This window comes from Strongylocentrotus purpuratus, unplaced genomic scaffold (assembly GCF_000002235.5).
Source record: "Strongylocentrotus purpuratus isolate Spur 01 unplaced genomic scaffold, Spur_5.0 spur5_scaffold_4, whole genome shotgun sequence".
NCBI classification, from domain to species: Eukaryota; Metazoa; Echinodermata; class Echinoidea; order Camarodonta; family Strongylocentrotidae; genus Strongylocentrotus; species Strongylocentrotus purpuratus.
Window position 1 is genome coordinate 34,240,907 of NW_022145610.1, and position 144,179 is coordinate 34,385,085.

Below are 144,179 nucleotides of genomic sequence, written 5' to 3' on the forward strand. Positions count from 1 at the left end.
TACCTGAACTTAATCATTTACTATTCACTTGGTCAATATATTATTGAATGACCTTTATCGCCTTATGCTTATACATGTATGTATTCACTATTCAGTGATTTTAACCTCAATTAGTGAGTCGGTTCTTTCAACGTTCACGTAATTTTCCTTCAATTGCATGTACATATGCGGGCAAGCACTGAATCCAATGACCGGGGTAATAGTATATATTTGTAAAGCGCTTAGAGACATTTGTATTAAGCGCTATATAAAAATTAAATATTATTATTATTATTATCTGTGCAACATTATCACTGTCACATTTTGCATGTTTTTTCATATATGTTTAATAAATGTATAGGCATATAGATTTTTTAAGGGTTGAATCACACTCCGGAGTCCGGATATAAAATTTCCCTAATGAAGATGATAACTCAATGTTCATATTGTGCCACTATTTTCTGCTGGTGTGGTCATGAGTCTCCGGCGTGTGTAGGCTTTGTCTTGACGCATTTTATTTATTTGAATGTGGTACATGTATCTCTTAGATTGTCCTTGTCACATGAATCTGCAGCACTGGTTGCATCTGGTTGGGATATACATGTAGGTGAGGGCGGTCTGCAGACTATAGTTATTTGGTTAACTTTGCCCAAGGCCTGGCAGCACAACCGGGTGCACCCAGTGTTCATGTATTTTTGTGTGATTTGCTATTAATTAATTATTTTCAATTCTGTATTTTGATATTATGTGTTTTCTGCCAAATAAAATAATAACAAAATAATTTTTGTTTTTAAAGCCTGATTTAAAGGAGGATTTATCTTACCCCAAGTAAATCAGTTACACCAAAGAGACCGACACCAGACCGACTGCAGACTGAAAAAGTAATTTCATTAACCCCCCCCCCCCCAACCCCCTATACAGTGATTTTAAATAATGCAGAACAATTTGTCATCAGTTATCTACTACTTTAAATTCTTTAACAAAATATAGAACTCGGTGTCTGCTCTCAGTCACCTTGCCATCCACAATGTTTTTTTTTCTTCACCGTAGCCCTTAAAAATAACTTGTTGAAAGACAATTTTTACATTTTTATAATAAATAGTTATATAAATGATTGTAGTTAGACAACGTTTCTATCTGCTATGTAATTCGAATTTGTATACTGTATTCATGTGCAATTCAGCTTTTTGCTACAAACCATGTTGTTTACTGTACTATTTTTAAATGAATGAATTTAATTGCTTTTGCTCTTTTGCCTACGAATGTTATTATGATTATTAACGTTAGAGCAACTATTTTTCATTCCAGAAGCTACTTATGTTATGTCGATGTCTTTCTACTGTGGTTGGTTGTTGCTGCAATGTTTTCTGTTGAATCAGTCGAAAATATATTTAATATGATATGATCTAGTAGGCCTAGTACTGTTCCAAAATTTTCTTCTGTGCTGAGTAAATGTATAAAAGTATGTGCATGTTGACTTCTGTTAACCCTAATAAGGCCCCCTCCACGATTTTTATGATTGTTCGGGAACGCATATGGATGACGCCCCGCCGCTCGCTGACCTTTTTCTTTCGAGTTTTTGCGCATCTTTAAATTTTTTTTTTTTAAATCGGACCTATAGTTAAAAGGTCACGTGACCTTTTGTCTTTGCATGTCAGCCCGAAAATCGCTCATTTTCGTGATTTGTGTACAAAACATATGGAATTTTTCCTTTAAAAAAATAGATCAAACCATGAACTCAAATAGCCCGGCCTTTTTAGGGTTAAGTGTTTTCTCCGGTGATGAACTTATGAGAAAAAGAAAGGAATGAGATCAAGAAAAGAGAAGGAGCAAGAGCATGTGAGAAAGAGGGTGGATTATTGAGAGACAGAGAGAGAGACAGAGACAGAGACAGAGAGAGACACAGATAGAGAGAGAGAGAGAGAGAGAGGCAGATCAAGTCATATACATGTATATCCAGGTTCAGATTAATCGGGATGCTAGGAGAAACAAAGTAAAGACATATCAGGATGGTCATATTCATATAGATGGCTCTCTTTTACGTGTTTCATAAACACGATACTGGTGACATCAGTGACAGTGCAATTTGTTCAATGTGATAAAAGAGAGTGAGAACATGAGATGAAGATGTCTCTATGAAGCAAGAAACAAAATTAGATAGTCATTATTTATTTAAAGTTATCGCAAGGAACTCCTTGTGATGTTTAAATACATGGTTAAACTGTAAGGAATCCGTGACATTAGTTGATTTATCTTCTAATGCTATTCTGCATGATTATCAAGTTCAATAGGATTCATTTACAAATCACGTAAAAACTACAATAATCGACAGTTGTATACCAAATCGAGTAGTTGGTCAAACTCACTTTATTGGATACATACATTTTCTAAATTAACTAAAAGTTTGTAATGAAAGTATTATATACATTTCGAACGTGATCCCAAATCGATTCTCCAATTACAATCCAGACAAAATTAAATAGAAAATTGTATATTTCAAAAATCTCATAAAAAATCAGTCCATATTGACCAACCCTCTATCACTTGCACGCTATATAATAATATTGTAACCACAATGTAAATTATGCACAAATCAACGTTATGTTGCGACGCATTATTTGTTGATAAATATAATATCCAATTGAATTGAATTGAATTCTCAGTAATTCTCAAGTAATTCTTCTTGCTGTCTGTTGTCGCGAGACCACTGGAGCGAAGAAAAGTAACAGATATGTGGAAGACTGCCCACTTCAATAATTAGTTTTAAAGTTAGAAGCTTACATTACAGGTTATGACTTCCAACGGTTGATTTCTATATCATAGTCGTCACTCGATGTATATATTAACTCTTGATTTTGCTTTGCAATGCATGTAAGGTATAACTACATTTCAGATCACACTCTTCATTACAATTACCATAACATTATAACTAGTGAAACATTGAAGAACAATAGACCAGTTCGTAGTTAGCACATTGTACAAAAGACTCCAAATATTCACAGATATGTTAAATAGAGGAGTCCCATTTCTTTTTGTGCAATTTAGAGTAGTTCTCTGCCAAAGTCATGGATGCGCTTCATGAACGCCTTTTGTTTGCACTCTTGAGGAGAATACTTCCAACTGTGTATCATAGCAATGTACCGTCGGTGCATCGGTGAATAATGATTACATAACTTTCATGAGCACGAATCCAGTTTTCGCGTCGGTGGGTTTTACAATTTTGCACAAATGACCTGACCATGCGCAGATTGTATCTTCATCTACATAATTTACGAACTGGCTTATTGTAAACTTTTGCTGAGTGGATGGCGACTTAACAATTGCATATTATATTTTCAACCTCACCTCTGAAAAAAAGATAACTTGCCTATTAAAATAACTTTCAATTGTAGCAAATATAGAAAGTAGTCAGTCTAGTCCAAAATGTGTATGGTTTTAAACATGTGTCAAATAAAATCACATTGGCCAGGAAAAATTTAAATCTGTGGCATTCTTTATTAACTCTTACAAAAAGTAATAAATTCAACTTTCACTTCGGAAAATAAGTGGTAGAAAGATAAAGGGGAAAAGCTAAAAACCTCGATAATTATGAAATCATTAAAATATAAAATAAGAACAGATATTTATTCATACATTTCATTCTTTTTAATAAAACATGTTAAAGTGAAACAAGTTCCTCGAGTATTAAAATGGAGGGCAAATGTTCATTCTTTGTTTAAAACAGATTATGCATAACAGTTTCTACAGTAAGTTTCTAAGATTGATAACTTCGATTTTTATATTTCAATGCAAGCCCTGCAGAATACTCTTGCTATTACATAGAGACAAATCAGTAAATAGCTTCTCCAGAGACATAATACGGGCGATGGAACTCGTCGTCCTCTTCGAAGTTGGGATCATAACGTCTCGAATACGGTGGAAGGGTGTCTTCGAAGTCATTCAGAGACGGTTGAAGGCGATCGACAGGAGAGGCCGAGTATCCATGTGGGCGTTGACTACCTCTATGGGAAGGTCGGGCGACACTGCCTCTCGGGGGTGACTTGTGGGTAAAGGGAAAGCACAGTGGGGTTTTTGTTATGAGGAATTGTATTATGAAATAAAGTAAGAAGTACAATTAAACACAGGAATGACAAAAAGAAGTATCACATTTAATTATCAGGGGATTGAATCAATAAAACAAAATGTGAGAAAGAAAAAAGAAAAAGGAAAGATGAAAGACGAACTACAATCACGAGATGGAAAACAATGGTTTCAAATGTTATCACCAAAAAGTGGATGGATGAAACAGTTTGGCATTTAAGCATATTTTACAATTTAAACAAAAGTTGAAATATATGATTATAATTACCATATGATAGTCAGGTCCTCTCGACCCAAATGGAGAGTCCATATGTCCTCTCCCGTCGCTCAAGTACCAGTTTCTAGTGCCATCACCATACAGAGCAAACGGGGGTATAGGGCGGGGAGCAGCGTATTTCCCGTAGAGGTGCGCAAAGTCCCGGTCCACGTCGGTCTTGAAGGCTCGACCTCCATCTCTAGTGCGATGAGTAGGATGACCGCGGACATTATAGGGCGATCGGGCGTAGTGCTCCTTGTTAATTAAGTTTGCCCTGGACTGCATGAACACGCACGCGGTACACGTGAGGATAATGAACAGCAGAAAGACGACGCCCAGACCGACTGACAAGGCGATGATGGTACCCGTCGAAAGCCCACCTTGGATAACAAAAGATAGTAAAGTTTCGCTGTGAGATATCTCAATTCGTTCGATTTGATTTGAATCAGGCTTACTCACATACAGGACAGGTGTATTGTGTTATAAATAAAATTTGCTTATCTAAACTTATCTAGAAATAGTCACTAAACACGACCGCAACTACTTTTTAGAATCAGTAGGCTTGTTCAAACAGGACAATAAGGTATTACGTAATCAGAACATGTTTTCGATGGGATCTACAAAATGGTAGTGAAAATGCCCTTGAATTTATTTTCGAAAATAGTAGCGATCGGGTTATAATTGAAATGACTTAAATGAGGTGCATTTTTTTCTACATAATGATATTTTCATGGCATAATTACGAGTCGCCTGTGAAGTGCAATTACATCACGGGATGTTCAAATAGCATAAAATATCTTTGTATTCCACACCGAGCAAGGGCATTCCTACATTCTGTTACGGCCATAATTTTGTATTATCTAGGATGAGAGAGAAGAGACCTTACCTGTGCACACCCTACCAGGCCTGCGGGCGTCAGGTGACCGGTCAGCGTAACCCTCACGGCATGTACAGTTGTAAGACCCTTCCACGTTCACGCAGTCGGCATTATGCGAGCAGTCGTTGTCAGAAGCCGTCAGACATTCGTTGACATCTGAATAAAAATGGACTTGATTTTGAAAATGTCGCACACTCAATATCTCAAAGACAGTGACAAATTTAGTGCTGGGAAGTACATGTAAGCCAGGAAATAAAACGCCATTGGTGTTCATAATTAACCCGCATAAAAACGAAAAGTAATCATGATAACAGTTTACTTACGACGACTTACAGGACTTACACGTCTTATGATTAAGTCAAAGAATAATAATTTAAGATTTGTATTTGTAATTAGCATAATCTATTAAAAACCATAGATTTCACTGTTTCTCACATGTTTTTTTAGGGTTAAGAGGTTAAACAAGAGAAATTCAGCATAAAATGGGGGCGAATCTTTCTGCGTGTACTTACGGAATTACAAATTGGTTTCAAAAGGGATTGTGCCACCCCCCCCCCCCCCCAAAAAAAAAAAAAAAAAAAAATCGCCACTGAATAGTAAAATCGCGTTCTAAAATATTTTTGACTCACCTGTTGCGACCAAAGAATCCGGATCAACACCTATGGAGCTGCCACCAGATGTGATGTTACCATTGCCTAGATCTGATAGGATCATTTGTTGGAGGTCGTTCGGCGACATCGGTTCGTCGGTACCGATTTCGAACGTGGCAATGACACTTCCACTTGTGAAGATGATACGGGCGAGGCGTCGAAGAATGCGTACTTGAAGCAAAAGCTATGAACATCGGAAAGCATATTAAATATATGATTATGATTATCCTTCTTAAAACTGATAAAAGTATATTGAGTTATTCAATCAGCTAGACCAGTGAATAACCATGGTAACAAAATCAAAATTTGGGTTTCAGATACGCAATCATTGAAGAGTTTTAGAATTTTAATATTGATTGACATAAGTAGAAACTGTTTTATCAACAACAACAGGTGGCTAAATCAAATTCATGGGCCGTAATCAATTCAATAGCCGCGTCCTACACTACGCCTAGTCAAGCATGTATGCGGTGCCACTGTACCTACTTAAAATAAATTTGTTTTTATCATAAGTTGGCACAATGTAAGCTGGTAAGTATTATTTTGTGACAACTACTCCACAAAACCTACTCCTGTGATAACTATTTCCCGGATAGCTACCTCCCTGATTACCAATCCTTAGGACAGTCCCTGAGAAAATCACCCCCTGATAACGAGCCCGAAACAACTTGTCCCCCGGATAACAAAACCAGCGGAACACCTACTGGACATCTATTTATAGCACAACAAGTCCCCTAGGATAACTGCAATCGGGACAACATCCATGAGGGTAATCGTCTTACGAGGTAATTGTATCGGGGAAAGTGGTCCATAGGGAGTGGGCACTGACAAGAAATGTTCAGGATTGTAATCAAAATCTTACCAATCTTCTCAGTATGAACGCTAGCCTAATGTACTCTGAACTCGTGACGTCAGTAAGGGCAATAGTAAATGATATTGACCCGCCATTCAATGACGTGATGGTGAGCGATACCTCGAAGGAGTATGCAACTGTATCAAAGAAAATCAGAAAATGTAAATAACAGTCAAAATGAGGAGTCCACGGTTTCATCCAGTGGCCTGAGCAAATCATGATACATTTTTAATATGCCCCAAACCGCAGTTATATACAATGTATACGTGGGTATAAGAGAGAGGGTGAATAAGATGAATTTCAACTGATTATTTCCCGCCGCCCCATACAAAAAGGACGTTCTTGAAAAATTGCCTCATGAAAATCGGTGTTAGATATGTTTTCGCTTTTAAAAGAAATGTCAGAAAAATTGAAGTTGAAAATCCGCTTAAATCTAGCCACTCACCCTCACACTGGCCACTTGCGTTCTCTACATAATCAGGACCACATTCACACATCTCTTCAGTGTTGCAAACCTTCAGCTCACCACAGCTGTTGCCACTAACACAAGTCACCGGTTCTGTGATACAAGTAATATAAATACACACGACTTCAAATAATTAATGGAGAACTATGATCGCAAAAGTTTTCAATAAAGTAACCTACGGCTACGTCTCTGTTTAAATGGACCGTAACAGGAAAACGATATGTTACGTAATCCAAAGTTTTTTCAAACATGATTTCTATACGCCTACAATAGATTATTGAATGCCCTTACGTTGGTTTTCGAAAGTCTTTGCAATCGTGCTAGAACAATATTTATCATCAAAGATAAAACTGTGTCTTAATAATTATTCAACACTAAAGACTTGAAATGCTTAAGTTAAGAAATTGCTGAACAATATTTTAAGTATAGATCCTTTCAACATGAACACGAAGAAGTTTGTCAAGAAATGAAATGTAGTAATCTTGAACAAGTTGAAGGTATTTTTTTCCCATACCGACCAAAGCTACTATATAGCTACAATATAGCTTATTGACCAACTAGAGTTTGAATTTGATAAGATATCAAATGAAATTATATCTAATGTAAAGTCATGTTTACGATTCCATAATGCAATTCTGTAATACACTGTACCTGATAATGTAAGTGACGTGATTGTTTTGTGATCTTAACTTACCGATCTGGCATCGGTCTCCCGAATAGCCTGCAGAGCATTCACAGAGAAAACGGTTCGCTAAACTACTGCATGCTCCACCATTCTGGCACGGCGATGCAATGCATTCATCTTCATCTATAAGAAGAGACAAATATAATGAATAAATCAACAAAATATGTTAGTTAAAGACTTAAAGTAACTGAACATAACGGTAATTTGTTCGTTACGTTTTGTTTTCGTTTGCGTTTGTTTCCATACGGTGTTTAGTGTTTAGTATCATGAATATTGTTGTCATTACCAGATTCTCTCGTACATAAAGTTTTCCTTTTAATCTTAGTTGGTCTACAAGAATATTCACTATTCACTATTTTTTTCTTTTTCATTACATTTTATCCCATTGTAAACAACATTCCTACATCCGGAACATCACCATATGCATGGTTTGATATAAAATAATAAAAAATAGCAAAGAATATATGTAGTCCAAGTTTCTCATTTCGTCAAAAATAAGATAATTATATTATCTCAAGGCAAACCCTGTAAATGTACACCGTCGTTAACAAAAGTTTACACGAATCTTTACCTGTTCCACAGTCATCTCCGCTATATCCGTCAGCACAAGTACATGTATAACCATTGACTCCGTCCGAACAAGCCGCACCATTGAGACAAGGATCTGAGCTGCATTCATTGATATCTGTGTCGGGGGATACAAATACACATGTTGGATATATATTACAACAGAAAAGTAATAATATAATGATTAAAATGATCTAACCTCAGAAATAACCTCGGAAATTAGCATCTATTGTTAGTAAAATCAAAGAATTAAAAGAATACCTGTTCTACAGTCATCTCCGCTATATCCGTCAACACAAATACAGCTATAACCATTGACTTCGTCCGTGCAAGCCGCACCATTGAGACAAGGATCTGAGCTGCATTCATTTATATCTGTGTCGGGGGATAAAAATACAAAAATGTTTGATATATAATGGAGCAGGAGAGTACTATTATAATGAATAAAATGATATAACCTCAGAAATAACTCGGAAGTAGCATTTATTGTTATGCCTAGGTCAAATATACACCGGGCCTCGTACGCTTTTCCCTACCCGCGGCGGCTTGCCGTGGATTTTAGAGACCGTACGGAATCCTTCCGAATTTCATTTTTGCGGCGCCCGTTAGGGTGCCCGTCGGGTTCCGGTCGGATTCCGGCCGAGTACCGGCCGATAAGCTTACGGGCTCCGTCCGATGAACATGTGCCTTTGACATCCACGCCTCCATTAAGAACTGACAGAAAAAAATCGTGAGAGACCTGTCCCCCCCCCCCTTCCCCAACTACGGGAACGGAGGTACCTATTCATGTTCCCAAGATCTCCAGTAAAGGAGTACTTTTCACGCAACAAAGTGCTCGTAATACACACATAATCGGCCCATAATGACGTTACAGACCGGACTTAGGGGGTGTTTTCAAAGGAAGGGAACTTGCATACGCGTACCCTAAATAACACCGATTGGGGGGCCGGGCGTCCGGGCACCGACCGGACCCCGCATGGGACCCGTATTGTGCCCCACGGGCCCTTCACGTGCTTTCTACGGCCTTAAGTTCAGATAAAAACGTCGGGAGAATTGGCAGCAGCCAACTCAGCACCACGGCGCCCGTAGGGTGAAAATATCTCGGCGCCCTTAGGAACTGTACGGAAGCCAGCCGGGCATCGGACGAAAATTTAAAAAAAATGTCTGTTTTACTCGCCGTACGGGCCCCAGAGTGTATGAAAGCCCCATTAGTAAAATCAAAGAATTAATAGAATACCTGTTCCACAGTTATCTCCGATATATCCGTCAACACAAGTACATGTATAACCATTGACTTCGTCCGAACAAGCCGCACCATTGAGACAAGGATCTGAGCTGCATTCATTGATATCTGTGGCGGGGGATAAAAATACACAAATGTTTGATATATATTACAACATAAAATTACTAAGTATAATGATTACAATTTTATAACCTCAGAAATAAACCGGAAATGAGCATTCATTGTTAGTAAAATCAAAGAATTAATAGAATACCTGTTCCACAGTCATCTCCGCTAAATCCGTCAACACAAATACAGATGTAACCATTGACTCCATCCGAGCAACCCGCACCATTGAGACAAGGATCTGAGCTGCATCCATTTATATCTGTGTCGGGGGGGGGGGAGGTAAAAATACACAAATGTTTGATATATTGTAAGATTGTAAGATTTTATTGACTCTATCGACCCCCTCTCGGGGTATGAGAGTACAAACATATTTACAACATAGTATCAATATAACAATAGTATAACAATGATAAACATGTGATAACATGAAAATTGATAAACATAATAAGATAGTATAAACAAAGACAAACATGTGATAATATGAACAATGATAAACATTTGATAATATGAACAATAATAAACATGTGATAATATGAACAATGATAAACATGTGATAATATGAACAAATAAACATATTTACAAATCAAGGCGAACTGGGCAATTCACCCTCCTACCGCTACGAGTGTGCCTAACAACATTGCTTATTTGTGAGCTATCATTTGCAGTATTACCATTTACCCTTGAATCTTTTGAAAAATATGACATAATGATTCTAACAAATTTTGCTAATTTCTTTAGCTGGCAAGCGTGAGCTGTATTAAAAACCTTTCCATGTGCAACGCACTTGGTCTTAAGCTACTACCACACAAGTTATTTGGTATATACATTTTTCTTTCATTTTGAAAGAATGGACATACAAAAATATAATGAAATTCATCACCAATATCTGTTGGTGTACAGAGTGGGCATTGCAAATCATCTACTACATTTGCATCAAATCTACCTTTATTAACTGGTAATCTATGTGTTCTGCATCTAAATTTACTTAAAGTTATTGCTTCCTTCTGACATAATATCTGCAGGTATTTTTCATAAACCAACTCATTCTTAAACATCCTATAGTTCGTGCAAATACGATTTGACCAGGTAGCTGCGCTCCATTCCTGAATAGACATGTCAGAAAGCCTGGTTTTCATAGTATTCATAATCCAGGCAGCACTATATCCTTCTCCTTGAGCTCGCCAGACGTTCCCAAGTCCTGCATAATCAAAACTGTCTGCAAGAAACTCGACCCATTGTGACTTTATATTAACTAAACTTTGTCCTTCACTTTGCAACTGCAACAAAAACTTAAAAAGAATTAATGAATACTTTGATTGCTTTCCTTTAACTAATCTAACCCAATATCCAATCATCCTACACTTAATTTTATCGAGTATTTTACCACGTCCAGTTTCACCATAAACCATGCAGTCAGGTGTGCACTTATTTACAAACAATATCGTTCTTAAAAATTTTCTTTGGAAAACTTCAAGTTGATCTATACACTCATAGCCCCAGACCTCAGCACCATATAATAGAATTGGCAAAACTAAGTGATCAAATAAATGACATTGTGTATCAACAGATAAATGCAACCTTTTTGCCTTTACTAACATACTATACATTGCCTTTCGAGCTTGTGTGACCTGTTTAGCAATTGCTTTTTTAAAGTTACCATTATAATTAAACGTCACTCCTAAATATACAAAGTCATAAACAACTTCCAGTACACCACCATCATAAACAAATTCTGGAATTCTTCTAACTTTCCCACGTGAAAAAACAACAATTTTCGTTTTGCTGGCATTAACAGTTAAGTGCCAAGTGTCACAATAATCTTTCACTGCGTTTAGGGCTTTTTGCAACTCTTCAGGAGTTTCTGCTAGAATAATTGTGTCATCAGCATATAACAAAGAAAATAACTCGTAATATATTTCAATACCATCAAAAGGCAATTTATTTTTAATAATAGTATTCAAAAATTCCAAGCCCTTGTACGAGTTTCCTATAGATTGTTGGAAATCGTTGAAATAAATAGCAAACAAGAGAGGTGAGAGGTTTTCACCTTGACGCACTCCAATATTGCATGTAAATAAACTGGACATACCTCCCTCGTTAGCAACACATGATTTAGCACACCTGTACATGTTCCTTATAACGTTAAAAATCTTGCCTTTTACTCCCATTCTAAACATTTTAACCCACAATGCTGCACGGTCAACCAAATCAAAGGCTTTCTTATAGTCAATGAATGCACAATAAAGGCGTTTAGAATTCTTTAAATAAACATCAATAATAGACTTTAAAACATATACATTATCTGTGATTGAATAGTTGGACCGGAAGCCAGCTTGCTCTTCCCCTAACAAACTCTCATCCTCAACAAACTGAGTGATCCTATAGTTCAAAATTGATGTAAACAGCTTACCTAAGCAACTCAATAAAGTAATGCCTCTATAATTATCAGGGTTTGTATTCTCTCCCTTATTCTTAAATATAGGAATAATTATCCCAATACACCATTCTGTTGGAACAATACCAGAATCCAATACAACATTAAAGAACTTAACTACAACCTGAAGAATCTCCAGGGGGCAACTTTTAAGGAACTCATTTCTAATAGAGTCCCTTCCACAAGCTTTAGTATTTTTAAGCTTCTTAATCATCATGTCAACTTCCTTCAAAGTAATCGGAACATCGAGACAAACATTTTCCTGAGATAACTCTTGCATAACAATTGGGGGTTCTGGCTCATCAACCTCCTTATAACTTAAACGACTAAAATGATTTAAAAAGTCCTTTAATGAAACATTTCCAATATCTTTCTCCTTACGTTCATTCTTACCATTCAGTAGCTGCCAATATTCCTTAGGATTTTTTGTCCGCAATGAACGTAATGATTTGTTCAAGTCCTGAAAATATAACCTCTTTTTACAACGTAACAAATTCCTATAAGATTTCCCTGCATCATCATAATTACTTGAATCAACAGGTACATCAGAGTTCCTCATCACTTTTACTTTCCTCTTCCATCTATTTTTAACATTCAAATATTCCTTCCGAGCATTTCTACATTCAGTATCAAACCATGGCTGTTGACTTTGCTTACTCTGACTGTTACCTGATTTACTTCCATCTTTTTTATGATGCTTTAATTTACACACTCCAACTTCCTTTGCCGTACTCAAAAACATATCGCACAAATGTGAATAAAAAATATCAATACCTTCTTGATTAACATCAGCTTCAAGTTGATATACAAATTTATGCATTACCTCGCTATAATCTTTAGTATGCTGCTTAAAGTCTGACATACTATTACTATTCCATTGAAAGACGAGATAATTTGACTTGTCTGGCCCTGTGCGTGCTTCCCTACTTTCATTTCTCAATGAATCACTGTTCAAAATATCTTCAGATTGCAAGGTTAGCATAATAGGGCAATGTACATCAGACAAACATCTATCAAAAATATCAACATCAAAATCTTTTACTAATGGAAATAATCGTTTTGACATAATAGCATAATCAACAGTGCTACGACCACCATTCTTATTAAAACAGGTATACTTTCCAATAGTGTGATCACTACCTGCTCTACCATTCACAATTCTTAAATCAAAACTTTGGCACATCTCAATAACTTTCTTACCATTATTATTAACAACTGTATCATTATTAAAACGAGAATTAAAAATATCTGTATCATACATGTCCAAGTCACCATCACAAGCTCCTAGGCTGGACTGGTCCACAAAATCATCTTCATCCAAAAAATCATCAAGCATCCCTGTTCTGGCATTAAAGTCCCCTAATAAACAAAATGGTGCATTGTGTTTACTTTTAATATCAACGATGTCATTACATAAATCATCGAACAGTTCATGAGAATAATGAATGGATCCCTCACATGGGAGATAAATAGCAACAAGAATAAACGGAAAGCCTAGAAGCTCACTCCCGACCTTCCCCCATATGACGGATTCTGAGAGAGTAGGCTGAATTCGTGTAGAACACTCAAAAATAGAATTTTTCATTAAAATACACATACCATGAAAACCACCATACTGCTGCTTATTCGAGCTCTTTTGTATGCTATGACATTTATATTCGGACAAGTAAGTATTTAAAAGATCAGGTGTATCTGTTTTTGTTTCAGTGAGACATATTATATCAAAAATTTTAGAGTATAAATCCAAAAGTCCAATGTCAAGTTTACTCTTTAAACCATTAACATTAAGGCTGAGCATTGAAAGATTTGAAAGATTTGAAAGATTTGAAAGATTTGAAAGATTTGAGAGAGGGCCGAATACTTCCTAGCTGGAGACTTCAGTAAACAGGCCAGACTGTTTCATTCGATCTTCTGACCATCCTAGCCGACGGAAAAGGTCATCCGGTCCATGAATAATTTGTTTCCTGGGATCACCCTTCAGGATACAGTGCACCTTTCCGTCAATTGTCCACACCCTCTCCACCTGGTCGTCCTGCTTGACGGCGTGTAGTAACTTGGCACGGCCAGGTGCCAAGTGCTCAGACACCATAATGTCTTTGTGTTGAGAGTCCCTCAACTTCCTCTTGTTGCGGAGGATGTCAGTCCGCAGATCCCGGCGGACAAATCTGGCGACGATTGGCCTTGACCTGTTTGGCTGGGGGCGTCCAATCCTATGGCTGGTGCTGATGTCAGCCCCCACCACCTTAATGCCGGTAGACGCGGACACCTCGATGACGACATCATTGGTGTTCTCCCCTTCCTTCTCCGGCACCCCCCGCAGCACGATGTTGTCCCTTCTGGAGTACTGCTCCATCTCATCGAGCCGCACATCATGCTTCTGTAGGGATGCCTGCACCTTCTGCACCGAAACCTTGGGAGACACCTGTGCAGCTATCGACTGCATCACTGGTAGCAATGCAGCAACCACCGCTTTGACAACATCTCCCACTAGCTGCCGGTTAATGCCCCCTTCAGGAATGTGCTCCATCGCACCCTGTACTACATCATCAAGTCTAAATGACACGTCCCCATCGCGAACACCTTCCACCTCCAGCAAGTCAAATGCATTTGCAACAGACATGGTGATAGTTGAATATCGTTGAAGAGAATGACAGTAATACTCAGTGATAGTAATACAGGATAGTACAAAGCAGACAATGCAGTTTTGTACTTACACTAATGTATATAGGTGGGACAATACAAAGCAATATCCAATTCCAGTTCCTGCTGAAGCAAACCAAACTCTAAATTTTACCACTTAATAGTCCCAGTATATATCTACAAGGATGCTCGCTGCTGCTATAGAGTAATACCTCCACATTACTAGCAAAAGATTGTTGGCAAGAGAGTGTAAAACTGGTAAAATTGGTAAAATTCTGAGAGAAAAAACGTAGGTTGACGACTCACATGTTGTATCATAGTGAATCATGTATTGCAACAGAAAAATACTGATATAATGATTAAAATGATCAAACCTCAGAAATATCCTCGAAAATTCATTGTTAGTCAAATCAACGAATTAAAAGAATACCTGTTCCACAGTCATCTCCGCTATATCCGTCAGCACAGGTACAGGTATAACCATTGAGTCCGTCCGAGCAAGCCGCACTATTGAGACAAGGATCTGAGCTGCATTCATTGATATCTGTGTCGGGGGATAGAAATACACAAATGTTTGAAAGGTAATACAAATTTTTGTTATGGGGTCATGAATTTGGTTCAAATAAACATATTGGAAGCATATGCGATTTTACAATATCCAATGATCGTTGTCGCGGTTGAAATCGAGTCTAAAGTGATGAAATTGTAAAGAATAAAGTCTTTATGTTGTATAGCTCCCTCTCAAGACTGATATTACTTAAGCTTTAAAACAATGTTTTTTTCAATACAATCAACCGATTTGCTATTCCCGTTTGGAAATTATCATAACTGCATATTCTGATATTGTCATGGTCGCAGCTACCATGGAATAGCCTTAGGCGCTATTTGAAATATTTGAAGTTTACCGGGAGCACCGGTAACTTTTTAATTATTGAATTTCTCGAAAACAGAAGTGTTTTAGGGGCTACATGTTCTAGTGCTTATAAAACATCTACAGGGGCATCCAAATATATCTAAATTAAGAACTACTATCCATTCAATTTTCAAAATTTCCCCAAACTTTGCATTACCTTTAATATATATTGCAACAGAAGAGTACTGATATAATGATTAATCATTAAAATGATATAACCTAAGAAATAACCTCGGACATTATAGCACTCATTGTTCAGCAGTAAAATCAAAGAATTAAAAGAATACCTGTTCCACAGTCATCTCCGCTATATCCGTCAGCACAAGTACAGGTATAACCATTATAACTGTCCGTGCAAGCCGCACCATTGAGACACGGATCTGAGCTGCATTCATTGATATCTGTGTCGGGGGATTCAAATACACATGTTTGAAAGGTATTACAACAGAAAAGTAATTATATAATGATTAAAATGATATAACCTCAGAAATGACTTCGGAAATTAGTATCTATTGTTAGTAAAATCAAAGAATTAATAGAATACCTGTTCCACAGTCATCTCCACTATATCCGTCAACACAAATACAGATATAACCATTAACACTGTCCGTGCAAACTGCATTATTGAGACAAGGATTTGGGTAGCATTCGTTTATATCTGTGTCGGGGAGATACAAATACACAAGTGTTTAATATACATATTACAACAGAAGAGTACTGATATAATGATTAAAATGATCTAACCTCAGAAATAACCTCGGAAATTAGCATTCATTGTTTAATAGTAAAATCAAAGAATTAATAGAATACCTGTTCCGCAGTCATCTCCGCTATACCCGTCAGCACAAATACAGATATAACCGTTGACTCCGTCTGAGCAATCAGCACCATTGAGGCAAGGATCTGAGCTGCATTCATTGATATCTGTGTAGGGGGATAGAAGTACACAAATATTTGATAAATATTGCAACAGAAAATACTGTTATAATGAATAAAATGATATAACCTGAACAATAATTCGAAAATAGCATTTATTTTTATGCCGAGGACGAATATACACCGGGCCCCGTACGATTTTCACTACCCTGCGGTTTCCCGTGGATTTTAGAGACCGTACGGGACCCTTCCGACTTTCATTTTTGCGGCGCCCGTAAGGGTGCCGGTAGGGTTCCGGTCGGATTCTGGCCGGGTGCCGGTCGATAAGCTTACGGGCTCCGTCCGATGAACAGGTGTACCCATGGCTCCCGGGGCCCGGCCGGCGTCCTCAAGGTACCCGGGTGGGTGCCGTGCGGTGCACTGAACTATGTGCCTTTGACATCCACGCCTCCATTGAGAATTGACAGAAAAAAATCGTGAGAGACCTGTCCCCCCCCCCCCTTCCCCCACTACGGGAACAGAGTGACTGCATTCATATTCCCAGGGTCTCTGGTAAAGGGGTACTTAACGTAACAAAGTGCTCGTAATACACAAACAATCGGCCCGTATTGACGTTACACACCAGACTTAGGGGGGTGTTTTCAAAGGAAGGGAACATGCATACGCGTACCCTAAATAACACTGAGTGGGGGGGGTCCGGGCACCAACCGGAGCCCGCAAGGGACCCGTACGGTGCCCCACGGGCCCTTTACGTGCTTTCTACGGCCTTAAGGTCAGATAAAAACGTCGGGAGAAATGGGAGCAGCCAACTCACGCCACGGCGCCCGTACGGCGAGTGAAAATATCCCGGCGCCATTAGGAACTGTACGGGAGCCGGCCGGGCATCGGACGAAAATTCCCAAAATGTCTGTTTTACTCGCCGTACGGGCCCCGGAGTGTATATGTGAAAGCCCCATTAGTAAAATCAAAGAATTAAAAGAATACCTGTTCCACAGTCATCTCCGCTATATCCGTCAACACAAATACAGATATAACCATTAACACTGTCCGTGCAAACTGCATTATTGAGACAAGGATTTGGGTAGCATTCGTTTATATCTGTGTCGGGGAGATACAAATACACAAGTGTTTAATATACATATTGCAACAGAAGAGTACTGATATAATGATTAAAATGATCTAACCTCAGAAATAACCTCGGAAATTAGCATTCATTGTTTAATAATAAAATCAAAGAATTAATATAATACCTGTTCCGCAGTCATCTCCGCTATACCCGTCAGCACAAATACAGATATAACCGTTGACTCCGTCTGAGCAATCAGCACCATTGAGGCAAGGATCTGAGCTGCATTCATTGATATCTGTGTAGGGGGATAGAAGTACACAAATATTTGATAAATATTGCAACAGAAAATACTGTTATAATGAATAAAATGATATAACCTGAACAATAATTCGAAAATAGCATTTATTTTTATGCCGAGGACGAATATACACCGGGCCCCGTACGATTTTCACTACCCTGCGGTTTCCCGTGGATTTTAGAGACCGTACGGGACCCTTCCGACTTTCATTTTTGCGGCGCCCGTAAGGGTGCCGGTAGGGTTCCGGTCGGATTCTGGCCGGGTGCCGGTCGATAAGCTTACGGGCTCCGTCCGATGAACAGGTGTACCCATGGCTCCCGGGGCCCGGCCGGCGTCCTCAAGGTACCCGGGTGGGTGCCGTGCGGTGCACTGAACTATGTGCCTTTGACATCTACGCCTCCATTGAGAATTGACAGAAAAAAATCGTGAGAGACCTGTCCCCCCCCCCTTCCCCCACTACGGGAACAGAGTGACTGCATTCATATTCCCAGGATCTCTGGTAAAGGGGTACTTAACGTAACAAAGTGCTCGTAATACACAAACAATCGGCCCGTATTGACGTTACACACCAGACTTAGGGGGGTGTTTTCAAAGGAAGGGAACATGCATACGCGTACCCTAAATAACACTGAGTGGGGGGGGGTCCGGGCACCAACCGGAGCCCGCAAGGGACCCGTACGGTGCCCCACGGGCCCTTTACGTGCTTTCTACGGCCTTAAGGTCAGATAAAAACGTCGGGAGAAATGGGAGCAGCCAACTCACGCCACGGCGCCCGTACGGCGAGTGAAAATATCCCGGCGCCATTAGGAACTGTACGGGAGCCGGCCGGGCATCGGACGAAAATTCCCAAAATGTCTGTTTTACTCGCCGTACGGGCCCCGGAGTGTATATGTGAAAGCCCCATTAGTAAAATCAAAGAATTAAAAGAATACCTGTTCCACAGTCATCTCCGCTATATCCGTCAGCACAGGTACAGGTATAACCATTGACTCGATCCGAACAAGTCGCACCATTGAGACACGGATCTGAGCTGCATTCGTTTATATCTGTGTAGGGGGATAGAAGTACACAAATGTTTGATATATATTGGAACAGGAGAGTACTGTTATAATGATTAAAATGATCTAGCCTCAGAAATAACCTCGGAAATTAGCATTCGTTTTTTAGTAAATTCAAAGAATAAATAGAATACCTGTTCCACAGTCATCTCCGCTAAAGCCGTCAACACAAATACAGGTATAACCATTAACACTGTCCGTGCAAGTCGCAGCATTGAGACAAGGATCTGGGCTGCATTCATTTATATCTGTGTCGGGGGGGGGGGATAAAAATACACAAATGTTTGATGTATATATTTTGCAACAGAAGAGTACAAATATAATGATTATAATGATATAACCTCAGAAATAGCCTCAGAAATCAACATTTATTGTTGGTAAAATCAAAGAAATAAAAGAATACCTGTTCCACAGTCATCTCCGCTATATCCGTCAGCACAAGTACATGTATAACCATTGACTCCGTCCGAGCAAGTCGCACCATTGAGACAAGGATCTGGGCTGCATTCATTGATATCTGTGTCGGGGGGGGGGGTATTTAAAACAAACACAATTGTTTCTGTTTCAAGAAATCTTAATTCTCCCTGTAAATTATTTTATAGAAAAGTATTGTACATAATATCAATGTAATATGCAAATGAATATGAGGAACGAAAGACGATAGTCCCCCAAACAATAGAACGAAATATTCCAATACGAGTATTATGTGTGAGTGGTATACAAATATTTACTGCTTCCAGGGACACGGTAAGATTATTACCTAAGGTGATCTCGAAACTGTAATTAGCTTCGATAACTCACCTCCTACGTCAATCTAAAACAAAGAATTTTAATAAAATATGCCTGTCACTGTAATGCATTTATGTGTAGAGTCTAGGGAGGAAATTTACTGGTCTAAAAGCATTGAGCGTGTCTCAACGCGCGTCTCCGTTGGCGAGTTCATGTGGAATCATTGCGTTCTTGCATTGTATACAAGTGTTGAGGTTAAATTCCAAGCCCGGCATTAACGATTGCGGTGAATCGGTACCTTGTAATGTTTGGGTAATAATAGGTGCAGGGCCCACAAGAAGAATAGTATAAATAGTGATATGGCTACCCTGGGTAAATAATTGAACATGATTAGAATAATCTGCTTTATCTGACAACACGCATCAAACTTGTCGTAAGCAAGAAAAGTGAATTGTATGATAGGTTATTCGGGGTGCTGTACCTGTACAGTTTCGACCAGGAGGAACCCCTGATGGTCCGGTGTTTTCATACCCTGGTAGGCAGGTGCATTCATAACTGCCATCTGTGTTCATACACTGAGCGTACGGAGAGCAGTCATTGCCGGCTGAATCCTCACACTCGTTTGCATCTGAGAATTAGAATCAAGAAGTCAAATCAGATAATAGTTGAAGATTTTTTTCTTCAGGCAGGGGAAGAAATATTTTGTTAATATATAGGAGAATGGGGAGAGTAAGAGAAGATGCAGATCGGTAGATAGATAAAGGGATAGACAAAGATGAAGAAAGAATAGGTTTATCTTGGAGCTCTGACCGCTTCTGTTTAAAAAAAGTTTATATTCATTTATGTATGTTTTAATGTAAATACTGATGTTTTATTTATTCAGAAATGGAAAAAATTGAAATAAGATGAAATGAAATGAAAATGAAATGAATGATTCAATAGACAGTCGTGTTCTGAATCAATACGATTAAGGCCTTTTCGATTGGTTAACAGCGATAAAGATATCCATGTGGCCGTTTCAATATATCATCTTCATGTTTAAATACCATATCTCTAATCTGCTGTCAATATCCCACACTAATCGACTTCCTAACTTTCAAAAGCTGGAACAAACTCTTTTGGGAACTTTTCTAGGATTGCTCTCTTCACCTTTTACCTTCATTCGTAACATATTTTATGGTATCTTTATCTCTGATCTCTAAATAATGAAATAATTTAGGTCTACATAATACAGATCTCGCGTTGATTAGTAAAAGAGGAATGAAGATGGTATTGGAACAAATTAGTTGATCAATTTGTACCTTGAACAGCCGATGCGTTCCACACGATTGTGAATGCCGTGCCACTCTCCCGTAAGATATTCTCATCAGTGGTAGTAGCTGCTACCACTGAAGCTAGATTGATGTTTGAAGAGTTATTTGATGAGTTCTCCCGAAATATTAAGGCCATTTCCACCACGATACTTCCACTGAATATATTCCGTGTCACTACATCTACCAGGGCAACACTGAGGGAGGCGTCATTTCCAATGATCTGGCGAATCTGGAAGGAAATTAATTAGAGATGTCCAGGGTAACCGTCTTTTCGGTTTGTTTTATGTTGGACTGATGTAATAGTTATCACTTAATGCGCATTATGTGCACTACGGCGACATCCCCATCAAAACGATGTTAATCATCTCATCTTCGTCATCATTATCATCATCACTATAACCATCATCACATTACCACCACCACCACCACCTCTTCAACCCCATCACCATTGCCTCTTCCATCATTACTATGAGTAATACCTCACCAACTACACCACCATAACCTCCATCACTACTATTATCACCAACACTGGTACTATACCAACATCATTATTACCGTCATCGCCACAATTACCACCACCACAATCACCAACAATTTCACCACCAGCACCACCAGCACCACCAGCACCACCAGCACCACCAGCACCACCAGCACCACCATCATCAACATCACCATCATCACCATCTTCTTTGTCACCAATTCCAGCTCCTCCATCACAAGTTCACAACCATCACCAGCACAACTACCATAATTCACCTTACCAGCACAATTAGTTCATATTAGTTATTACCTCGTACTCGATCCCTTGTCTAAATTCTTCTCCTTCAGCCCCCATCAGTGAAGGATCATATACAGCTGGTTGTCCATCCACCTCTGATACTGTGAGAGTCATCGAATATTCTTTAACCTCTAAGAATAATGATCATATGTAAACGGAGAAAAATGTCATTTTCTACAGTCTGCTAGAATATTGCGGTGTCTCTCGAGTTCTAACGTATTGGTTCTACGCACTATTGGGGTAATTGGTTGTTTGACCACTGACTATTTAATCCAATTCGTCACAAGTCCCATTCTGGTTAGAGCTAGGATTATAATTAGGATTAGTATTAGGTTTGAGGTTAGGTCAAGTCTACCTGAGAAACATAGGGCCAACGTTGTCGTTGTAAATCTTGTAATCTTTGAAAATACTCATACGAAGAAGATTGTACAAAATTTAAGAAGCAAGACAGAGGAATGGGACCGAGAGAAGGGAGATAGAAGAGGGAGAGAAGGAGGAGAGAAGAGAGACAGAGAGACAGAGAGGGGACAGATGGGGGTGGAGAGATAATAACTAAATAAGGGGAGGGGCAATATAATATCCAACCGTTATATACATGTATATTATACAATTGGCGATGACTTTAAACTATTATGATCAGCTATCGTACACACGGAAAGTGATATAATTAAGAATTACATCGAAAATAGATTGACAATTTAGATTAACACCGTCAAGACTCTGTTTTTTTAAACCATCGTACCTGTTACTCCGATGCATATATCGTTTTCACCTCGTATTCTATCTCGTTCGCATACACACTGGTTGGCAGTGCAAACCTCGTTGACTCCACAGCCTGTGTTTACGGTACATTCGCTATTCACTAGAAGCAATTTGAGAGGAGACGAATCATAGAAAGAATCAAATCGGCAACAAAATCTAGCGTATTTTGAATAGTTGGAAAGAATGAAAAAATTAATGTAAAAATTATGACTGAATAGTTTTAGAAAGATGCAAATAGCTATTGGAAAGTTCATGCTTTTGAATTATGCAACCAACCAATCAATGAATCATGTAACTAATTAATATTCAATCTATTAATCAATCATTTGTTGATCATTCGTGTCAATAATAATAATATTAATAATAATATGGATATTTATATAGCGCCGGTTTCCGCCAGGCTCTGACGCTCGTGGCGCTTTACATCTTTATGTAGGTACTCTAGTTACCCTGGTTATAGCCGAGCTGCCGAAGTAACTAGCGCTCAAGCATATCAGGTACCCATTTACAGCTGGGTGGAGAGTGGCAAATGTAGACTAACGTCTTATCAAAGGACACTAGTGCCGCAGCGGGACTTGAACCCCGTACCTTGTGATCTGCAGTCGGGTGACTTATCCGCTAGACCACAACACCTCTACAATAAATTGAACAAAGTGCCACTCGATCATCATGTGACCTACCTCAGTTGTCAAAAATATAGCTTTTAAATATGTCCGTATTGAAAAATAAGAAGGAATTTCTATTTGTGTATTTTCTTACCATGGTCGCAAAGAGCGCCAGCATATCCAGCCGGGCAATCGCAGTAGTACCCACTGATGACGTCACGACACACTGCACCATTCATGCAGTTACTAACTCGACAGTCATTGATAACTGGGGGAGAAAAAGAAGTAAACATGGACTAGGCCTATGTGTGTAACATCCATTGAAAGGAGTCGGACGTATAGTGATGTTATAGACTTATTGTCGAAAACGCTTCAACAAAATATAACATGTTTGCAAAGAAACCAGTTTAAATGTCATTTGAAACTTTGCCGACTGCGAAAAAGTTGTACGCTTTGTCATTTCTCTGTGCAATTTACTTGTCAATCACGTAAAATCGTTAAAATATGTCATAAGCAAATAAAACAATAGTAAATGATACATGTTGTTTTCAGAACGACAGGGACAAATCCTGCATTCGTTTCCATGCACAAGAAGAGGGAGGTTCATAACGTACCTACCGTTATAAGCTGATAATACATTCGAATAACAATGAATATGATGTTTATCATACTACATGAGACTGGCAATAAATAATTGTATTAACTATTTCCTTGCCGATTGTACAAAAGATATAAACGTTTTCTTGGGCGCTAATGTCTTTATGTATATGTATGCTTCATTTACAGCAGCAATCATATTCATTTTTTATTATGATATACAATTCCTACATAATCTGTGCGCGCTCTAGTACGAAAACTTTCATCGAGTAATTTGCCTTCTTACTTTCCTTGTTGGTACAGTAGAGGTCATTGACAGTTTGGTTCCGGGGCACAGACGTATCTGCCTGTAAGATTCAAGACGGAAAAAAGTTAGGATGATAACATTTCATTTTTGTCATATCATTTTTTTAATTTAATTACGGTAAACTTCCTTCAGCCTAAACGACTGTTTACATTATATTCTACATTTAGAGGTAGGGGTTCTAGAGGAGGGCTTTGGGGCTCAAACCCCCATCTCCAAAAAACAAATCATACCCCCATAAATAAATTGATTATAAAAGAATTTAAGCGAAGCAAATGTGTTTTTTTCCCTCCTCCTCCTCCTCCTCCTCCCATTCCTCCTTCCCCCTCTTTCATTATCTTCTTCTTTTATCTCTTCTTCTAGTTCTTCTTCTCCTTCTCCTCTTCCGCCTCCCCATCCTTTTCACCCCCTTTCTTCTTCTTCTTCTTCTTCTTCTTCTTCTGCTTCTTCTTCTTCTTCTTTATCTTCTTTTTCATCTTCTTCATCTTCTTCTTCCGCTTCTTCTTCTTCCTCCTCTTTTTCTTTCCTCTTCTTTTGTTGGCATTGTGCCCCCTTCGATTGTTACAATGTTAGTATCCTTGATGTATCCCTACAATTAACATAGACCGCCTTACCTTGTGGTATGGACAGTAGTCAGTTAACGTTTCACCTCCGTATTGTGGAACTACATCTGGCTGTACACCATCAATCTCCGTAAATACCTGGAAGACGAAGGATTCATATCACTTATTAGGCGAAAAGTAAGCGTAATCAATTAAACCTTTCATTGAGAGGCTCCGGTTAAAATTATTGCTTATCTGAGATATCTGGTACAGTTCTCTTACGGGGGTGGGGGGGGGGGGGGGTAGCCCCAAAGAAAATAGTCGGTATGCCAGTCATCAAAGATTTAACATCACGTTACCAGCGCCTCAAAAAGTGCATTGTACATTTGATTCATATCCTTCATAAAAAAAAGATAAAAATGAAAACATTTAAGTTATAAAGAAATACATTTCAAAATGATTGGCAACCCACACCCTTGTCCAAAATATCCCAGCAAAACAAATACACACTAATCTTGCGAAGGCCGCTGCCCATGCAATTCATGGCGGAAATATTTTATGTCACGTGAGTTGTCCGTGACCAATCATGGCATGGGATTGTTTGTATACGACAATATTTACTATTGACCGATACCTGGTAGATGGTAGGGACGCCGTTGAAGTACTGGTAAAATGAACAGTAGGCCACATCAACCCCTTCAGCATGGCAGGTAGTCTCAAAAGGCACGTTGCACCATGGAGCAATAGAGAGGCCTCTGTAACAAGAAAAATAGAGATTGATTGAAGGATTCATTGGTTGAATGGAGATGAGAGGAGAGAGGGGGCATACAGATAGATATAGCGTGGTGAAGTGTGACGTCATCAAAAAATCCATTTTTTTTTTTTTTTTTTTTTTTTTTTTTTTTTTTTTTTTTTTTTTTTTTTTTTTTTTTTGCTCTGATTTTTTTTTTTTTTTCTGCTAGAATTGCTCTTTTTTTTTTTTCATTTTCCGAAAGAGCATAACAAATAATGTCCAAATGTCGAAAACCAATTGGATATGTTAAGTATTGGCTGAGATATGACCATCTCAATAAATATATTTCCTATAGGAACTCAGTGTTATTTGCTCTGGCTCCTAACCATTACGAGCCAGAGCAAATAACACTGAGTTCCTATAGGAAATTTGTTATGATGTCACAGCTTCGGTACTCTATAGACAGAGGAAGCTAGAGAAACCACAGGATACAGAGAGGTGTCTCGAAAACCAAATTACTTTCTACTTTCTACTTCATTTGGCCTTTTTCGTTTAATATGGAAATACAAATATCTCAATTTTTCGTCTCCAACTCACATTTAGACTAGAATGAATGTCAGTGAATATCACTGAAGGCATGGAAAATACGTCACATGAATCGCGTGGGTCGTGCACATGGAGAAGCAATTTAATTTATTGATACACCATACAGAACTTTAGCTAGGTCTATTAGAAATATTTTATTTCGCTATTTGCTTTTTTGATTGTGAAGCATTGAATGAAAAGACATCTATTGTTTACATTATGTATGATGTACTAAATACTGATTATTCAATGCTGACTAGATTATATACACATGAGCACAGTAGACAAAATACAAAGAGATCTTCTCTTACGCATTCGTTTTTTGGTCGATCCAATTCTTGCAACTCTTCTGGACAAAGTCACAGCCGAGATCCTTCCCCCAGTTCATGATATCAGCCATTTCATAGTCGGGTATGTACCATCCAGTGTCTTCCATGAGAGCCAGGGTCATACGAGAGAAGACGCGTGTTGGTGTCAGATAACCGTTCATTGACTCAGTCTGTTAACAAATAAAGACAGCACATAGCATTCTTGATTAATCTCTATGTATCATTTTTTATTTTCCACGAAAACAAAACACTGGTGAAGGATAGACATTCATGGACTCCGTCTGTAAAATATTAGAGCGCTTTCACAAACACGACGGAAGCAAAGAGGACAGGAGGATTACGGGGATACAGCTCTTCCGTCGTGTTTAGAGAACAAACGCTATAATGGTCACGTACGGTCGTGAAAATCAACAGGACGGAGAAAACTCTGGTTCGTGCATGCGCAGATTGTTTTTAGCTCGCCGTACCGTCGTCTTTGCCTTCCGTCGTGTCTGCGAAAGCGCTTTAGTAACGCAGGCGAAAGACAACATCAAATGTTTCCCAAACGAAAAATCAACGTCACGGGGAAGCAAGAGGACGCATCGCGTGCGACGGACATGGTACAAGCCATGCATATCCTTGGCTTAGATGACGCACTAAAAATGACGTCATAAGACTGATTGACGCGTCACTTACCGCCATTATCCTTTTCTCAAAATGAGCGAGCGCCGTACCAGCTCCTCCGCCATCTTCTATCTCCAAACCCATGAGAGTAGGACACCCAAAGTGAGCTCTTGCTTCCCTCTGAAAGTCAAAAAGAGATCAAGATTGTGGTAAGTTTCAAGTTTTCAAGTTTCAATTTATTCATGTTTCCAACGAAACATTACAGATCAATTATAAGCATCTAAAACAAATGTAGAAATGCATGTTGGAAACAGAGGGGTCCACTAAAAAGCAATGCTTGTACAAGTGTGAACACCTCATATGATACTTAGGAATAATGAGTAATTCAATTAACTAATCCGTAACTACAAAAGGAACTACAAAATAGTGGTTGGGAAGTGGGATGCCAACAGAGACGAGAAAGGGCCAAGACAATGCTTTACATGACAAAGATAGAAGAACACGGTCATAATACTGAGTTATTAACTGACAATAGTGTAGATTCTTTTATAAACATGTTACACACACAATTTTGTTTTAAAATGTTACGAGAAAAAGTTGACGAAATCGTTTTTCCATATGTTTGTTAACTCAAAGTTTCATGATTCGTAATGTTCGAAATTATGAGAAAGAAATTATCGTTTGTAATTCAGAAAAATGAAAAGGATTTGTATTTGGTTCGTCATCCCGAAACGAAAAAGGGAGGATTCCCTCTTTTTTAATAATTATTATCATTATTAACCATTTCCCCGTTCAAAAATACGAATCCTATTTTATTTCTGGCACTGCGAACTCCTTTCACACTTCTTCCATATAGTAGGTCCATGCTATATCATACAATGACAATGTAATTTTGTTATCAAATTGAGAAACAAACATAAAAGGTGACGGTTAGCGAAATATCCGCAATTGAAAAAAAACATCACTCGGACAGGGTAAGAAAGGAATGAGGGGGCTGCCAGTAATGGCAGCCAACGAGGCCAAGAGACAAGCGATGGATTTACCACGATGTTTGGCGTAACGAGCGCCTGAACGGTACGTTGCGTCGTTCCACCGACGTAGTCCCAGTCCAGCGTCAATTCCTGAATCACCCGACTACTCCACAGAAACAGACCAGATCTGCGGTATAATAAAAAATAATGAAATCATTAATTGAACAAGATGTATCAGCATTTAGATAACAAGGATTTTGTCTAAAAATACAGAGGTAGAACTCCACTTCTTGACGAGTCATATATAAGGGATCATTGTGTTTCAGAGGAGAAATCCACGCTAAAAATTATCTGAAGAGAAATTCAGAAAAATTCTTTGGAGAGGATTCGATATAATTTGGAGAAGATTCAACTCTCAAAAGGAAGGAATTCCTAATAAACATGTAAATCCTGAAGGAGTGAATTTCTACTCTTTTACATTATAGTCGGTTTTGGATGTTAACAAACAAATGAAATGTCTACAAAATAGAAATAATTGCCTAATGTTCCCGCAATGTGCATAAACAGGCAAGTAATCCATTTGTAACGCGAAGTCTTGACTGAAACAAAATCAACTTGATAAGTAAATAATGCGGAGAATGGCAAGGGACACGTGTTCCCGCTTAATCGAGTGTAACGAAATAAGAAAAAAAGAAAAGGCGGGAAGAGGAGAGAAATGTCGAGAAAATAAGACGCTTGCGCCTCCTTCCCGTATCCTCCCCTTAATCAGTAGCCGTGTCAATCTGCATTTCATTTCAAATACGACCGGTGCTCTCCATCCCCATCGTTACAGTGCCCCCCCCCCCCCTCTTCAATGGGTAGATTCGTGCTACGCCACATTCTAACATGATTAGATTTGAATGTAAGGCCATGATATCATACCGGTGCGGTATTTTAGAAGAATACTAGTACGGGGGTATGGGCTTGAGGGTACTTGCATTTAATTTCTATAAATGCCTAGCTTTTATCCATTAAAAAAAATAAGATTTGGATATCTTAATGATTTAGGGAGCTTGAGCCCTCCCCCCCCCCTCCCCTCCTCCTCTAGAACCGCCAATGCACGATGCTACATGATTCTTCTGAGGGCGGGGTGGGCTTGCAGAGCTCCCCGAGCCTCCTCTACAACTGCTTTTCTATAATTTCCCTTGCTTATATTTATACATAATCAAGGAAAAATATGGGGACTGTGCTACGGGGAAAGGGGGGGGGGGGGCTCGATCCCCCTAAGCTTTTTAAAAAAAGATACTTTATACATGGTACTGACACTGGATCTACAGGTGGGTATCCATTCGCTTCTCTTGGTGTCAAAGGGTTGCCGTCTTCATCTCGATAGAGGGCGTAAAGGCTGTGAGAGAAACCCTGTAAAAGATTAAAATCATGTCAAATCATGCAAATAAAATCAAATTTATGGAATATAATCTACGATTATGGATTATCTACAAAATACCAGAGCAAAAATTCTTCTCAGCGATATTTCTATGATATTTTTGCAAACTAACATTTAAAAAATTAAAAAAGCTCGCATAATGCATGTATATCCTATTTTCCCTGAACTCTTTTTTTTACAACCGAGAGAAGAATTAGCACTGATTTCGGAGGTATCGTGGTAAAGTGGTTTATTCATTTGACTATCAATGTAAGGTTTGAGGTTCGAATCCCAGCCTGGCATGCACTGGCGTCATTTGGCAATATATTAATTCACACTCACCGCTGTCCACCCCCAGGAAGATCAGCTTTGATATTGATGTGACTACACTGAGTAAATAAGACCCAATTATTTCATTAATCAATGATTAACATGCGAATCACGTCGGCATTGATAAACTTACCAGAGCATGGAATATCTCGTGTTGGACAGTGGATAAAAGGCGTTCTCTATCCAGATTAAGACCAAAAGGACAGATGTTCATAAAACCCGCAAGTGGTCTAAGAAATGTAAAAACAATTTAGAATATATTGATTGAAGGAAATGATTATGAGACAATGAGTCTGCACGAGATAACTGCCCATCCCGTAAACCAAGACAATGCCTTTTGCTGAAATGATGCAGCTTATCTTGAAAATTAATAAGATCATTACAAATGGGGTATCGTTTCAAAGAAAAATAAAAACACTTTTTAATGATACTAAACATGGTGATGATTATGTCATAGCAAACTTGGGTTTGCAAACCTTTTTTGCGGAGTTTAGTTGCAAAGGTGTTTGCTAATGGAGACAAATCCTCAAATCATATAGGTATAACATCGCTATTTAACAATAATTATAGCTATTTTTGTCACTTGTGGAGTGTGTCTTATGAAGACTGTTTTTTGTTTTCACTGTACTGTACACTCATAGCAGGAACGGACTCTATTATAACCGAAACCCCTATCCTTTGGGGTCAAAATTTGAAAAGGGGCACATTTTGGTCGCTTGTGGCACATCTCTGAATCTCAGTTTTAAAGGAGATGCCGGTCGGTTGCCCCCCCCCCCCCCCTCCCACTAAAGAAAATGAGAAAAACAAAAACGCTTATACCTGTCAGTTATATCATCAATATAACATGCTGAAGCATATGCAATTAGGCCTTCGCCACATTGCGAGGAGAGAGACCCAACGAATAAGGTGAAATGGACGGCTTGAGATAGAGCCGATGTTTCATCAGTCACTCCTCCAAACTCTATACAGTTTGTCCCGTCATCCTCGCAGTCAAAACAAGGCTGTTGGTGCAAATGTTAGAAATAAAACCATTTAAAACAATACGTATCCTTAAAGTAAGTTTCTGCCATCGTTTTATGCTGAAATCATAACTCCTGATACGAATCAAACGATCTATAACTTTCTTTGGTTTCCTTTGAAATCAAAATCAATGGAATTCAATGATTTGCCATTTCAAATGTTGCGAAGGAGGGATTTTGTATTCATTGATTTTTTTTCCTTAAAATTCCAATTCTTTTTCGTTCCCAACGACAGTTTATACAAAACTACAACATAATTATAACAAAGCCTTGTTATCATTTGATAAACAAACATAAATACAACATAATTCATAAAATAAATCACAATCACATAATAGGAAAATATTAACGCACTATACACAATCAATCCATCCAAAAAACTAGAATAAGCATTGCTTTTTTCAGAAAAAGACTGAATACTTTATATGTTATTTTTTAACATACTATTATACAGGATTGAAATTATAAGTTTTTCTTTTATTAAAACACAATCTAGCCCAAAATCCTCTTACTTCCTTTCATCCTCTCTAACTCATTGGACTTACCCCCTCCCCCCCCCCCCCCTCCCCCTCCCGTCTACTTGTGTATAACATAATACTCCCCGATCCGTGGGTGGTGGTGGGGGGGAGGGGTTATCTTGGATGCCCAAGTAGCCTCATAAATGTTCATGTGACATAGACCCCGTGATTTTTTTTCGCTTATTTTTCTTTCTTGGCCATCAGAAACGTAGGGTACCCGGAAGCACGGAGGATTTACGGGTGCACTCCCCCTGACCCTATAAGGGGGTATCTCACTTTAATAGCGGCGAATTTTTGCGAACATAGGGAACTTGGGGTCTCGCCAGGGATAGTAAAAGGTTGTAAAAGTTTCGTAAAGGATGCAAGAAAGTGTACAGACAGTTTTTCTCGTCGCCAAGAAATGTTCAAAATTTGCGAATTTATTTTTCCGCAAAACAGTTACAAGCGTTTGCAAAATAGTCGTAAGCCTTTTCAAACGGTTACGACGTTGTCGCTGAAGTTCTTTTTGATTCGATAATGCTAGCGACCAGGTTATCATATGGTTTCTATATAAAATCGACCCATTGAGTACCAGAAGTTAGAGAAAAGTCCCAAAAATTCAAAAATAGTGGCAAAGGATTGGCAAATAGTTGCTAATATTCGCAAAGATTGTCGCTAACATTATTTTGCTTACAGTCGCTTATAGTCGCCAACTGACTTTCGCAAACATTCGCATTTTATATCACTATGATTATCGAAAAACTGTATTCTTATATGCATGCTGAAAAAAAAATCAAATTAAATCAATTCTAATATAATACCCTCTAACATAATTAATGGGACACCAATGAATAAATCAACCAGGAACCAATTATTTACCACACCTGGGTTTATTAAAGAATGGCAAATGTACACACCTCTGACAGATTTTCTGGTACTGTGACCTCTCCGCATGCAGCAGCGTAGCAGGAACCCAGCGTGCAGTACCACTGACCGTCGATATACACAGCGTCATCAGGGTTGACACAATCTCTGACAAAAAAAACATTCATCCATAAATCATTCATTCATTTATTGCTCCGGTGCATATTAAAAACATGGAAAATTGCTCAGTAACACATTGATAGAAAGGCTCAAGTAGTAAGATAAAGACCAGTTATGGTCATGCGACTGCATTGTGAAAGAAACGTTGTGGAATCGATCAGAAAAGGTTGATCATCTAGCACAGGCCTTCTCAACTAGTTTATTAGAAGTGCCAAAATGAAAAGAATTTGTAATTGAAGCGCCACCCTATATAGTTGACTGTGCTGCGAGGGAGCATAGCGACCGAGCCGAAAATGGGTGGGGTCAGGGGGCGAAGCCCTAACGGGGGTAGCAGGGGGTGGGGCCCCCTGAAGCTGGTGGATCTAGGGCTTTTCAAAGGCCCAAATGGGGCATTTTCAACACCATTTCATTCCACAATATATAATCAATCATAATTTCTTATTGAAAAAAAAATAAGTACGATTCCTGGGTACAATTACACCGGAGGTATATTTATATGCATTTTGTGTGTGCAATAAACACGGGAAATGTCAAAATAAAGTGAAAATCAAACAAACAAAAACAAGTTGTTTCCAAAGATTGGCAATGTTAAAATTGGTATCCCATCGTAAGCTAATTGTTGTTTATACCTTAGGTTTAGATTTGTATAAAATGGTAAAATTTGGGGCTCAAATTCGACTGCAACTTCTTGATTTAGCTGAGTATTTAATTCTAAAATAAATATTTTCTTTCTTTCTGTTTTTTGTTTTGTTGATGCAAAAGTCGCGCGCCACTCCGACTGACCGCAAGCGCCACAAGTGGCGCGCGCGCCGCCAGTTGAGAAGGCCTGATCTAGCATATAAGTATTGGTGTGTACTGCAAGGTTCTGGAATCATCAAAATGATAAGAAATTTGGCCCAGTCTTGGTAACGTTACAAGCACTGTACACAGAAAGATGTATATGGGACTACGCATGCGTGCGCGACACGTGCGTTTATATCTCTCACATACCAATAGATAAACTAATTTACCAAATATATCAATTAGTAGGCGGTTTCGCCCGGCAAATTTTTTATCATCATGTAATAGTCAAAACATATTCTTTCACATGATTGGTAATAAGAGCTTCCATTTCCTTTTTTGAAATTAGGGCGTTTCCAATACTGGTCTTTACATTTAACATTGCATTTGCATTCTAGAAACATCAACCAATCGATGATATTATGATACAATACTGAGATACATGATATGAAATATTAATTCTGGTTTTAGTTTGAATTGTTAAGAGGTAGTGTGGAATGACAGAATTTTTATTCTCATCGACAGAGATACGTATATTTACTTAGTTATTGCAATTTGTGAAAAAATATTCTTGTACTTTATTGATAAAGACATTTTGATTTTTATTCATTACACATCATTAATATACTATTTTACGTAAAAGCTAAAGCTTTTTTTTAAAGATTACTATTATCATAAAATCAAGGAATATATGCATGCACCCAATTTAATCATCGGAATTACAATTGATAGATATTCATTGCGTACATACAACTGAAATCCCCTATTATATACAAAATATCAGTTCTATTGTGATGATTACTGATACGTATTATTCATTATGTTTAAACCTTTACAGTTTGATTAACTTCGTTTATACTTTGTTGTGTAATCCTTATTCTGCCGTCTATATACCACTCTGTATTATATATAATTTAAGTAGTTGTGCTTTATAACCAGGCCCCATAGAAGACTACCCTTTGTTGAATAGTCTACCCATGTAAATTATGAATAAATGAATGAATGAATAACGTAATTAATACATAAATAGATTAATAAATAAAGAAATAGCCCCCATCGAATGTCAAAAAGTTCAAATGGAAGAAGAAAGAAAGGAGGGAAAAGAAGAGGGGGAAGGTAACCCCTCCCACTCATTCTCATCCATTTCATTCAAAGTAAACCATTGCCCCCTCCCCCCCCCCCCCCCCCCCCCCCTCTTCCCATTCTTTGACGTCACCAGGCAGGGGCTGATCCAGCCGGCGGCAGGGGAGGGGGCCCAATTCGTGAGATTTTTGTTGTTGTTGCTGCTCCCGAACGGCCAATAATTCGGTCAGTGGGGGGGGGGGGGGGGGGGGGGTAGGTAGTGAGACCTTATTTTTTTTGGGGGGGGCCCTCGAAAATTTGAAAAATCGCACCCCCCCCCCCCCCCCATTGAGCGCCAGGGGAGGGGGCCGATCTCCAAAAAAGGTGAAAATAACGTTTTTTGCAGGGGTGGGGCCCAGCCCCCCCCCCCCCCAACCTGGATCCGCCACTGTCATTGAGGGCCCCCTCTGTGGCTGAGCCAATGTTGCTCTTTCATATATTCACACTATACTCCTTAGTGAAGCCATTTTAATTAACCCGTTGGAACAATTAATATGCTGGTGTACAGGCAACCCGAAATAATTCTGACCTGAATATTATTAGATTTTTTTGTTTCTTCTTCAAATACTCACTTTGGAATTAGAAAGAATCCCGGGTCCTGCTTAACAGAAAGTATCCTCGAAACGTGTTCCACCACCTCAGCTACAACGCCCTATTTTAGCACGAACAGGAGCAAAACAAATTTGATTAAAACATGAAAGTAGTTGGGATTTTAAAAATAACATAATCATAATAGAACAGTAGAAGTGTTTATAGAATACATTAAGCGTTATTATTTTACAAATAAAGAGAATCTCATCATTTGACTAGTCAATTGCATGGACATCACCAGACATAGGTCATTTTTTACTATTCACCTATGAACGAACATATTTATATAATAAACGTCAATTTCTAGGCGTTATAAAAAAAATCCCCTGATACATGTGAAAGGGCGTTACTGGAATTCATTTTTTGAAGAAGAAAAGTGTTAAGATTCCTTTTTAATTCCAATTCGCATTCTGACTATACAGGTAAATGAAATCATTTGTAATGAGGCACTAAACAAAGATTTATGCATTAAATTTGATAACCTTATGAAAACTGCGTATTTGCCGAATGGCCTATCCTATTTAGGGTCAGTTTGGCGATGTGACAGGTTTTTTATAATATAAACTAAGCACCTGCGCCAACACCATATAGTTTACCTGAATTTCAGTTGCTACATCGAGGTCTAATACGGATTGGTCATACTCCACATGAAACTTCATTCTCTGATCAGGAATCAGGATTCGAGACTGGGCAGTCTTAGGCTTCTCCATGTGGATTCTATTTTTCTGAAGAAAATAATAACAAAGCGCTGGCAGTTACTATTCAGTTGCTAGAGTTCAGTGGTTATAAACACATCGGTTGCTGCCTTTGCATTTTTATGCGGTCGCTCGTTTGCTTCACGTGTAATTTTGCATAAAAAACATTATGCACCGATAATTATTGACGGAAGGATTGCTTTGTGCAACACAATGGCTTTTAAAAAATAACAATTTTCCGGTCTTGATTAGTTCCATGACAACCCTTTTAAGACAGGTACACTGTGAAAAGTTTGGGCAATATTTTTTCCAACACTTTGTCTAACGTTGTGCCAATAGTCAACCCAACCATTTATTGGGTAATATTTTGCCCAGTGGTATTCGTAAACGTAAGTAAGTGGATAATTGTTTCGTATTTTGCCCAACAGTTGGTCAAGATTCTCCCAACAAGTGGGCTACCGTAGTCGAGCAGTTGAAGGGTCATGTCTTTGCCCACATTTTGGACAAAATACGAAACAATTGTGCACGTGTGAAGTTGTTTGGGGTACTTACGTTTACCAATACCACTGGGCAAAATATTGCCCAATAGATGGTTCAGTTGGCTATTGGCACAACGTTGGGCAAAGTATTGGACAAAATTAATATTGCCCAACCTTTTCACAGTGTAAAGATTAAATCTTATACTGGAAACATGCCCTTGGCAGGTTGGTAACTATCCTATGATGAATAGTATGTGGCACAGGGAGAATATTTTTGTGGCATAAAAATATTTGGAAGATACTCGAGAAAAGTAATATAATAAACGGTTAAGAATTTCCATTTAAAATAAATGTAGAAGGTTGTTAGAAAGGGAGGGGGAACAATCAATGTCGCCACCCCCGTAGCGTACTGTTGATTGAATGTGGAGTCTGCATACCTATTCTGTTATCATACGTAGGCGCGATATCAAAAGCATTTTGCCATTTCTATTAACCATTATACTCGACACAGGGACAAAGTACTGGTGACTTTTCAACGACCATCTATATCCAAATGTATATGAATAGAATATTTTATATAAATACCCGGAGGCCATTTTTGATATAATTGCGAAATGCTTTGAATACAGGTCTGTAAAGGAAAGGGGGCATGTAATATTGTGTGGCATATTATATAGGCTACCTCATAGCCTAGAGTGTTTTCTTTTCTTCCCAATTTCCGTAAAGCGACAAGGAGCGGTTCTAATAGGGTTTTTTTTCTCGAGGGATGGGGGGGGGGGGAGTTTGGGAGTTCTTGTATGAATGTCCTCATGTATCTTGCAAATCTTTTGGCAGGAGGGCTTGATTCCCCCCCCCCCCCCTCCAACAACAAAAACTCTCTAGAACCGCTATTGAGAGCAAGAGAACAAAAATCAAGTTTTAGATACCAGCTTTGTTGCTGTATTTGATAAAGGATCTAGTTGTATCATCTTGACCTGCTTTCACGTAAAAGCATTCTTTCCCATATAATTGTTGACTTATTATTATGTATATGTGTGTACTGTGTGTGGGTGTGCGTGTGTGTGTTTTAAACAGGGCTACTTTGGAAATCTGTCCTAATCTAACTGATTCTAACAGAGTTTAAATTAAGGGGAAGTACACCCTGATATTAAGTTGGTTTAAGAGAAGCAGGAAAATGAGAAAAACAGGTCATTGAAAGTTTGAGCAAATTCCGATTAAAAATACAAAAGTTATGACTTTTTAAAGTTGCGATCAGTAAAACACAAATTGGCAAATCTGTGACGTATCTTATTTTTAAGCGGAATTTGCTCAATCTTTCACTATCAGGGTGGACTTTCCCTTTAATACCAGCAGCAGCAAATTGAGTAATAGTAGTAGTAGTAGCAGTAGTAGCAGTAGTAGTAGTAGTAGCAGTAGTAGTTGTAGCAGAAGTATTTTGTTTAGTTTGTTATCAACTTTATGTTTGAAATCATAATTGAATTATTTTATACTTACTCATGCAAAATTAAGGAAAATAATAAACGAAACGCCAATAAGGATTATCCGAACGGTCAATAATTATCACATACCAATCTAGCAAGTCACCGGGGCAGCGTCTCTCGAAACCGTCGTAAATACAAGCTCGTAAACATCCCATTGAACACCGCATGTATGATATGAAGATTAACACATATTTCAATGATATGTTCACAAACTTGTACTTTTGACGGTTTTGTGGAACCGTGCATATAGTATGCTAGTAATACGTTTCAATGGGTTATTGGTCAAATATGACTGCTATCGGCTTTGCAAATAGACCAACAATTTGACAATACCTCTTGAGCACCTTTTGGCACGTTCATAGATTTCTTAAAGGGAGTGTTGAGTTATTCCGAGTTTGATCAAAACTGACCAAACATGTGGGAAGTATATAATGCAGAATTGAATCTAGATCACTGTAAATAATGATGAGTAATGAGTAAGCAAGATGAAAAGATAATTTTAGAACTTACAATGTCAAATGCAGCGAATATGAGTTTATGGATAAACGGGGAGAGATATAGACAAAGGACAGAAAATTAATAGATAAATCACATTTTCCTTACGATTTGAAATGTTAGTATTCAGTGGCGTAACGTGGGTCTAAACATTGAATTGTATTTTATTGTTTGTATTTCATATTTATTAACAGTTATTTCCTTCTCAACAGTACAGTATGAAGCACAATGTATATATAAATTATATATGTAACGATGATTTCAACATAGAGTATACAGTACATAATTCAGATAAGGAAGAAGGCGAAAACCCGACAATGTACATAATGACCTGTTTGATGACTCTTGGACTGTATTCGTCCAAACCTACAGCTTTATTGTTTCCAAAAGTACTCACAATGTTACAAATTTCGTTTTCCCTAGTAGGATATAAATACAAAGAGTCCACAGATGGATCATTTATATACTGTAAATAATTCTTTGGGTACCTGGGATTTTATTTGCTAAAGATGGACCAATTCTTGTAAAGAAGTCATTAAAGGAGTTTGAAATAACGTCCGGTTCTGTAGCGATGTCCCCGTTATAATTAAATACATGATTCTCAGCTGGCTTACTTTTTTGTAGTGAATTGATCGTTTGCCACGTACAATTTACATTAGATTTATTAAGTACAAATTTGTCATTAAAATACTGAGATTTTGCTTTACGAATTAATCATGTGAGTAGGTTACGATCATTTGTATTCACATAAGCATTTTGGTCTGATGACTTACGTAAATACATTTTGTATAAATTATTCTTATGTCGGATCGACTGTAACAGTCCATTCGTCATCCAACATTTTAATTTCTTGTTTTTTGATTTTATCAAATACAATTGGAATTTTTTTTTTTTTTTTAATATTATAACTATAATAATAATAATAATAATATTTAATTTTTATATAGCGCTTAATACAAATGTCTCTAAGCGCTTTACGAATATATACCAATCAATATAACTATCTTTTTTTAACATGACTTTGTTAGTAGCATTGCATCAAAATCGCCCTTTAATACTTTGCTCATATTTCATATTTATAAATCGATCCAAAATTCAGAAGAAAAAAAAATTAAACCTACTTTTCATAATATAATATAAAAATAAACATAGGCCAATTAATATTCTTTAAAATGATATGCAGCTGGAATCATATTATTCATGCGTGGGTTAGCATTGCACTTTAAAATTTAATGAGTCTTTAAAATGATAGAAAATATCGAAAAATAGGGCATCTGGCCATTTAAAAGTTGATGAGCATTGGAGGAAGTATCCGATGGCTACTCTACGATTGATGGAAAGGGGAAGAATCTTGGCCGTGCTTTTCAAAACCAAGCAGTTCTAAGGCTACAATTGATATCCAGAGCTCAATCTTCCTCAATATGTCTCGTTCTTTGTTCGCATTGTTGAACAAGAATATTCTACAGATGAACATGACTTTGTTAGTAACATTTGAATGGCTACTTATTTATTTTTGCAATTATCTCAATTACACCTTTTAACGGTTAAATGAATGCGCCCACCCAAGCGTGAGGGTTTAAAATTGATCGTTCGTAGACTATTAATTTTCCTTTAATTTTTCCCAATTTGTTACAACTATATTTCATTAATGGTTTCGATTTTATTTTTTTAAAGAAATTATGTTGATTGTACTTACCGGTGTTATTATTGTCGGTTTGTGGGTGCATTGCTGGGCTTGTACAGAGCACGTTACGCATACTACAATACAGATAACAAAAACAGCTCTCACAAGAAAGTTCGCCATCGCATATTCCCTAAACTTAATTTCAATGTCTCAACCGAAGAGAAAATGACGAAATGAAGATCGCGTTTATAAATAATGATCTTCCATTAACGTTTCTAGATCTTCGCATTGGATGTGTATACTGGTTCCAGGTGTTGAATGTATTGGTTATTATAGCTTTACTGATAGCAATGTGGTTTTGACGGAAGGAAAAAATGAAAATACAATTTTCCTCTATACACAAAGAAACGCACAATCTATTCAGAATCTTTCATGCAAGGCCTGTAGTTATTCACTGGCAAGCATATAAGCACACATAATTATTGTAGCGACGCGCTATTTCTGAAGCTCGCTGCATTCCGCCGTCTGCATTATCTCAAAGACCATTCCGGACCGAGGGGGTAAAGGGACAACAGATCTTTTGGATAATACCATTTCATATTTTATTTGCATTTTATTCACTGGAGGGTTCTCAATAATACTTTCCAAATACAATAATACTACAGTGCCTTGACTACAGAGGGTACTTGACATAATCATGACACGCCAACGGATTTGATGTGACATACGGTTTCGTAGCAGCCAGAGTACAAATATAATAATTTACTCATTTTTTTTTTTAAATCGTATTTGCAGTTGGTCAATATCAAAATGCCATAATTCTATCTTGACATTTCTGTAATGTTTGCTGAAATTTTGGAATTGTTTTGTCCTGGCTTTGGACGAAAAAGATTCAAGATTGTATTTTTCATCTATAGGCAGTATTTATAGTAATATTTCCCAAAATAATTTTATTTTACTTAATTGACTTAAGCCGTCCACACCATCACTGGGATGTATGATGGTTTCTGTCTCACAATGGCTTGCCACGCCTACGGCTTTAGTCAGGGAGTCAAGTTGTCTATTGTTGCAGTCCGCCTTGATGCAGTCCTGTTGTTGTTGTTGTTTTAGTTTATAGGCGTTTATCATTCAGAAGTGAATATTGACGCCTCTTCTCTTAGGATTTTATTCCTTTTGAAATTAGATTTACTTATTTTGATATATAGATTTGGATAAATTGGATTTTTAAAAGCTTAACTTTTGTTTAAGAATTCAGTGGCTGGCGAGCAAAAGGCTTATTGGCTATAGAACGCCCGAGGTAATCCATCTCTTAGCTGGTCTTCCCCTTGGGCGTTTGCCGTGATTGTATACATTTCCGTTGAGAAGGATGTGGGGTATCTTTTGGAATTCATTCTGTTGATATGTCCAAAGTATCTCAATCTTTTTGTGGCAACCCTGTCGATGATGGTTTCTTCCATGTTCAGTTATGTTCGTATGTGTGTATTTCTTATCCTGTTTAGTGCACAATATTAATCTTAGCCATGCTACTACTTGAGACTTCATTTTTGGTCCTCGTTTATATTTACCAAATAGGAAGCTGTTGAGACAAAATCCTTTTCTCTTTTTCTGCTGCGCCTTGTTCTGTTTTACTTTTCCGGTCAATTCAATAGTTTTTCACTCACCTTATTTCATTTTTGCATGTGTTCAATTAACGCAAATATCGCCCTCACACGAATTCCGTAATTCATAATTAAGAGAATAGCTAATTTAAAAACAAGGGGGATGTTAAGCGCCTATCCCAGCCATTATGTACACTATACCGAACGGGCTTCAAACCAACCTAAGCTACTTGCAATGGCCTTTAATTTTCTCGTAAGTCGAATTCTCGATCGGTGCTTTATCGACGTCGGTCTGGCTGCCAAAGACTTCACCGTGGCGATATTTCAGTTGTATTTTCACAACATGAGGGATTTACTTGGATTCGAATCCATTTTGAAGCAGCAGTGGCGTAATTTGGGGGTCGGAACAAAATCTGCATCACCACCAAGTAGCATGATGTGGGAGCGGTGGTGCGTCTCTCAAAATAGGGGGGCACCAACGGAAAAGGACACTTTCTGGAGAAAAAAAGGGCACCTACAAAGGGAAACATTAAAAAAAATCATTGGTTTATACCCCTATATCGTCATGATTGTAATTACACTTTACCAGGGGTGACATCAATATTAAAGGAAAGGAAAGGAAAAGGGGCGCGTGACAAAATAAAAGGGGCACTTCTCAGAGGTGAAAAGCGGCATTTAAGAGAAAGGGAAGGGGTTCTTATTACGAAGGTAAAAATGCACTTAAAACTGAAAGCGGCACGAGTCAAAGTATTAAAAAAAAGGGCAAAATATCAGAGGTGAAAAGGGGAACCTGGAATGAGGTGCCCAACAGGGAAGAAACGAGAGGAAAAGGACAGTTATTAGAAAAGAAAAGGGGCACTTGTCCTAAGGGGTCAGTTTGGGGGTAATAAATTGGGAGGCACAGAATCAAACACGGAATCAAACAACGCCTGTTTTAAACTTATAACTCCAAGACCCTAGTACTATTATGGATCATGGCCTTACCTTTTTTCTAATTAACATTGGTTACCAATTTTCAAAATTGAAATCATATAGGCCAATGTAGGCCTACGTGCACTGCCCTATCAAGTAGTGTTATTTGTGGTGTGTGTGGTATAAAAAAACGGCGGGATATTGTGTCCATAGCGCATGCGCGTATACAAATTGGCCTATGGAGGCCATCTTCGGGAAAAGTACACGCTATATAAACTCCGCCAGGTTTGTTTATATATAATTTCATTATTATTACTTTTCACTAGCTTTTACTCGATTTAATATATTCCTGAATATATGCCCGTAATCAATGATCCAGTTCTAAGACGTTTTGAAGTATTTAAAGGATGAATTTCATTCCTTCTTTGTAGCAGATGTTGCGTGTAATGTGAATAGCATTTTTCATTGTGGTCCCAGCCATTGAAATACGTGTCGAGCAAATAGAAGGGGGTGATGTTCTTGCGTGTTGCATGCAGTGACAGTGTTGCTGTTGCCTTTGTTGGTGTTCTGTAAAATTTGAATATTTACGCCTAGTCTGGTTCTGTAGTTTAATCAGTCGACGTAGTTGAGTTGTAATATTTTCTAGAAGGGGTATTTATGGGGGTGGGGGGGGGGTTCTGGTCTGAATCCGATGTCGATGATGGTAACTTGGTATTGGTAAGACTTAGACCGAATTTTCCGTCTCTTTCGTTCGTTAGCCTCTTATTGGGGTAGGGTCGGCCGGCTCTCTCTTTAGAGACGGAAGCCGTTTATACACATGTCCTTGCTAACGCCACGGCCAGTCCTGGTCGTAGCGTTTTGCCCCCAAAATCCCCCAAAATGTCATTTTACCTCGAGCATGTTATATTGTAAATTAGGCCTAGGCTATAATAAATCAGTTCCACTTACCAACTTGACTGAAATAATCAGTTTAATAGTCCCTTTTTAGGAAATTATGGGTCAAAATCGAAATCCATTTTGAAAATCTTATTTTATTCGCAACCTTCACACAACCCGTCAAAATCTACTTAACGACCTATAGAAAGCCATTTATGTAACTTCGGCAGACTCACAGTGCCGACGATCTCCGACCTGAGCGGCGGAAGGATACAAGAGAGAATATAACATGCTCGAGGTAAAATGACATTTTGGGGGATTTTGGGGGCAAAACGCTACGACCAGGACTGGCCGTGGCGTTAGCAAGGACATGTGTATAAACGGCTTCCGTCTCTAAAGAGAGAGCCGACCCTACCCCAATAAGAGGCTAACGAACGAAAGAGACGGAAAATTCGGTCTAGGTAAGACTAAGAACTAAGATCTAGACCGAAAGCTTCAGTCTCTATAATCGTTGGTTGTTCCACTGAGACTACGTCTGGCTCCACTAGACCTCCGGTTATAGAGACTGAACGATCGCCTATACCATCGTATGTTGATGATATCACGGCTAGATTTAGCAGCTAGGCCCCTCCCACAAACATGACAAACTTGCCACGGCCGTATTGTTATGCCCCCAAAATCCCCCAAAATGTCAGTTTACCTCGTCCATATCCAATTTTAAATTAGGCCTAGGCTATAATACATCGGTTCCACTTACTAACTTGATTGAAATAATCCGTTTAATGGTCCCTTTTAAGGAAATTATGGGTCAAAATCGACATCCATGTTGAAAATCTTGCAAGCCGTGTTAAACTCTCGCTGCCGTCAATCTCATCCCTTCTAGTCTACGCCGAAGGCAAAATGATTATGAAGGAAAAACTGTGCGCCATCTACACGTTCGTAATGGCGTTATCACAGTTTTTCCTTCATAATCATTTTGCCTTCGGCGTTGACGGCAGCGAGAGTTTAACACGGCTTGCAAGATTTTCAACATGGATGTCGATTTTGACCCATAATTTCCTTAAAAGGGACCATTAAACGGATTATTTCAATCAAGTTAGTCTACGTCTACGTCTACGTCTATGCTGGTACTCGTCAAAAGCCTTTTCAGCAACTAAACAAGGATATTGTAAGTGGAACCGATGTATTATAGCCTAATTTAAAATTGGATATGGACGAGGTAAAATGACATTTTGGGGATTTTGGGGGCATAACAATACGGCCGTGGCAAGTTTGTCATGTTTGTGGGAGGGGCCTAGCGGCTAAAATCTAGCCGTGATATCTTCAACATACGATGGTATAGGCGATCGTTCAGTCTCTTTAACCAGAGGTCTAGTGGAGCCAGACGTAGTCTCAGTGGAACAACCGACGATTATAGAGACTGAAGCTTTTGGTCTGGGTAAGATCTGGCCTTTCTGGGAATATTTTAACCATTTTATTTAGAAGGTCTATTTATTTTATTTTAATGCCATGGGTTAAAAGAATGTGAGGTTTGTGTCAATGCATGTGAAGCCAGAACTTCAGAAGCTAATTAAAAAGCTTTAAAAAAGGCTAAAAATTCAATGATTGTATCATTGATCCATCATCCACAATATATTATCATGACATGATTCATGTGTCGTAGACAATCCCTCGATCGTAGAGACAGATGTGATAATAGACCAGTTCACGGTTAGCACATCACTGCAATGACCCCGAATATCCACAGATCTTCAAAACATGAAGACGTCCCACTTTGTACATTTTGAAATAATCACTCCTACAGCGATATATAGATAACCTTTGTTTCCCCTTTTCAAAGAATACTTCCACCTGTGTATCATGGAGTTCATTGAATATGCATGAATGAATAATGATCACATAATTTTCATGAGCACGCATCCAGTATAACGTCTCAGTGTATTTCAAAATTTGTTCTGCAATGACCTTTATCTGCTCATGCTCAGACTGCAACCGTGAACTGGCTTATAAAGCCAGATAATGGCATATTAATGCCTTTATTAATGCCTTTATTAATAGATGGAGACAAATGAATATGAATTTCTTCTCTGGACTCTAGTTATGAGGATAGTCCTAGCTGTTATTTTGAATTCAGGTCTTGAGTTGAAAGGTCTTTTCCTCATGTATCGTTGTTCTCTTAAATTCTTACCCACAAGGTACATTTATCAATAGTTCAACTAAGTTCCATGACCATGTCTAAATGTTTGATAAGAATTTGGAACCTTGTATATAACTCGCCTTTTTTATATTGTTGATAACTTGTCAAATTATTAACATGTTGTCTATAGAGACTGGGTGGCTCCTGTATTATAGCCTATGGGAATGAAAATAATTTAGTAATCAATGGTTCAAGATGTTTTAAACAGACATTAAAAAAACTAATCTTTGGAATTTTGTGTGAAGGAGCATTCATTCTGTGAATGCATGTGTACACAGGCAGGTGCTGATAACTATTCTTTAAATTTTGTTCATGGCAGATTTATTGAGCACAGCTGACACCATGGCTGGATTTGAGGAAGTAGGTATTGCTGGGAGCGTTCACCTCCGTGAGGCCCTGACCAATTGCACAGATCCCCTCCAGGCCATCGAGGACTTCCAGTCAGAAAATGGCATCCTTCTCCCAACCCTCCAACCAGCCCTCCCTCTCCTGGATCTCCACATGATCCAACGATTTGCGTTTCACCATTCCATCATGGAAGAGCTCCGGGAGAAGCTCATGTCCAGGGCGCAGGAGCTTGCCAAAAGTGACACCAAAGGGCGCTTCAAGACTATTGAGGATCTCCTCTCAAAGTGCTTTCCTCTGATCAGGGTCAAGAGTATCCAACCAGTGGTGATGTCCGTCATGAAATGTCTTCCAAAGATTCCTGAGAAGTACCTGACTGTTCTTGTGGAGGATAGGAGTCTGTACGATGTGGCCTCCATAGAGGTCAAACAGCAGATATGGCAGCGGAATCCATCGCTCTTTGGTGACGAGGTCTCACCACTCCTAACAGACTACATCAAGAATAAAGAGTCTGTGCTGTTTGGTAGTGAGGCAGTCAACTCCCAGATGTTCTTTCTTGTGTCACCAAAGATGAGACGGCAGGGCCACGTGGTCCAGAAACTCACAGGAATGGTAGGGAAGAGCGTAAAGCTCTTTGACATGGTGCTACAGTTTTTACGAACACTCTTCCTCAGCACAAGGAACATGCATTACTGCACGCTGAGAGCAGAACTTCTGATGTCCCTGCATGATCTGGAGATCCATGAGATTTGTACAGAGGATCCGTGCCATAAGTTTACCTGGACACTTGATGCGTGTGTAAGGGACAAGCAGGTGGACGATAAGAAGGCAAAGGAGCTGCAAGGGTTTTTGGATGGTGTGCGAAGGGGACAAGAACAAGTTCTAGGGTAAGTTTCAGTCACCGTGGCATCGTTTCATGAAACTTTCATAACATTTGTTAAGTTTAATACATGGATTTCAATGGTATGTTGGTGAACTTGTAATTACAGTGTACATGTACAGGTATGACATTTTCGTGAAATGCTACCCTGATCCCCAGAGAAATGTTAAGGCAGGCATAAAATGGGTGGCTTAGAACAAACAGACCATTATGTTTTGTGATGTTTGGTTCTCACAGTGAAGAAAACACCAGAAATGTAATTGAATAGATTGAATTCTTGTTTTGAATGTTCCTCTGTAAACTCCTTCATAAATTGTTTATTCCTTATTTTTCTTCTTTTGTATACATGTATACTCTATCATCTGGTTGTTGACAATTGGTCATATTGGCAGTCACTGTAAAATATAGAGTTCCAAATAGACCAATCAGATTGATCCTACTGTCACTAACCTTATTCGTTCTGTAATTTATTCAATAATGTCCGGCTCCTGAAAAGGTAATGAACACATTTTTGAATTTTTGCAAGTGTACTATTACATAGTAAGGGTTGAAAAAAAATTGGTAGGGTTATTAATTCAAAGATTTATTCTCATACAATTAATTCTTCTTTTCCCACACAAAACTTTTAAATTCCCACCATTTACGAGCCCATTCTTTAACGTTTTGAATCTGTCAACCTGCGATATAAATTTTATCAGTAATTTCTTAAGTTTTCTCCATTCTACACACTTGTTTTTGACAGTGATTTATCCATGATCCTGTGTGACCCATTTGCTGTACACACCCTAGCAACCAGTGTCATCCGACACATGACCAGCCTTATCAACCAAGACAAGCTTCCAAGGGTACGTATGATATTACTTATTCTGTTAACAGCCAGAAGGGAGTTAAGTGTGTGAAAAAAGCTTAGAACTTACCACCCTTCTGGCTCTCATCAAATGACTCCTTCATCCCTTTAAAGCCCCACTGCACTACTTATAGCTACAGTACTTGCACCCTGTATATATAGCAAACAATGCCTATTTGGTGCCTGTCGGTCCCCCATGATCCCCTTTTTCTTATGTTGATTGAGAGCTGAGTTCATTTAGTTTTAGTTTGTACATTTTGCTAAGCCACTTTTGATATTTGCAGTGTTATGCACATTACAATTTGTTAAAAGAAATAGACCTTAATCCATGTACATTGTAGTCCATGTCTTGGCAGGTTGTTGACATACTTTAAAAAACGCCTTATCTGAGAAAAATCTAGTCCAGTTTCATATTATGTGATCACTTAAACTTAATAATTAATACTGATCTTACCCACATTTGAAGTATTCTTGCATGTCTTGGTCTTTCTTGTTAATCTCTAAAGTTAATAACTAAATTGCTTGCACAGAACAGTAAATTTCATGAACTGCTTTGTTGTTATTTTGTACAGGACAGTCCAGATCTAACATCCCTTCTTCGTATGCTCTCCCTTGGACTTGGTGCCTGGGATATGCTGGACAGCCAACGGTTTAGAGAGCCTAAATTGGTTAGTGTTTATTTTTTCATTCTATCAGATTTGTCACAAAATCATTCTTACGTAGTATTTGCAGGTGATCTGCACTTCATCTATATCAGTCTAATCTCTGTATGATGAGTTGTGAAGGCATTGCATTTATTTCCAATGTCCAAGATTTGAAACAGAATGGAATGTCATGATCCATTGCATAATTTGTTGAAAGCAAAGGGGGTTCTTCTTAAAACCATAAGTAATTGTTATGATCTATTTCCAACATTATTTACAATGTGTTCTGCAAATTCGTTCCAAATTCACAAAGAATTAAAATTACTCTTTTGAGTGCTCAGCTCGCAGCCCTGTATACTTACTGGTTTTGTATGATTTTTTTGTTTAAAACTTTTATTACTTTGTTTTAAAATTTCGAAATAAATTGTGGATTGAGAAACCTTTTTACTGTGGCTAAATTGATGTATATTCACCATTTTTTTTATATATTCATATGCAGAGGTTATACAATCACGTGTACTTATTCCTTTTGTTTCCTTTTATACCAGGAAAATGATCTCATCCTGAAGTTCTTGCCCGCTCTCTTGTCCCTCCTCGTTGATGATCAAATGAGAATTGTCAACCGCCGTCTCAACGACACCGGCGACGATTCCGACCTGAAGACCCTTCCTGCATTCCTTCTCAAGTACATTCGACGAAACAAGATCGGCGCAACGCTCATCCTGTACTATGTCTTACATGTGACCAGTAAACGAAACAAAGATGCCCTCGCAAGGGCCCTCCCAAACATTGTCAAGATGGAGGGTGACTTATCGTTCAACGATATCTTCCTGCATCCATTTGTTGCCCAGTTGTCTGTTCTAATTGATGACTTTTCTTCGGACTCCTTCTGTGAGATCATCTTTGATGGGTTTCTACTGCATGGTGTGTCCAGAGAGAATGTAGCAAGGCATTCCCTCAGGCTGATGGAGTTTGTCTTTCACAAGCTGCCGGCAGCTAAGCTCTCCAAACTCCAGAATGCCCTTGAACCTAAGCCAGAGGTAAAGCAGAATTTTGTCTTGATATTGGTGAATAAGAAAAGATACAGAGTTGGAGATATCCTTTGTCAAATTAAAGGGAGTGTATCATGGGACATACTGGTTAACGCCATCTACGTCTTCTTTTGGACAACTGCACATAAGCGAATGGTCTTGATTAACTGGGTCAGCGCGCGCTAGCGTTCGCGAAACAGACCGAAGTGCTCCTCACATTTCGGTGTAGCGTATTTTGCATGCATGTGAATGCTGCGGTCGCGTCGTCCGTAGTCGTAGTATACCCGATTGGCCCCGGGTAGGGCTACGGGAAAGACACATAGTCTCGTCATGATACACTCCCTTTAAGGCCTTGGTCAGATATGATGCAGCAAACCTGGGGCGCTGTTATTGTAGATAAAGCGTTACATTTTCACATAAAATTCTGTATCTTATAACACAGAGCTCAGTGAATATGTGTAGAACATTTGGTGAGTGTAGTTTCATTCATTCTCACGTAATAAAATTCATGGCAGGTTGTTTTTACAGTGATTTTAATACTGTGTCAGGCGCGTACGCAGGGGGGGTGTTTGGCAGCTAAGCCCCCCCCCCCCCTTTGGGATTTTTATGTGTGTAAACCCCCCTAAAAATCCCTAAAACCCCCCCCCCCCCCCCCCCCCCCCCCCTTTGGATTTTTTTTTTTTTTTTTTTTTAAATTATTAAAAAAAAAAAGAAAAAAAAGAAATACCCCCATGACTGACCTAAGAAAGGTGACCTTACCCCCCCCCCCAAAGGAACAAAATGTCAAATTTTCAAATTTCGAGACCAAAAAAAAAAAAAAAGTGTCCGCTTACCCCCCCCCCCCCCCCCCCACTGAGCGACTTTTTGGCCGGCGCGATTTTCAAATTTTTCTGAGTCGTTGCGAAATTTTGGACCCGATTTTAAAACCCCCCCCCCCCCCTTGAAAAAATCCTGCGTACGCCACTGTACTGTGTCATATCTGAACTAGCCTGAACTCTTTATCTGCTTTGTCAACTAATGGAACAAACAGTAAATTGCCACAATCAACATTTCTGACATATACAATGTGCAGGCCTTAAAGTTCAATATTTTTAGGGCAAGGCCACTTTTCTGTAGGGCACATTCCTATATTACTACACAAATAGAAAGAATTGGAAAGGGCACAACAAATCTCCAAGGCCAATGAGAGGGCATTGAGGCCATGGCCTTGGTGGGCTTGGATCAATTTAAGCCCTGAAAGTGCATGTTATATAATATTTGGTTATTTACAGTGAGGATTCCAATCCATAACAGATAAAGGAATACAAGCAAACTCAGAGATGTGCAATGTACAGTACATGTATTTCAAATGTGATACTGCTATATCTTGATAGAGAATATATACTGAGGATGTTATTATTTGAAGAAAACTGATTACAAGTTATTCCACAGAAAAATGTTGCAATGCCTTGAGAAAACTCAAGAAATGTTCTTTTTTTTAGCTTATTTGTTACTATTTGCAACTGAAAAAAATGATACACAGCAGACATTAGTTAAAGGAGAAAGATACAATGTATAAAGAATGCGTAAGGAAAAAAATCACGAACTACATAACATAGGCTATTTGAGACAGCAAATAAATTTGCATTTGTACTGTGCATTATTTATTTTTTGTAATTATTATTTAATGGTCAAAATATCAGTAAGCTGTTCAGGAGAATAAATTTTATATTTTCAATATATATTCAAGCTGCCGGAGATCACCTGTCTCTAATATTGTAACAATATATAAATTCTGTATTCTTTTTGCTTGTGTCTTACAGCACAGCCAAGCGGTTCGTGATCTGTACAGCTCGGTGATGGAGAAGATTAACTCTCACACTCCCAGTCCAATCAAAGTCCCTGAACCTATTGACTCGCCCCTGATGAGCGTTCCGACACCTGCGCCCTTATGAGCAGCTGACAATGGCGCTATGATGATGAATTGAAATGTGCACCATCTCCGCTGGAAGAACTTGTGTTATAATTGCTTCAATACGATATGCCCTGAGGGGTATAGAGGGCTAGCGATGTAATTTCTTCAGTGCATCTGTTGAGAAAGAAGAGAAAGATTGTCCACACGGAGCCAGTTGATGCTATGTTAGGTAGGGTGGCATGACAATACTTCAAGCTATAAACCATTTCATTGCAAAAAGAGCATGTGTATCTGCATCAACAAGTATGATCCCTGCTAGTAGAGTGGTAGTATACCATCATGCAGTAGAAGCAAGCAATGTAATTTCTTTTTCATGTGAAAGAAGAGAGGATTTGTCCACACGGAGCAAGTCAGTGCTGTGATAGGCAAGATGACTTTCCTCCAAGCAGTACCCCATTTCATAGCAAAAAGAACTTATGCAGCTGCTTCAATAATATTACTCCAGATAGTAGAGGTATATCCTCCCATCTTGCAATAGGAGAATTGCTGATGATGTTGTATCTTCATTGCATTTCTTGAGTAAGAATAGGGACATTGTCCACACTAAATCAGTTGGATCATAGGCCATCCTGTTAAAGGCAGGATGAACTTAACCGGTTAACTACTCAAATATCTCATTCCCTAATACAGGAACAACCTGGTTCTGGTGGGCAATAGGTCACCATACTTCAAGCTCTGGCTTCTTCTATTTTCTATTTAACAACTTAACAATGTCATAATTGTTATAGGGACACACAGATCAATTCGGAATGTGTGTCAGATGAAAGTGCTTGAATAATTGTGTTCCGTCATTGTCTCATTACAGCATAATTAAGATGATCTCCTTCCAACTTGCTGTCTTAGGCCAAATTTCTTGATGTAGTATGATTGTGGTGGTAATTGATAACGTTTTTGCTCTATTGCTTTAATGTCAATCATGTACAGTAGCATTCAATGCATCTGTATTAAAGGTACTATGTCCAATTTGCAGGCCCCCAAAAATAGAAAGGTTAAATTCCAATGGCATTTGAAAGACTATACTAAAGTAATATAGAACTTCCCTCCAAACGAAGGGGCTGGAAAATGGCTTTTAGTGAGAAATTAACGACCATTAGTTGTCAAATCGACTTAAGTGATTTGCAATCACCTAAGTAATAGTCTAATTTTCAGACCGAATGGTCGTACGTTTTGTGCTGCACAGCATCTATACCCTGGAAAAGAAAAGTGAGGACTTTGTATTAACTTGGTGGTTTTGACACTTGCTGGCAAGTGTAATTGTTTAAAACTAAGTCATATAATTCAATGAGAAATCAATGTTGGGATAAAAAGAAGTCTTGAACTTGGCACAAAACTTGGCGATGTGCTTTAAACTGTTCACTTAATAGTGCCCTTATACTGTTAGAGGGGCCAGCAAACTTTGCAAACAATGCTAAAATGTTTGTCGAATACTGCTGGCATGATTACATTGTGAAAAAAACTGGAAAGATTGGTTATATAATAGTATAGAGGAATTAGAGTACACTGAGTGGTTTTGGAATAATGAAAATGAAAAAAACATTTACCTAATTTACAGCACACACAGAAAATGGGACTACACACATATGGCATGAAAGTTAGGTCTAAACTTTACAGCTATCTCTCATTTCAAATATGAAGGCATCTGAAACATTTCGACTATGATAATCTTCCAAACTGACATAAGTTTCGTACTGTGCCTAGCATAAGGACGCAAACACAATTTTGGTCTTGCTTTTCAATGTTTTCCATTTTGCAATGGTAGGGTAAAGGAAAGACACATACAGAGAAGTGATTATACAACTGTTAACAATTTAGACGATTTATGAACCGAGATGTAGTCAAGTACAAAACCAAAAAAAATTAAAATGCTTTTTTGAAAAATAATACACCTCTGCTGGCATTGCATCAGTTTGGGTCCTTCTGCTGCGCACATAACTTGAAGCCACTTTGGAGACTACTATCTCTGCATGGGCAGATATTGGTCATTGGTATAAAAATGGAAAACCCATTGAGACAACTGCTGGATATGTGAAGTACTAAATTTGTATGAAAGTTATGTAATCATTATTCTTGAATGAATTGGCCATACATCCTATGATACACAGGGGGAGTACTCTTTTCATAAGGGCAAACAAAAGATGTTTGTGAAGGACCTCTATCACTTTGGCAGTGATTATTCTAAAAGGCACAAATGGACGTCTCCATGTTTTAAAAGATCTGTGGATATTTTTATTGGTGGTGGTTTTACAAGTACTATCTCCAAAATTGCTTAAAAATTATAGCAAGGGGAAGAGGAGAAGGCTGTAAGGGGGGTGGGGATAATGACCCTTCTGGAAAGAATTTTTTTTTTTAAAGGATATCTTTATTTTAATTGAGAGACAATCATTTAAAGGTTTATACCAAATGTTGGAATTTCTCCCCTCCCCATGAATCATGTGGCTAATTGATGTTGGCAGGCAGGTTTAGAATGAGCGGCTGTATTTTATTGCTAATCTAATACTTGATTATTTAGAATGTTATGTTGTCTATTTTGTGTGTAACATCATCTGCAAGTCGTAGACTTCAGCGTTCTGTTTTCTTTTATTGCTAAAACCACCTTGATAAATAAAGAAATATAACTGCTATTTTGCTTCATGATTGTGTTATTTGATGTTGTTGCGGTAGAAGGATGTTGAAATGAGAGTGAAAGAGGGGTCAAGATATGGAGAGAGGTACAGAGAGGGGGTGGGAGTCACAGGGAGGGGGAGAAGGAAGATTAGATCCATTGTAAACAGAGAGAGAGGGGAATAGAGAAGGAGAGAGAGGGCTAGATGGGAGTCGAATAGGATGGGGAGAGGGAATTTTAGATACACTGTATAATAAAGAGTGGAATATTATGGAGAGGTACAGAAAGAGGGCGAGATACACTGTGTAGTAAAGAGAGAGAGAGGAATAGAGAAGGAGAGAGTAGAACATGGAGTGGGAGAGACGGAGAGACAAGGGGATACTAAATTATATGGAGGACAATGTAATTTCTCGTCGAAAATTTGATCCAGTTGAGATATAGCGCCATCTATCGTCAGCTTACCGTTATGATGTAGCCTTTTTTCAAGATCAATTTATATGTTGTTTCGCAACAAGGGAAACGTCTTTCATCAGAAATTTCCAAAGGATTTACCTCATGCGTTGAAATAGACTGCCGGAAATCTTTCATATCAGGAGCTTAGAATTTTAAAATACAATGTAAGTATGGGATTTTAATTTAAAGCTATCCATGTCATTATTAGAGTGCAACATTCACTTCAGTGGTGTTAAGCAAAGTCCCACATGTAGCGAATCGTGTTAGTTGATATGTAGGCAACCTTGAACATCATAAACATGTTTATATTATGTGATTACTTCTAGTACTTCAATGGAACCCTACTTCTTCTTCTTCTTCTTCTTCCTCTTCTTTTTGAGTACAGACCTCTTTACAGAGTATTATTGTACTAGTCTAGACAAAATCTACACCGGGTTTCCCTCTAGCCTACTCATCATGCTCATTATAGACTATACAAATAGTCTAGATTCTAGTGCAGTGGGTTCTTAACTTGCAAAGGTAGTGACTCTTCTCTACACGGTGCCTCCATTTAACGTCCTATCCGAGGGACGGAGTGTTTTCCACTTGACATAACCTGAATCTATAAACAAGGGAAGGGGCACGTTAACACACAACGCAGGCTTCAGTCATCCGCTTGGGTGGGAGTCGAACCCGGGATCTTTGGTTCGACAGACGGACGCTTTACCGATGGCCGACTAAGCCAACTCGCCTCCCTTGTGAAATAAGATAATTATTGACTTTCATTGTGTTTGTAAGTTATCTTGCAAGGTCTTTTCTTCCACACTCTTTTAATTTATGCAATTAATACTCGATGGACAAAATCAAGTTTGACAAAATCTTAAAAATATAATATCTAAATCATGTCTTCCTCAATCCAGGGAAGCTGTTGTGTCGCTTGTTCTGAAATACTGCGGTAAGGAGTTAGAGGAGTATGGTAACTGTGTTGCCTCATACCCTGAGAACTGGCAGAACAAGTGTAAGGACCTCGGTGAAGCGGCATCAGCATGCTCCAGTACTCAGTAAGTATCTTCTCTTTGATTTGTTAGGTACTGGACAATTCTGAAATTAATTTCTGTAATTCATTGGAATTTATGGATGCTTGCTTTCCCCTAATTATGAAACTATAATACTTTTCCCTGTTTTGAGTTATCATTGTACTTTATAATGAGAAGACATGTAGAATGCATAAACAAGTTTTTGCCTTTACAGACAATCCTCTGAATAAAAGATTTACATTGATACTCTTGGGCATGTAATAGCATGTACGCATGTATGTTCAGGTCAAACTTACTGAGGCATTAGTATTTGTGCTGTTTGCTGCACGTGCACATTCTTTCTTTTTTTTAGCATTGTAGGACAAAAAGTATTCTTCATGATGATCTCATCATTCTCATGTTCCCAATAGGATAAATAATAGTTCACATCTTTTGACTAAATGATGACGCCTAACATGCCATACATGTCACTGTTGTCCAGTGTTTTTTCAATGTTTGTGGTTTTCAGCAAGATTGATGAATTCGCTATAATGTTGATGATTCTAAAACCTCGTTATAGATAATTGTTTCTCATTACATTCATTCAGACTATCTTCTCAGTTTCATTTTTATTGAAATGGCAAGATTAATAATCCACATAATCCAATAAAGCAGGACTGCACTACTTTTAGCTAGGCAAATTGCAAATTGCCTAGCAAATAATGCCTAAGCGTTAAACATGATCGCCATTTTCTTAGGGTATGTTAATTGAGAGCTGATTTGATGAGATAACCACCTGTCAGTGACCATGAAGGGAGGTCTAATCTCTCCTGGCCAAATTAGTGCAGCCAGGCTTGAAACAATAGTATTTATTACATTTATGATTTTGTCATTACAGCCCTGCAGTTCAGAAGATCCAACATGACTGTGCCAGTGAATACCAGCAGTATGACGAATGTCTGAAAAGCAATCCTCAAGATGTCACCAAATGTGTGAATCAGCTCCATGAATTCATGAACTGTGCCGAGAAGTGCGCCTCTAGAATACAGAACGCCTATGTAGAAAAGTCATGATGATTGCTGTATTCTATCCAGCTATGAGTTTCAATGCTACACCTCGTTATTTATTCCATGTGTGAAGAGGATTCATAACTTCTAGATGATGGAATATGTTGCAGCAAGTTTGATTGAAGAGAGGGAGGTGATGAGATGCAATATGTATATTGAGCTATATTATGCAATTTTAATTACTTCTTTGTATACTTCTCTGTCCCTAATCAGTATTCAGTATCTTGGTGATTGTTACATCTTTAACATTTGTCATGTGGCGGGCAAAAGGGCACAGAGGAATAAAAATGATCTGCTTGGAAAAGTACATTTCTAGTACCGGGTAATGAATATTTTGCCTTTTTACTACATAAACATGTTAGACATATTTCAGTCAGAGCATTGTCAATTCTTTTACAGTTATAGCATAGGTAATGACTTCTATATTATCTTATTTCTTATCTGTGCATTACCAAACAAACAAATCTATATTCTCACGCTTTTGCCAGGCATATGACATGGAGGATTCCAAGCATTGCAGAATTACATTTCCAATTTTCCAGCCAATTTTGAACAAAGAAATTTGTAGACATTTTATTAAATATCTATAAATTAATGATAAAATGTATACTAATATGAGGTAGTTCACAAATGTTGAATTTCCTATCAATCATTCTTCAAATCTATAAAATATAAAAGAATTTAAAAAAAGCTTTGTTATGGAGTGACCAAAAAATGATGTTCTATGTCATTCCGTAACGGACCTATATAAAATTCAATATTTTCATAAATTAGATGAATGGTAGATATAAAACCCATATGTTGTGAAAGTACCTTACATAAGTATCATATCATTAATTTATAGATTTCATTAAAATGTCTCTTATAATCTTCATTCATAGCAGTTAGAATTGAACACAACCCGTATGCTTTGATGTGCTCTATTTTTCTAGCAGAATGACTAAAAGAGGACTTTTCAAACAGTAATTTAGTTAAATACATACTGCCCTCCAAAATTTTGGGTACATCTGTGGTTGAACTGATTATCACAATCATCCACATTTTATTTATCATAAGATTTGTAGCAATGAATGCAAAATAATATCGAACTGAAGAGTAGACATCAGCATCCAAGTTGACACAAGTTTAACAATTATTGTTGAGCATTTCAGGAGGCTGTCATGTATTTTAAAAAGGCAACCTTCCCCTCCACCCCACCCCCTTAGCGTAAGGAGGTCACTGGATTGGTCAATCAAGTGTCCACTCGTCATTTTGATACCAAATTGTTGCAGTGCCACAAGTCTGATGGTAAATAGAATGAGGATGATTATCGAACAGTCAGATCTCACAAAAGTGTGAACTGATGTATCTTTGATTGTCTTAAATTTGTTTGTTCAGTGTAAACATTACATAAACATTTTAAATTTTAAGGCCAATGTGAGGAATACATCAAGCTCTTTTTGATGGTGGAATACAAATACAAAGACTTGCTAGATACTTGGCATTTTTAGTTCTAGTACCTGAAGTACCATGTGTCTAAAAATAGAAATTTAAACCATGAGATCAAATTATCCCTAGAATGTGTTTTTGTGATTTTTGTTTTATTGTCTTCAATCATGATACCAAAGATATCTCAGATTTTTTATTCTGATTGTATCTAGGAATGCAGCTTCGCTTTCTGACTTGTGAAGTGCATACTTTAAAGTTTCAAATACATGTACTTTACAGATTGCTGTGAACATATTTTTAATGAAATGTACATGTCATTCTTTTTACATCATGTAACATGATTTTGATTTCAATCAAAATATTCTTCTTGTATTGAAAATTGCAAACGATGTTGTTTGTGTGTGCCTGTGTGTATTTATGCACAACCAAGTTACTATGATTGAATATAACTTCTATATTGTCAAAAACAATGTTGTGTTTTTAATTGCATGAAGTGTTGTTTCAATCCATCACAATTCAGAGTTATGATAAAGTAGATTTAGTAATACAATGCAAAGAATAAATTGTTGGTAATAGTTAATGAAGATGGAGGAATATTGGACTAGAGACAGAGGGAGAGACCCAAACAAATTGCGGTAGAAGAGGAAGAGAGAGAGAGAGAGAGAGAGAAAATAGAGAGAGAGAGAGAGAGACAGACAGACAGACAGACAGACAGACAGACATAGAGAGGTTAGGGCAAGAGGGAGTGGAGAGAAAGAGCGTTGTGGGTGTAGACAGAGTGATAGCTTTTTAATTTAAAAAAAAGGAAATGGTGATTGAATAATTATTGTTGACAGGAAGATATAGATGAGTAAGGTGAAAAAGTGAAGGAGAGGAGAGGGAGGGAGGGAGAGAGACGGAGGTTGGGCAGGGGTATACTTTGGAAGAGAACGTAACGGATTTCAATTTAATGTTCATCCTTATTATTGCCACTTGTGGGGGGGGGGGTCATTGAGTCATGGTTTGATGAAGGATCTAAATTATGTTAAGGATTAAACTATTGCTCGATATGCTTTGCAGAACTTATGGAGGAAAACGAATTGAAAAAAAATAACAATTCGTGGTAATCTACTTTCCTGTTGCAATGTATCATAATATGTGGCGCCATGTGACCAATGTGAGATTCAGTCTCAAAATCACTCCAAATAATTGATTTTGTCACAAAAGCAATCTCACAGAGTAATTCTATCAAAGCATGCTGTAGAAGTTCATTTCATTGAAAAAATAAACATTGACGCTAGTAACCATTTCAGAATGTTGATTTATCTTTCAGCCTTATATTCTGTATTACAACACAAAGGGTATATGAAAAAGCATATTTTGTATTATTTTGTATATTCTTTTGTCTCATACAATTAGTAAATCATTTATCAGAGACTGACAGATCTCTTGCTTCTCTTCTTGCACGAAACCTAAAATTCGATCAGCGCGCGCGTTAATCTTCCGCGGTTTCTTTGAATGGTCAGTTGAAAGACATCACGTGGTTTGAGCAGACAAACGAATAACATTTGAGATGTTCAGTGCTTACACCGAAATCGAATTAACGCCCTCTCACACCGCCTGGCGAAAATAATCGAATCACCGATGGAGATTGAAGTGTCTCGATACAAACTAATCTCAATAGTCTAAAATCAAATTGCATATACTAGTTGTTGATAGGTAGGGCAAACATTAAGACTTTTCCTCCCTAACGACAGGTTATATATGATATTTGTATTCTGACTATTAAAATACAGTTATTCGTAACAAGTGAATGAAATAATTCGTGTCGAGGTACTCAAGTACAAGTTGGTTGAATTACTTAAATGGCCTATTGTCTATCGCCAGGATCGTAGCCACGGGGGGCACGTGCCCCCCAAATTTTCCAAGATCAGTTGAACATTTTAGACCCCTCCCCAGGACGTCGATCAATAACATGTATGTGCCCCCCCCCCCCCCCCCAAAAAAAAAAAAGATCAAACTCTGGCTACGACCCTGCCTATCGCCACACATATACATATATTATAGGTCTATATACATACCAGCAGCGGTTCTAGAAGGGAGCTTTGGGTAGTGGCAAATGTGGATTACAGTCCTGCCAACGGGCGTTAGTACCGGGCTGGGATTCGAACCCTCAACCCTAGAATTGAGATTCAAGTGAATACACAACTATATCCCGACACATCCATATTCCTACAATACACACGATGTAACTGCAACTATAACTAACAATGGATAATATAATGGAGGAAAGTTTTGATGGTGAGTGATGGGGGGTGGGGGGGGGGGCAAATAAAAGGGAGAGAATTCAGAGGACGGAAGCGTATACAGTGTGTGTCTCGCATTTGTTCGTTTTGTCTGTTGATTGATTGTTTGTTTGTTTATTTGTTTGTTCATCTGTTTGTTTGTTTAAAATTTACGTGTGTAAGGGGCCTCCATAAATATTTCATATTGCGCAACTTTATCTTTATTTTTCTTACGCTGTTTTGTTCACATTCTTTCTATCCCACCCCTCCTCTACCTCTCTTTCTCCCTTCTTAAGAATTCGATGTGGGAGCAGGAAAATTGCCCTCTCCTGGCACGACACTCTTACGGTTGGGTTCCATGTGGTTTTTTAGAACTTGGTTTCTATAAGCTCGAGAGGTACATGCTCTCCGAGCTTCCATAGCAACGCGACGCCCCGAAATTGCCCATATGTGGTGACAAGGTCTCGCGGGGGTCACATTGCATACAAATGGTACGGACTGCGGTCTGACTGCATGTATCACCACACGGTGATCCCGCTTCAGACATCTTGGTTTCCATGACAACCACCCACGCGTAGAATAAAGTGGTATCTCTGATGGAGAAAAAAACTGCGCTTCGTGTCGTGTCGTCACGTAGAACAGCTGTAATAACCCAATACTCTCCGATTACGCTATGTCAGTGATGTTAAGAAAACAATTCTTTGTGTAACATTCGGAATAAGAAAAGCAGGAGATTTAGAAGCGATATCAAGCAACATTCTCCAATACTGCTTTGGATCGTATGATTTGCAGACTGAAGTTCGGCTGCTGTGAACTGTGTTTGTTTTAGAATCGGAGCTTATAATGATCAATTTCTGAATGTCGCGAACCTTCGCTTTTTATCGAGCGAGTATACTAGGTAAGTAGGAATAGATACATGCATGTGCCTTCGTTCTTTGCGGCACTGCTATACAATTTTAAAAATAGACCAGTTCGTAGTTAGCTTTGCTACAAATGACTCCCACATAATGTATGCACATATTCTATTTTCTTATAATGTGTAATATGTTATGTATATACTTGTTAAGGGGTCATTTTCAATAAGCCAATTTAGTGCTTTTCATGATCCCGGCACTACTATTCATAGGGCTATGTATATGTTATTGATTTGTAAATTGTTTTAAAAGTAGAAATAAATTAAACCATGGACTAATAATGAGACTCTTTCTTTGATCACATCATGACCACCACCACCTAATAATGTGTATGTTGATGAGGACATTCATTTGACGCGACAATGTTGATTATGTAATCACGCATCGTCACAGACCAAAGTACTTTTACATTTCTTCAGATTATTTTCGCTGGGCCAGGGCCAAGAGTGTAGTTTCAGGAAAAGTATCGTGATTTAAGACCAGTTAGAGGATCAGTGAACCCCAAATAAGGAAAATGTGTATGATATTAGATTGATCATTAGATTGAATTGAAATACCCTGTTGATCAGGGCAATAATTTAAATTTGAATCCTTGTCGTTATTTGGATAGGAATTCTAGTACGTGTTATTTTAAACCAATCACATGTTCCCAGATCATTGATATTGTGTCTAATATAAAGAGAGATTGCAGTCCTGGGTACGATGATATAAGTATCAAGGTTATAAAGAAATCTATACATATTTTATGTCAACCCATCTGTGCAATATTTAATCAATGCTTAGATTTAGGTATATTTCCTGATGAATTAAAGATTGCTCGTGTGGTTCCTGTATATAAAAATGGTTCAAGTGAAAATGTTGCAAATTACATTATCAGTCTTGCCAATTTTCTCTAAAATTAAATGTATGTAGAATAGATTATTTGATTTTATAAGCAAGTACAATATATTATCTTTGAACCAATATGGTTTCCGTCCTGGACATTCGACGTCATCGGCTCTTATTGATTTTGTTCACACTGTTGTTAATGCTCTTGATAACAAGAAATATATGATTGCAATGTTTTTAGATTTGAAGAAGGCTTTTGATACAGTAGATCACGCTATTTTATTACACAAACTTGAATTATATGGCATGAGAGGTATTGTACTTAAATTATTTGAAAGTTATTTATCAAATAGAAAACAATATGTTGAAATTTCTAAATGCAAATCACAGCAAGGAACTATCTCATGTGGGGTACCACAGGGTTCTATCTTAGGAGCACTGTTGTTTCTTTTATTTATAAATGACCTTAGTAAAGTATCTAAATTATTACATTGTATTATGTTTGCTGACGACACCAGTCTGTTTTTATCCCATCCTAACTGTCAGGACTTACATAATCTATTCAATTCTGAACTTGAATTAATATCTGAGTGGTTTTACGCAAATAAAATGATAATCAATGTAGCAAAAACCATTTATATTATTTTTAGTAATTTATTGATACCAGATTATCTTTCAATTAGAATGTGCAATACAGATATTAAGTGTGTAACGTCAGTAAAATTTTTAGGCATTACAATAGATCATAAACTTACATGGAAAAATCACATTGATAGTCTGTGCAATAAGCTGGCAAAAAATATAGGAATAATGTATTGTTTAAGATCATTTCCAAAGGAGATTTTAAAAATGATTTATTATGCAATTGTATATCCGTACCTTAATTATGGTAAGTAATAATAATAATTATGCAAGTAATAATCACATTGATAGATTGTTTATTTTACAAAAACGTGCGATACGAAATATGTCTCATGCACCTTACCTTGCCCATACCAACCCTTTATTTATTGAATCAGGTGTTTTAAAATTTCATGATATGTATGTATTTCAGGTACTTATATTTATGTACTTATGTAACAATCACCTCTTGCCAGACGATATTAAAACATTCTTTCAGTTCAATAATGAATATCATGGATACAATACAAGAAATGCTAATGATTTTCATTTACCCAAACCCATCTTTTAAAAACTCAATATTATTTCAAGGACCCCAAATCTGGAACTCTCTTTCTTCAGATATTAAACAAGCAGTTTCGTTAAATGTTTTTAAGTCAAAATCTAGGCACTTTATTTTAGACAGGTATCCACCAAGTTTGTTTGTTTAAATGTATAGGCATACCCCCCCCCCCCCTTTTTTTTTATGTTGTTGTAAGTGATTTGTTATTTTTTGTAGCGTCCTTATTTAAATGTATTATGTTACAGGGTCAGCTAATCACAAGGCTTGTTCCTTTCTTGCTGTCCCTCTCATACTTAATCCAAATGTATACTTTGTTATTAATTTTTCTTGTGAATTTTACCCTTTGTATCATGTTGATTTATGAATGTTTGCATGTGTTTTCTGGATTTTTAAGAGCAAATAAATTGAAATTGAAAATTGAAAATCATTAAAGAAGTGGACACTGGTGGACATACATTTGGACTTGCCAAACTTTGAAAAATACCTATACTTTACTGTCCTATTACCTTCTATTTCTTGGAAATGGATAGGATAAGTTTTTAAATGAAGTTTAAAATCATTGAATTACAGCCGAATTTACAGGTATCTCTTGTAAACTGCTTCTTATTTCCTATTGAAAACTTCATATACGTCAATATTCATAATGTACGCCAAAACTGCACATGCATTTCCGTGATTTTAAGCGATTCAGTTTCTTTTGCGCAGGCATTTTGTTGATTCTTCAAGGCACCGTTTTTTTTTTTATGGCTGACTGGCGGCGGTCGTGATGAGATCAAAGCTAGCTTGGAAGCATGTTTGGAATGTCATTATTATACTTTTGACAGAGTCAAGTGCATGAATGTATTATGGTTCCAATCAGTGTCCATTTGTAGTAGGTCCATGATTAACGTCATGGAGACGTCCGGCTTTGTGCATGTTAGGATGATCAAGTGATGGAGCCTGGAGGTGCTTCACGAATACCTTTTGTTTGCCCTCTTGAGAAGAATACTTCCATAATGCATCCGAGAATGTGCCGTCGGTGAATAAATGAATAATACATTACTTTCATGAGCCAGTTATTATCTAGTATTCGTCTCGATGTGTTTTACGATTTTGGTACGAATGACCCTGCCCATGCATGGCTAATTACATTAGATTTTCAATAAGGTATTCGTAAATACTTAAATTACTCAATAGCATCTCCGTCTTAATAAAAACTTCTGACGTTGTATTCTTCTATATAATATATATATAATATCTCTTATTCTAATACGATCGCAAGGACTTTCGGAAATCAACTTTAATTCAACACCTTGTACAGTGCAGAACTGCCTTGTAAAAATCATATTTGGATTAGATATCGTGCAATTGTCATATTAGCACATTACAATGGGTGACGCACACGGCTATGGAATGTGTCTTTCGTTTGTTTTTCGGGGATCTTTGCGGTCGTGTATAGTAGACCTGTTTTGTATATAAATGTATTATATGCATCTTATGTGCATCCGAGAATGTGCCGTAGGTGAATAAATGAATAATGGTTACATTACTTTCATGAGCCAGTTATTATCCAGTATTCGTCTCGATGTGTTTTACGATTTTGGTACGAATGACCCTGCCCATGCATGTCTAATTACATTAGATTTTTAAATAAGGTATTCGTAAATACTTAAATTACTCAATACCATCTCAGTCTTAATGAAAACTTCTGACGTTGTATTCTTCTATATAATATATATATAATATCTCTTATTCTAATACGATCGCAAGGACTTTCGAAAATCAACTTTAATTCAACACCTTGTACAGTGCAGAACTGCCTTGTAAAAATCATATTTGGATTAGATAGCGTGCAATTGTCATATTAGCACATTACAATGGGTGGCGCACACGGCTATGGAATGTGTCTTTCGTTTGTTTTTCGGGGATCTTTGCGGTCGTGTAGTAGACCTGTTTTGTATATAAATGTATTATATGCATCTTTCTCACTATTATTTATTACTTCGGTTTATTTTATGTCACATTTTCACGCTTCACATATAGTTTTCTTAAAAAGTAATATACTGTAAGTATTTAAAATAATTTAAAGACATAAATTAAATTTCGCTGTTCTTGTACTCCTTGGCGTACTAAGGGGCTTGGGAGTCCCCCCCCCCCCCCACACACACACCCCCTAGGCCACCTCCCTGACTTTCAAAGTGGATTTGCGATGCTTCTGTTAATATAAACGAACGGAATATCTTACTATGCTACTGCAGTCTGCAATAATAAGGGGCCGATAAGGCGCCAAAATCGAGTGTCAACATCGAAAACACTTGTCGTAGCGAGGTCGTACACGACTGACAGCGCAACATCAGCTCACCCACCCGACGTTTTTTTTTTCACCCCCCCCCCCCCCCCTTCCCACATCCCACCCAACCTCGGATTTCATTTCGTCCGCAGCGCAGCATATCTGAACCCCAACTGAACGCAACTATTACACGCCGTATAGTATGCGCCCACACGCGCGCCAATTCTCTTGTTTTTATATGATGAGACGGGAAGATGCGACCGCGAGCTTCATCATACGAACACGATCGCTATATTTGTGATGCAGATAGCCTTGGGTAGGTGATATACCAACATGGCTATTAATTTGTCACGAAAGACTGGATATGTTCGCGAGAGAAGCTCGGGAATGGATCGTCGGCTGACCGGGTATATCCCCTATGTTCAGTTGAGGAGACATAAAGAACAAAAAACTGGCGGACGACTTGTACTCTTGCACTTGCAGACGATATTTGCAGTGCCGTATTTGGCGCCTTTCATCGTGTATCGGAAATCCTGTCTTGAACACACATCGCTCCCGATTCGTCAGCTCTGTCATCACAGCTCCTTTATTTGAAAACCATCCGGCAATTCGACTTTCTACGCGTTTGGGAAACCCTCTTTTGAACGATGGGACTAGGTTGCCTTTTTAATCTACCCTGTTGCTTCATCCATGCTTTATCATCCTCGGTTCACAACGTGCTTTAGGGGTGCATTCTCGACGAATTTAACGCTGAAATCACTTTCACTCTCGTGCGCTAGCTTGACGCCTGTCTTTAGTTGCTATCTGCTGCTGATGGGAAGTGCTTTCGTCGTTCACGTTCTTTGCTGAATGGGTCCGGGTAAATAATCCCAGACACGGTGAATCAATATAACCCTCGAAGAGTGGAGAGATGCAGTCATATTACAATCAAGTGAAGGAAGTGCTCTGTAGTCAATCCTAATTATATGCTCTTGTGTTAATGAAATGAGAGGTAAGTCGAAAGTCGTAGAGAAATACTAAGTTATGTGCGAAATATCATAGTTGTTTCTGAATTACATGTAGTGTTAATTTGATGAAAACCGGAGCTTTAACCTGACATGAAGTATTGCATTGCACATTCGGCTGCAGCGCCAGGTAATCTGTTTGTAAGTTTTGATTTTCCAGTTATAAAAAAAACAAGCATCACTACTTTCAAGAGAATGATTAATTCGCTTTATTTATTCGTTTTATACTTCAATAATTATATTCAACCCTAAAAATTACCCATCATTTTATCATCAATATGTGTTCTATTACAACATCTCCATTAGAGTCCCCCTTCTCCCACTTCCTTTCTACCCCTCCCATCTCTTTTTCTCATCTCTTTTTCTAATCTCTTTTTCTCATCTTTATTCGACAGATTTAGAATTAATTTGCATCAAATTTATGGTCCCTGGGCAAGAATCAATTCTGCACTGAACACAATAAATTAGGTCAATATGCTCCACGTCACTGAATGATGTAGCCTGTCTTGCTCTTTGAAGAGCCTTTTATTAGTGAATATAAGGGCACCAAGTTCCTTGAAAAGGGCATGGTGAGTGCTTTACTTGAATTTAACAAGCCTATACAAGGTGCTCATTGTTATGAAGTGATACACACAACGGATCTCTAGTATACTATGTCGACTTAAAAAAGCAAGGGATGAGAATTCATGCTTTTTCTTTTCTCTGTTAACATGCATGGCTTCTAAGTGCATTCTTCATTTTAAGTCGACGTTTCCCTGCTATACTACAAATCCTTTCTTTCTTTCATTCGTTCGTTGTGTATTGGTGTGTCACGAAAGAAAGTAGTAATGACCAATACAATAAATGAAAGGGCTTTGTAGCTCGTCACTCAAACTCTCGCTCAATGCTGAGGCTATTCGGTTGTTTAGGTAAGGCTCTATTCATCGAATGACTATTGATTGGCGTTCCATTATACCAAATAAAGAATTTTCTCTTTGTAGTGATATCGGGTTTTCCGCATCACAGGGTTTGCTTCTGTAATGAAGTAAATGAGAATGTTTATTTTTTTAAGACGTGTGTGAGTGATTCCCTCTTCTTTAATCTCTTTGGAATCCGGGAAGCGCTCGTCACATGCTAGGAATGCAACAAAGCATGACAGGGTATTATCCTCCTAAGTATAATCATTACAAAATTTAACATCGCTTTTCCCATTGTGTACTTGGTTTGGTAATCCCTTTGGCAGCTCACTCAGAAAGCTATACTGAGATGGTAGTAGGTAAGGCGAGCAACTACAAGGAGTCTCATGAATTGCTGGAAAGGTGTGTTGACAAAGTGCTTGTTAATTTACAGTAAAATATGCTAAATCCAGTGGAAGTAAAAACGCATGCGTTTGTGTAGTATACTTTGTGAAGTTTCCTGGTTTGACCGAGATGAGACAATAATTACATGGGCATTGTATTGGTAAGTTACATTCGTGAACAAGGCTTTGCATATAGTACGTTAGCGCGAATTGTTAGCTGTACGGGTCCTCTTCTAATATCCAGCAAGAACACTGTTCGTCTGATCAGAGAATACTTTAATAATTCACATGCCTACTTCTAACACCATTTTCGATTGTGCATTCAAATGGAGTTGTCCTATCTATCGTGTAAACCATTTCGTGTTCAGTCAAAGCATTGATCAATATGTTCTTAAATTGGTGTTTGAAATTTGGTGAATGTATAGATTAGCATTGTACTACTGTCTTGGTACCTGGTTGAGTATCCCTTTGGCAGCTCACTCAGGAAGCTATGCTGGGATGGTAGGTGAGGCGAATAACTACAAGGAGTGTCATGAAGTGCTGGAATGGTGTGTGGACAAAGTGCTTGTTAATTTACAGTCACATCTACAGTTAATTTACAATAAACATGGTTAAAGATCAGGTGCGGATCATGATGTCATAATGACGACAGCTTTATGCATCGTTTCTTATTACATTTTTTGAGCCAAATTCGGATTAGATCAACTTTAAGCGAATGAATGATGGGTTTCGTGTTCCGATATGTCATGCACTGTTTGATTACACTCCTTTCCACTTTCGCAATGTAGAGAATGCCATTCCTTTATTAAAGAATCAAGTTCAAAAGAGTCCAAATCAATATTCATTAGTCCCATTGTTTACACAGACTAATAACATTATATATCTTGTCTCAATTTAGATTGTACTTACAAACTAATGCATTAGAACGGTTTAAAGGTAGGCGTTACTACTGCAGCTAGAAGGGATTAGACCACACAGCGAGCCAACGAGGTCACTGTGACAGGTGGCTATCTCATTAACTCAGCTCTCATTTAACATAAGAAAAAGAGGATCATGGGGGACCAACAGGCACCAATTTGGGAAGTTTTCTATATAGAGGGAGCAAGTAGCTACAAGTAGGACAGTGTGCCTTTAATATTATATTTTAGGTTTTAAATGCTTTCTACACTATTGTTTTGAACATTTTTAATGAGGGAATTTTATCACTACAAAGTTCACTTTTATTAATTATACATACCCTATCCGGATCCCAATATGAATTATTTAAAGTACCGGGCAAGTTTAGATCATCAAGATGCATTAAATATGAATGCATCCGTTAAACCTTACGCATCACCTTAAAGGCATTGTCCAGTTTAGGTAAGTCTCTAAAACATTTTGCCATATATATAACATGATTTGTTGTTTCTGATACATGTAGAAACCGTACTAACAATTCAAAAATCTCCCCTCTCTTAACAAAGCTGAGGTGTCAATTACACAGCTACTGAGATTGGGCGTTAACCTCAAATTGGTGTTCCATTGACAAATGTCATACTTAAGTTCATCGCAAATCATGATGATACCGTGTAAATACCTAATACATGTGTCTTTTAATACATATAGAAAAATAAGACACCAACTTACATTTCAATCTCCTACTCTCACTGTAACTTATTTTACTTCCTTAAAATAAGATTAAGTCTACCAATTTATTTATTTATTTTTTTATTTTATTTATTCGGCATTTCACAAAAAATATAACAATGTAAATATAAGTAAATAAACATTAATATTCCTGGAGGTCCTCTGAGTGCATCAGTTGGCTGCCGGGGAAGAGGAAAGCAAACTAAGTCACTGTAACCGAAATGGTCCCTCTTCCCGACCAACTAGTGCACCCAGAAGACCAGGAAAATATAGCATGAAGATAATTAAAATGTATAACATTTCATTAAAAAACCAGCTGACAAAAACAAAGCACAAGGAGGAAATCAAATTAATATGTATGATGACACTAGGTTATGACACGATACTGAACATTAACATGAGGAATTAAGTCTGGCTTAAAAACTATTGCATCTTTGAAGAGCGAGACATATAGGTTGCCATCCACATTGTATATCGCATGACATTTACGCCAATCTCCCTAGAGTTGATGATGAAAACCCACAGCTTACTCTGTGACATTATCCATCGAGTCACAAGTCATCCAAGTCTGTGTCGCTCATCATCAAACCAAACGCCAATACATACTGTAATAGAGTTAGGGATGATTGGGGGTTGGTCAGAGTAGGGGTTTGACAAAGCATTTAGGATCTTATGTTATATATACTTCTATTCGTATTCAAAATACCAATTATTGGAACAAGAAGGGACAATATTAAGCTTCGGTCCTGGATTTATTATTCATAAGGCCCGAATCTTAATCTATTACTTTATGTATTTTATTGATTATTCTTATTTATTCATGTATCATTATTATTACTAATATTGGTGTAGTCTTAGTAGTTTAGGTAGTAGAAGTAGTATAGTAGTTGTAGTAGTAGTAGTCTCGGTTTTTGTTGTATTTTGCTTACTTCCCCCTTTAAAACTAATCGAAATCTTAAAATTACAACTGAAAACTCTCTCGCGTTCAAGACAGTGAGCAATGTATATAAGTATACATTCAATATATGATTTGTTTTGGTATAATGCTGATTAATTCAGCTTGCTAATTGATATTACGCCTCATCATTCCTCAACCGTAAGGCCTCTCCAACCTCTCCCTTCATATCAGACAACTGACATTCTGACGATTTAACAATAACAAATAGGCATACGTTGTATCGTAGTAGGTCCATGGTTGTATATAGGCGTTAGGATAACATTGGCTAGGAGGAGCATTATTGGCATTCATTCTCATAAACCTGTCATGGACTGCAAAGGTGGATCCAGGATTACATAAACGGGGGGGGGGGGATGTTTAAAATCAGCAAAAGATAAAGTTCAAGATGTATGGTAAACCTAAAGGGGGCGTACCCCTTTTTCATTTCAGGGCATATAACAACCACTGTTGTCCTTTAAAGGAGAAATCAACTCTGATAGCAAGTTGAGTTTAATAGAAGCAGAAACATGAGAGAAACAGGTCAGGTCCTCTGTCCCCCCCCCCCTCCCCCCTCCCCCTTCTCTTAATAGCCTTAAGTGCCCTGGTTACGCCTATGTCATCACCCTCACACACGTGACTCACAATCTACAGACTCCTTCCCCTTCTTATCTACCAAGGAGCATGAAATCTGTTACCATGACAACAAAGTATCATCCGCGCTCTCATTTGATCCGCGTGATATCCAGTTGACGTACACGAAGACTCAGTACCCTTTTATAACATCATTCATCAAAGTCCTTGGTTGAGCTTGTTTTTGTCGCTTGAATTCTGTTCGAGAAACATGGTAATACATGGATGATGCAGCGTGCGAGAAGGGGAAGGATGACAGCAAAGACATGTTAAATGCATCTTGGAGAGAGATGAATTGCTATATGGTTCTAGGACGATAACCCCCTGAACAATTACCCCCCCCCCGGCTAATTACCAACGGGTCAATTACCACCCAAGGACAATTACTCCCCGTTAAATTACCCCCAGAGGACGACCACCCCCGAGGACAATTACCCCCCGGAAATTACCCTTTAGGACAATTAACCTCCGGAAGAAGAAAAAAAATCCTCTTTTATTAAAACCAACTTATTATCAGGATCGACTTCCTGTTTAAAGAAAGGGGGGGGGGGTAATTGTCCTCAGGGTTGGTTTTTCTTAGTTGTCATGAGGGGGGGGGCTAATTGTAATAGGGGGAATTTTCAGGGGAGGGGGTAATTGTCCATGGGGTTAATTGTCCTCGGGGTAATTTTCCGGGGGTGATTGTCCAGGGGGTTAATTGCCCTGTTGCGCATTGTTATAATGAAGCGTTGTGTGTTTGACAATCTCAACGAAGCTAATAATGATGCTGCTACTACTACTACTACTACTACTCCTATTACTCCTCCTCTTCCTACTACTCCTGCTCCTCCTCTCCCCTCCTGCTACTCCTGCTCCTCCCCTCCCCTCCTGCTACTGCTCCTGTTTAGATATCGTGTATCAAAATGTCATGTAAATACAAATTGCAAGAGTAATAACATATATAATAATATATATAGCTACGTTTTGCTAATGTTCCATAATTTCCACACAATAATATTGTTTCATAAAATTGGTCAATGAATGTGTACATTTCAATAGGCCTACCATTTGATGGTTTTACAAATGCGTTTCAAATTTCATATTAAAAAAGTGTCCTACAATGTCTCATGATCTAATGAAATCTACTTGTATCAAAATGACGAGATAATAACCTTATTTATCGGACAATGAAACTAAAATCACAAACCACCTTCAGATTACTTTAGATGAAAAGAGCATTAAATTCATCATATTCCATTATAAAGGTTATTATTTTCCATTGTATTCAACTGCATAATTATAATCTGCTGCTCTGCTAGCAAATTATTTGTCAGGCATTTCCCTGGTTTCTGTATATAACAGCAACCCACGATACGTCAATGACTACCTGCATAGTATAAAGCAGCTCGCATATACTCATGATAATTAGGAAAATACTAAGTTTCCATGGCAACAGTGAGGGTGGTCACTAATGGGAAGTGTCAAGAAAAACAGGATATGCAACACTCTTTTTTTCATGCCGTACATGTCGTAAGCTCAACAAAAGCAAAATGTTATTGTCAACAAAGCAATTAATATATCACACTACTATTTTGGTTTTGCAGCATTTTACTGATTTAAAAGAAATTTATTTGCGTCGGTGTTCTCCGAGCTGTGAAGAAAGTTTTTATTTTTTATATTTTTATAAAGGATAAAGAATTATCTTGCAGTGTAACAAATCTGAAACATGTCTGACCATAACAAAAATGTCTTCTTTTCATTTGCATTTTGGGCCAAAGTGTAGGGGGTGGTGTGAGCAGACAAACACAGTTATTTTTCTTCACTAGTATTATAATTATTAAGGTATGCCAGATGCAGGGAAAGCCTGAAACCGCCAATTATTGAAATCACGAAGTCTGTTCACTCTCGGAATCATTTAAATCTCTTAGTTTACAAACCTTCGGAAGAGGAAACCTTGGAAAAAAATGAATCACTTTGACTGAAGACTTTGACCCCTTCTCGAGGTCAGACGAGAGCCAACAATAATCCGCGCACGCGTGCTCTGATACAACCGTCTTTACGTTCTTTCCTTTCACAACCACCACGGTTTAATAATCAGTATTGCACCAAATGCCTGAGCGGAGCGGGTGTCTGAAGAATTGGATACAAATAATCAAGGAGGCACCTCCCTGATATAATCGCTTTTGCGTTATTATATCGCTTTGTTTTGATGAATGGACTTTGAATTCTAGCTCTATGTAGGGCAAATGATAGCAACTTAAACAGCTTATCAAGGGGATCAAAGTTTACTGTGTAACATGCTACGGCATGTGGAATATCTGATATGATAATCATCTTTGTTTACATGTTTCAGTAGCGGAAATCAACGTTTATAATTATACTTCTCCATTTCTTTCCTTCGTTTTGTAGCTCATTGTGGAATGACTTGTGAAACCAAGGAGCTAATTAGTGGAAAATTCTGAAAAACTCGAGCGGCTAGCTGCAATTAACTCAGATGACGGAAATCTTCTCTGCTTTTCCCAAGGAGTAGCCCCGCACCTTACAGCATGCGTCCCATTGGTCTCGGGTTAGAGGCCGGTAGCGCCCGGACCACTATGTCGGGCAAGGACCCTGTGGCGCCCATGATTATGTCTTTGGATCCCACTCCTGACATCGATCCTTCCACGGCGACGCCTTCTCTGTCTCCCCGACGCTCCCCCGAGCCAAGGCCGGGAAGTAGCTGCTATGCCCTGCGAGCGGCTGTGGGCCTGTTAGCGATGTGGGACGATTTCGATGCGGAGAAGATCGGAGAAGGATTCTACGCTGATGTCTTCAAGGTATGTTGTTTTCAAACATTTCTCCAAATAACATCAGTGCCTCCAACAAAATTAATTATGCGTCATATATGATTATAAGCATATTACTAGATTCTGACGAATCATAAATCATACTGACAAATTCGTATGGAATAAGAACCCATAACAAAGATTTCTGACAGCACTTTAACAAAAAACGTTGGGTTATTCACGGTAAATCCCTCTGTCAACTGGAAATATAATCCTTAACACAAAATTAATTATCAGATATGTAATTAAGTAAAGTGTATACATTCTGTTCAACAATGGAAACCATAATGCCACAGCTATATGGATATTAACGGTTATGAACTTGAAATGGAAGCCTATCGATCGGATTTAGCTGAACGTTCAATACCTGATAAGATAGTTAATAAAATAATGACACGTTTCAAGACCACATTGTGGTTAATAATACATTATGTTTTCATCTGTTAATCCATTGGACTTTGAATAGTCAATACAGCGTTATTGTGCATGGTAAGTGTGTCGAATCGCGTAAAACATTCCTTCTTTTGACATCCGTGTTTATGTTAGGACACTTAAAGAGACTCATTGACATTGTGCCAGTAAGTGTTACAAACTTGCCTGGAAAGAGTAGGAGGAAGTCTTGCAAAACACTTGTGAGATTTGATTGAGTAAGCGATCGCGGGGGATAAGTATCCCTGGATGTATACGTCAGAAGAAGTTAAATGCCACATTACTATGTCATAGACATTTTTTAAGGGTTTATGCGGTACAAATCCTTGTGGACATACCTGTCACTGATTATAATGACACTCTGGTGGAAATCTACGATTGCTCCAAATGAAACTTATATTAATCATTTTGATTTGTAGTTTTGAAATGTTGGTAAAATGACATTCCAAACGAAATTCTATGAATTACTATAACTAAAAGGCAGGGAAGGTTTTTCAAAATGTCATTTTCTGATACGGAATCGCTCCCTTTTAAAGGTAAAGTATTGGAAATGCCCCAATTTCAAAAAATGAAATGGAAGCTCTCATTACCAATCATGTGAAAGAATATGTTTTGACTAATACATGATGATAAAAAATTTCCGGAAACCGCCTACTAATTCATATATTTGGTAAATTTGTTTCTCTCATGGTCTGTGAGAGATATAGGGTAGTCCCATATACATCTTTCTGTGTATAGTGCTTGTAACTTTACGAAGAATGGGCCAAATTTCTTATCATTTTGATGATTCCAGAACCTTGCAGATGCTAGATGCTAGATGATCAACCTTTTCTGATCGATTCCACAACGTTTCTTTCACAATGCAATCGCATGACCATAACTGGTCTTTACCTTTAAGGCTTTTCAATAACATCATATTACAGTAGTCTAGGATTATCCCGAGCGTAGCGGGATTTCCAATTCAATTCATTTGTACCAACAGTCTACAAAGGCGTGGAGAGAAGAATAAAATGACAAAAAATGCTTCTTGTAATAGTAGAAACCCTGGTAGTTTTTCACAAAGAGGAAGTGGGTATTTAGCGCAATGGAGAATATTTCAGCTTTGCCATGTTATCATCGAGTGCGATGAGGTAGCTACAGGGTACATAGGGGTGTACCCTCTTTGAACGGGTGGCGGAAAACAGAAGAGAGAAAAAAAGAAAACGATAGTTTTTCCCCCTCTATTCAAAAGTCTTTTAAATTCGAATTTCATTTGTCAAGAAAGACCCCCCCCCCCCCCCCATACACATAGCCAGGGCCCCATTTTACAAAACTTATCATCAGTGTCAAATGACATTTTTTGTTTTAAGCTAGTGAAATCCATTCTTCTGATTGGTTATCAGCAGATTTGTCACTGATTTTTGTCACTTGTAATTGAAAAAAGGCTTTATGAACCCAGGTGCATTTAAGAACATGAATGACGCAAAGTGAATAATTAATGATGCAAATGAATACTACAAAGTTATTCAAACACTGAATCTTAGCTTTTTTCCCCTTTATTTGTCGACATATTTAATTGCATGTCCAGTAGGTGTTCACCCAAAATTTGCCTATCCTTAACTGACTTAACTTTGTTTTTGTTATCTATCGAAGAATCTTGGTAACCTTTTGTAAACTCTCCATATGTTTGTGTCAATTTATAGACTGAAATTTAGATTTGGTTTCTTCAATTCAACACTATGTTAACCATCGACTATATTCCTCCAACAGTTATGTCTGCATGAGGAGACTAATCCTTTCCCCACATACCAAATCAAGTGTACAGAATATTGATGAATGAATGATTACAATTCAACTGAACGCACATACATCATAGCATGCATATCTTGGTTTTAGAACTTTATCCGATTTGATAAGTCATTGGAATGACCTTTTTGAACTGCATTAACTGCACTGAATGCTTCCCCTTTTTCTTTTCTTTTCGGGTATTACACTTTAGCTGCCAACCTTGACACTATTTTTGGAAACTACAATCAATCCAACGGCCGGGGGTAATAATAATTACAATGAAAAGTGCTTAGAATCGGAATATTAAGCGCTATACAAATGTGACTATTATTATTAAGCGTTATCCCATTGTTTCTTTTCTTTGGTGCTCTCCTTTGCCTTCGTTGAATTTCTGTATCAAGATGACAATTCTTGAGGCAGTTTACAATATTTCTTTATACGAGTTTGGGCTATTTATTGACGTAGCGTTAGGTTTGTTTCTGGTAGTTGCTTAGATTGCAGCAGTGTCATTGAACACAATACTACAACCGTATTATATTTTATCAGACTTGCTTTCACCAAAGAATAGTGATTCACATCTTATACCAAGTATACTTCTCGGATTTATTTGGACTAGGTGTATTTCTATGAGTTCTTTTTTCTTCTTCTAACAATCACCGTTTGTCTCTAAAATAATCAGACCTTGTATTCATAATTACCAGACCGCGAATGCTACTTGTTAGCCTGACCGATATGGCATCGAATCTTTGACACAGGCGCGTACACAGGGGGGGGGGGGGGGTTAAACCCCTCTCCCCTTTGGTTTTTTTTTGTGTGTAAACCCCCCCCCCCCCAAAAAAAAAAAAAAAAAAAAAAATACCCCTAAAACACCCCCCCCCCCCCTTTTGGGGGATTTTTTCCCTTTTTTTTTTCTCTTACCCCCCCCCCCCCCCGCTTATTCATCGGCTGGCTGAGTCGTTGCGAAATTTTCGGCCCGATTTGTAAATGTTAACCCCCCCCCCCCCCCCCCCCCCCCCCCACCTTGTAAAAATCCTGTGTACGCGCCTGCTTTGACAGCTATAATTGCCCATGTAAACTCCACTGGTATGAACATAACGTTAGTCCTTATTGGTCTGATTACTTTATAATCATTTTCTTTGCTTTTCCCATGACTTACATGTAAATACTCATGATAATAGCTATCCGACAAAGTGACATTTAATTCGGAATACAATCCCGCTATACATGTATCTTTGGAAATAAGACGCGAGTTTAATAAAGAAATTCTAGGAACAGCAGGGCTGACAGTATTGACTTGACATTGTGTTATGTTTCGCCTATTTTCTCCATGGTTAAGCACTGATACGTTAAAACCTATAATATTGACTCGTCTTGAAGTGTGTTGACTGAATGGCTATTTTTACAGCACATCTTCCTCTTGCAAATTGATTGGGATCTTAGATGTGCCAAAAACATCTACAAGTTCCCTTATCGCTTAATAGGGGCAACTATTTTTCTTGTTTTTTTTTCTTTAAAGGGGGGGGGGGGTTCGGATATTTTCGGATAACGATAATCCTACATTTCCACCTGACTTAATGCATATGTGCGGCATACGTGCGATTTGGCTAAATGATCATCATAACCATCACACCTTCCTTTCAACTCCTTTGTATTTGTTTTAAAAGATAACCTATATCATTCTTCAACCAAAGTCACTCTCACAATAATATTGCAAGACGGGAAGCCCTTGATAAAGTTTTATTCAACATACATCCCGACTCTGTATAAGCCGATTCCTAAAACGCCATATTCACCATCTCCTGATCACTCTCGTCGTCGTAACGGTGGTCGTTGACGCGTGTCCATGTGTCATCTTCGATACTGGCGTTGCATATCGGCCAAGGTCTACCTCTCCAAGTATAACAGCAGCGAATACGCATACTTATAAATTCTAGAATCAGAAATGTATTAAAATGCTGACCAAATTGCCATTCATCATCATTTTTGTAAAACCATCTGGAGTATGCAATCGCGACAAGTCATGGAAGCCACATGATGATGATTTATGTGATGTCTCTACTCCTCCCTCCTATTTTACAATATGGTATTTTTAAATTTTTAAACATAAAAACAAATATTGTATATTTTGGTAAACATGCCTGTCGCATGAATATACATGGCGTTGCTACAGGAGGGATGATATAATATACATGTAACCCCCCCCCCCCCCTCCACAATAGTTTTTCTCTAAAAAATTCATGATTGTAGTCAGGAATGTGAGAACCTAGGTTTGTGGTTGGAATTGTATAGATGTGTGCAAGTTGTGCTGAATTCATGATCATGAGAATCTTTAATTTAATTGCGTGATCTTGAACAAGGCGGTACTGTTAAGCTGTTACGACGCATGACGCATGGCATGGCCTCAAACCATACAAAACTCATCATGGATTTTTGAGAGAATAGTTCTTTTAACCCTGTTTATCGATGACATTCTTTTAAAAATATAATGCTTCGGTCACCGCAGAACTGATTTATAATTCTATACAAGTGGAATGATGTTTCATGTGAAATAACCTTTTTACTGATAATGATAATATTAATGATAGTATAATAATGATGATAATAATAATAATAACAATGACAAAAACAGTAGTATTTTATCAGATTTTCCGGGGGATCCCCCCCCCCCTAAACAATTTGAGGGGAAGGGACGTGTCCTCCGTCCCCCCGGATCGCCGCCCCCTTAGTAGTAGTAATGATAACAGAAAGAATAATAATAATTATAATGATGATAATACTACTAATTAAAATAATGATAAAATAACAGTAGCAATAATGATAATTTGGGTTTATAAAGCGCTCAATTCATTACGTTGTCTCTAAGCGCTTTTTTAGAAATACATCAAGTTCTTCGAATACTGCAGTGTAGTAGCCCCGACCTTCGGGACGAGAACTATAATGCTTGCAATTTCCGTCTTCACTTTACCCTTAATTGAATCTTAAAATAAGCTTCTCAAACCGACATCTCATTTGTATTAGCTGCGTATCTCCAATTATGTGGCACGGTTCATTACATATGGCAATGGAAACGGTAAATCTGGGGTCGATTCCTGGTCTATCCATCAAAAATATTCCAGGATTATAAGTATTACCCGATGTCAATTTGAAGTCCTCGCCATCAAAGAAAAATCTTAAATTATTAATTATTCCTGTCTGGTCACGATTGTGAGTCTGTTTCAATAATATATCACTTGGGGTGTGGTCATAATCTGTAGTAATCATCTCTCAAATTTAAATCTATACGGATTTGTTGTTCATCCATGAATTGAATCAGTCTAAATTAACATAAATGATCACGAACTCGAAACATTATCAGACCTGATGAAACATTCAGTGAACTTTAAGCAAGGCAATAGAGCACCCCCCCCCCCCGCCCTCCCGCCCTCCCGCCCTCCCCTTCCCGAATAGCAGAACCAACATCATACACCAACAACAATCAAATGCTGTAGAAAAATGAATCCTCAAAAATTAGTAAAAAAATAACTATATACTGTTGGATTTGGAAATAGACCTTGATAAGCATGGATGAATATTGTATTAATTTCAAAATTTATTTATGAATTTATCTACTTATGATTGAACCCCATGCAAGCAGCGCAATAAAACAATATAATTTCGTAAAATGTTCCTATTCATTAAAAAACTTGCTGATATTTTCTCATCAGTTGTCATATTTGACCATATTCATACTTACTTACGGAGCCTAACGTACGATATTGATAAATAATGTGGCAAAATATTAAAAAAAAGACTGTTTACTAAAGTCCACTGTTTCTTGAATCGAAGCGCTTGTGAACCTCACTTATGCATTTCACGTCAAGTGTTCTCGCTATATATAACACATGGGAAAACAAAATTATTGACTGTCCGGTCGTTGAACTTCAGTTTTCCCCTCAAACCATCTCAGCGCGCAGACGACTTTAGTGGAAAAAGCACACGTCATACAAACACTTTCCCGCCTTTTTCTCTCATCCATCACTATCTCCGCAGAGCTCAGGAAATGATTGAGTATGCTTCACCTGTAGGTCGCCAGGCCTGGCCTAAAATACAAATGCGACATTTCCGTTATTAATTCTTCTGTCTCTTAAAACGGAAAGCTGTAAGGGACAAGAGAAGATGATTAGAAATAAGTTATAAATAAACTTCGGCGTATTTTAGTGAGATGAACACGGTCTCTCTGGAATAAAAAGTTGCGTTCAAACGCAACTACAAAAATTCAAATTCAAATCATTTTATTTCCAAATCATTGAAAATCATCAATAAATTTAAGAAATATTTCTTTGGCAATAATCGTAATGGATAAAGAAAGAGGAAACTAAGCATGTAAGACTAAGAGGAATCTGAGCAATCTGTGCCTACACATGTCATAATTGTCTGAATATCTTAAGTCCTTCACAAGGGATCCTGATTGGTTGGTAATCAATTTGTATCTCTAGTTTAATTTTCATGAGGCTTCTCTTTCGTCTGTACAAATTGTTATACGTACATGTATATGGATGAAAATATAGAAGTCATTGTGATGAGTACATTCATGTTATAATTAATGATTTTATATTGGAGTGGTAAGATCGATTTTGTTTTTTGTCAACCTCTGTATTAAGAAAACTCTTCTCTACACATTTCCTCCTTAATCAGATAATCAGAAAATACCTCCCCTTCTCTATATCTATCTGCCAGTGTCCTAATTTCTATTTGATATCTATACCTGAACCGCCCCTCTTTTTCCAATGATGTTCAGCCTTTGTTAATATGTTGTCAACTTATACACATCAGGGACATAACTTTTATACTTTAAAAAAAATGAAAGTGGAGTTCTTTTCGGACCTTCCAGATAAGACGGGATAGTGCAACATCTTAGACAAGAGACCTCACGATTTTCGTGCACTTTTTCTTGTACTAAATCACTAATATTAAGCTTACTTTGGCATGAGATAGCGATCTTGCCGTGTTTACTGGGGTACTCTGTAACTGGGGTAGCACCTTTTACTGGCTTCCTGTGGGATTACTTCGTAGAGACCCCAAACAGGATGAGAAAGGCCAATGCACCTGCTCTATGATACCTGAGGGGTCGGTTGTTACTTAGGTAAGGAGAATAAGACTTATCTCATAGTTGACCTAAAGTTTCATGAACTACACAATGCGATGTAGATCATTTTGAAGGAAATTTATAGTTTGACTATTATGATTGAAGAGTATGGAAGAGAAGGACAGAAAGAAAGCGAGAAAGAGCAAGAAGTAAATAAATGGGGGAATTTTGAAATAGTACAAAGGGGGAAATGGAGTGAGAGAGAGAAAGAGAGATAGAGAGAGAAAGAGAGAGAGGGGTAGAGACAGAGAGAAAGAAAGAGAGAGGAGATAGAGAGAAGGGAGAGAGAGAGAAAGAGAGAGAGAGAGGGACAGATAGAGACTGAGAGAGAGAGAGAGACAGAGAGAAAGAAAGACATAGGTGAGAGAGGGGAACGAGATAGAGAGAGAGAGAGAGAGAGAAAGAGAGGGACAGATAGAGAGAGAGAGATAGATAGAAAGAGAGGTGATCATTTACTGAGAAGAGAAAAGAAGAAGAAGCTTAGAGTGGGGGAAGAGGGACAGATGTAATTCAAAGTCGATGAATCCACTGGGAATCAATAGATGGTAGAATAGATACGACAGCGAAGTCGTGATATCAACACAGATCATAATTATAGAGTCAAATACATAGACATACAAAACACGCGTCGAAAGACAGAGAAAGATCATGAAGGTGTTGGAGTAATAAAGAGATAGAATTGATGTATGGAGATGATCAGAGGGTGAAATAAGGAGCGTGGAATAAACGCTTATAATATAACGACAAGCTTCATCGAATACAAAATTACAAATACCTACACAAACGAGCATCTTCTCCTATTACATCTTCACTAGTCAATTTGAAATGTCAGGGTTTGTTTCTTTGATGGAGCACCTTCCCCCAATAGAGCCTTACCACCCGAAAAGCATTTTATTGGAGAAAAAATATAGCTTTCGTCCTGCTTAAGCAAATGAGTTATTAGGCCTAAAAATATACTTGTAACTCATTGCACGAAAATACAAGTCTTATATGTGTAGGGTTTCATGGAAGTTGGTTAAGATCTTGCTTTGATATGCATCAAATTTACGATGCAGCTCAACAGATATTAACATTAATAAATCAACCATGATTTCGATAAAAATGACACGACATTGTGACATGTTAGAACAAAACTTTGAATTATTATTCTATAAAATATTGATTATTTATTTAGATATAACGTTCCATATCCATATTTGCAATTTATGTACGTTTGAAAGCTGAATGTTTTTGCTTTGAGATTGAATGCTGAACGTCAGTGTACTGTAAATTCCGACATCAAAACGCGTTTCAAAATATTAAATAAACCATTATCAAATGAACGGAGACCTCGTAAACTCATTCATTATCACATTTGCATTAGTGACATACATTATCAGCCGTGGCGCCTCTATCATCCGATGTCACGTGATCCAGAGGCGCCACACAGTATAGAGAGTAGTGTACTGTTACTGTACAAATAGAGGGTTGCGTAACATGAGATAGGACAATCGTTGCAAAGAACAGCTGAAAATCTTTTTAACGTAAGCAGTAGATAGCCCCACCCTACCCCATATGTGTTGATTTTGTAATTTCTGACATAGAAATGCATTCGTATTGCATGTTGTGACAGAACCGATTGTCAAACGACCAGATACCCGTAAAAATCCTTCTTTGACACATTTGCATTGTAGCATACAAGTCACAGTCAGTCATGGCGTCTCTATCAACACAGGTCACGTGATCTAAGAGGCGCCATTGTAAGAGTGTCAATGGCAAGGCTACTGTAGATGTGTAACAGAAAGAGGGTTGTGTAACATAATATGAGGCAAGATGAGGCAATATTTGCAAAGAGGAGCAGTGAATCTTCAAAACGATAGAAATATGCTAAAATAAGACAAGAATATGTGATTATTGATTAAACGAATTTGAAATCAATGTACAGTTTTCTCTCTATCGGAATCTGAAATATTCTTGATGATTATCATGATGATGGCTTCATTTCTCGATATAAAATAATATTGATAAATACGCTGCCATTGTCAAAGGTATTTCATAACTTAAATGCAAGACAAAGGAGGTAATCCATAATCGAAATACATTAAATTTTATGTGAGATACACATAGTGTACGACGCTATCTAGGATTTATAGAGAATGTATTTTTCTTGGTGTAGGTAGTTGGTCGGTGGCCAATTCTGTAATTAATTTCCTTCTATTAGCTGTGGAAATTACAAGATGAAAATGTACGTCATGCTGCTATCAGGCTGGAGAATTATTTCACTTTTTGAGGACGAATCGTTTTCATAAGGAAATATGATATTGTGATCTCTTTTAACAACATACATTACTATCTTATTCTATCCAACCATTTATGATTTTAAAGTGATGATAACAATGATAGTCAGGGCGGCGCGGTCTCTTATCTCGCAGTGATAGAGCATAGACGACACTGTTCGACATATTAGACTGGTATTTTACCTTGTGTACCAAGGATGACAGGAACAGATAAAGAAATAGGAAAAAAGAGATGGGGCGACTAAAAAAGGAAAAGGAAATAACAGGAACTTAAGAGACGAGATCAGTTTTAAAAAATAGGTTACTAAATTTACATTCATCAATGCCGATTACTATCTTTCCGAAATGATTCAAATTTATCACGAAATAAATCTGATGTAACATGTCGTATATTTAAAGCCAGAAGGTCTTAAATCATAATTTAACACAGAGTTAATGCCCTTCTGACTCTGAACCTAATATGACGTGCCCCTTTCCATTAGGTTCTGGATACGCCCCTGTATTCATTATACCATTACCACTACGCAACTCTTCGCGGTTGTTTAATTTAAATACAGACGACAGTACGTACCGAAGTTCTTTTACCCAGTCACATCGACGAGATCGACACCAGACTGACTACAGACCGAACACAAATTATATCACCCCCAATGGCCAAAAAGTCGGTCGGTTATTGTCTTTCTTCTCGGTGTGACTGAGGTTTAATGAATTCACCGTCTGTATGACTGATCAAACATGTATCACCATCTAGCGTATTTGTCGTTAGTAATTAGCGCACCAGATGCTGCGGGTAAAAAGCGATGGCATTTGCCACTTATTTTCGTCTGGAATATTCTTTCGTATGGTCTGAATTCGAGCACAGTATTGTTGGCTTACCTGAAATTTGAAATCTTTCTCAATGAAAAGAAATAAGTAGCTTATTATTTATGAACAAGATTAGCAAGACTGCGATTGGCTAATCCGTTTATAAAGGCTTTAACATTAGACATATAGCATTTCATAAAATCAGATCTTTATAGGCTACGGATAGGTAATTATGTAAACTGTTGTTGTTGTTGTTGTTGTTTTGGTAGCTGTAATTATAGAATTATTTTTTGTTTGTATAATGCCATACTTTAATCTACCATTCATGTTTGACATGGACGACACTGCTGTGCATTGGAGGGCTTTAAAGCCCTAATTTCGCCGAAAATTTGATGGCAAAATTCCACTTAAATTGGCCAGGATTGTGAAGCTCACATTTATGCGGATTATACACCATGATGATGGGATTTAACGGTGGGTGGATGTGAGAAATGAGAAAGTCATGCTCAATTAATCGTCCTCGGGACATCACTAAATACGATGAGCAGCGTTGGGGTAGCCCTCACTCTTCCCAAGTCCCCCATAATGATTTACAAGTGTCCGCTATTTTGATACTTTGTTAGCCCCTCCATTTTCACTTGTAGCTTATTGGAACATTTTACCGCAAACCTTGGAGGGAGCCCCTAATCTGCCCGAAATCTTAGCACCCTTATACTTATTTAAGGCTTCGCCAATCTATCATTATGGCTCCCTTCTTGCCCTAACGACTCTGGATTACAAAGGCAAAAGGCAGTATTATCTACAAAATGTATTAACGCTATATCATAAACTTTATTATGAGTAAGCAATGGCTAGTGCCATTTACATGTGTAGTCCTACAGTATCAATGCGAATGTCTCAAATAAATGGAAATGCGTGGGTGACAGCATAATATTTTTGTTTTACCATACAACATTTATTATTGCCGAAAATCAATATGCGGTGCATGACCTATTTCTGCACATTATTATGAACTTGTTGGTATTTTACAGGGGGTCGATTGAAATATTGTCGAAATCAATATGGTGTACGTAAGCTACATGTACATCTCAATATAATACATATGCTCAAGGTTGTGAGCGTGCTAAATTTTTGCCCGAAATAGCGCCAATCAATGTAAACTTCATTACAATTATGGTACACGATAGCTAGGGGCGGAAACTTCTTTTGTACAAGTTTCTATGGGGATTTTTTTTTTATCTCCTAAATTGAAAGTTTTTTGTAATACCATTGAGTAGTGAAAATGTTTTGAGAGCCAGAAGGGCGTTATGACTTAAGACATAATCTAGTGTCCTTGTAGCTCTCGATATACTTTTTTTTAATTGAATATGTGAGTTGTAGACCGTCTGTAGTCAGTGTCCTTCTTCCTATCTTTCTTTGAACACATCTGTGAGTTGCAGTCTGTTCGAACGTTCGGAAGGTAGGAGTGATATGTTATTTTCTTTTAATCAGTAAGAAACGTTCGAGTGAAAGCATGATGTTGTAGTAGGCTTCAGATGACATACAGAGGAGATAGGACAGGTGCTGCCTTCTTTATTCAACGTGATCGTCGTAACATAAGATCTAGAGGGATCAAAGGGGCTTTCCCCTCCCACCTTCAGAATTATAAAGATTATAGCGGGGTAAAACGAATCTAAAAGACAAAAGAAAGTATTTTATAAATCTTCCTTTCGCAATATAATATCTGTGGACTCGGCCATACTGTATCCCAAATAAAGAAAACATTACATACATGCTTCAAAGTTTTGGGTTTAAATTATGATAGAAAAATGCGGCATAGGCTCCTTATAATTTCAGAAAATCATGCCTATTTAGCATCATCGGCTTCTTAATAAATAATTCTTACAGGTTAAATCTATGACTATTACCATCGTATCGTGTTTGTACTTGAAATATGATCGAATTCCGAGGAAACACCATTCGTATTGATGGGACCTAGAAGTGTTACGTTACGAAAAAACTTGACACCAAATACAGGCTGTGGGATTGTCCTTGAAACAGCATTACATTGTCCATGTACCTTGGCTTGATCCTCATCCTCTCTCTCTCTCTCTCTCTCTCTCTGCCTCTCTCTGCCTCTCTCTGCCTCTCTCTGTCCCTTTCAATCTATCGTTATATTTTTTGCTTAGTTAAAAAATATTTCAAACCCACGTTTTGCTTTTATTATGGTTCAATATTGCTACCCTTTGATCCTTATCAAGTCGCCTCTTCCCCTGCCCCTTCCCCTTTCCCTTCCCTTTTCCCTGCCCCCTCCCCTGCCCCTTCCATCTAAATCCTTTATTTCCTCCATATCCCTACCAACCTCTTCACCTTTGAAACCACTCTTTTTGGTCCGGTTCCTTCATCTAGACCTCATACATCCCCTCCCCTTCTCCCCCCCCCCCCCTTCTACCCCTCTCTTTCTCTCTCTCTCTCTCTCTCTCTCTCTCTCTGTCTCTCTCTCCCTCTCTCATTTTTTGTCATGATATGTAAATATTTTGTTTTGGGGTGGAGGCTTACTCCCCATTTGATCCTCTTCAAAGTCACTTTCAACATCCCCACCTTTCCCCTATGTTAAAGTCCTACCGATGCTCCATACCCCCCCCCCCCCCCCTCTGCTACCCCTTGAAATTGTCGTCTCCCATGCCCCTAGCCGCCCCTTCATCCAGTTCCTTTCATCTGAACGTCCTCTCACAAACAAAACACGACTTCCGATGTGCGGGTCTCTAGAGACCCATAGTCTTGGCACACCTTTTGCAACCCCCATCCTGTTTACAGCACGTTCCAATGTCTTGCCAGTAAAATACATCACAGTTTTTTAAAGTTTGTAACCACGCCAAGCTTAGACAAAGTAAATTCTCGCCATATTGCTGGCACGGTTTTTGTTCATGTTGTTCTGATTAGTAAGCTATTTTATTCCTTGCAACACAAAGCATTTTAAGTTCAAGTTCAAGTTGACATTCATTTTATTCATTTCTAAAAAGTACATTTAGAAAATGTGTAGAGTAGATCACGAAATAACAATGCATGACATGGGACAGCTTATAAAAGGCAAGAGCCTCATTGATGCTGCCACCGAAAAATGTAATTAGAAAATTAGAACAGAAACAAAAACAACGGCATATTTTGACAGAATCAGTTGCACAATGTGACAGTGATGAATTTATTGTACGTGAAATTCTTGGCAAGTAACGCAAACAGTACCTCGTGATCTTGAAACAAGATTCTGATTCCATGTCAGAGGAAGGTGTTAATTGTGACATAGCTCAGTCGGTAGAGCAGTGGTCTCGTAATCCCGTGACCCGGGTTCGAAACCAAGTCGATGCGCTAGTGCCCTTTGGTAAGGCATTAATCCTCATTACCAGGTTCCTCGGAAAGGACCTAAAACCGTCGGCCGTCTGGTTGCTTACTTACATGCATTTTATGCTTTCTTAGCAGTCAGGTAAGATAACCACCACCACTGAATGAGATTTATTTCATACATGGAGTAATAGAATCTTGTTAAGTCAAAAGGGACCCTCTTCTCCAAATCTCAATACTTCCAGGATCATCTCTTTCATTCTCTTCAAAGTATTGTTTTCGCCCTTGTCATTCTGCTTTTGTTTATCTGTTTTCCTCTCCCTCTTTTTCCTCCCATTCTCTCTCTCTCCCTCCTCGTCATTTATTCTCTCCTTCCACTGCTCCGTATTAATCTGCCCCCCCCCCCTCTGTCTCTCTTCCCTCCCTTCTCTCTCTCTCTCTCTCTCTATCTCTCTCTCTATATCCATCACTTATTCTCTCCTCTCTCTCTCTCCATCCCCTCTCTCTCTCTCTCTCTCTCCATCCCTCTCTCTCTCTCTCTCTCCATTCTCTCATCCCACTGCCCCGTAGTAATCTGCCCCCTGTCTCTCTTCCCATAATATTCCTTGAATATGCTGAGTGATGGTGGATCGCATCCAGTGATTGGATGGATGGGGCGTATAAAGTAGAAATACGTTAACACTCCATTAACACATTAGATAAAGGCGTGTGGCAAGATATCACTCCCTATCCTGCTAATGACGCGTTCAATTATGAAGCGGTAAACCGCTGCAAAGAAAGCCGCCGCTGTATGGTAACCGCGCGCAACAAAGGTCCTCGGCCACGTTTCCACTGAGCTCTGTGTTATAAGACACATAAATGTGAAGCGTATTATACTTAACGTCATCCTTTTTATTTTTTGAAACACCGCGGTTTTGCCTTATCTGAACGAGGCTTTAGGCTGCAATATAAAAGGGTTAAAAAGCAATGTGAAATAGTTTCAGAGTTTCAGGCGGGAATATGGAAATTTTAAAAGGTCATGTAATATAATAGCAAGGGTCAAAATAATGACGAATTCAATCATATACATTGAATATGCAGAATAAAAAAATTCCATTTGAAATCCGCCGTTTGAAGATAAGGAGATTAAAAAAGGAAAACCATGGCACTAAAACCATGCATCTAGATCATCATCTATTCATGTTTCTTCCCCATCTGTTTGTTTCTTCTCTCCCTCCCTCTCTTCTTCTTCCCTTTTTCCTTTACGCCTTTCGATGATTGGGGGGGGGGGTAGGGGGCATTTTGTGCTCCTCTGTATCTACGCTAGTCTGTGTATGTCCGTATGCCTTGGAAGATGTTTCGCCAAATTTGCTCATCTGTGTCATTGTCACAGCACAGTGAAGTAATGCATGCATTATTACTCCAATCATTTGTACGACTAGAGTGACGTACTGTATGCAAATGTACATGTAAGCTTGTTTAATTATTTATCTTAAATCACTGTAAATATGACAGTGTTAGTTTTTAGACTTGGCCATGTTTTCATCATGAGATTTAAATCCAGATTTGAATTGTAAACTTCTATCCATCGACAACAAGGCTGAAGTATTTCCTGTTTTTACATTACAAATCCTCTAACAACAAATATTTTCCCTCTCGATTCTGAAAACATACTAAAAATAAACCGATAATACAATTATAGGCATAGCTTCCAATGAATTTATAGCATATTCTCTGCATTATGAACGCAAATCACGCCTATAGATCAAACTTCAGTACAAAGCGATTTTTACATAGATACCAAACTCACTTAGCATGCAAGGCGCGTGCATCCAAGGCCCCTGAATAAAGAATTTATCCCAGCGCAAAAGAGCATGCCTGGGACTACGAGTTCAAATGAAGTTGAAAGTATGGAACTGTGTTGAAAATTCGAATGTGAGCTTCGTCATGCCCCTATAATCTTCCAGGAAATTAGGATAATTTTTCGACATTTCTCATCTCTGGTAATCGGATAATGGCATTACCGGTTGGGAATTAATATCCTCCGCCTCGCTAGAAATATTTGAAGCATTTCCATTTTTTTTGTCTTCACCAGTCCTGTCAGATATAGCACGTTAAACATCGAAATAACGTCCTAGGTTATCTGGGATATATTATCATTAGTATGCTATTATTTCTTGAATTGAATTGAATTGAATTGAATTGAACTGATTTTATTGTCCACGAATTAAAAACAAAATGGAAATTCGTTACTCACTGGTACAGGTGTATTTTACAAACAATGTACGCAATTATACAAATTATAAAACATAACAATTCTTGTTATACTTATCATACAGAATGGTTTCAAGTCAAGTTATTGGTTTTCTATTGAATGTCAAAGGATCTGGTATTGGAGATAAAGAGTAGCAATTACCCATATTTGAGTTGTTGATTTCAATCTTTAGTTTGTTAGTGGCGCAGAACGAGGCATATCGTAGAATTGTTAATACTTTGGATGACTGTAGACCTTGACACCTTGAGTTACAATGGCGTAACAAGACCCCTAGTCTGTACTGAAAAAAACATCCGAGCTTACTGGTGATCCGCAAGGAAATTTCATTTTCAGAGGCCCTGTTTGAATAACAGTGGAGGAGGGGAAGGGGTCACAAACACTTATCGGGGAACTGATGGAATCGATGGATCGAAAGTTTCAAAATATAGCAAGTTTTTTTTTTTTAATGGCGGAAAATCGAAGTTAACGAGGAAATTATTATTATTATTTACTTTACAATTATTTGTCTGATTATAGAAAATCTGCCAGGAAGGGCAACTTGCCCCCATTTGCCCGTCCTTCGGATACGCTAGTGGGCAGAAGTAGTCTAACATAAAAATTGTGTTGACTACATTCGACATCAATACGATCGTTTGTAACCCTGTATACATTATAGAAAAGCTGTATTCTGTATACCTCAGTGGCGTAGACAGGTTTGTACACCTGGGGGGGATGACTCAGGGGCGGATCTAGCTTTTTGCTAAGGGGGGAGTTGACCAATAATGACGATGCGGAGCATCGTCCACGAGCCGCGAAGCGGCGAGCCGATTTTTTTTGGGGGTGTTTATTTGAACCCCGTAAGTGATGTTTTCCTGGCATCTATTAACACAATGGAGACCATAAAAAGCAGTGCATGATAACGTCTTTTTAAATCAAGTAACAGTTAAATATTATCCAGAGTTATCATGTGTTTGGTTAAGTTACCAGATGAGTTGAATATCTTCTCACAATATTTGCACTTGAAAGGGTTTCTCTCCAGCGTGCGTTCTTTTTTCTTTTCTTTTTTTCTTTTTTTTTTCCTTTTTTTGTTTTGTTTGTTTTTTGGCCCGCCCAAGGGGGGGGGGGGTTAAACCCCCTTAACCCCCCCCCCCCCCCGGTAGATCCGCGCCTGTTTTATCCTGTGGTTAGCTTGTGGTTTCCAAACCACAAGATAACCACAAAATACTTGTAAGATTTTCTTTTTTTTACCGTCTGAATTGGCTTTCACCGTGTGAATGCGGCTACTAACAATAAACACAATTACAATAATGATGAGGATTATTATTATCATCATCATAATTATTATTATTATTATTATTATTATAATTGTTATCATTATTATTATTACTATTATTATCATCATTATGACTTATTAAGTAAGCAAATATCATTCCCCAAAACCTGGGGGGATGATTGTACATGCCATCCCCCCCACATTGTGAGGTGGGGGGATGCATCCCCCTCATCCCCCCCCCCCCCCCCCCGTTGTCTACGCCCCTGGTATACCTAATCGACTGGATTTATTCGTTTGATTTTGTACGGTCGGGAATAAAGAAATGTTGTAGCAATGGATATTCTTTCCGAGAAAATGTTTTGCAATTTAATTCAAGCTCTATCAAAGCAACAATTGCGTGTTTCGGTGCTTTTTTATGAAAAAGCTAATTTGATTGTGGTAATTCCCTCCATCAACAATGGACTGCAATCGAAGCTGTAGAAGGGAAAAAGCATCAAGAAGAATTCAGGCAAACGGTAGAAAACCACTATTTGTCTGGAAACACTTGAATTTCACCACATACAGACTCTTGAGTATTACTGCAAAGTCTGCATGGAGGAGGGCAAGAAAATACTATTGATATCGGTTACATTTGAGGTGAAATAAACTCGGTAGTCGTCTGGGTATATGATACATGAAAGCTTCCTTAGAATGTATTGTGGAATTGGTGCAAAGTTATCATTGTTAGACAGTCTAGACAGAGTGTTCGACAGTAATAACACAATCGCTTCATTAGGCGCGATAGGTATAATAACTTTTTTGTTTCTTTTTAATTAGTGTGTCCTGAAGTTACCAGCAAAGCATATGGAATTGCTTATCATGTGTTTTCATATTTTCTCACCATTTGAATAAGAGGCCGTTGTTAATTAGTAATTGTTTTTTCTAATAATTATGTGTCAAAGACTTTGTTCTTGCATGGAGAAAATGGTATCAGTTACTCATATTACAGTTACTGATTTCAGCTTTCAGTCTGTTAGTGGCGCAGAATGAGGAATAATAAAATAAAATACTTTCGAAACTGCCAACGTATAAAAAGATTCGAGATAAGTATGGCTTTCACATCTCTGGTTTCCACGAAACGAGACAAGGAGCTGACTACAAGCTGAACAGTGAAAGAACCGCATATATATATATATATTATATACATGCACTTTCATTTCCGCGATCATGGCAATGTCTTTGAAGAGAGATGTGATAAATGTCACGTAGGCCTACTCATTATCATTGTGTTAAAAGTGCCAGTGCCGGATCAGGATTCTTTTGCCGAGTTTTTTTAATATATTTATGTATTCATTTATTTATTTATTTTTTATTTATTTATTTTTTAATTTATTTATTTATTTTTTTTTTATTTTTTTTTTATTTTTTATTTTATTTTATTTTTTTTTTTGGGGGGGGGGGTTACACAATTTTTGAATTAGCTGATTTTCATGGTTTGTATGCCTTTTGTTTAATGGGAATGCTTCCTTTTCCTCGCGAAGCTTATGTAAACTGTTTTGTTCTACGTTAAGGTATGCCAGATTTGGGAATTTCGGGGGCACAGGGCTCCCCCGCCCCCACAAAAAAAATCTTGGATCCGCCGATGGATGCACTAAAAAAAAACCAAGGCAATTTCAATAATCTTCTCCATCATTTATTGAAATGGCGAACATGACATTGACATATTACGTAATAATTTGATCATGCTTTCCCTGGACAATGATGCCGCAATTCATTATTCATTACGATAGCGCATCGCTAATAAGTACTACATCTATAGCCAGGCGCGGATCCAGGAATTCTTTGGGGAGGGGGCCCAAATTTGAAATCAATTTGAAATTTAGTGTGCTGAAATTTGAAAATCGTAACGGCCAATAAAATGTGAAAAATCGCACTCCTCCCCTTGAGCGCTAGGGGAGGGGGGCATCTCCAAAAAAAGGTAAAATTAACGTGTTTTTACACGGTTTTTTCCGGGGGCGGGCCGCCCGCCCCCCCCCCCCGGATCCGCCACTGCATGCGTGCTTTATTAATCGCAATGTGGGATTTTTATTGCTATAACCTACCAGTATATATTTTTTTAATTATACAAGCTTCGATGCACATGACATATTGTTTGCCTTTGTCTTTCGTGACTATAGAGTATAGATAAGTTGTCAGTTTACATTTATTTAGTCATTCGATGCTAGGTGATGTGAGGTGTTGCCGATCTAGCATTTCATAATAATATTGTAGATGTAACAATCTTGCAATAAAAAATAAAACGACACAATCAGAAAGGAAATGAACATTGATGAAAAGCTTACAGCAAAGCAACGTGAGGAAAGCAAAACTAAGGTAAGACGGTGGGCCACGATGTTAGAGAGAGTTTGGTTTAAATGATCGAGAAAACAGAAAAGTGAAGTAATAGTTGTTTTTTTAATTACATAACAGACATTATTGGAAAGTAAGTAAACAAAATTAAACAAAACGACGAAATAGAAGAAGTAAAAAGAAAAAAAAAGGAGCTAAAAAACAGTTTATTCCCTTTATTTCAATAATGGTTTACTAAATTAAACATCTCTATATTCCATAAGATAACCGTGATTTCTGAAGAAAAAAAAAGATCTATTCACACCTTGAAGCGACAGTGTTATCACTTACAGCATTCCAGCACGTCTATTTTTTTGCCTTCTACCCTTTTGACTCAGCGTCGTGTAGCCGACGTAATATAGAGCTAATTTTGTTCCCTAATGTAGAACAAAATTAGAGAATCCGGTCGCATCCTGCATGCAGGTCAGAGGTCATTATATATCATGACGGATATATTTCAAGATCAAATTGTTGAATATATCGCATTGCATAAAATATGGTCACTTTGTCCAATTTGTCGGCCACTTTATAAAATTATATTGAAAGCTGCCGCCGAAAAAGGGGGCCGTTTTATGTTATCCTTTCTCCTGTGTAACCGACATTTCATATGGTTATCAATTACATATTTGCCTTACACTTTATTTAATAATTGATACCGTCCTGTCATTTTGATTTTAAAGGTCATCTGATTTGCGAAAATATTACAAGGACACAATTTTTCACCATTTTGACCGCTCAATTTAGAAATAAAATAAAATTGGGTTAGCTTTCATTACACTTTGTACATGTACATCCATTACAATAAACGATGTCAGACGGCCTTTAGCTTGCCGATTTGGCGAGAAAACATCGGACTGTTTATTTCTGTTTATTGGTGTTTATACATTTTGCCGTTGACAAAGCAATCACTCATTATTATTGATTTTACATATGGAAATGTCAGCATCTCTATATTTGTTTGATGCGGATTTCGTATGTCGGTGACAGAGTTAATTTGAAGAAGCCATAAACATACGCAGAGGAGCGGAGCGGGATTGTTAACTGAAAATGACGATAACACAATTCTTATGACGCAGACTGCGATCGTAGATGCTATCGGGTTATCAGAGTTATCTCGAGGGATTCTGTGTTCAAAGGATAAAAATGAACCTCAAGGAAGTCACCTACACCTGCAGTCTGGCGCCAAAGATTGAAGCATGGGGGAGAGAGGGGGTAAGAGAAGGGGGTAAGAGAAGGGGGGGGTAAGAGAGGAGGGGAAAAGAGGGAGAATAGGAGAGGAAGGAGGGGGTTCAAAAGGATAAAACCAAACCTCCAGGAAGTTACCTACACCTGCAGTCTGGCGCCAAAGATTGTAGCATGGGGGAGAGTTAGGATAAGAGGGGTGTAATAGAGGAGGCGGTAAGAGGGGGGAGGGTAATAGAGGAGGGGAAAAGAGGGAGAATAGGAGAGGAAGGAGGGTTCAAAAGGATAAAATCGAACCTCAAGAAAGTTACCTACACCTCCAGTCTGGCGCCAATTGTAGCATGGGGGAGAGATAGGATAAGAGAAAATGGGGAAGAACAAATGAGAGAGATTGTGAGAAAGAGGGGAGAGAGAGGGGGAGAGAGAAAGTGAGAGAGAGAGGGGGAGAGAGGTGGGATGGAGGAGGGGGTAGATTCAAAGGATAAAACGGGAACACCCAAGGAAGTTACCCGTACCTACACCTGCCGTCTGGCGCCAGCTAGGGGAGAGAAGGGGGTAAGAGGAGGAGGGTAAGAGAGGAGGGGGAAAGAGGAAGGAGGGGGTTCAAAAGGATAAAAACCAAACCTCCAGGAAATCGCCTTCACCTGCTCTCTAGCGCCAAAAGTTTCAGCACGCGGAGAGAGGTCGTAAGAGGGATTTGGGAAGAGAGTGGGCAGGGGGGGGGGGGGGGACTCTGCCTTGGAAGTTACCAACACCAGTATTGCTGAGATTGTACCACGGGATGGATGGGGAGAGGGGAAGGGAAATGAAAATGAAAATAATTATGGGGGGAGGGTGACAGCCTAGAGAAAGACATGATAAAAACATAGAGAAGAAGAGAGACAGAGAAAGCCAAGACAATTGAAAGAAAAGAAGCGTGTGGGGGAGAGGAGGGGAGATGCGAAGGAGAAGATATAAGAGAAAAGGGAGCTAAGCGAGGACACGGGAGGATGAAGGAGGTAGAATGAGTTAGAGAAGAAAACAAGATAACGGCTAAGAATATTTAATAACCGTACGCTGATAAGATGATAAAGAATGTAAGAATGAAAATGAACAGAGATTTGACGAATGAAAATATGAAGGAGATTATAAAAAAGAGAAAATCAAATATTTTAGCCTTGACACTGATACATGAATAATTCCATGACTTGAATCGTGTCTCAAAAGTGATTTAGTTTCTGATCTGTTTCAGAACTGTACTTTGCCAGCCAACCCCTTTTGCTTTTCGAGTGAGATTTTTGGGAGAGGATTTCATAGCGCCTAGTCTCTCGAGCTCTTCCTGTTTACATCCACAATGCAAAGATCCATAATATCATTATCATATTCATATCATCAATTCCCCATCCTGTCTCGCTCATTATCAACTCAAATCCGCCTTCACATCAATAAACAACATCCCCTCGTATCCAACGTCAAAGTCTTTGTTGTATCATGGACCTACAACATTGTACTGTGTGTAACCTTTGGAGACAGGGAGCGTGTGTTCGTAAAACAAGAAAGCGACCCTGGGAAATGCGTTCATCGTAATGTGGGTAAACCCGGCCTCTAATTGGTTGATTGTTTGATGACGTAAGTAAACTTTTATGACGTTATTTTGGTCACTCGTCACTTTTGTAATGTAATGTAATGTAATGTAATCATATTTTGTTTGTTAAACTATAAAGCGTTATGTAAATATTTACTATTATTATTGTATGATTGTTATTAGGAATTTGTTATTATAATTATGTATCATGTATTATATTGTTGTAATTTATAGGTTAACATTACTTTAATTTTATTTTTGTTAAGCGCTTAGAAACTTTGTATTAAGCGCTATATAAATGTAATTTATTATTATTATTTTGAGTCTATTGATTTTTTGGTAGGTTTTACTTTCCCGATCTTTCGGTAAGTATGGACACTTTTAGCTACACTGCCCAATGGGGGGGGGGTGCCGATAGGTAGCTGGAGTGCCCCCCCCCCCTCCATCTCTTCATTCAGACCCTGTATGGAAAGAGTGTTAATGAATTATAATCAACTAAGTTGTTTCACCCTTTTTCATTAGATTACCTTAAATTCATCATACTAATAATAATAATAATAATAATGAATTGGTGATAATAATGTAAGTAGAGCTGTATAATAATAATAATGATGATGATGATAATGATAATAATAACAATGTAGCAATAATAATAGTACTAATAATGATAATGATGAAACTAATTATGATAATGATAATAATAATAAATTGATAATGATAATAATATTAATCATGATCTATCTACATCTATTATGCAAAACGTAAGGAACAGGAAAAATATATACACTTTGCCCCGTTTGGTATGTCTTTTTGATGGCAGTACATCAACAACCTCAGGGGGGTTTATTTAATAGCACAGAGTTATCGCAAATTTCATTTCCGACAACTTTCCTAAGGAAAATGAAGTGAATTATCAGTGCTTATATGGATTTGACAATATCAACCTTGACATTCTAATAATCGTTTAAAAGATTAAATTTGATTCTTTTTTTTATTTCGATTTTCAACAACTCTATACAACTCTTTAAATTATTTTGATAATAAAAACAATTATCCACAGGATGTTCCATGTACATAAAAACCCTGACTGACTATTAAATTGAACCTTATTAAAGTTCAAAATCTAATATTCTGTCACCACGATATAAGCCTTATCAGAGTTATATTTTCACATGATTAGGGACATTAAGCATTTATACCGATTTATACCGTATTTAGGGGACTGTAGAGTGTTCATATTTTTTGACACACTTATAGAGTTGAGGGTTTATGGGATTTGTTGCATTAAATGGAATTTAAAGGAAAACTTGTTTGTCGCCGGAGGGCTTTACTATTTAAGTATCCAAGAGCGAATATGGTGAGAACAGATTGTTTTCGAGAGTATTAATACTGTTCATAGTTGGCCTTGACCTGAAATATAATATCAAGCCATTTAAACACGGTAACGGCGTGTGCATTTGATATAACTTTTGCCATGATCGTAATAAGAACCATCCAGTGTGGTGACGGTAATGGAAACAATACTATTTCTCGACAAAAACAACAATCACCGTTTATATAGACGTTGAATATATTTTTAATGATTTAATTCCTGGTTCACGATATTTCTTTGCTTATTTTGGAAATAGCTATTATTACGTCTACTACGCCAAATATTTATGATTTAATTCCTGGTTCACGATATTTCTTTGCCTATTTTGGAATTAGCTGTTATTACGTCTACTACGCCAAATATGTAATTTTTGAAGTGTTAAGGGGCGGTTGTGGGAATGAATTTAAATTTCAGTTATTCGTGTATTGTTTGGGTTTCAGTCGTGGGAACATGAAATCCATCTAACCAAAGTTAGTGTCAATCGATTTTTCCAATAGTCTAATAATATGCCAAACGAGCTCATTTTCGTAGAATATTTTGACAAATCGTGACATCGTGAAACACACAAATTCATCACACCCATCATTAACATCAAAAAGAGTCCAAGAATCTGAAAATAGGCGAAACGAGCTCATTATCGTAGAATATTTTGACAAATCGTGACATTTTGAAACACACAAATTCATCACACCCATCATAAACATCAAAACAGAGAGCGATGGGGGTGATTGTACACTTTGCCATGCCGACAGGTATAATGAGTTCAAGTCAATGTACTTTCAAACACGTTGCTCCAAACTGTAAACACACCCGAAGGAATATGGCACACACCACGTGACTACAAACCTGTGGATAAACTACCCTTTGTTATTATAAACATCTATTAGTATGCTGCCAAATCAATTAGATACACCCAATTACACTCTATTATTGATGGATAGCAATTTAAGTGAGTGGGATTTGTGTTATTATTGTTCCGCGGAGTAGACTGCAAATGAGAAATGCGTTTTCCTGCGGTTGAAAAGATAATCAAGCATGCAGGAAAAAAAGTATATAAGATTGTGATGACTTTGTTTTCAAGATTTGTGAGTCAAAGTTGCCAGATGATGATAATTCCAATGATACAAAACGTTTTAAAGTTTTTAGTTTAGTTTATTTCTTTATTAAAAAATCACACCCGTCATCAGACGGCCGGCCTAAAAAGGCCTATGAGTGATACATCAAAAATAACAGTCATAAACAATTTGACATGATAACATAGTACAAATATAAGTATAACATAATTACAATCACAGGGGGAAAAAAAAGAGAAAAAAAAAAGAAAAAAAATTATTCATTTAAGTAGTACAAAAGTTCTTGGCGAGTTGTTAGGATTTGGTTTGCAAAACTGGCTATTAAACTGCTTAGTGAGTCAGCTGAAATTAGGTAAATAAATTGTTGGTATGTGGAAAGATCTGAAAACGTATGGTCATGTTCTATTATATCATAAAGAAGTTGTGATCTGATGTCATTATATGCAGAACAAATCATAAAACAGTGGAACTCATCTTCTATGTTACTAGAATTACAAAAAACACAGTATCTTTCAAAAAACACAGTATGTCCCCCTCTCTCTTTCTCTTTTGTTTCTCTATTTTCTTTCTCTCTTTCCTCCTCCTCTCTCTCTCTCTCTCTCCATGCATCATCTCTCTCTCTCTCTCTCTCTCCCATCCTCTCTCTATCTCTCTCTATATCTCTATTCACAAATACCTTCATTAGTTTTCAACCATAAAACCTCCCCCCCCCCCCCAAAAAAAAAAAAAAAAAAAAAAAAAAAATCGATATCATTCCACTTCTCAATCAATCATGCTGTTATACTTTCGCTTCCTTTCCTTGAAAGGCTTCATCTTCTTCATCAAAGCAATCATGATTGACATCCCGTTATCCAATATTCATGTCTAAGGTCACTGATATCATTTCACCTTGTTTCCCCTCACGTTGCCCCAGATATTAAGGTCATTTCAAATTTTCAGAGCTTGATCTTGAATCAAAATTGCCATCCCCATTTTTGCTTTATTTTGGAGGCATTAAGTTGTTCTTGTCTCTCAAGTCTTTGTTACTCTTTGTGATATTTAAATAATATGTAGCTACCGCAAGACTCAGTTTTTTATGTAGTAAATATTGATTGTGGGTCCAGTGTGGTTTTAATTTTGACTTTTAATGGAATACGCAAGTGAATTGTTTTACTCATACGAATGAAGATAATATATAAGGATTCCTGGTGAAGACTCTTAATATAATGTGATCCACTGTAACTATATTGTCCAACAAATAATCATAGATCTCTTTAATGGTATGAATGAAAGTTGTCATTTATATGTATCATAAGATCAGAATCTAACTTTTTCATATTTCTTACCAATGTCTATGTGTGCCTTTAAAACCTCAATGGCTTGCAATACAAATTTTCCCATAGACCAGAGGTAATTGAGAATGTGATATCACTGTAAATTGAAAAAAAGCATATAAGTCGGGACCTCCCTGATAAAACGATGCACTTTTTATTAAATCATAACATACACGTGATATATCCTGTATTGTGCTGGCTTATTGCGGTCGTTTGATACCAACTTTTATGAACCTACTCCTTATCTTGTGCATGTGTTGTATTGAATATCTCGATAGACCAGGTTTGAAAGACAGATTGAAAGAGCGAGATTGAGTAGGGAGAGAGAGAGGGAAAAGAGGAGATGGATGGAAGGTTGAAAGCAAAAGGTAAATACTTGGAAATATAAGATGAGAATGCAGACGACTTGAGACTTGAGTTATGATGTAAGATATATGCAAGAGAGAGGGAGAGAGAGAGATAGAGAGAGAGTAATAGAGAAAGATAATTTAAAATACAGAGAAGAAAATGAGAGATTGAAGTAGAGAGGAGAGGGATTGAAACAGAAAGAGGTGAGGAATTGGAAGAGAGAGGGAGAGAGAGAGAGAGAGAGAGAGAGAATAAGAAAAGGAGAAAAAGGGAGAGGGAAAAAAGAAAATGGTATGATGAGAGTCGAAGGAATAAGATATAGATATTATAAGTATGATAAGAAGAGACAGACAGAGGGGCGGGAAGACACGATGTTTACAATATTGTAGAGAACGATTTGAAATTAAATTAGATGAAAATAAATAAACAAGTTTGAGCTCCCAATAAATGCAATTGATAGGTCTTTCAGTCCCAAGGCCAAGGCATCATTTCATTTATGATCGATCGTTCAATTTAAAATGTTGAACAGTGTCACGGACGCTAACATATAATGTAAGTAAAACGTCAAATGGATATTGGTTGGAAATTTGAAATGTCATGGTCTGAACCTGTAATTTGCCGTTATCGAGTCTTGAAAAGAGTTGAAACAGATGAGATTTATGCACCCTTTGATATTTGAATTAGTGAAAAGTGAAGTTGCAATTATCACATGTTTTTGTTGTCATATACCAAGGACATTTTTTGTTTTTTACATTGGAGTTTTTCTGAGAAAATGAATATGAATGATTATGATGTTTGTATATTTTTCTTAGATAAAGGTGTCTCCAAATCTAAATTTTTGCCAACGTACATGTTCATCAAATAATGTTTGTTGTATGTCATGGAATACAATGTGAAACTCATACTCAATATCGCTGTAGTCATCACAGCTTCGTTTCTATTGGTCGTCTTACCTTACACAACAAAAACAGTCTTGATTGTATGTACGTCAAAGTACACCTCCACAAAATATTGGGCATCATTATGCTCTATCATAGACTAAATCTCTGTTTAAACCATATTCTTCAATTTGTATTGTTGTCAAAATAACGAAAGAATAATCCATGGTCAATTTATCACTGATCGCAATCTATATGTCACCATATTACAATAATAGATGTCATTTATATCATTTTATTTCATTAATCGCAATCTAAATCACATTTCGATAACAGTCGCTCTTTGTTCGGTGGTCCCTAACCCAAGCACATCCCAACACTATACCAGGGACATCCTGTTTATAAGGTTGTCCTTAAGCCCCTTTCACACCGGATCTGCGTAGAGTTGCGTAGTGTTGCGTACCGACTACGCCGAAGTTAAGCTGCGTACTCATGAATAAATTGATGCTTCGGCGTAGTCCCTGCGTAGGTTTTGCGTAGGCTTGCGTATAGTTACGTACCCTGTGCGTAGGCACCGCGTACCTACGGCGTAGGCAATTGGCGTAGGGTTACGTACGCTTGCGTAGGCCTGGCGTAGGGTTGCGTAGGCCTGGCGTAGGGTTGCCAAAAGTGGCATTTGGTACACGGTTTTGACCGTTATTTTTTCAATTTTTTTTAGTAGGTATTAACAACTGCTGAGGCTAATTTGCAGTAATGTTACATTGTTCAAAATACTATTTTCCAAAAAATGCAGGCATTTTTGTGGATGTACTACATTATTATACTCATTCACAAGGGTAATAAATGAACTTTCTGTTGATGTACATTGCAAGGTCACGTGATGTGATTCGATACCTCAAAACGCCAACAAAAGAGCGCTTATTTTGATTTGTGAATAAATGTGGACAGAAGTCTGATATTTGTTGACCATATCCCTTTTTTTCACTCATTTGTAAATATCATTCCATAACAGTTTCCTGAAAGTTTGAAGACGATAGCTGTTGTCCTTTGTCCGTAGCGTATATGTATGTGACAATGTAATGATATAAGTGTTAGTAATTTATTACTTCTGACATACACACTCACTCAGTCTCACTAACAGAGTGAGACAAAATTATTTCTTTGCTCATTTCAATTAAACAAAATTATTTTACAAACATACAAACAGGGCCATAAACGTACACACAAGCAAACAAACCGACACAAATACATACAGATTTCCACAAAACATAATAACATTTCGCATGAGGCATCAGTTTGTGAGTCTTATCTCTGTTTATTATATCAACAGCCTGAGATGTCAACATCACAAATTAAATAAACCATAACAAGCAAAACATGTCAGTCTGAAAATCCTTGTAGTAGTACAAACATAATTACAAGCAAGAATACAACATAAAGTCAAAGAAACACTTTTTCTTCATGAACAGAATAAATGTGAGAACGCACACATTTAAACAAAAATAGCATTTCCCTTCAAAATAATGATCAATACCTGCCAAGTTTACATCCAGGTATATACAACAAAAAATCTTTATACGTTTTTAATGCTTCGTCGGACTGGCGTAGGGTAGCGTATTGTTGCGTAGGCTTAGCGTACAGTTGCGTAGGCTTGGCGTACAGTTGCGTAGGCTTGGCGTACAGTTGCGTAGGCTTGGCGTACAGTTGCGTAGTTTCTGCGTAGAAAGTCTACGCCGAAGGTACGCGAAAAAATATAAACATGTTTAATTTTTTGCGTTCATCTCGCGTACCCATTTTCGTCCCTCCGCGTACAGTTGCGTAGGGTTGCGTACGATCGGCGTAGGGTTGCGTACGATCGGCGTAGTCGCTACGCAACTCTACGCAACTCTACGCAACTCTACGCAAGGCCCGGTGTGAAAGCCCCTTTACGTCTCTGACGCCAAAACTGGGCAAGGGTGACATTTTGAAGTGTATTCGCAACAGATTTTCTCTTTTTATAACTATTTGATTGATACTCGAGCTTCTGACAAACAACGCGTGTTTAAAGGTAGTACTGTATGTCCCATTTGTACGCCAAAAAATGAAAAGGTTAAATTCAAATGGCATTTGAAAGATAATAGTAATTTAGAACTTCCATCAAAACAGAAAGACTTGAAAATGTCTTTTTGTGGGAGATTAGGACCGTAAATTGTCGAATCGAATTTAGCGAGCGCGCTTGTTTAACTGAATAGTCTGATGTTCAGACCCTCGTACCGAATGGTCGTACGTTTTGTGCTGCGCAAAGATTCAATCAGCATAATGTTGGCCATTACATTGCTCATGTACCCTTTACAGCTCATTTTATTTATGTTATTACAAAGAAAAAAAGGAAGTCAGTCAGTCACTCAATAGTGAAATCTTGAAAGTAAACGAGTTTCCTTGCATAATTTGAATACTAGGACACTGCTAACGTTTAGATTTCACAGATAGGGCATACATGACATATTCATAATTCCTGCAAAGTTCTACATGATTAGATGTTGGCTGCAAAAGGGATACACTACCTTTAAAAAGACTGATGGTTGATGCATGTTTGTTTTTCCACTCATGATTGAGAAATGTCATTCATGCCATTATAAATTCATAACTTTCTTATTAGTTATCCGATTTTGCTCAAGCTTGGTCTGATTTTTCTGCTTCTATTGAAAGTAATATTATTTTGGAGTGGACTTGCCCTTTAAACCTTGAATCTTGCAACACAGGCTCACACACTTGCTTACCCATCCATCTCAATCCACTTCTCTCGACCGCTTCCACCAGTTTCTTCCAGACCCAATCTTTCCATGAGCTCACTTGTGTTCTGTTTATCGAACAGTTTCATACCACATCTCTACCGTATCGTGGATCTTCCTCTTCTCCTAGTGTTTGAAATGTATTCATCTCGGATAACCATATTGTCTTCTATTGTAAAATTCATTTTTTTACAGATTCGGCATAAAGCAGATGGCCGAGTGATGGTCGCAAAGATCGGCAAGCAGAAGATATGGAGAGCCAACCAGCACAAAATGATCCAAGAACTTGAGCTTCTCAATAAACTACAACACCCTAACGTTGTCAGGTAGGGAAATAGCATATGGAACATTATATTCGACGTCTTTATGTATTGGTATACTGTTACAGATTTTACATAGCACCCAAATTACCATACACTTATTGACAGTTCGCGTCGGGTCACACGAACTTTTGTGGAAACAAGCCTCTAAAGAGAAAGGTCGGGTAAAATGAATGCAAAGAATCACACATTTTTTTCAAAGATGTACCTTGAGATGGGGATAATCTTTTCATATGTATTTTGTTTAAAAAATGCCCTCAATGACGAAGTGTCGATCGATAGCCTTTTTACGAACTCTTGTGATCATTTTTGTTTGTATTAAAAGCGTCGGTCGAGACGCAAGTTTTCAAAGATATGCTGTATTTTTTTCAGAAAGTGTCGGGTGTATTTCAAAAATGTTAAACCCAACCTTAGGAAATTAGATCTTGATTTTTCACAAAAGGTCGTGTAACCCGAAAAAGCTACAACCCGACGGAAAGAAGCAGGCCGTCTTTGTAATGTATATCTGTAGTCCCGGATCCAAGATTTGAAATAGAGTGGCACCCGCAAATTTTGTATGCGTGTATGTGTCATATAATTTGCTCCAAAAAAAAATCCTAAGCACGAGCCAAACCAAAATTGTTCATTCTGGCATCGCATAAATATTTCATGACTGTCAAATGTGCTCCATATTTTCTATACAATAGACGATTATATATTCTGATTTAGGTAAATGTCTCGAAGTTTTAATTCTTGGACTGACCAGGGACATTCTCTAGCATGTCCCTGGACTGACTGTGTATAATATCACAGTGTCAAATCAGATAAGTTCGTCTTCTTCCTGTTGTTCAGTTGCCCTCTCAATTGTATAAGAAAGAAAATAAAACATGTTTCGATGTAAATGTAAGCTGTATTTCTTATCCGGTTCTTTGCTTGTATGGTTCACTTAGTTTCACTTTCTTTCACGTCAATCGTTCTACCATATCATCTTCGAATATTTTATTGCAGTAACTTCCTCCTTTCATCTAAGCCACTTTCCAACAAGATGAGTATTAGTAAAGCAAAAACATATCTCTGTGTCATTGTGAAGGTTTCAATGATTATATTGTTTTTTACTACAACATCCTCATTTATTTTCATTTCACTATCGAAAGTGAAAAGTTATTATTTCAGCCGAAATTGTGTCTTTAGTGAAGAATTGACTAGTGTAAATATAGCTTTATTCTATCGTCGGCTGTTATCTAAAAAAAATGATTATCATTTAAGTTTCACGATTGGATGCTGCTGTCGGATCTCAAGATTGAGCATGACTTCAGTCTATTGAAGAATGATAATGATCTATACAGTAGGCTTGTGAGAAAAAGAGAGAGAGGATTGAGGAGTCCTGAAAAGGACTCTCGGTAATCTTTCTTGAGGATGTGTAGTCCTGAAAAGGACTGTTTGTGTAGTCTTGAAAAATACTGTTGGTTATCTTAATGATCTAATATAAATTTCTCTTTTTATTTACACAGATATATGGGAGCTTGTGTAAAAGATGGCCATATCCATCCTGTACTCGAGGTAACTTATTACTTTCTCCACAATATTTCATGTTTTGCTGCTAATCAGAACGACTTCCAACCGACCAAACAACTATAACTACTCCTTTAAACGTTACTCCAATTACTCCTTTAAACGTTACTCCAATTACTCCTTTAAACGTTACTCCAATTACCCTCAAACAGTTAGGTGGTTCTCAAATATTAAGGGGTGTCCTAGTGGTGGTTGTTTTAGAGGGAAGTTGTGCGGAGATCTTTGCCGGAGAAAAGTTGTCCCAGAGGCTAGCTCTGCAGGGGCAATATTTAAAGGGATATTTGTCCTGGAATATGTAAACTAGGATATGATATGAAATGGCTCGTTAGGTTGAATTAATTAAATAATAATAATAATAAAAATAATAAGTCTTGTTTACCCAGGGTAGCCTCATCAGTATTCATGCTATTCTTCCTGAGGGCCCTGCGATCATATCATTACGCTATGCAGTAGACGTTCGAAGGCACATTTAACATTTGCCACGAAAGTCAGGCGTGTTTACACTGATTCAGAATGGATGTTTCATGAGCATGATTATTGATCAATAAGCGCGTACTGTGCTTGCAGTGTGAACGTTTGAGGATAGGGTGTTCCCCCTCAGGCAAGTTTCGAGTCGAGGACTTTCGACATCTTTTGCGTCATCTATCTGATACTTGACATTTAGAAAGAGGGGTCGGGAAGAGCTTAAGCTAAGCTCTAGTAAACGTCTTCAGACATGATTGACATGCCCCGATATTAGATCATAGAGTATATCATTATTGCATATATTTTGGGAACAAACGTATTTTCGGACCTATAATAGACACGTGTTGATTTTTTTCCTTTTCAGATCATACATACATATAGCGCCTTTACATAATCATGTTCAAATCGCTTTACATTAGTAAATAAAACAGACTAATTATTTTGCTCTCCAATTAGTGCATACACTGTAAATGTGTTGTGTAAAGCTGGGTAAAGTAATTCAAAAAAAGGTTGTGCACCACATGACAGTACACAACCTCGTTCACATCCACACTGAATGTATCATCTACCACTGAAAGTGGTTGAATTGCTTACTAATTTGAAATCATTATTATTAGACAAATATACTTCGTATAATGTTCCAATCAGTTATACATTCGCATATCTGTTTAGGGTTCAAAACTGTATTCAGTTGAATGACATTTTCACTCCTTTCAGTATGTATCTGGTGGATGCTTGACGGACATCTTGGCTGATGAGAGCTTGGCGTTGTCATGGAGACAGAAGGGTGACTTAGCAACAGACATCGCTCGTGGAATGACCTACCTGCACTCACAAAATGTGTGCCATCGGGATCTCACGTCAGCGGTGCGTATAGAAAAGGGGGAAATTTATTTTAATAATTAATAAGTATAACTTTAAAACAGTTTATAATTTTTTCTTGAATCCATTGAAATAAGGAGACGTTTTGAAGCTGGTGAAATCATTATACAAATGGACCTCGATCTCTGATGCCAATGCCTCTTTAACGCCTCTTTAATGCATCTTAAATGCATTTACTTTATCCACACTGCACCACTCCCGCGTACAATTTTGCTTCCCATATTATCTTGCTTTCAATTATATTATAGGTAGTTTAAATGTCTTTTTCAACAGTTTAAACAATATCTTTAAACCGTTCATCTGCGATTATATTACGCAATAACTCGAGCACTTCGTCCTAGTTTCGAAAACGGTTGCGCAATGCATTCACCCAGGTCTCATGAATATCAGAAGCAATAAGAAAAGGCTGGATAGAATTCCACATAAACAGGAAATCATTTCTATTCTCGAATGTCATGTTTACCTGGGAATTGAGGTTTATGAAACATAATTTCCTATCAATAACAGATTAGGATATTGTGAAATAATTTGCCGTATTTTAAAGTTAGTATGTAGCCTAAGGCTTTTTAGAGCTTATTATTTGAATAATAATTAGCCGTGAGTTATGATCTTTCATATTCACGAAATGATTAGCTAATGAATACAAATGGCTCTGTAAAGAATGGATGAACAAAATTGTTGTGCTCCATATTAGCGCAAAAGGAAATGAGATGTAAGATAAGGAAATTAAGCTTCGGAGAGGGAATTTTTTTTTTGAAATTTCGCAATTTTGAAAATGATTAGCTCAGTCAGCCAGGAGAAATCGGATTATGTGCCCCATGACGACTACATTGATGTTAGAGAGCGATTTCATGCCAAAATTGTTTTACTCACGTACCCATCGAAAAAGGAAAAACTCTCAGAGCCAAAAGTAATATCATGAATCATGTTCTTTTTTACTACATCACGAAGTGAATCGCCATCTATATTATGGCAAAATATTAAAGATCAAGATCATTCAAATGCTTTATTATAATTAATTTTGTTTGAGCTTCAGTATTTTTATATTTTACTCCTGCAGAATTGCCTCGTTCGTCAAAAGCCGAATAATGTCCTTGAGGCAATACTCACCGACTTCGGCCTCGCTCGTGTGCTCGGCTGCATGCCCGACCCTCCTCCAAACTCTCCCAGAACGCCCGAGTCGCCAGAACCGGACATAATCGACGCACCGAACGGTGGTCCGATGTTGCCTCGGATACCGTCGGCCTGCATGGACGTGCCTCGGAAGATGTCGGTTGTCGGCACCGCGTTCTGGATGGCTCCCGAAGTTTTACGAGGAGAGGAATACACTCGCCAAGTGGATGTTTTCTCGTTTGGTATCGTGGTATGCGAGATTGTAGCAAGAATAACGGCCAATCCAGACGACCTCCCGAGGACTGGGGTAAGGGCAAAATTAGCAAATTGCAAGTGCAGGCCTGTGCAAGGTCTTCTGGGGGGAAAGGTTCCGAAAGGCACAAGGGAGAGAATTTTTCCACATGGGATGCTCCTTTTAAATTCATTTTTTCAAGCAAGAAAAAAAAGGAAGGGGTCCTCGCATCTTGAAGACCCTTTCCACTGCAGAACCTCTAGCGTTAGGTTTTACGTGCCTGCAGTGACAAGAAACTTAATTGGGCAGATGTGTTATAGTTTTAAAATTAGGAAAGTTAGAAAATAAATTCGACATTTAGAGTCTGTCAAAGTCGTGTATAATTCCAGTATTACTTATTATCTGTGAGAAAAAAGATCTAAATTTGTCATTATCTGGTTAAAAAAACAGTAAAAACAAACCAAAATATTGCCTATATACAACTTATCATCATCATTTTGATAATTGCACAACATCCAAACACTGTTTAAATGTTGTGTAATTTTGTATTCTTCACAATAAGTTTTAAACTCATTACAAATTAAATCAGCCTTGACTTACTCCTTTATGGGTGTGCTCTCTCATTCATTTTGTATTTCTTATTTTCCATATTTCCTTCTGTAGAAGTTCGGTCTCGACCTGCAGCTTTTCAAAGAGAAATGTCCAGGGATACCTGAACCCTTCCTACAGATCGCTGAAGACTGTTGTTCCGTGAGTAGTCTATAATGCGTCATTATGGTTATCATATTAACGGACCCTGAGCGTTATTTCTTCGCATTACAGAAAACCTATATGTTTATAAAATGTCTTCAGAACTTTCTGACATACTAATAAAATACTGCTAAATGAAGTCTAATAACAACGTAGCGAAGAATCAGCGGCGTTTGGCGAGGACACAACATGCCTATATACGCTGATCATCCATTGCTTTCACATTATTGTAGTGTATAATTGAGCGGCGGCATTGCGCTACTGAAAAGCAGTTTGAATAGTCGAAGAGTTAACCAACGCTACTTTTTAATATGCTTTTTTCTCTCTTTTTTGTATGTCTATTACATCGTGCGGCTATTGGTCGCCACTGCAAAAGTGTTAGTAACTGAATACAGTTCTCAACAGTTCAAATTCCCAATTACTGTTCAACTCTCTTACATTCACTTGTAGATGGATCCCAGGGATCGGCCGGTTTTCGCCGAGCTCGTCCGCCGTTTCGAGATCATCCGCGGTACGTTGGACACAGAAACGAGCGACACAACGTGTTACGATGTCAACCTTACGGACATCATCAGGACAAACGATTCGGACGATGATGACGATGATTGTAGCTTTGGGTTTCAGTTTCAAACGGATCTGGATGACAAACGCAGAAGTGGACGAACAAGATTGCGAGAAGTCCTTTGTGGATGTTCTAAAGGAGTACGCTTATGCTGCAAGACAGTATTTCAGGGTTGTTACGGGTTTCATCGTCTGCTTGTTGCCGATGCTTTCACTGTGGATGTATTGTGATTTAAAATTGAATTGAATCTCCAGTGGATGACAAACGCAGAAGTGGACGAACAAGATTGCGAGAAGTCCTTTGTGGATGTTCTAAAGGAGTACGCTTATGCTGCAAGACAGTATTTCAGGGTTGTTACGGGTTTCATCGTCTGCTTGTTGCCGATGCTTTCACTGTGGATGTATTGTGATTTGAACAATGTCCTCCTGTGGACCTCATTAATATATGCAAGCATAGGGTTGGTCTTAGAGAACTCGACAAGATGTGTAGAAGTGCTTCATTCTTCTCAATCAATCTTCAGGACTTTGTTCAATCTAATATCCAGATTATTCTCCAGACTGTGGAATGTTGTATCGCTTTTGTTGCAAAGAGTGCATTGTACGAGATCCGCAGGCTCGGACCTGAACGAAAACGTGACGTACCCAAATCAAAATGGCGGTCCGACCAAATCGTTGCAACATGGTGATACCCCCAGCGAGGTCCTGAGGAATACATCAACCCGCGTTGCGGACTTGGTCCCAATCTTGAAGAATCGTCAGAAAGGTCCAGGACCCGGCGCCGAGGATCCAGAGTCGCAGGGTGCAAGAAAGAAGACGCTGCTTGCAAACGAATTGGAAGAAACAGAACTGGATAAGTTACATAATCCAAACATTAACAGGGTATTGCTGAATGGCCGCATGTCGCAAAAGCGAGTCAGCTTTTCTTTACAAAACAGTATTGACCGAGATGAAGGTGACCCAAATCCATGAACATCAGACCTAAACAATGGTCTGAAACACCGATTTTCTATTGGCAGCCAAAATAGTAAAAAAAAAAAAGAAGAAGATAATAATAATGGTGATAAAACAGAAGAATTGTAAAAACAGAGAAGACTATATAAAAAGACTATTTTCATGTTTGCCTTTGATAAACATAATTATAAACATATATTTTAGCCTTTGTTGTTTCGGCCTTTTTGGTTGCCCATGTCAAGTCGGTAGTTGAGGTCTTAATCACCTACATGAATCCATGCCATTGTGGGTCGTCCTCCCTTTAGACAGTTTCACTCACGTTATAATTATGATACTCGAGATACTGCATTGTAGCACACATAGAATACCACATAATGTCAGCCTAATTATTATAAATGACTGCAATAAAACAGTGCTGGTGTTGTACAACATACATTAAGAGTAGAAAAATAAACATTAACAAATAAGACATTTTCAACGAGTTTACTTGTTGATTTACTTCTCAGATTCATGCCATTCTATTGTTAATGTGAACAAAATTTCCATTCTTGTTTTCAAGTAATTTTGCATTCCCATCTCTTCTTTTCTCTTTAATTGTCACTTTCCAATATGATGTATATCATTTCTGTTTCGTATATATTTTTGTGGATTTTGACATGATATTTCGCGTTGTTATAATGTAATGCAGAAGAAGAAAGAATATTGTACATGACTCGTGAAACGTAATGGATTTTTAAACATTTACTGGTGTAAGATGGTCGTTTGCAAAGGTCAGAAAGTGTTCAAGAAAGCAATGAAAAGAAAAGATGATCAGAGAAAAAAAGTATAACCAAGAAGTCGTGAAAGAGTACCGATCGTTATAATTATGTGAACCTTTGTGTAGCCATTACTGAGTTATTCTAATTTGCCATGCATTGCATTGCATTTGTGTAAAATGCGCTTTACGGGATTATAAAACGATGTTCTTTTTTGCATCATTTCTATTGGCATTGAACGTAAATTCTAATGGTTTGTTTCTTGAAATGGGATTCTAACGGGCATATTGTGCTGTAAAGTTTTAAATACGCAGTCACAAAATACTGCGACCTGTTCCAAAACTTGAAATGTCGTGTATTGTAAAAAAAAAAATGTTATGCATCTGTCTTCGGCGATCAAACTTGAAAACTACATTATTTTCAAACATATTAAACGTATCGGGCATCGTTATAAAGTGCAATACACAATTGGAAAGTCGATTATGGATTATGAGCGCCATTTTGTTTCCGTTTATACCCAACATTTTTCAAGTGAGCCACTGTAGGTTTCTAGATAGAAGAATTTGAGCGTCATTAATATTTTGTTTCAAAATACCTGATGAAGTGACCCTTTCCTGAACGGGACACTACGTCTAGCGATGTCTTTGCCGACAGTCATTCAAATTGTAACAACTCATGCTCAATAAATGCAAGAAATTATGTTTGACGCAACGAGAGTAGCATATTTGGCTCATGATTGGAATGTGTAGTACCATAATAATTATGTTAAGTCTATCATCGATTTTTACTGATTACTTTCTTGTAAGAAATATATCATTCCATAGATTTATATTGTTTTGGTGCTTTATGGTGAATTCTATCTGGGAAAGAGAATCGGTTTGTTTATGTACTATGTGTGCCAATGGATTATGATTTTTATCTGTTGATCAACACAAACTACATCACGTGTTATATTACTCTCAGACATCACTATGCAATATCATCTCTTCATCGTATAGGCCAAAGTGGCAAGTATTTTCACGAATGAACAAAGCCCCGTCGTAATTCCTAATCACGTTTTCTATAATAATCATTGTACCAAAAGGTATAGGTCAAACTTTATAAATGTACAGGTCTAGAGTGGAAATCCATTTTAGGGCAGTCCTGTTAAGGCTTTGGCGCGGTAAGTTATCATAAAACAATAACCGCCCCGGTTTTGCCGCATCATATCTGACCGAACCTTTGGGGCTCGCTTCATTTTGGAGTGGGGGGAAGTGGAATCCACTGTCAAAAGAAGTGACCACCATATGACTCTTGAAAAGTAGATTTCCTCTGTTCCATTTGAAGAGTTCAAGTGTTTCTCACAGTATAATATTGGAAGCTCTCTTTTCAGACATCAAATAAAGGCTCGTTCAAAATGATGCGGCAAACCGCTATAAAAGCTACCGATGTTTACTTCATAAAAATTGTAAATGAGGTGCCACAAAGAAAGGTGAAGCATATATAGGTAGGCGGGCATGGCTAAAATCACAACTCCAATTTCGACCAATCAGATGGCTGTATTTCTAAAAAGAAGTATACGATATAATTTACGTCATCATAAAAAAAACCGCCGCGGCTAGCCGCATCATATCTGAATGAAGTTTTATGATCTTTGAGCTAAATCATTATGATGAGGTTTTTTTTTCAAGAGTTTATGTCTAGATTGAGTATTATTCTCCATGTTGTCATTCGAAAGAAAACCCACTCGGATATCAAAAGATCTAAGGGACAAATTTCGATTGCACACATCCTCTTGGATGAATATCTGATATGTTTTTCCAAAGCAGTTTGAAATAGTTGTATGCAATATCACTCAGCCGATTAATAGTAAGGCCTGCTTTTAGTTTTATTCGTAACACATCTGTAGTTGGTAAAATTGCAAATGAATGTTATTATACATCTAAGACGTTTCCACAATTTATATTGGGCCAAACAACATCATGAACATCAGCAGTGTTTCTTGTTCATCTTATTGAATGTCACGATTTATTTTAAAGCAAACAGCCTTAAACTTGTTGGTGTTTTTTGTTTCCTGCTTCTAATCATCTCATTCTCATCGAGTGTAAAATTAGCTTCACATCTGAAATTATATGATATATCTATAACATGTCAATTTGTAAATAAAAGAAATTAAAAGAGCAACAAACGCGTCGTGTTTCAATTTTTTTTCATATTTTATATGAGTTTGTAAAACAATTTAATATTTGTATTTGGGTCTATCGTTGATAGGTTTGAAAATATTTTGTTTGCAAATTTACAAACGTGCTCTCATGAATCACGGTAATTTTAAGACGTGTGGCGGGGGGAGAGAGAGACAGAGAGACAGAGAGACAGAGAGAGAAAGAAGAGACAGAGAGAGACAGACAGACAGAGACAGAGAGACAGAGAGAAAGAAGAGACAGAGAGAGAGAGACAGAGAGACAGAGAGAAAGAAGAGACACAGAGAGAGAGACAGACATCGACAGAGAGACAGAGAGAAAGAAGAGACACAGAGAGAGAGACAGACAGAGACAGAGAGACAGAGAGAAAGAAGATACAGAGAGAGAGAGACAGACAGAGACAGAGAGACAGAGAGAAAGAAGAGACACAGAGAGAGAGACAGACAGAGACAGAGAGACAGAGAGAAAGAAGAGACAGAGAGAGAGACAGACAGAGACAGAGAGACAGAGAGAAAGAAGAGACAGAGAGAGAGAGAGAGAGAGGGGGGTGGGGTAAGAGAGAGAGAGAGAGACAGAAGAGACACAGAGAGAGAGACAGGGAGAGAAAGAAGAGACAGAGAGAGAGAGAGACAGGGAGAGAAAGAAGAGACAGAGAGAGAGAGGGGGTGGGGTAAGAGAGAGAGAGAGACAGAGAGAGAAAGAAGAGACAGAGAGAGAGAGACAGAGAGACAGAGAGAGAAAGAAGAGACATAGAGAGAGAGAGGGGTGGGGTAAGAGAGAAGAAGAAAAAACCATTGGAAGAGAAACGAGGATATAGTTGGAGGGACTGAAATAGAAACATATTAAACTACGTAAACAGAGACAGAGAGACAGAGAGAAAGAAGAGACAGAGAGAGAGAGAGAGACAGGGAGAGAAAGAAGAGACAGAGAGAGAGAGAGACAGGGAGAGAAAGAAGAGACAGAGAGAGAGAGAGAGGGGTGGGGTAAGAGAGAGAGAGACAGAGAGAGAAAGAAGAGACAGACAGAGAGAGAGGGGGTGGGGTAAGAGAGAGAGAGAGAGAGACAGAGAGAGAAAGCCATTGGAAGAGAAACGAGGATATAGTGGGAGGGACTGAAATAGAAACATATTAAACTACGTAAACATAATATGGGGGGGGGGGGTAATACACTGTTGGTGAATAAAGGGAATTTTTTTTCCTTTGTTCATCAAAGTTGATATAGATACGAGCTGGGGTTTTCTCTCCAAATAGTTTGAAAAACAACTGGGGTTTATTTCTACCCTTGCTGCTCATTCGAAATTATTAATAGATCAACATAGTTGACTAAACATTACTTAACTAAAAAAAATTCAAAATATCGACAAACCTAATCTCCTGGTTACTAATAATCTTTACAAAGAGAGAGAGAGAGAGAAAGAAAGAGAGAGAGAGGAGGAGGAGTATGGTGCGGTCTTCCCCTTCTCAACGTTGCCAAAATTAAAGGAGGTAAAAATGATGGTGATGACGATGATGATGATGATGATAACGATGATGATGATGATGAAGAAGAAGAAACCATAATCCCTTGTCATTTGATAATGATTGGCGTTAGGAAATAAGAGAAATAATGTGATTGTATCTTCTATTCTAAACGATAGGCCTTTATAATGATCGTTTACAATAGCATGTTGCATAATGCCGCGGGTTTTTGTGTGTGTGGGGGGGGGGGGGCTACAGGGGATGTGCCCCGCCCAAATCTTGTCAGGTAGACCAATTGGGCAACTGGGCCACCGTGTGGAATGCTGCTCTTTCTATTTCCCTTTCCATGTATTTTTTGTTTTACTTTTCTTCCCTAATCCTATGTTTCTCTGTCTTATAGGATAATACCAGTCTCGACCACTGACCCTACACCCCTTCTACCGGCCGATCGCTTATTTACAAAAAACGTTGCCATACGATCGACAAGGAATCTGGGCGGGAACAGTGCGTTGGCTATTACATTGTATATGGGAAAATTTGGGATTAGAAAATAGGATTAGAGCAGGGTCAGTGTTATTGTTTAGGATTAGGAAAGGGGCTCAGTAGCCTACTGTTGTAGAGGAAAACAATTTCGGGACAGTTCAAAATAATAATACCGTTTTAAAAACCAGTAAGATATGGTTTGAGGCCAAGAAGCAGGAGGCAATTCATTGCTCGGCAGTCTTGACCGTATTTGAAACAGAGCATCCAATATACCTGATATTTAATAGTACACTGTCAATTAAAACAAATTAAAACAAAACTAAATAAACAAACAATTAATGGACCTCTTTATCCAAGACTGTGGGTCTTATTGTTGAGCAATAAATGATTCTGCTTGGTCATACAGGCTAGGTGGGGGAATGCTTTCAATAGACTTAAATTTGAAAGGCCCTTTGTATCACCTCGTGCAAGAATTTATAGGGCGTTTCTAATCAAATTAATAGGAGAAGTATAACTCTGTTCATCATTGTTTTCATGGTGCAAAGTTGTTTACAGACTGAAAAGGGCTAGTACGGGACAGTAGGAATGAATAAAACTAGGAAATTATAATTGAAAATGTAAAAAAAAACGTTGTAAACGTGGCAATAAGAGGCTCTTGAATCCAGATTTAAAAAAAGGACATGGCTTTGTGGCTAAAGCTACTGGCCGCAGGCAGAGCCAGCTAGCTGACGAGAGCCAGCCAGCTAGCTAATCTCAATGTATTTTTTTCATAATTATACTAATTGTTGTAGATGTAGCAAAAGAAGAAAAAAAAAAGCACTAGCTGGGTGTCGAACCCAATTCCTTCCAGTTACCAGGCGATTGCCTATCCACTAAACTAAAGTGTCACATTGCTAATCTCAATTTATTTTTTTCATACTTATACTAATTGTTGTATATGTAGCAAAAGAAGAAGGAAAAAAAAAGCCCTAGCTGGCCGGGTGTCGAACCTGGTACCTTCCAGTTACCAGGCGATTTTCTATCCACTAGACTAAGGTGTCACATTGCTAATCTCAATATATTTTTTTCATACCGGCCGCAGCCAGCTACCTGACGAGAGCCAGCTATACTCCCCCCCCCCCCCCCACCCCACTTAATTTTCCAGGGGGGGGGGGTCCCGCCCCTCCCTGGAAAAAAACGTAAAACGCGCCTAGCTAGACTTCTAAATTTATCTTTTTGACTTTTCAAATTTTCGAGGGCCAACAAACAAAAAAAAAAAAAATGTGTTCACTACCCCCCCCCCCAACTTACTGATGTTAAAAAGAATAATTTAAAAATTCAAATTGTAAGTCTAGTGTCAAATTTGCCGATCAGCTCAATCGGTCCTTTTGTGTGCAGTCTATGCAATATTGTGTAATGTGTATAATACCTACCGTACCCTGCCCAGTTACCGCCCCCCTGTTACCAGTGGCTTATTAGACACAACGGCCGTCTTCCATCGCCCGAGTTTCTACGGTGCGCAATGAAGGCGTGCGACTAACTTGCCTATAGCAGCATACACGTTGTAAGGAACATGTGCACGAAATATGGTACACTGTCGATCGCCCATTTAACGGAGATACGCGAATGACGTCACTGTGCAGCAGTCAGCTATGCGCTTATTTAGGTGTGAATCAACCTTTTAAAAAAACATCAAGTTCCTATTCAAAACGATCAGAAAAAAAATATGGTGGAAATTTTACTTTTGTTTAAAGAGATATGGAAGTTTAAATTCCTGATGTTTTACCTGAGCAAATTTCTTGCGAAAATTATTATTTATAAAAAAGTTATCGAGGCTTGAACTCGGCCATGTCGCCCTGTGATGCCCCTGCCCTATTTCCGCCCACTCAAACACACGCGCTAGTTCAGTGTATGTACCGTGCGTTGTTTATGCTCTAACAGAGAAAAGGTTATCTGCCCGTGGTTTTTTAGTCTATTTGTGTGTTTTTAGGTCTGCGGTTGGTTTTTTGAAAGTGCACACTTCATTGTCTTTTTTCCATGATAAAACACTCGGTTTACTCCATAAAATCGCAACTCGAGAGTATGAAGAAGGTGAGAATACACAAATACTATAAAACTACATTCGACCTATAAACAGTTTGTAAATTGGGAATTCACCCCCCCCCCCCCCCGTATATGTTGACCTACATTTTGCAAATAAAAGAAAGATCATAAATGAGATAACATGGTCACCAGGCATAAAACTCTTTACTGGGATTACAGCCATGCAGTTGTCAAAATCTGCCAGACGGAATGTTGTTTCACTTTTTGATGAGCAATCATAACCGTGCTACTAAACTTAACATTTTGCAGGCTCACTTGCATGGTCTACAAAATAATCATTTAGAGGTGGCCATTCATTTTTTGTTGAGTTTACAACCAGAAAATAAGATTCAGTGTAAATTGAGTAGCTGTTTATTTATTGCCCTATGAAGGTTCTAGGTCAATTACCCCTTGGGCATGTCACCCCCGGCCAATTAGCGGTACAATAATTACCCCAAGGACGATTACCCCCCCCCCCCCCGAGGACAACCACCCCGAGGAAGTTACTCCCCCCCGAAAAATTACCCTCTAGGACAATTATTACCCCCCCCCCCCCCCCCCCCGTGGACAATTAACCCCCAGAGGACAATTACCACCCCCTGAAATTAATGATCTCCCCCTAAAAATTACCCAACTAATTATCGAGGTTGACTTCCCCCTGTTCATACTGAACAGGGGGTAGTCCTCGGGGCGGTTGTCCTTGGTTGTCCCAGGGGGGGCATTGTCCTATATAGGGGTTAAGTTTCAGGGGGTGGGGGGGGGGGACTCTTTTCCGGGGGTAGCTCGTCGAGGCACGGTAATTGTCCTTAGGGGTAATTATCTTTGGGGGTAGTTTTCCGGGGGGTAATGGTAGGCGAATAAGGTGGGAGGCTGAGATTGAACCCCCCCCCCCCCCGAAGAATGTTGCAATAATGTTTGGCCGTTCGTTCGATCGAGCAACCGACAATTTCTGGTAACGATGTGGTAATGTGATAATCATGCAGTTAAATTTTGTGACAAAATTATATATGATTGATTAATGTTGCAAAAAATGCTTGAAGTTCGGTTCTCCAAAAGTGATCCCGATGACAACTAAGTCCGGCTTTTAAAAAAGTTGCCAGGTTTGGTAGCTTTGCAAAAAGTTTGTATTTATGTTCTATGTCGCTGAAGCTTGTGTCGCCTTTCAATCCAGCGTCGTGGCTTTGTAGCGAAAAGAGTGCTTGTTTCTGATACGATACAGGATGCAGGCAGAGGATTGATGTATTAGTTTTTGTTTTAATTAATTTAGTTTAATTTATTCCCTCAATTTTCTTCGATTACACCCCTCCTTTCCCCGATTTTTCTTTTAGTCTCCCTCTTCACTTTTACATCCTTTTTCTTAGTGCTTCTATACATTAGGCTATAATATCTTTTTTCAAATGTTTGTGTGTTATATATTTTTGCCAACACGGACCATGACATTTTCGCTGCTATCAAATTTCCGTCAGCTGACTGTGAATAAAATAAATGTTGTTTTATGTGAAATAAACCTATATGAATGGCTATCGAAAGAGTAGTATAAAACTATAAATGATACATTTCACAAGGGCCTATACGCCTGTCAGCCTTTCAAATGGCTAGGGTAATTCTTATATACGTTGTTAGTTTGCTAAAGTTTTATGGCGAATAAAAGGTGAACATTTTTTTTATCTCTATCCATCAATTTAATATCTCTCGGCAATAAAATGAATGAATATTGAATGAATAAATAAATAGATGAATTATGTAGAAGATGTGGGGGAGGGGGTATAGTGCCAAATTTAGAGAAGGGTAATACATTGCAGGACATGATTTGAGTTGTTCTCGGTAATGTCAACAAAATACTTATACAATAGCTTTCAACCCTCTTTGGATGTTGAAGTGGCAAAAACGTGACTGGTGACCCCCCCCCCCCCCCTACCACCACTCCTTTTGCATTAATTATTATACTACATTATTTTGCAAAAAAAAACACTGACTTTCTATGGAAGTGAATCGACAACTTCGTTTTTAAGATCATTTCGGAAAGTTTTGTCTTTCAAGTTGGCTATAATTATTATTGAATGCATTATCAAAATATAATACTGCATAATTTAGAACAAGTGGAAAACAAAAAACACAACAACTTGAAGTCTTAAACAAATAATCAAAAAGGAAACCACATTTGCGTTATAGACCTATATACCCTAAAATTGTAATGATGATGATTTAGACGATGTCGGCGATGATGATAATTCTAATGACAATATTGCTAGATGCTTTTTCCAACCAATTATTATGCCTAAAAATATACGCTAATTTATTTTTGAATCAAGATTTGAGAGATGTCGAGAATAGTTTGCATTTAAAAATAAATAAAAATGAAGCACCATTACTTTCTTTTACAATATGTTCACTTTGATAGTGGTTATAGTTTTTTTTAAATTAAATTCTTTCACCCTAGTGGTTAATTTAAAAATGATTAGCGATATGTTAAGTGACTTTAGTCAGATTTGTCTGATTACCATTATTAAAACATTAAAGACAAGTCACAGGATTTTCCCGGAAAGGCAGTTACAGAATTTTCCCAGATCAGAAAGTGGTGAATAACAGTGAACAGACATTATTAGTAGGCCTACAGAGGCAAAAGAAGAAATAAAGAAAGAAATATCAATTATCAAAATATCATGTAGATCAAATTCTACTGGGAAGCAATTTTATTTGGCCTAACGTTTACCCGAGATGTCTCCCTTTTCTATACTTTTGATGCGCGTCCACCATCGGGACGAATTAGGGCAGGTCTAGGCGGAAATAGGCGAGGAAAATGCCTCACGCAGACGGCGCACTACGGACAATTGCTTACGATTTCAGGCATAAGAATGGCATAGTTGGATTCGCTAGAATTTCGGCTACAAATTGATATACATTAGCGCCTGTATAATTCATTTTCAGAAAAGTTATCTAAGAAAAACTGCCTATCGGGCGGATACCGGGCAGGGTACGGTACTGTAGCTGCTGCTGCTCCTATAGTATTAAATACAACCCACTGATCTCTACGGAAAAATCATGTTGTTGTTGTTGTTGTTTTAGTTTTAAGGGCGTGTGTCATTCAATTATGAATATTTACGAATCTTCTGATTCTTGTCCTAAAATCATATATAATTGATGGTTTTTAAAACGGTATCATTTGAATTTCCATTTCCAAGCATTATTTTGAACTGTCCCGAAATTGTTTTCCTTTCTTGAAATCAGACTACAGCCCCAGCCTATTCTTTTCTTATGCATGGGGATATTGAAAGGCCTTGTCCTCCCAGACAAGTATGCTACCTTTAGAGACAATACTTTAAAATAATGCTGTCATTGTTGCAATGTCAGGAATGCTATTATTACCTCTTTGGTAATCCACGTATTTGCCAAAAGTATTCGCTCAATGAAGGGAGGGTCGGATTTGTTTTCTTCAATTCATTAATTGATGCCATATCTGAAAGAGCTGAGTAGTTTGTTACGTAACTATTCAAAAATTGCAGGTGCAAGCTATTGAAAAGCCAAGCTTCCTTTATTCATTGGTGCCCTTTTATAGAATTCGTAGCGTATACTAAATTAATAGACCCGTGTTCTATTCATCATGCTATGTCAGGGCAGTAACCTATTGTCATATCACTTTAAGTTAAAGTCAGTAGTTTGCAGAATAAATGAAAATAACATAAAACCTCCCTAATATATCAGTAACTGAAAGAAAAAAATTAGGGGCAATCTTGACAACATCGGACTACAAAAATAATAATAAATATGCCTCCCGAAAGCGTGAAATCAGTAAATCGGCATATTTTGTAAAGTCATTAACATGCAGAAAGTGTTAACAACAAACGAACCAGAGAATGGCACTGAGGCAAAGTGGTCTTGTGGATAAGACTGATCGCATCACAATGTAATGTATCCGGTTCGACTCCCAGCTTCTCCTTTATTTTTTTTATTATTATTTTTCTTCACCCCATGATACTGACTTTCCATCTCTTTTTTAAAGGGGTCACCCCCACCTTCTAAACAAAGGAGTAAATAACATGTGATACTCTTTTTTTTTTTTTTAAGGGCGACTTTTTGAATTACTTAGTCGTTAGAATACATCTTTTGCTACATCTACAACAATAAGTATCAATATGAAAAAATACATAGAGATTGGCAGTGTGACACATTTAATTTAGTCTAGTGGATAGGCAATTGCCTGGTAACTGGAAGGTATCGGGTTCGACACACAGCAAGTGCTTTAAAAAAAAAATCTTTGTAATAGAAAAACTTATGTTAAACCCCTTTTTTTTTTTATCTCACTCAAAGTCCATACTTATTGCTATTCTTTTAATTGATTGATACAATTTTTTTTTTTTTTTTTGGGGGGGGGGGCCGGGGGGGTAGCTGGCGGTCGGTAGCGGTAGCCACAGAGCCATGTTCATTTTTAAAACAAGATTCAAGAGCCTAGCTCTTATTGCCAGGTCAACAACGTTTTTTTACATTTTCAATCCTAATTTCCTCGTTTAAATCACTCTCTACTGTCCCGTACTATCCTTTTCCAGTCTGTATACAACTTATTTGTAGCATGCATGCAATGAACGGTGTTTTACTCCTCCTATAAATTTAATAAAAGCGCCCTAATCTTGCACGAGGTGAGACAAAGGGCCTTTTACATTTGAAAGCATTCACCCCACCTCGCCTGTATACCCGAGCAAAATTAAATAGTGCTCAACAATAAAAACCCCCAGTCTTGGGTCAAGAGGTCTATATTTGTTTGTTTATTTAGTTATTTGTTTTAATTGACAGTGTACTATTACATATCAGGTATATTAATTACTCTGTTTTAAATACAATCAATTAGACTGTCGAGCAATGAATTATCTTCTGATTCTTGTCCTAAAATCATATCTAATTACTGGTTTTTAAAACGGTATCATTTGAATTTCCATTTCCCAGCATTATTTTGAACTGTCCCGAAAATGTTTTCCTTTCTTGAAATCAGACTACAGCCCCAGCCTATTCTTTTCTTATGCATGGGGATATTGAAAGGCCTTGTCCTCTCAGACAAGGATGAATAGCTTATTCAGCAGGCTACCTTTAGGGACAATACTTTAAAATAATGCTGTCATTGTTGCAATGTCAGGAATGCTACTATTACCTCTTTGGTAATCCACGTATTTGCCAAAAGTATTCGCTCAATGAAGGGAGGGTCGGATTTTTTTTCTTCAATTCATTAATTGATGCCATGTCTGAAAGAGCTGAGTAGTTTGTTACGTAACTATTCAAAAATTGCAGGTGCAAGCTATTGAAAAGCCAAGCTTCCTTTATTCATTGGTGCCCTTTTATAGAATTCGTAGCGTATACTAAATTGAATAGACCCGTGTTCTATTCATTATGCAATGTCAGGGCAGTAACCTATTGTCATATCACTTTAAGTTAAAGTCAGTAGTTTGCAGAATAAATGAAAATAACATAAAACCTCCCTAATATATCAGTAACTGAAAGAAAAAAATTAGGGGCAATCTTGACAACATCGGACTACAAAAATAATAATAAATATGCCTCCCGAAAGCGTGAAATCAGTAAATCGGCATATTTTGTAAAGTCATTAACAGCTAGCTGGCAATCGACAGCTAGCTGGTAGCCCCAAAGCCATGTCCATTTAAAAACTGCATTCAAGAGCCTCTTATTGCTAGGTTTACAACGTTGTTTTACATTTGCAATTATAATTTCCTAGTTTTATTCACTCTCTACAGTCCCGTACTATCCCCTTTTCAGTCTGTAAACAACTTTGCAACACGAAAACAATGATGAACAGGGTTTTACTTCTCGTATAAATTTATTAGAAGTGCCCTATGTCATTTTGCACGAAGTGATACAAAGGGCCTTTCAAATTTAAGTCTATTGAAAGCATTCCCCCACCTAGCCTGTATGACCGAGCAGAATCATTTAGTGCTCAACAATAAAAATCCACAGTCTTGGCTAAAGAGGTCCATTATTTGTTTGTTTATTTAGTTATTTTATTTAATTGACATTGTACAGTACTATTAAATATCAGGTATATTGGATGCTCTGTTTTAAATACAGTCAAGATTGCCGAGCAATGAATTACATCCTGCTTCTTGTCCTCAAACCATATCTTTCTGGTTTTTAAAACGGTATCATTTGAATTTCCATTTCCAAGCATTATTTTGAACTGTCCCGAAATTGTTTTCCTTTCTTGAAATCAGACTACAGCCCCAGTCTAAAGTGCTTGTCCTCCCAGACAAGGACAAAGAGCCTCTTCGGTAGGTTTAGGGACAATGCATCAAAATAACGCGGTCATTGTTGCAATGTCAGGAATGCTATTATTACCTCCTCTTTGGTAATCCTCGCATTTGACCAAACAAAAGTCACTCAATGAAGGGAGGGTCAGGTTTGTTTTCAATTCACTAATATTATTGATGCCATGTCAGAAAGAGCTGAGTAGTTTGTTACGTAACTATTCAAAAATTGCAGGTGCAAGCTATTGAAAACAGAATCGAATAGCCAAGCTTCCCTATTCATTGGTGCCCTGTTATAGAATTCGTAGCATATACTGAATTGAATAGACCCGTGTTCTATTCATTATACCATGTGAGGGCAGTGGCCTCTTGTCATATCACTTTGGGTGGTATTCTCGAAAGCGGCCTAAGTTAAACCTGGCCTAAGTTAAACCGTGGTTTAGTTAGGCCAGGCTTAACTTAGGCTGCTGACCTAAGTCATTTTCATTTCTCGAATGGTGGCCTAACTGATCCATGGTTTAAACCTGGCCTAACTTAGTCCATGGATTATTCACCATGGTTACGGTTTCTGCACATGCTCAGTACTGAAGCTGCGACGTCACAATGCACTAAGACAATGGATGCGCGTAATGTGGAGAGGATGCATCACCTCGACAACTTGAGCAATATGACGTCACAATGCACTAAGACAATGGGCTAAGACAATGGATGCGCACTGAGTGTGGAGAGGATGCATCACCTCGACAACTTGAGCAATATGACGTCCAGGGACGGCGGAGCGACTTCCAAAGCGGGGGGCAGCACCAAAAAAAAAAGGGCACTTGCTGGAATTGTATCATTGTTAAAAGGGAAATTATCAGAGATGAAAAGGGTCACATATCGCACCTGAAAAGGGGCATTGAACATATTTTAAAAGGGGCACTTATGAGAATGAAAAAGAGGCACTTATAATAAAGGAAATGTGCATTTGTTGAAATAAAAGGGGCACCGATAATTTTGTTAATAGGGGCACCTCTCAGATTTAAATAGGGCAATAATCAGAGGTGAAGGGGCACTTCTGAAAAGAGAAAAGGGGCACTTATTGCAAAGGAAAATTAAAACTTGTCAAAGGAAAAGGGGCGCGTGTCAAAATTAAAGGGGCACTTATCAGAGGTGAAAAGGGGAAGGGGCACTTTTCCTATGGAAAAAGGGGCACTTCTTACAAAGTTAAAAGGGAACTTTCCTATATAAAAAGGGGCATTTGAAAAAAGGGGCACTGTCACCCCCCCCCCCCCCCCCCCCCCAACTCTTTCTCCCTATCTCCATCTCTCTCTCTCTCTCTCACACACACACTATCTCACATCATTGTTTATTTCTCTCACCATTAAATTGTTCTTTCTCATTTGGTTCCCTTTCTCTTTTACTCTATCTCTCTCTCTCTCTCTCTCGTTCGCTCTCTGTTCTCCCACTGTTCTATTTAAAGACTTTTTCCATGTATAATTCAATGAACCCAACAATATGCACACTTAAAATCAAAAGATATGAAAGGAATATTGTATATAACATATCAACAATTATGTTCAATTTATTTATTTTTCTTAAAACAGAAAAGATTGTAATTCATGATGAATACGATTATAAAATTGAAGGTCAAAATCAAATATTAAGCTCCAATAGCCTCATAATCTGCTACTTGAAACTATTAGAATTAAATGTTATGTATTTGTTACATTACCTTCTCCCATTTTTTTAAAACAAAGCATAGTCTACTTTTGAGCCGTGTTTCTTTTGCAGGGAATCTGTTATATCATGACTTACACTATATTATAAAACACATTACAAAACATAATTTATTAAATGACTTAAAATCACAATTTTTCCAGTGAAACAGTAAACATCTGATGTACATAAAAACATCCTTATGAGTAATGGTTGCTTTGTGGTTCACACACACAACAAGGACATATCAGGCTTATTATCAATGGTTGCTTGTTTGTTACCATAGCTTCATGTTATGAGGATTATAATACAAAGGTTTTGATCCCCATGCAGTCACAGTTACAGCAGATGGAGTTTGGTTCATTGAATAGGCTAAGTAGAACTTCATAGTCCCCGCAAGTATGTCTGTTGTATGAAAAGAGAAAAGAATAAAAGGAAGCACATTGAAACCTATTTCTATTAAACATTAAATAGGTCTTGCATGTACATTGTGACCAAAGTGGACTTACATGCACATTGTGGTAAAAGTGGAGTGCATAATCAGTTACATGAAAGTATTGATGGAAAAATGTGAATGAACAAATGTACCTGGGCATACAAACAACAACTTATTCCTACAGCCTACCTCTCAGAAATTCAGCAGCTCAGTAGTTCTCCTTCCTCTCTCTGAATTTGTCTTAATCATCAGGTTATTTGCCTTCATTTATTTTACTGAAGAAGAACATCATCCTGAAACAAAAATAAAAAGGTTTAGACCTCATTAAAATACCAAAGATCTACTCCATTGATAATTGGTCTTAGTTATAGTGTCAATCATATTCTAACTTTAAAAAAAACAACTAACTTTCATGTAGGCAGTGACTAGGCACCCCCTCCCCACTCAGTTACTAGTAATCATTGATTTACAGAATGACTACCGGTATCTCTTTTAAAGTCAAGAACAAACATACACATTCTTGCAGTACTATCTCATAAATGTGCTTGCACCAAGTTGTACTTGCCATGTCATGGCCTAAGAAAGCCAAGTTAGTCCCTTTCCTAAAATCAAGTCTAGAGGTCTACATCTTACTTAGATAACCAGCCGACAGTTGGCCTAACCTAGATGTAAACGCAGCCTGGAATGTAGATTTTACAAGGCCCTAATCGTTAGAGCCCAACTTTTCCATTTTAGTTCAATCTAACATTAAACCAAAGATTGTCTTTGTTTACGTTATCTCCCAAAATGAGCTTCGTGAAGGGGAAAAAAGTAAAATGAAAATTTACTGCACTGTACTGTACTGCAGTCTGTAGGTCTCTAAGTCTTATATGATCTAGAATTGTTAGTGGTAGGTTTGAGTTTTCTTCTGACCCAAATTTGAAAGTAGTTAATCAACTGTTGATTATTTGTGTCTTATTTTCAGAGATAGTTCCGCCCAAAAGTCTAGGCCAAGCTGTCACTGTCAGGAGTGACTGGTAGCCATAGCAATCAAGCTGACGATATTAGCTCGTGCCGACGTAAAATGATAAAAGTTTGAGCGTAGATTGCACCTACATTCATCAGACAAAACAATTTTAAATCACTACATAATGTACCTTTAGACACATCTGCAGATTCATAAAATCAGCAGATCTTTTTAATAAAAATTGTATAAACATTATTTAGTTTACAAAAGTAAGACGTTATTACAGCATTACTCACCAGCAGACTTTCCAAGAAAAATGGAGTATCTATTTTTCCTGTTCACGAAATAACTGGTGTTGGGCCAACTGGCTTGGAGACGCCTATGTGGGTGCAATCAATAGCACCAACCATATTAACGCCAGGGAAATGGCAGTAATCATAAAATTCATGTTGGGTCTGCACTCTGCAGGACTGCCTCTCTTGTTGAAAGAATTGAGATGTATTGCTCCGATCTCCTGGCAATGGCTATTGAGATGGACTTCACAAGGCGGGACACAGTAGCTTGGGAGAGGCCTTCTTTTTTCATCCCCATGCATCTGTAGCGACAAATGTTACAGTGCATTCATTTATAATTCACTGGTATACATATTGTGTTTTTAATCCAAAATGGCCGCTTAAGAAGTCATTGAGAGTTCGAGGATTTGGTATTACGCCATGTCCTCAGAACTGGTTTTAACTCGATTTATTATATAACGATGTTTATTCATTAGTATTTTGATCACATGACCAATTAACATAGATGTACGCGTATTTATTCATAAGTATTTAGATCACGTGCCTTATTAACATACATGTGCGCTTGTTTTGAACCAATCGCGCTGTAGTTGATTGGCGCTCTTCTGATTTTCCTGTGCGGGAATCAGTGAGCTGTTTTAATATTGGTATACACACATGCTGTCATTGTGTTGATATTTGTACCTAGAAAATTGTATCCAACGAGGATTGAACTGCTACGTCCCCGGACCATTCCCGGTGGACGTGCTCACCTATTTACATCTTGTACGTTTTGCAAGATATATTTTGACTCTCTCGATGTTCAACATTGACGACACTTTAATTCACCAGCAGTGAGAATAGAACATTTAATATGATCTAACGTTTTTCTCACCTGCATTATTGTTTGACAACCTTTTATCATCGACTTCATATATATTGTCTCGACATTTGATTCTTCGACCTGCATCGCAAGTCACTGAAGTTGATCTATTGACATTGACTGCATCATCATTGTATTCATCTGTTAACTGATTCATCATCGTTGTCTTCATCACCGTTGTCTTCATCATCGCTGTCTTCACCAGCGTCGTCTTCATCGTCGACTTCATCATCGCTGTCTTCACCAGCGTCGTCTTCATCATTGTTGTCATCATCGTTGCCTTCAACATCGTCTTCATCATCGTGGTATTCACCTAGCGTCGATCATCGTCTGCATATCCTACGCGATCGACAACCAGCTCGTCGACCACTGTTTTCGACTAGCTAGTTTCTACATCTACCTACCTAGAACTTGAAGAAGATCTACTTTGAATTCAACTCCAATGACTCACGTAACGTTAATTATATTGTGATTTATGCTTTGCATTGTTTATCATTGTGAGGCCTTATTTTGACTGAATGAGTGCCTGTTGTTGAGTGCGTACGCTTACTAACACATATTTTACATGTTTATAATTGCACTAGTTCTAGGCCTATGCCTGGTCTACTGATCTAGATCTGCTATAGTCTAGATCCACCGATATATTGTTGTATTCTCGTGTTGTGCATTCCGTACACATACACAAGTAGAGATTTGTTTAGCGGTTTCTTGAACCACAATATTTCGTGCCTATGTAAGTAAATCTAAACGCTGTCTAGCTTAGATTTGAGTAGTATTTTCTTGACTGTTATTATTCATGCAGTGGGAATGATATTTAACTGACTTGTTTTAGTACTGTTTTAAGTTGTACTGAACAGCTAGAATCTAGACTCCTGATATTTCGAGACTTGTATTCAGCGGTAATCATTAATACCATAGTGACTAAGTTGAGTCTCCTTTACATTAATGTGCTGTTGGAAGTTATCTATGTTGTTTGATTATTAATAGTAACTACCAAGGGCCTAGTGATAGTTTAATTGTCTGTCACTGTTGAGATAGACAGAAGAGGTTTCTGATAATTCTGTAATCATTGTATCTTATGTGAAATTATAGAATATAGAACCAGTTTTTAACCATAATCAATTTGTCTGGATGTGATCATTTATTAAGTGTTTTCTTGTCTGGAGGGATACTGCTTTTTAGTAGTTTAATTAAAAAAGGGAATTATGTGGGATTACTAGTTAACACGCAACATAGTCCATACCCCATGTAGTTTTCCAAATTGGTGACCCCGACGTGATCCCCCTGAGATAAACATTTAGTTAGATTACCTTTGCTTATTAATATTTTTTTTTTTACCATTAGATAATCACATTTCTTACTGATACATTGAATTTAGTTGTGTGAACAGTGGGCGTGGCGCGGCGTCATGACTGAACCCAATACTCTTCAGCACCAAGTTGCTGCGCTCACGACATTGGTCAAGGAATTGACCGCCACTATCGGTTGCATGCGGAGCCGAAGCAGCAGCATGAGAAGCATGAGCAGCAACAGGAAGCGCGACTCATCCCGCTATAAATCAGCGAGCACTTCTGAAGTTTGCTGGTATCATGAGAAGTGGGGTGACAAGGCTCACCAGTGCCGCCCGCCATGCACATATAGCAAGCCGGCGGAAAACATCTAGGCCAGGAGGTGGGCGCGACACCCCTCACTGGCCCTCTTCGTGGCGGTCGCTTGTTCTATGTCACAGATAGAGATTCTGGGACACGATTTTTGGTCGATACGGGTGCCGCGGTAAGCGTAATTCCTGCCAACACCGCTGATAAGAGGCACCTTATGCCACTCGTTTTGCAGGCTGCAAACAAGACGCGCATATGCACTTATGGGCAGCGTGAGCTCACAGTGTGTATTGGGCTGCGGCGTTCGTTTAAGTGGTCATTCATATTGGCCGATGTTTCGCAGCCTATCCTCGGCGCAGATTTTTTGAGGCATTACGGCTTACTAGTGGATTTGCGCACCAACCGACTTTGGGATGCCACCACTAGTCTGTCCGTACATGGCATCGCCTCCGACTTACCGTCGCTGAATCTCACAATAGTGCAAGTAGACTCCGATTCTGTCTACAAACGCTTACTTGCCGAGTTCACGGAAGTAACTCGGCCCATGTTTAAGAACTGTCCGTTGAAACATGACGTCACACATAGAATACTCACAACCGGCCCACCAGTTTCGGCACGACCTCGACGCTTAGCGCCGGACAAACACAAGATCGCTAAAGACGAGTTTGGCCGGTTACTCGATTTGGGCATTGTCGAGCCCTCAGACAGTTCATGGGCGTCGCCGCTCCACATGGTGCCAAAGAAGTCAGGCGGTTGGCGACCATGTGGCGATTACCGCGCTCTTAATCGCGTGACCGTCCCGGATCGCTATCCCATTCCGCACCTTCACGACTTTGCCGCACAGTTGCGAGACAAGTGCGTATTTTCCAAAGTTGACTTAGTGCGCGCATATCATCAGATCCCCGTACACCCTGATGATGTGAAGAAGACCGCGCTGACAACCCCTTTTGGGTTATTCCATTTCCGACGCATGCCATTCGGACTACGCAACGCGGCGCAAACCTTTCAAAGGTTTATTGATAGGGTCGTCCGTGACCTGCCATTTGTATTCGTGTATCTTGATGATATTCTTGTTGCCAGCGAGAATCCCGAACAGCACGAGACTCATTTGCGCCAGCTGTTCACAAGCCTCCGTGATTATGGAGTAGTAGTGCATCCTGACAAATGCCAGTTTGGAGTCGAAGCACTAGACTTTCTAGGGCACCATGTGACTGCCCAGGGCGTCTCCCCGATGGATGACAAGGTCGCGGTAATTCGCAAATTTCCGCGCCCTACCTCGCTACGCCAGCTGCGCCGGTTCTTAGGCATGGTTAATTTTTACCGCCGATTTATGCCTAAGTGCGCATCCTCGCTGGCCGCCTTGACTGATTTGCTGCGCAAGCAACCTAAGCGCTCTCGAAAGGCGTTAGATTGGTCCCCTGTGTGCGACTCTGCTTTCGCGGCTGTCAAAGAGGACCTCGCGAACGTCACGATGCTTACATACCCGTCTGTTGAGCTACCTACAAGCCTCGCGGTAGACGCTTCCGATCTCGCCGTAGGTGGTGTGTTACAGCAACTCCATGAAGGGGAGTGGCGACCGCTTGCGTTCTTTTCTCGCCGCCTCAAGCCTCCCGAGACTAGGTATAGTACCTTTGGTCGAGAGCTGCTAGCCATTTACCTCGGAATACGCCATTTCCGATACTTCTTAGAGGGGCGTGATTTTTTTGTTTTTACAGACCACAAGCCTCTTACCTTCGCACTCAAGACATCGCCCGATCGACATTCCCCTAGGGAAGCGCGGCAACTCGATTACGTGTCACAGTTTACCTCCGACATACGCCATATTCGAGGCGTTGATAATCAGGTAGCTGATGCACTTTCTCGCACCGAGATTGACTCAGTGCAATTACCGAACTCGATTAACCTGCGTGTAGTCGCGACCGACCAAGTCGATGACGTTGAGCTCGCTGCTCTGCGCTCAGACACGTCAACCTCGCTCAAATTTGAGAAGGTCCTCCTTCCGGAAGGGGACGCGCACATTTGGTGCGACATGTCCACAGGGCATCCGCGGCCGTATGTATCGGTAGCGCACCGTCGATCGTTGTTTGACAATCTGCACAATCTCGCGCATCCGGGCATTAAAGCTTCGCAAAAGCTTATAGCGGCCCGTTTTGTGTGGCGGGGTATGAACAAGGACATTTGTACATGGGCGCGTACTTGCATCCCATGTCAGCGCGCAAAGATCCAACGTCATACGCACTCACCGCTTGGCACTTTTGCCAACCCCGATGCCCGTTTTGCACACGTTCATATTGATCTTGTTGGGCCACTACCGCCCTCGAAAGGGCACATTTATCTGCTGACTTGTATCGACAGGTTCACCCGTTGGCCCGAAGCGATCCCGATAGCGGATGCCACTGCCGAGACAGTAGCCATAGCTCTAGTGGAGAACTGGGTAGCTCGCTTTGGAGCTCCAGCCACGATTACGCATGATCGAGGTCGTCAGTTTCAATCTGCGCTTTTCACTGCATTAGCTAATTTGCTAGGTTGTCGGACCATAGCCACCACGGCCTACCACCCGCAGGCCAACGGTATGGTGGAACGGTTCCATCGGCAACTTAAAGCCTCTCTCAAATCTCAACCCGAGCCAAACCGTTGGCAAGAATACCTTCCTCTGGTCATGTTGGGTATCCGCGCAGCTATTAAGGAAGACATCGGAGCTTCCGCTGCCGAACTAGTCTACGGGACGGCGTTGCGTCTTCCAGGCCAGCTGATAGTGCCTACGCGACACGATACTGTTGACCCCGCGGACTACGTCCAACGCTTGAAGGACCATATCGTCGGCCTTATGCCAAAAGGGCCTTAACCCGATTTTGGGGGTTATTGAGTTATTAATATCACCTTGTAGATTTCATCATTCTCTTTAAAATGATGTGCTTCACTTGTTCAAATTCGATTTATTTATGAAGATAATTATGAATTTCAAAAGGGCCTTAACGCGTATCTCATCTTTTTCCTTACGCCAAAAGGGCCTTAACCTCCACGGATGATCCATTTGCGTTAGGAGGGCCTTTCTGGCAAACCAAAGGTGTTGCGAAACAAGAAAATTTCCTTATGCCAAAAGGGCGCTAACTATGCGTGCGTACGCGCGCATAGTTACGCGCATAGTTACGCGTACGATAACGGCAGGTTAAGACACTTTTGGCATAACGCCGCGTAGGTTACGCCCCTTTTGGCATAATGCCGAGTAGGTTACGGCCCTTCTGGCATAACATACGCTAACATACGTTACATTCAAGCCTTATGCCAAAAAGGCCCTAACATGTTTTTTGCACATAGCATGTACAATTCTGAATATTTTATAACAAATTTAACACATTTCATGTAAAACTTAATAACTTAACACATTTATCGAAATTGGCTTCAAAAGCAAAAAAACGACCACAAACTTTTGACTATTAGAGAGGCCAAAACCTTTAAACGCGATTATCTCGGAATGGCCAAAAGCAGTTAAGGCCCTTTTGGCATAAGGCCGACGATATGTCTGTTTTAGCGCCTACAGCGACACGTAGGTCACCACAGACCAGTTTTGTACATAGGTCTCTCGATACTTGTACGCATATTTTCTTGCGTATCGATGCTGTCCGTAAGCCATTACAGCCTCCGTATTTGGGTCCGTTCAAGGTTCTCAAACGAAACCCGAAGTTTTTCGTTATTGAGCAAAAGGGCAAGCATGTTTCTGTAAGCATTGATCGACTGAAACCCGCATTTTTGGAAAGCGTTTCGGCTAGGACTACCGCGGCTGACGTGCCTCTAGAGGGAGAGCCTACCGTCTCCTCCCCTCTGCGCACAGCACTTCGCGCAACCTCTGCGCCTGCTCCTGCACCTGCTCCTACGCCTGCTCCTGCTCTGGTGAAAACGCAACCTGCTGCGCGTGTCACACGTTCAGGCCGCCACGTCCACTGGCCGCAAAGGTACGTTCAGGTTCACTACATTGAACGTGTCGCATAAATAGTGGTTATTTTCATGTATATTAATGTATTTTGTACATATGTTTCCTTTATATTTTTAATTGTGTATTTTCGCCCCTCGGAGCTTACGCAAGCTCGGGTCTAGTAGGGGGGTTAATGTAGCGACAAATGTTACAGTGCATTCATTTATAATTCACTGGTATACATATTGTGTTTTTAATCCAAAATGGCCGCTTAAGAAGTCATTGAGAGTTCGAGGATTTGGTATTACGCCATGTCCTCAGAACTGGTTTTAACTCGATTTATTATATAACGATGTTTATTCATTACTATTTTGATCACATGACCAATTAACATAGATGTACGCGTATTTATTCATAAGTATTTAGATCACGTGCCTTATTAACATACATGTGCGCTTGTTTTGAACCAATCGCGCTGTAGTTGATTGGCGCTCTTCTGATTTTCCTGTGCGGGAATCAGTGAGCTGTTTTAATATTGGTATACACACATGCTGTCATTGTGTTGATATTTGTACCTAGAAAATTGTATCCAACGAGGATTGAACTGCTACGTCCCCGGACCATTCCCGGTGGACGTGCTCACCTATTTACATCTTGTACGTTTTGCAAGATATATTTTGACTCTCTCGATGTTCAACATTGACGACACTTTAATTCACCAGCAGTGAGAATAGAACATTTAATATGATCTAACGTTTTTCTCACCTGCATTATTGTTTGACAACCTTTTATCATCGACTTCATATATATTGTCTCGACATTTGATTCTTCGACCTGCATCGCAAGTCACTGAAGTTGATCTATTGACATTGACTGCATCATCATTGTATTCATCTGTTAACTGATTCATCATCGTTGTCTTCATCACCGTTGTCTTCATCATCGCTGTCTTCACCAGCGTCGTCTTCATCGTCGACTTCATCATCGCTGTCTTCACCAGCGTCGTCTTCATCATTGTTGTCATCATCGTTGCCTTCAACATCGTCTTCATCATCGTGGTATTCACCTAGCGTCGATCATCGTCTGCATATCCTACGCGATCGACAACCAGCTCGTCGACCACTGTTTTCGACTAGCTAGTTTCTACATCTACCTACCTAGAACTTGAAGAAGATCTACTTTGAATTCAACTCCAATGACTCACGTAACGTTAATTATATTGTGATTTATGCTTTGCATTGTTTATCATTGTGAGGCCTTATTTTGACTGAATGAGTGCCTGTTGTTGAGTGCGTACGCTTACTAACACATATTTTACATGTTTATAATTGCACTAGTTCTAGGCCTATGCCTGGTCTACTGATCTAGATCTGCTATAGTCTAGATCCACCGATATATTGTTGTATTCTCGTGTTGTGCATTCCGTACACATACACAAGTAGAGATTTGTTTAGCGGTTTCTTGAACCACAATATTTCGTGCCTATGTAAGTAAATCTAAACGCTGTCTAGCTTAGATTTGAGTAGTATTTTCTTGACTGTTATTATTCATGCAGTGGGAATGATATTTAACTGACTTGTTTTAGTACTGTTTTAAGTTGTACTGAACAGCTAGAATCTAGACTCCTGATATTTCGAGACTTGTATTCAGCGGTAATCATTAATACCATAGTGACTAAGTTGAGTCTCCTTTACATTAATGTGCTGTTGGAAGTTATCTATGTTGTTTGATTATTAATAGTAACTACCAAGGGCCTAGTGATAGTTTAATTGTCTGTCACTGTTGAGATAGACAGAAGAGGTTTCTGATAATTCTGTAATCATTGTATCTTATGTGAAATTATAGAATATAGAACCAGTTTTTAACCATAATCAATTTGTCTGGATGTGATCATTTATTAAGTGTTTTCTTGTCTGGAGGGATACTGCTTTTTAGTAGTTTAATTAAAAAAGGGAATTATGTGGGATTACTAGTTAACACGCAACATAGTCCATACCCCATGTAGTTTTCCAAACATCAATTGGAAAGAACCTGAAATAGCAGAAAATCAAGATGAAAAATATGTTGATATTTGATAAGAAATTACGATTTCTCTTTCTCTGTAGTTTACTAATAGAGTTATTAGACTAAGCTAGGTCTACTGTAACATTATCAGCAAATGTATATGTCAAAAAAGGAAGCTTCTGTCCATTTCCTTTCAATTCCTATAAGACCTGTCAAGACTAGACGAAATTTAGATTTCTTGGGGAGGGGGGGGGGGGTGGATGGTTATGAAAATCATCATCATCCTGTACAAAATTATCCCACCAACAGCCACAACTAGCACTGCAGCTCAGGCAGAGGTGTTACCAGACCGAAATTTCTGTCTTTTTCGTTCATTAGCCTCTGATTTGGGTAGGGTCGGCTCCTGAAAGAGATCCTAGTCCTACCCAAATCAGAGGCTAACGAACGAAAGAGACAGCCAGATCTAGATTTAGGCATAGGGTCTAGGCCTAGTGCTATATAGTCCACTTTTAGGCAACAGCGTCTCGAAAATCCACTATAAAAGTAGTTTCTACGTCTAGCAATGATAATTTTAAGGTGGTGTTAAGGTGGTATATGCGTACGAAAGTACAATAGTGCCCAGAAAAAATTACCCGGTAAGAAATTGCTCAATCTTAGGAAACGAAAATGTTAAACGACAATTATTTGCACGTATGGGACTGGTCTGCAATCACCATGAAAATTTATCAAGTTTCTCCCAAATTTATTCAGTTAAAAGCATTTTAGATTATCTCCAGTACAGCAAAATGAAAGTAACAAAAATATTTTATTAGCTGGTGTAACTTTCATGAGCGCTTATCCATGCAAAAGAGTGTAAATTGTTATCAAATATAGAAATTCAAATGCAAAACTTAACGTTCACTCTCCGCGGACACTCGATTTAACTAAAACGTGACGTCACGCGAAGTTAGGCCGAACTATGACGTATTTAAACCTGCCCTCTGAGCGGCCTAAAGTTAGGCCGAACTATGACGTATTTAAGCCTGGCTTATCTTTAGGCCACCTTCGAGAATACGTGCCTTCACGGTTGTTTCATCGCAAAGCATGCCGGGACATAATTCTAGTCCATTTTCACCTTCGCCGTGATCAGCTGTCCTGTTGCAAACAACGGGATTCGTATCGAATCAACATCATAATCTTGTACATAGTCCGCTATTCTGCAGTGATTTTCTTCCAATCCAGTATCATTTGTACGGTAAGAAAACCAAAGTTTGTGGTTATTCATTTTTATGACTAATAAAGCTGATAATACGACGTAATGAGAGTGGGCCGAGATCCAACTTTAGTAAATCATAGGCCTAGATCTAGTCCCGTATGTTCAAATGTGTGTGCATTTTAAGTAGACTGATTGTCTTTTAAGCTGCTTAAGTACACTCGTCTCGTGTTTTAGGTAGAAATGTACAGTAATATGAGATTTATGTCTCATGAAATATTAATAGACTTTCTAGATCCTATAATTGATAATGGAATAGGGTCTACTAGAATGGCCGACAGTTAGGCCTAGAAAGTGATTGCAATTAGAAATTATAAATGTAAGAAAGTAAAAGAGGCCATGAAAACGATAGATTTTTTCGATCTGGATCTGAATATAATAGTCTGATATCAATGAGCTCTACTTGAGGATCTACATGACAGGGGCGTACGGAGGATTTTTTCGAGGGGGGGGGGGGGCCGGGGGGTAAAATTTGAAAATCACGCAGTCAATTTCACAACGACTCGGCCAGCCGGTGAATAAGCCGGGGGTGGTAAGAGCACCTTTTTTTTTCCTTCTTTTTTTCCCCGAAAATATGAAATTTGGGAGACCGATATTTTGTTCAGTTGGTGGGGGGTAAGGTCACCTTTTTTGGGTCACCCTTTAACACAAAAAATGTTTAATTTATTTTTGTTATTAAAAAAGTGAGGGGGGGGGGTTTCCTCAAAAACACACACACACATAGTCTAAACAAAATTGGAGGAGGGGGGGGGGGGGGTTCAACCCCCGAAACTCCCTCCCCCCTGCATACACGTCTGCTACATGATCTAGTGTTGAAGAAGTGATGAGGGTTCTTTGGTCTCAAACTTAAATTTGATTTTCTTTTCCCTTTTATTTATCAGTTGCAGCATCATCGAACACTATGACCCATGAATCAGAAGATAACGTAGATGCTACGAGAGAGCTCATTTCACAATGGACAACAGAAGTGTTACGTGACTTTCTACAAGGAGGGGACTCAAGCTTGGAAATCGAGTACCAGTAGTCATTATTTTATGGGTGTTCTCTGCCTTGACTCTGGGGGTACTGTTCAGCCATCCGAGGTAGAGATAAACTGGACGATGGATGGAGAGGGGGGGGGGGGGGGGGGGGGGGGGAGAAAGGCATGCAGACTGCACAGCTGGTCGTCTACTATGTATAGAGACATTTGTGTGTACCTAGTAGGTAAGGACCCTCCATCACTAGAGGGAAGAATGAGAGACTACAAAGAGGGAAAGGCATTTAGTTATTTTGCCAGTTTCTGGTTAAGGAGATATTTTTTTCATCTCGTGGGAGAAAGCTGTCTGTAATTCAAAATCATTTGATACTTGAATAAATTTAGTTCATTTTCTAGACTGTTTCATGTCAAACCGTTGATTCTACTTTCTTGTGAGTATAGTCAGAGAGATAAAGAAGTAACACGAGTAAAGAATGAAAAAGAAGCTAATATTTGAACGAGGAGGAGAAAATGGAGATTACGTTGTTGCCCATAGAGTTGGAATAATTGTTCTTACCACTTTTTATTAAATGATTGTGACCATTTGGTTTATTGTTTGTACATAAAGGTCATATGTTATAAGAACTGTATTGATCAATCTAAAGAGTCTTATAGATTGATTAATACAGTTTTGAGATGATGATGATGATTGTGATGATGAACGAGAAGGAGAAGAGGAGGAACATATCATGAGTTGATGGAGAAAAGATTGATAGAGGGGTTATCATTACAGAGAGAGAGAAAGAGAGATGGACTAACATGAGGAAGGGAGAGCAAGAATGGAGGCTATGACATAGGGGAAGAGATAGAAATCAAAATTATATTTATACTAACATTTACTAAATTAGAATAGTAAATTAGAAGATAAAGCTAAAGGAAAGAATGCAAACTAAAATTAAGCTAAGACCATCACAATATCGTTTACATTATAATATAAATTAAGTAAAGGTACATGGAAACGTGTACATTTGTAAAATTTAATCTCTTGTTCTCTTAGATCTTCCTCTTCACACCTAATTCTTGCTCTCCCTCTCTATCTCTCCCTCCCCTCTCTGTCTCTTTCTCTCTCCTCTCTCCTTATTATCACTCTTTCTCTTTCATTATTAAGCGTCGACATCTCTCTCGATGCCTCTCTCTGTTTCTATGATTTTTCTCTCGTTAAATATTTAAAACATCAGGTCTGTCTGACCTTCCTCTCTTGAATAAATCATGAATAACTTCAACTCGGCGTCCTACATACAGTAATGATTGCTTAGTACTCATCTACAACCTTCTCTGTGTTGTTTTATTTTATTGATAAAATAAATATAACCATGAGATGAATACAAGTTAGATCAATATCAACAGGTTTAATGCAATGCATATAAGTTGACATCTTATGAAGAAGTAGTACCACCCCCGCCCCCCCCCCCCCTCCAGGAACGGGAACGGAGGTACCGCATGCGTGTTCCCAAAATCTCTGGCTCGTAACAAAGAAAAAGATCTGCCCGTATTGACTTTACACACTGGACTTTTGCTGAGAAGGGGGGGGGGGGGGTACCACCTTTAATGCAAACACATTTAAAGGGATCGGGTAACTTACTCTCAGATTCTGAAACAAAATCCTGGATTTAGCTCATGCTGCAATGATAAATTTAGGTCAGTCAGGAACTCAATGACTTTTACAATCCGTTCGCCTGTCTCATTATCAAGATATTTACGATTGGAAATCGAAACCAAATTTTGTGTTTGCCAAACGGTTTTCATAACACTACAGTTTATTGGGGAAAACGAGTATGGTAAAAGGGGTCAAACAAAGATTTTTACTTTTTAGAGGCACTTCTTGATCATTTTGATGCACAATTTTGTTAGGGCTTTAGTATTAATACACCATATCACAGACACTGGTAGCACGTAGGGCCATACGTCCATCTCGGTTTAAACATTGTTATACATTGTTAAACAATGCATTTTACAATACCTTTACAACATACACCATACACCATTTGCTGTCACATGGTTTGGAAATCACATTACAGATAATAATTCTACAACTGTGAGGTTTCACCTGTCGTCATTTGATACCCGAAGGAACACTTTTTTAGGGGCTAAATCTAATTTTTTCACAAGGCAAAATAACTATATGCCTTCCCCTCTTTGTAGTCTCTCATTATTTTTCCCTCTAGTGATGGAGGGTCCTTATCCAGTAGGTACATACAAACATAGTAGGCCAGTTCTGCATGCCTACCCCCACCCCCCCCCCCCCCAATCCATCCATTGTCCAGTTCCTCACAGTGTCTACCTCGCATGGCTGAACAGCTACCGCGTCAAGGCAGAGAACACCCATAAGATAATGACTACCGGTACTCGATTTCCAAGCTTGAGTCCCCTCCTTGTAGAAAGTCACGTAACACTTCTGTTGTCCATTGTGAAATGAGCTCTCTCGTAACATCTACATGCACGTTATCTTCTGTTTCATCGGCCGTGTTCGATGATGCTGCAACTGATAAATATAAGGGAAAAGACAATCATATTAAGTTCGTGACCACAAGAATGATTGTAACAAAAGAATCCTTATCACTTCTTCAACACGTAGATGCTCAAGTTGAGCTCATCGATATCAGAATTTATATCCAGATCCAGATCGACAAATCTATCATTTTCATGGCCTCTTTTACTTTTTTACACTTAATTGCAATCACTATCTAAATGTCAGCCATTCTAGTAGACCCTATTCCATTATCAATTATAGGATCTAGAAAGTCTATTAATATTTCATGAGACATAAATCTCATATTACTGTACATTTCTACCTAAAACACGAGACGAGTGTACTTAAGCAGCTTAAAAGACAATCAGTCTACTTAAAATGCACACACATTTGAACATACGGGACTAGATCTAGAATCTAGGCCTACATTTACTAAAGTTGGATCTCGGCCCACTCTCATTACGTCGTATTATCAGCTTTATTAGTCATAAAAATGAATAACCACAAACTTTGGTTTCTTACCGTACAAATGATACTGGATTGGAAGAAAATCACGGCAGAATAGCGGACTATGTACAAGATTATGATGTTGATTCGATACGAATCCCGTTGTTTGCAACAGGACAGCTGATCACGGCGAAGGTGAAAATGGACTAGAATTATGTCCCGGCATGCTTTGCGATGAAACAACCGTGAAGGCACGTATAGCAAAAAAGATAGTCCATGGTTTAAACTTGGTTTAAACCAAGGCTTAAATACGTCATAGTTCGGCCTAACTTTAGGCCGCTCAGAGGGCAGGTTTAAATACGTCATAGTTCGGCCTAACTTCGCGTGACGTCACTTTTTAGTTAAATCGACTGTCCGCGGAGAGTGAACGGTAAGTTTTGCATTTGAATTTCTATATTTGATAACAATTTACACTCTTATGTATGGATAAGCGCTCATGAAAGTTACACCAGCTAATAAAGTATTTTTGTTACTTTCATGTTGCTGTACTGGTGATAATCTAAAATGCTTTTAACTGAATAAATTTGGGGGAAACTTGATAAATGTTCACAGTGTTCGCAGAGCAGTCCCATACGTGCAAATAATTGTCGGTTAACATTTTCATTTCCTGAGATTGAGCAATTTCTTACCGGGTAATTTTTTTCTTGGCACTATTGTACTTTCGTACGCTTATACCACCTTAACATCACCTTAAAAATATCATTGCTAGACGTAGAAACTACTTTTATAGTGGATTTTCGAGACGCTGTTGCCTAAAAGTGGACTAGCACTAGGCCTAAATCTAGATCTAGCTGTCTCTTTCGTTCGTTAGCCTCTGATTTGGTCGGCTCCTCTCTTTCAGGTGCCGACCCTACCCAAATCAGAGGCTAACGAACGAAAGAGACAGAAATTTCGGTCTGGTATCACCTCTGCCTGAGCTGCAGTGCTAGTTGTGGCTGTTGGTGCGATCATTTCCTACAGGATGATGATGATTTTCATAACCACCCCCAAGAAAGCATTTAAAAAAAAAAATGTTAGGCCTAGTAGTAGTACTAGACCTAACAAGTTAGACCTCTAGCCGGCTCTAGACTAGAAATCTTAATTTCATCAATAAGAGTCTGGTCTAGACAGGTCTAATACAAATCGAAAGGAAATGGACAGAAGCTTCCTTTTTTTGACATAGGTCTACATTTGCTGATAATGTTACAGTAGTTTAGGCTTATAATACTTGTTAGTAAACTAGACGTCTACAGAGAAATTGTAATTTCTTATCAAATATCAACATATTTTTTCATCTTGATTTTCTGCTATTTCAGGTTCTTTTCAATTGATGCATGGGGATGGAGAAAAAAAGGCCTCTCCCAAGCTATGGTATCCCGCCTTGTGAAGTCCATCTCAATAGCCATTGCCAGGAGATGGGAGCAATACATCACAATTCCTTCAGCAAGAGAGGCAGTCCTGCAGAGTGCAGACCCAACATGAATTGTATAATTACTACCATTTCCCTGGCGTTAATATGGTCGGGGCTATTGATTGCAGCCACATAGGCATCTCCAAGCCAGTTGGCCCAACACCAGTTATTTCCTGAACAGGAAAAAATAGATACTCCATTTTTCTTGGAAAGTCTGCTGGTGAGTAAAGCTGTAATTACGCCTAAATTTTGTAAACCAAATCATGTTTATACAATTTGTATTAAAAAGATCTGCTGAATTTATGAATCTGCAGATGTGTCTACAGGTACATTATGAAGTGATTTAAAATTGTTTTGTCTGATAAATGTAGGTGCAACCTACACTCAAACTTTTATTCATTTTACATGGGCACGAGCTAATATTTCAGCTCGATTGCCATGGCTACCAGTCATTCCTGACAGTGACAGCTTGGCCTAGACTTTTGGGTGGAACTATCTGAAAATAAGACACAAATAATCAACAGTTGATTAACTACTTTCAAATTTGGGTCAGAAGAAAATTCAGACCTACCACTAACAATTCTGGAACAAATAAGACTTAGAGACCTACAGACTACAGTACAGTGCAGTAAATTTTACTTTTACTTTTTCCCCTTTCACGAAGCTCATTTTGGGAGATAACATAAACAAAGACAATCTTTGGTCTAATGTTAGAGTGAACTGAAATGGAAAAGTTGGGCTCTAACGATTAGGGCCTTGTAAAATCTCCATTCCAGGCTACGTTTACATCTAGGTTAGGCCAACTGTCGGCTCGTTATCTAAGTAAGATGTAGACTTGATTTCAGGAAAGGGACTAACTTTGGTATAGACTTTAACTACTTAGGGCTTTCTTAGGCCATGACATGGCAAGTACAACTTGGTGCAAGCACATTTATGAGATAGTACTGCAAGAATGTGTATGTTTGTTCTTGACTTTAAAAGAGATACCGGTAGTCATTCTGTAAATCAATGATTACTAGTAACTGAGTGGGGAGGGGGTGCCTAGTCACTGCCTACTTGAAAGGCGCCTTAAGTTTTTTTTTTAAGTTAGAATATTATTGACACTATAACTAAGACCAATTATCAATGGAGTAGATCTTTGATATTTTAATGAGGTCTAAACCTTTTTATTTTTGTTTCAGGATGATGTTTTTCTTCAGTAAAATAAATGAAGGCAAATTCCCTGATAACTGAGACAAATTCAGAGAGAGGAAGGAGAACTACTGAGCTGCTGAATTTATGACAGGTAGGCTGTAAGAATAAGTTGTTGTTTGTATTCCCAGGTACTTCAAGGATGGCATTTGTTCATTCACATTTGTCCATCAATAATTTCATTTAATTGATTATGCACTCCACTTTTACCACAATGTACATGCAAGACCTTTTTAAGGTTTAACAGAAATAGGTTTCAATGTGTTTCCTTTCATTCTTTTCTCTTTTCATTCAACAGACATACTTGCAAGGACTATGAAGTTCTACTTAGCCTCTTCAATGAACCAGACTCCATCTGCTGTAACTGTGACTGCATGGGGATCAAAACCTTTGTATTATAATCCTCATAACATGAAGCTATGGTAACAAACAAGCAACCATTGATAAAAAGCCTGATATGTCCTTGTTGTGTGTGTGAACCACAAAGCAACCATCACTCATAAGGATATTTTTATGTACATCAGATGTTCATTGTTTCACTGGAAAAATTGTGATTTTGATTCATTTAAGAAATCTTGTTTTATAATGTGTTTTATAATATAGTGCAAGTCATGATATAACAGATTCCCTGCAAAAGAAACACGGCTAAAAAGTAGACTATGCTTTGTTTTAAAAAAATGGGAGAAGGTAATGTAACAAATACATAACATTTAATTCCAATAGTTTCGAGTAGCAGATTATGAGGCTATTGGAGCTTAATATTTGATTTTGACCTTCAATTTTATAATCGTATTCATCATGAATTACAATCTTTTCTGTTTTAAGAAAAATAAATAAATTGAACATAATTGTTGATATGTTATATACAATATTCCTTTCATATCTTTTGATTTTAAGTGTGCATATTGTTGGGTTCATTGAATTATACATGGAAACAGTCTTGAATAGAACAGTGGGAGAACAGAGCGAACGAGAGAGAGAGAGAGAGAGAGAGATATAGAGTAAAAGAGAAAGGGAACCAAATGAGAAAGAACAATTTAATGGTGAGAGAAATAAACAATGATGTGAGATGGTGTGTGTGTGAGAGAGAGAGAGAGATGGAGATAGGGAGAAAGAGTTGGGGGTGACAGTGCCCCTTTTTATATAGGAAAGTTCCCTTTTAACTTTGTAAGAAGTGCCCCTTTTTCCATAGGAAAAGTGCCCCTTCCCCTTTTCACCTCTGATAAGTGCCCCTTTAATTTTGACACGCGCCCCTTTTCCTTTGACAAGTTTTCATTTTCCTTTGCAATAAGTGCCCCTTTTCACTTTTGAGAAGTGCCCCTTCACCTCTGATAATTGCCCTATTTAAATCTGAGAGGTGCCCCTATTAACAAAATTATCGGTGCCCCTTTTATTTCAACAAATGCACATTTCCTTTATTATAAGTGCCTCTTTTTCATTCTCATAAGTGCCCCTTTTAAAATATGTTCAATG

The 144,179-nt window shown here is 38.3% G+C and overlaps 5 protein-coding genes and 2 long non-coding RNA genes across 7 annotated transcripts; 4 read left to right on the top strand and 3 right to left on the bottom strand.

Moving 5' to 3' along the window:
- Positions 1 to 2,328: 2,328 nt before the first annotated feature.
- On the bottom strand, positions 2,329 to 24,843 carry LOC105446364 (fibropellin-1-like). Its single transcript, XM_030997817.1, has 27 exons — positions 24,755 to 24,843; positions 24,123 to 24,183; positions 23,394 to 23,507; positions 22,615 to 22,734; positions 21,885 to 22,003; positions 21,083 to 21,323; positions 20,263 to 20,409; positions 19,456 to 19,569; positions 19,187 to 19,300; positions 18,927 to 19,040; positions 17,878 to 17,991; positions 17,612 to 17,725; positions 16,562 to 16,675; positions 16,296 to 16,409; positions 16,039 to 16,152; positions 15,269 to 15,382; positions 9,910 to 10,023; positions 9,651 to 9,764; positions 8,675 to 8,788; positions 8,418 to 8,531; positions 7,856 to 7,969; positions 7,141 to 7,254; positions 6,705 to 6,832; positions 5,822 to 6,026; positions 5,202 to 5,348; positions 4,328 to 4,695; positions 2,329 to 4,018 (listed from the first exon to the last, which is right to left on the bottom strand). The coding sequence occupies exons 3-27, from the start codon at positions 23,476 to 23,478 to the stop codon at positions 3,809 to 3,811; spliced, it is 3,480 nt and encodes a 1,159-aa protein (XP_030853677.1). The 5' UTR covers positions 23,479 to 23,507; positions 24,123 to 24,183; positions 24,755 to 24,843; the 3' UTR covers positions 2,329 to 3,808.
- A 189-nt stretch (positions 24,844 to 25,032) lies between these two features.
- Positions 25,033 to 32,206, bottom strand: LOC105446366 (leishmanolysin-like peptidase). Its single transcript, XM_030997337.1, has 9 exons — positions 32,072 to 32,206; positions 30,458 to 30,639; positions 29,772 to 29,868; positions 29,207 to 29,301; positions 27,976 to 28,090; positions 27,005 to 27,112; positions 26,312 to 26,499; positions 25,317 to 25,437; positions 25,033 to 25,080 (listed from the first exon to the last, which is right to left on the bottom strand). Exons 1-9 carry the CDS (start codon positions 32,204 to 32,206, stop codon positions 25,033 to 25,035), a joined length of 1,089 nt encoding a protein of 362 aa, XP_030853197.1.
- Positions 32,207 to 42,209: 10,003 nt separating this feature from the next.
- On the top strand, positions 42,210 to 53,370 carry LOC575589 (negative elongation factor B). Its single transcript, XM_775981.5, has 6 exons — positions 42,210 to 42,260; positions 45,368 to 46,280; positions 47,016 to 47,118; positions 47,693 to 47,788; positions 48,313 to 48,804; positions 50,598 to 53,370. The coding sequence occupies exons 2-6, from the start codon at positions 45,391 to 45,393 to the stop codon at positions 50,727 to 50,729; spliced, it is 1,713 nt and encodes a 570-aa protein (XP_781074.3). The 5' UTR covers positions 42,210 to 42,260; positions 45,368 to 45,390; the 3' UTR covers positions 50,730 to 53,370.
- A 454-nt stretch (positions 53,371 to 53,824) lies between these two features.
- Positions 53,825 to 57,764, top strand: LOC100892425 (coiled-coil-helix-coiled-coil-helix domain-containing protein 5). The gene is made up of 3 exons (XM_003727344.3): positions 53,825 to 53,968; positions 54,704 to 54,844; positions 55,698 to 57,764. Coding segments are annotated over exons 1-3 (318 nt in total). The 5' UTR covers positions 53,825 to 53,966; the 3' UTR covers positions 55,873 to 57,764.
- A 7,223-nt stretch (positions 57,765 to 64,987) lies between these two features.
- On the top strand, positions 64,988 to 110,025 carry LOC578247 (LIM domain kinase 1). The gene is made up of 9 exons (XM_030997409.1): positions 64,988 to 65,743; positions 72,617 to 73,023; positions 103,321 to 103,451; positions 104,936 to 104,984; positions 106,179 to 106,328; positions 107,404 to 107,763; positions 108,352 to 108,438; positions 108,889 to 109,074; positions 109,249 to 110,025. The coding sequence occupies exons 2-9, from the start codon at positions 72,754 to 72,756 to the stop codon at positions 109,966 to 109,968; spliced, it is 1,953 nt and encodes a 650-aa protein (XP_030853269.1). The 5' UTR covers positions 64,988 to 65,743; positions 72,617 to 72,753; the 3' UTR covers positions 109,969 to 110,025.
- A 15,034-nt stretch (positions 110,026 to 125,059) lies between these two features.
- On the bottom strand, positions 125,060 to 126,552 carry LOC105440635. The gene is made up of 3 exons (XR_004066455.1): positions 126,508 to 126,552; positions 125,455 to 125,558; positions 125,060 to 125,234 (listed from the first exon to the last, which is right to left on the bottom strand). It is a non-coding gene; the product is annotated as an uncharacterized LOC105440635 (long non-coding RNA).
- A 15,057-nt stretch (positions 126,553 to 141,609) lies between these two features.
- Positions 141,610 to 143,391, top strand: LOC115929346. Its single transcript, XR_004066429.1, has 3 exons — positions 141,610 to 141,735; positions 142,697 to 142,800; positions 143,005 to 143,391. It is a non-coding gene; the product is annotated as an uncharacterized LOC115929346 (long non-coding RNA).
- Positions 143,392 to 144,179: the final 788 nt, after the last annotated feature.

Coding starts and splice junctions, on each gene's coding strand:
- LOC105446364 (XM_030997817.1), bottom strand. CDS start 23,478: ATGAATGGTGCAGTGTGTCGTGACGTCATCAGTGGGTACTACTGCGAT. Junction 22,004..22,614: donor TATATGCATCGGAGTAACAG/GTACGATGGTTT, acceptor CATTATTCTTAG/AGGTTAAAGAATATTCGATG. Junction 10,024..15,268: donor CGGAGATGACTGTGGAACAG/GTATTCTTTTAA, acceptor CCCCCGACACAG/ATATAAATGGATGCAGCTCA.
- LOC105446366 (XM_030997337.1), bottom strand. CDS start 32,206: ATGAATGTTTTTTTTGTCAGAGATTGTGTCAACCCTGATGACGCTGTG. Junction 29,869..30,457: donor ATTGATGATATAACTGACAG/GTATAAGCGTTT, acceptor TACATTTCTTAG/ACCACTTGCGGGTTTTATGA. Junction 25,081..25,316: donor GCGTCCCTACCATCTACCAG/GTATCGGTCAAT, acceptor TTTTTTATGAAG/GATATGAATCAAATGTACAA.
- LOC575589 (XM_775981.5), top strand. CDS start 45,391: ATGGCTGGATTTGAGGAAGTAGGTATTGCTGGGAGCGTTCACCTCCGT. Junction 46,281..47,015: donor GGACAAGAACAAGTTCTAGG/GTAAGTTTCAGT, acceptor TGTTTTTGACAG/TGATTTATCCATGATCCTGT. Junction 47,119..47,692: donor ACCAAGACAAGCTTCCAAGG/GTACGTATGATA, acceptor TATTTTGTACAG/GACAGTCCAGATCTAACATC.
- LOC100892425 (XM_003727344.3), top strand. Junction 54,845..55,697: donor TCAGCATGCTCCAGTACTCA/GTAAGTATCTTC, acceptor TTGTCATTACAG/CCCTGCAGTTCAGAAGATCC.
- LOC578247 (XM_030997409.1), top strand. CDS start 72,754: ATGCGTCCCATTGGTCTCGGGTTAGAGGCCGGTAGCGCCCGGACCACT. Junction 73,024..103,320: donor TCTACGCTGATGTCTTCAAG/GTATGTTGTTTT, acceptor ATTTTTTTACAG/ATTCGGCATAAAGCAGATGG. Junction 104,985..106,178: donor ATATCCATCCTGTACTCGAG/GTAACTTATTAC, acceptor CACTCCTTTCAG/TATGTATCTGGTGGATGCTT.